The sequence below is a fragment of the Ursus americanus genome, chromosome 11 (assembly GCF_024610735.1).
Source record: "Ursus americanus isolate L20-20 chromosome 11, mUrsAme1.1.p, whole genome shotgun sequence".
Classification (NCBI taxonomy): domain Eukaryota; kingdom Metazoa; phylum Chordata; class Mammalia; order Carnivora; family Ursidae; genus Ursus; species Ursus americanus.
This window is the reverse complement of record NC_142137.1, coordinates 47,897,302-48,041,480: the sequence shown is the minus strand read 5'-3', so window position 1 is coordinate 48,041,480 and position 144,179 is coordinate 47,897,302. Positions and strand designations below refer to the sequence as shown.

The following is a 144,179-nucleotide window of genomic DNA, read 5'->3' as shown; positions in this document are numbered from 1 at the left end:
GAATCCCAAGCAGACTCCCCGCTGAGCATGGAGCCGGACTGGGAGCCTGATCCTATGACCCATGAGATCATGACCTGAGCTGAAATCAAGAGTCAGATGCTTAACCAACTGAGCCACCCAGGTGACCCAGAAACATCAGCTTTTGTGTTTGTTATACATATTTATCTTTTAGATGAAAAAATACAAATATTATTTTGATATACCCTCAGAAGAATGTTATATATTAATTTCTGAGTTTGAAATGCATTTACTCTTCAAGTTGTTTCATTATTTTGCAAATAAACATACTCAGAACCTAAATTGTACACAGATGCGCTAGTTCTACTGGTATTTGTGAGTAAATAGAAATATAGATGTATCTACTTAAGGAGCTATTATACAAGGATGCATAAGTTAGATGAATGTGAGCAGGAAGGGAAACACATTGTCAGGGCCAATGCTGCAGTATCTCTTCAATTTTGTAACCTTGGACAGCTGGGACATGTGAGGGGCTGATAGATTGGGTTCGCATAAAGTGATGAAGCTTGGAGCTATCTCTTGGGGAAAAGTCTGTATAGAACCTTAAGAACTAGTGGCCTAAACATTTTTATTGGAGGTATAGGTCCAAGAGCCGGTGTAGAAGGAACACAATTAGAGTTAATAGGTCATCTTTAAAAATCAGAATAAAAAAGAAAAGAGAATGGAGGCTGGTCAGCCAGTTGTGTGTTTATAATGAGGGTGTGGGACCAGTCAACACTGTGCACTCCATGGCCACAAATATTCCCCTAAATCATAACGTCAGAGCTATGCTTCATTAGTCATATGGAGAATCACAGAAGAAAATGTGGGTTAGTTGTGTAAATGAAACACTGCTCCAGGAAGAAACAGCTCAAGGTATGTGCCCTGGAGACCATGGTTCAGAAACATTTTATATAGGGAAGAAACATTTGTGTACAGCAAATGCCATATTTTTGAATTGTGTTACAGCAGAGGTGGCTTTCCACCCTCATTTAATTTCCCTTGTGACCAAGCATCTGGTCCCCAGCTACCTAGAGCAATGACCACAAAGCCTGTATTTAAGAGGTCTATAATTATTTGTTAAGCAGAAATAAATTGCCAATCTAAATTTTTATTTACTATGACCTAGAACCTTGTTTATCTGCCCTACTTTCCCCGAAGTCTGAAAGGGAAAGAATATACTTTTGACACACATATTTATTCATTTTGTGATCCTCTTTCTCTTTTTGTAATTTTCTTTGTGGAAATTACAAGCCTCAAAAAGCAAGTGGTCTGCTTCTGTGGTCTGTTTTCTTGCACTTACCGGGCAGTGTCATTCATTTCTTTACAACCTGACCTAAGTGCCCCTGATAATGGCACAGGCGTAAGTGACAGAGCAAGGGAAATGTCAACCAGATTAATTTGAATCAGTAAGTCCAAGGCTGCCTTTATTTCTGATTTTCATTAATATGTTTTTGTAAATTTTAGAAAGTGGCCCAAACTGAGCAAATACATTTGTAGTATTATCATAAAAATAGTTTGATCTTACGGAGTTCTGAAAGGATCTTGAGGTCCCCAGACCATACTTTGAGAACCATTACTGTGACAGTGATTACCTCCATAGCTGATTAATAGCATTGTAGATAGCAGACCATACACTTCATCTTCGCCTTGTTTGTTTTTCACTTAGCAATATATCCTAAAGATCTTTCCACGTCAATACAAACAAATCTTCTTCCCTTGCTTTTATAATAGCCTAGTATTCCATTGTCTGGGTTTACCACAATTTGTTTTAGCAGTTTTTTTTCTGAGAGATACTTGGGTTGCCCCATTTTAAAATTTTTAAAGTTTTTGGCCATTAATATTATTTTCTAAAATAAATGACAACAATGTAAATACAGCATTTTATATAAAGCAGGTATATCTGTAGGAAAACTTGCAGAAGTGGAATGCAAATTGCAATTTTGCCTGGTTTGGCCCGGACTTTGCTCTGTTTTGCCTACTCAAATTACATGAACAGGTTTTCTTCCCCCACTTGCTCTTGTGAGCTTTGATAATGTGGTAGGTGAACAATATTATTTTAGAGTAGTTTTAAGGTACATTGCTCTTGTTATGAGTAAGGCTGAACATCTCTTCATACGTTAGGACTCTTTGTATTTCCTTTTCTGTGAATAGGTTTTCTTTCAGATTGCTGATCTTTTTCTCCTCCATTTCTAAAGGCTTTTAAATGAAGGATTAGAGAAAGTATCTAGGAACTTTTAAAGTATTGCTTCTGCTATGAATTTCAAATGCTTTGTCTCAATGTGTCATTTTACTTTAGATTTGCTTGTGGTGTCTTTTGCTATATAGAACTTTTCTCATTTTCATGTAGTCTGTTTTATCAACCTTTCTCTTATTCTTGGCTTCTGCATTTGGGGACTTGGTTTAGAAAGACTTTTTCTGGGGCGCCTGGAGGCTGGCTCAGTCAGTGGAGCATGCGACTCTTGATCTTGGGGTTGTGAGTTTGAGCCCCACATTGGGTGGAGAGATTACTAAAAAATAAAATCTTTTCAAAAAAAGACTTTTTTCTACTCCAGAGTTATAAAGAAATGCACAGATCTTTTTTATACATGTTGAAAAATTCCATCTTTTCAATGGAAAAGTAACCTTTATCGTGTAATAAATTCTTGAGTATATTTGGCTTAATAGTATATGAAAAAATTAAAATCTCATGAATTAATAGGACTTATTCCAGCAATGCCAAAATTGCTTAATATTAGAAAGTATAGTTAATAAGTACCTTATTAGATTAAAAGATCTCACACCCACCTTGTTGATAAATGTGAATGGTAAGATCGAATTGACTGAGAGACCAGAGACACCTCTTGATAAATCAAGAAAAATTACTTATCTAGAAGCTACAGCAGGAAGTCATTGCAATCAGGATACCCAGCAAAGAGGCCAGCAGCATTCTCCAATAACAGACAGAGGACACTGGCAGATGTGCAATTGCAGATAGTAAGTCCAATAGTGTGAGAGACACATGAGAACTGCTAGGAGTTCAACTGACACCCTCCAAGCCCAGCTTTGTATTCCTAAGGCTGTGGCAATTCTCCTAAGGCTAGAGTTCGATATTTATGAGAAACCATGTCATCAGGGTCAAGTGTATCATCAGTTTCAGTGGAACCTGATGCACCCTAGACGACCCGTCACAGTACAGGACAGTGTGGCTTATTCGGTATATTTATTTCCCTCAGCCTCTTCAAGATACACATCCTGTTCCAATTATTTTCCTGAACTTAGAGTTGTGGAGAAAAGAAAATGGTCAGTTTTAAACTTCTTTGGGAGTAATGTTAACAACCTTTAAGGAGAAAACACATATAACTATCTCAACAGATGTAAAAAAAAATTACTAGCAAAGAAAAACTCATAAATACAGACATTTTAATAAAATAGGTCTTTACCAAGAACCTATAGCCAACATTCTTATGGTGAAATATTAGAATTCCTACAAAGACAAGAATTTCTGCTTAAGTACTATCATTTAATATGTATTAAAGGCCCTAAAATACACTAAGAAAAAGAAATTGAAAATATAAATATTAAAAGGGAAGAGGTAAAATTGCAACTTATGGAGATGCGATTACCTATACAGGAAGTTGAAAAAGAATCAACTGATGAACTATAATATCTGATATAAGAGTCTATTAAGGTGGCCAGATACAAGATTAACATGCAAAAATAAATAATATGCTACATATCACAATAACTGATAAGAAAATGGAATAGGAAAAAAATCCCACTCACATAGCAATAACAAGGAAAAATTTTAAGGTAATAATAACGATAATCGTGGGACCCATATGAAGCATACAGTCAAACTTAAGGTTGTCAAAGAATTGAAAACGTAGAGAGATAAGCCATGTTCTTAGATAGGAAGATTTAATGTTGTAAAAAAAAATTAATTCTACCTAAATTCATATATAAGTTTAATGCAACCCCTACTAAAATATTATCAGAATTTTTAATGATGTTTAATTCTAAATTTTTTTTCTGAAAAATAATTCTACAATTCAAAGAGAAAAATATGCAAAAATATTTAATAAAAGATTTGGGGAAATCATAATCACTGGAATTTGCATCACTATATATGAAAGCATAAAGCTTTACTAATGAACATAGTATGATATTGATGTTAAAGTGGACAAAAAGATCAGTAGAACAGAATAGGTAGTTCAGAATTCAATCCTGTTTATGCACATATATGATTAATACAATAACTTAAATCTATGGGCAAAGGTTAATAAACATTGGGAAATTTAATAAATTATTTGGAAAAAGTAAGGCTGGGCACAGAGACATACCCAAATTTCAGATGGAATAGGGGCTATATATAAACAAAAACAAACTAGAAAGTAGAAGATAATTTGACTTGTCTAGTTAATTAATTGAAATGGGATATGTTAAGAACTCGAGGGTACATAAAAGGCCCTCAGTAAATAGGGACTCTACCTCCTTGCGATGCCCAGTGCAGGTTTGTACTGTCTATAGAAACGTGTTCAGAAAAGGTGATTCCCTTTGCTCATGATTTCAGTCATCTTTTATGCTGCTCTATCCTTGGGTCTAGCCAGGAGCACCTCCTATGGCAGGTTCTCTGTTATATTGTTTATCTTGCAAAGAAGAGCCATCATTTAGAGTCACTGCACATCCTGGATCAAGGATGCTCCTTTAGGATTGGATTTCCAAGATCTAATTTGATGTTCCGTGCATGCCTAGAGCGCCTGTGGCTAGCACATAAATGGTTTGATCCATTTCTGAACAGCCTGAGTGCTTTCCGAGAAACGGAGAGGAGTGAATATTTGTTGTAGTTAAAACAGCAGGCAGTCCCAGACTGCTCTCCTACTGGGAGGCTAAAATATTCAAAACGATCCTAAAGAGTCTGTCTTCTTCAGGATAAAGAAAAATGGACTAATCATAGGGTGAAAATAGCCATAATAAAAGTAAAGCATTCATTTGACGAAACTGCTACTGGTTCTAAAAGATACAATCTATAGGACTCCAGTAAAATGGCTCTTTCTCTGTAGGCCCACATAATTTCAGCAGGTTTTTTGGTCATATTTCATGAGTACATTGTTGATGATGAAATTTCAATGTAAAAGAGCGTTCAACAGCTAAGTCTTGAAATTTTTCGCAACCTAGCCCGTATACGCCGACTTCTACAAACTACGTAGTACTTGTTCTGTATCAGTGTGTGCTTGAGTATTTCGTCTATATTTGCTTATTGTTGTGTGTTAATTTAACAGGCACAGGCTTGCTTTTTTTTTTTTTTTTTTTTTTGCTTTTGGTACCTGACCCTCCAAAACGTTGCATAGGGATACTAAAGTTATCGATATAGTCTCTTTGGATGTTCTAAACATCTAATATTATAAATCAAATACAGTATATATTGATTATGAAGTGAAATTGGAAGTCTTACAATAAAGTCAATAAAATCAATGAAAGCAGTGATGGAAAAAGATTCCAATTTATAGATGAAGCTATTGACAAATGAGGACCTGGTGGAATTAGATCAATTAATAACCAAAGAAGAAATAATTGACAGGACTAGTAACATAATAGGCATTTCAGAGACTTATTTGTGTATCAGTGTATTAAGAGGGTATCTTGGAAAATTAGAGCACTTGAGTAATTTTTAATGACTTGCTATGATCATTTTGCAAAAATGAAACAGGTAGGAAATGGCATATTCTGCTAGCCTATATCTTTGTCAGAAAAGTTACCTTAAAAAGAACCAATGCTTGGGGCACCTGGGTGGGTAAGTGGGTTAAGTGGCCTACTCTTGATTTTGGCTTAGGTCATGATCTCAGGGTTGTGGGATCCAGCCCCCACCTCAGGCTCCAGCTCCCTCATCAGGCTCCATGCTTAGTGGGGAGTCTGCTTGAGATTCTCTCCCTCTGCTCCTTCCCCTGCTTGTGTCCTCTCTTTCTCTAAAAATAAATAAATCTTAAAAAAAAAAAGAAGAACCAACACTTGATTCATTCTTTGTTCTAATAATTACTGCATAACTACAATTTCAACTTCTTTCTGTAAAATACAAGATGAAATACTGAGTCTTATTAAGTTTTGTTTACATTTTTTTTAAATAAGGGAATCAACCCTTTTGTTTACTCTGTACATGACATTTGTTTTCTGTTTTAAGTCTATTCACTGTAAGTGAGCTTTTTCCAGGACAATGTATTCTCCAATAATGAAAACCTACTGTCCTGTAAACCATTAGGTCAACACTGTGGAAGAAACTATAAGGAACAAATTGAATAAGACATGGTCCCTACGCTAAAGAAGCATACAATTCAGCTGATGTATATCACAGTGCCTCGTTTTCTTGTATCTTTCATGACATACACACTATGTTTGAGAAGGAAATCAAGGATTTTTTTCCTTACTGTTTTCCTTATTCCCTACATAGCTAGTAGTTCCAAGACTGTGGAGATAGTGAGTTTAATGATTGCAAATTTGAGGTGGAATTTATTAGACAAAGGCTGCTTATGTTTTCTTATTTGCATTAGATAAGGATTCTTGTCTATTATTACTGCTATTTGATGGAAGTGGGAAAGAAAAAGAGACTTGTTGTAGCATTAAAATAATTTAGCTTTTGATCTGTAAGAATGAAGAAAAAAGGGGGCGCCTAAGTGGCTCAGTTGGTTGAGTGACCAACTCTTGATTTGGGCTCAAATCATGATCTGGGGTCGTGAGATCAAGCCCTGCATCAGGCTCCACGCTCAGTGGGGAGTCTGCTTAAGATTCTCTCTGTCCCTCCCCTCTGCCCCTGCCCCCACTCCTTGCATGCTCTCTCTGTCTCTCAAAATAAATAAAAATCTTTAAAAAAAAAGGAAAAATTCTGAATGTCTATGACACAGATGAGTTTTTACTTATATATATGAGTATGTATATATGTATATAAACAGCAAGGCAGTTTCAGAAATGATCTTCCTACATTACATGATTATCAGTGCCTTTTAAAAATACATTACTAGCCAGGATTTTATTGTTACTAGTAGCAATCCTACTCTGTACAAAAGCTGTCAAGACGTATTTATTTTATTTATTGTCATCATTTCTCTCTCCCCTTCTACCTCCATCTTGATACCTGTGAGAACAGAGGTAGGCAGTTATGCAGGTGAAGAGTAGTCACAATCTATGTATTATAACTGCAATTTCTAAATAAGAAATTATGCTTGCAGTCTTGCTTAAAGAATGATCTTTAGGATGTCAGTTAGGACTTACGATCTCAATCTGAGGACTAGACATGCTGGTCTGCTTTCATTTTAAAACAGTTTGCTAAAGTTAGCAAAACCAGAAAGATTGTGATTCAGGAAAAATACACCTAGTTTGCAGTTTCTTTTTTTTTTCTTTTAAATATTTATTTGTTTATTTTAGAGAGCACGCATGCACGCACAGGTGGGGGAGAGGGAGAGTAAGAGAGTCTCAAGCAGACTCTGTGCTGAGCATGGTGCCCAGGGCGAGGCTCCATCTCACCACCCTGAGATCACAGCCCTGAGATCAGGATCTGAGCCGAAACCAAGAGTCAGAGGCTTAACCCAGTGCCTTCCTCGGGCGCTCCACCAAGTTCGCAGTTTCTGAAGGAGATTGAGAAAAATACATGTAAAAAGCAGACACTATATTAAGTATCTTTTTCATGATGAGACTGTGTGTATACACCTTTTAGTGGTAAAAGAAGACTCTAAGGAGGATCAAAGAAAGCTTCATTGCTCCTTCTGCTAACTTGGTGACCATTTTGGGTCCTGACCTCAGAGGGATTATTCTCTTTCCTAGTCTTCAAGACTTGATATTCAATCCAAATGTGACTTCAAGACTTGATATTCAATCCAAATATGACTCCTTAGTCATTCTGAGCAGAGTGTAATTCTTTATCCCACATTTTGCAAACTATCTGGGAGAGTGCTGTCCCCCAAATATCTTCCTCTACAAATCCTAAATGATAGACAGACAAGACCTTCTTCTCTCTCACTCCTGCTGTCCTGGCTGTTCAACTGCCCATGTGGCTCCCTTCAATCTAAGTTTTGGAAGGGCCACATGAGGTCCTCCAGGCTTCTTCCCAGATTCTGGCCGTGGGAGCGGCCCAGCGTCACAGATTTTGCATTATCTCGAGACTCTCTGGAGCTTCTTCTTCATCCTTCCCCAGAACCGCTGCCCCCAATGCCTATCTTAGCTATGAACAAAACTGTCCCTGGCCACAGCATAGGCTCCCTTCCAGTGATAGAGAGATGCCTTCTCTGCATTTCTGCCTTTAGTAGAATGCTAAAAAACGGGAAAAAAATCTATGTCAAGCGTATACACTCTAAACATATCTGTTGTCTTCTAGCAGATGGAACAGACGACTGACGTCAATGTTTCCATTTCTCCCATTTTGCCCCATGGAAATCTGAGCAGCCAGGATGCACATCGCCCCGCAGCCGTGCTTCTTGTCTTCCTGATCCATCGCTTGCCCCCGGGAGGGAGCAACATTTTACAGACTCCTTTCAGTTCAACAGGAGGAGCCCCGATTCCCTATCCTGATTCTCCACCCCCTTTTTCAACAATCACAACAGTTTAATTTTCTCGTAAAAGGGAATGTAATTTCCTCACCATGATGATCCCTGGCCTCTAGCCTTAGTCTCCTGAGGCACAAGCAAACCTCTTGTGTGATTTTTGGGGTGAATCTGTGCGTATTCTGCTGCTTGTGCTCACGTGCCTTTTATACTTACTTTTTAACAATTCTAATTTTTAAAATAAAAATTTATAATGACTTTTAAAAAATACAGATTTTTATAAATTACCAATATTTGTTAAGTATTTTCCAGTGTCAAGAACTGGGATGTATGTTTGGTTGGAACTCTTTTTGGTAGGTATTCGAAGAAAAGAAAAGGGGAAAAAAAGAAAGGAAAAATGAGAAGCAGCAATAATTAGGTCTTTGTCTTTGTTCTTCATTCTGCTTTATGTTCCTTAATAGGTCATGTCTCCCACTTGCCACACCCCACAGCAGCTTGTCCCAGATGGCAGTGGGGGCCGGGGAGTAGGAATTACTCAACTTTGAAAGGTTTTCTCAACATACGGATGAATGGATGAGTGAGCATGTGTTTACTTTACTATTTTTAGTGTTTTGTTTCTGAAGTTAGATTACAGGGAGCAAAAAAAAAGCTAGGCAGCCTTTGGCCTACAGATGTCTGTTACTAACTATTATTGTATATAGGGTGAAAAACAGAAACAATATGGCAACTATGAATTCTCATTGGTGACACCACAGATCAAATCACTTCTCTACTCTGAAGCCTCCACTGTTTTCCATTTCAGAACAGAACACAACAAAACAAAATGAAATACCAAGTCCTTCGTGTGGTCTACAGAGCCCTGCATGATTTCACTTCTACCCACTCTTCTGACTGTACCACTCTTTTCCTTTCTTCCTGCAGTCTAGCCAGCAACGTTAGCCTTCTTGCTCCTTCTTGAACATGCTGGTATACTCTTATCTCAGGGCCTTTGTACTTAACTCTTCCTTCAGCTTGGATCTCCCAACCCCCAAAACCCACGAGGCTTTTTCCCTCGCTTGCTCAGATCACTGCTCAAACATGACCTTACAGAGAGACTTTCCCCAAACCCCCTTTCTAAACCAGTTCCCCTTTCCTATTCCCATAATAAGTTTTATTTTTTTTATAGCACTTACCATCTTTTGTTATATGTTTGTGTGTTTCTATCTCCTCAGTCAGAATATAAACTTGATGAATTTGGATTTTGTTGATGGCCTATATTCGCAGCACTAGATCAGTACCTGGGAAAAAGCAGGCACTCAAACAAAGCAGATGTTGTCAGGGCCCTGCCCTTGTATCATTGAGGCCAAATTCCAGCTGCCAGTATCTGCATCTTCAGGTTAGAGGATGCTTCCCAGAAACTGTAGAAGGTCATTTTGCCCACGTAGGCATTAGGCTTGAGGATTTACAACCCCAACCTCTGCCAAAGCGAAGCCCTCAATTGATCATTCTCAGCATTTGCTGTACAAATACTACAGTTTCCTTTTCCTTCAGTCGAGGGGGTTCAGAGTAAGGAGATGAGGGGAGGACTTCTGGGACCGAGGTAGCTTTCTTACCAACACATTATTGGCTCCCTTCCCTTCCCAGTATCGTTTCTCCACTCCCCAACCTTCTGGCACCTCTCAAGTAAATATTTACCCTCAAATTCTTGTCTCAGGATCTGTTTGGAGCAACCTGAACCAAGATGATAAATATTCGTTCTTGTTGAATGAATTATTCACAGTGGATTCTGGATATACATTTAAAAACAAGACTGGCGAGGGACAGTTGCAGCATAGTTTCACAGAGGGTGGAAAGTTAGCTCAGCAAACAAGAGACGGGCTACCACATCCTAGGGAGGAGACGAGGTGATTATAATATGGAAAAAAAAAAAAAAAGAAAAGTAAAGAAAATGAATTCTTGCCAGCACCTGAGAATCAGTGTCTGCAACTTGGGGCCTCAGAATCTGCAAGGCTGAACACGGAAACAGACACACGTGATGCTGACTTCACGGGTGTGAGGCCTATAAGGTTGCAGAGGGCTCCATGTTCAGAATGACCTTGTACTTGGTTTGAAGCTCTGCTATTGCCATCTTCAGATTCTTAGTAGTGTTTTTTAATTTTCTTTAACAGGGAGCCCTGCACTTTGATTTTGCATGGGGCCTCACAAATCATGTAGCCAACCTAAGGTATACACCATAGTTTCTCATGATAGTTGAGGAAGAGGAATAGAAAATCAAGGGCTTGGCATAAGAAAAGTAGATTTTATAGGGCTAGGTGGTAGAATTTCCGTCTGGTAGAAATTCTAAGGATCTTCCCATAGTCTGCTTTAATTAAGAGTGCTCATTTCTTATATCAGATAATTATAGCAGCCTTGAAAGCGGAAATAAATGGTCTAGCAATATTTCATGATACTATTGCTTGGTATAAATCATTAAAACATTATTGGATAGATGTAATATATATTACTACTTATAGGTTGCTTTATACGGAGAAAAAATACAATTGATACTAGTTAGAAAAACCACTATGGAGGGGCGCCTGGGTGGCTCAGTCGTTAAGCGTCTGCCTTCCGCTCAGGGCGTGATCCCAGAGTCCTGGGATCGAGCCCCGTATCGGGCTCCCTGGTGGGAGCCTGCTTCTTCCTCTCCCACTCCCCCTGCTTGTGTTCCCTCTCTCACTGGCTGTCTCTCTCTGTCAAATAAATACATAAAATCTTAAAAAAAAAAAAAAAGAAAGAAAAAAGGAAAGAAAAACCACTATGGAATACTTACAAAAAGGTCATATTTGTCGTCTTAATTGACCTGTAGTATTTTTTGTGATGTGTGTCGTATTTGCTGCTGGTGACTTTTTAATTGATCATTTGTCTGCCTTTTCAGTTGGAAAGCTGCCAAGAATTTTTGATATTTCCAATCTGACAACTGGCCTATAAGGTACTATTTTTAAAATATGCCATTTTGTTTATTTCCATTTTAAATGGTACATATAAATACTAAAAAAAAGTCTTTTGATATAAAAAAAAAAAGTTACTTGAGAAAAAAATAATTATCCCTTGTGAGAAATTTTAGTTTGTGGATTTTCAAGCAGGGTGGCAAGTAAGTAAAGTATTGCAGCATTTTCCACTAACTAAAAACAGCTGTCATGTGATGATGGGTGTTACATCTGCAGCTGACACCCACTTCAAAGAACAGGTGCTTGTAGATGTCTAAAAAAGAAAAAGCAGCTCTTGTACCAGTCTACAGCAGCCTTCAGGAAGTGATGAGTGGGAGCAATGGGAAGACTGGCTCAGCGGCAGCTTTGGGTCACTGTGTCACAGAGGTGTATCAGGACGCTTAGGTGCTCACCGAACTTTCTCCTGGATGAGTCTTCAATGTCAGAAGCTAAATTGCTGGATAATAACGTTTATTAAAAAGTAATGACTTCACATGTAAAAGAATGAAGTTGGACCCTTACCTTGCATCATATACAAAAGTTAACTCAAAATGGATGAAAGACTTAAACATGAGAGATAAAAACTATAAAATTTCTAGAAGAAACCAGGAAAAAGCTTCATGACATTGGACTTGGCAGTGATTTCTTCTATAAGACACCAAAAGGATAGGCCATAAAAGACAAAATAGATAAGCTAGACTTCATCAACAGTGAAAAGTTTTATGCATCAAAGAACACAACAGAGTGAAAGGGCAACCCACAGAGTACAGAAAACATTTGCAAATCATATATCTGATAAGGAATTAGTATCCAGAATATATAAAGAACTCCTCCAACTTAACAACAGCAAAAACCTAAACCATTCAAAACTGGGCAAAGGACTTGAATAGATATTTCTCCAAAGAATATATACAAATGTCCAATTAACACATAAAATGATAATCAGCAAAACTAATCATGGGGAAATGCAAATTAGAACCACAATGAGATATCACTTCTTATCCATTAATGTGGCTTTTATTAAAAATAAAAAGCCAAGAACAAAACGTGTTGTCAAAGAAGTGGACAGATTGGAATCATACATTGCTGGTGGGAATGTAAAATGGTATAGCCACTGTGGAAAATACTATAGCAAAAATGTGAAGTAGAAAAATTAAGTAAAATTATTATATGATCCAGCAATTCCACTTTTAGGTATATACTCAAAAGAATTGAAAGCAAGAACTCTAACAGATACTTGTACACCGATGCTCAAAATCGCATTATTCCTTATCGCCAAAAGGTGGAAACAACCCAAATGCCCATAAACAGACAAATGGGTAAATGAAATGTAGTGTATACATGCAATGGAATGTTTTCCAGCCTTAAAAAAGAATGAAGTTGATACACGCTACAATATAGGTGAACCTTGAAAATAGTACGCTAGGTGAGATAAGCCAGACGCAAAAGAACCAATATTGTATGATTGATTTCACTTAAAAAAAGGACCTAGAATAGGCAAATTCATAGAGACAGCAGTAGAATAGTGGTTACTAGAAGCTGGAGAAATGGAGATTGGGGAGTTATTATTTAATGGGTACAGACTTTCTGTTTGGGATGATGAAAAAGTTCTGGAGATGGGTAACATTGATGGTTGTATAACCTTGCAGACGTACTAAATGCCACGGAGATGTACACTTAAGCATGGTTAAAATGGCAAGTTTTATATTACGTACATTTTATCACAATTTTAAAAAGGAAATCTTTTCATCAGTCAGAAAAATGTAATGATTTTTTCAAATTTTGTTAAAAATTTAAAAGAATAGCTTTTAGGGGCACCTGGGTGGCTAAGTCCATTAAGTGTCTGACTCTTGGCTTCAGCTCAGGTCATGATCTCAGGGTTCTGAAATGGAGCCCTGCTTTGGGCTCCACGCTCAGCAGGGAGTCTGCCTGGGGTTCTCTCTGCCCCTTCCTCTGCCCCTCCCCCACCTCCCTCTCTCTAAAAAAAAAGGAATAGTTTTTATTTTATTTATTTATTTTGAAGTAGAGTTGACACACAACATTACATTAGTTTCCGGTGTTACTGTTTTTTTTTTTTTAAGTGCCAATATGCATATGAATTTTAGGCAATGGAGAACATTACCAAGTAGAAAACAGCAAGTTTTCTGATTGCCTTGCATTGTGGTGAGTATGATTTTAGACATCTCTGTGCGTTTCTTTAAGATGGTTGAATGAATGAATACATGGACTGACAGTTGCATGGACTGAGATACAGAACATAAACAATTCAGTAAGAATGAGATCATACTATACATACTATTTTAGAAATAGAGATGTTATATTTATTTGACCTAAATATAACCCAGGGAAAAAAACTAAAATGAAACTGAATTATTGAAATTCAGAATCTTTTTTTTCTTTTCTTTTTTTTTTTTTTAAAGATTTTATTTATTTATTTGACAGAGATAGAGACAGCCAGCGAAGAAGGGAACACAAGCAGGGAGATTGGGAGAGGAAGAAGCAGGCTCATAGCGGAAGAGCCTGATGTGGGGCTCGATCCCATAACGCTGGGATCACGCCCTGAGCCGAAGGCAGACACTTAACCGCTGTGCCACCCAGGCACCCCTCTTTTTTTTTTTTTTTTTTATACCATAAGAAGGCAGTTAAGACTGGTTCCAATTTAGGTTCATACATTTTTTTAAAGCTACATGCCTCAATTTCGGACAATATGTGAACTGACTCCATGCAATGAAAGAAAGGTGATTAACACTCTTACACTCCCATCTCCTCTACACCAGTCTCCCAAGTTCTGTTACTTCTATTATTTTTATTTTATTGGAGTTTACAGCATTTACACCCTATTCTGAAAAAGACAGTCCCCCAAATTGTTAGCTTTAAATTTGTATATCTAAATGGGCTTTGCACCTGGGTAGCTCAGCCTATTAAGCATCTGCCTGTGGCTCGGGTCATGATCTCAGGGCCCCGGGATCGAGCCCCACGTCGGGCTCTCTGCTCGTCAGGAGCCTGCTTCTCCCTCTGCCTCTGCCTGCCATTCTGCCTGCTTGTGTTCTCTCTCTCTGTGTGTCAAATCAATCAATCAATCAGTCTTTGAAAAAATAAATGGGTTTAGTGATCATCATCAGTCTTTTCCCTCCTATTTCTGTTGGGGAGACTTTGGTTTTGATTCACCGTGAAGTTGGTTAGCTTTCATTGTTAAAGTGGTTTTCAGGATGAGCTGTAGTCCTTGAATGCTTTCTCACTGAGGAATGCCTGTATCTCTATATTCGAACATCAGACTGACAGGGTACAATATTCTTGAGTCACATTCTTCCTCCCGCAGAGCACTGTAAGCACTGCTCTAAGGTCTTGTGGTGTCGAATATTGCTGAGAAGATACCAGAGGCCTGAGTGATACACCCCCACCCCTCCCGTGTAGATGACTTCTTTCTTCTGCTTGGATTCCAGAAGTCTTCTTTGGCTTTGTAGCCCAATAACTTACCCTGTATATGTTCCATCGCGGGCAATCTGTGTCGATCTCTTCTAGTGTATGGTGTATCCACTTGACCTGCAGATTAGCTGTTCCTTCGTTTCAGAAAAATATTACTGAATTATGTTTTAAAATAACTTTTTCATTAGGTTTGTCAAGGTGGTATTTCAAGGACCAAATTATCTGTATGTTGGATAAATTATTCCTGTCTTCAATTTACCTTATTATCTTTGTCCTCCATTTCCCTATTACTTTAATTTCTTTCTTTGTATTTTGGATTCACAAGGAATAGTTCAAGCTTTTTTCATTCAAATAGCAGGTAACCAGATATTCACGTGTATATATGTGTATATCCATGCATGCATAATTAAATATATCCCGTTTGTTGTGGCCTATAGATTTTTAAGTCTTTAACAGTATAATTTTTATTCTTAATGTATTTCATTGCTCGAGAGCAGGAGTCCACTTGCTTTTTCTGTAAAGCATCAGAGAGTAAATATTTTAGGTTTTGTGAGCCACATATTATTTCTGTCCTATATTCTTCATTTTTTTTTTTTGTTTTTATAATCCTTTACGAATGTGAAAACCAGTCTTAAATTGCAGGTGCAGGGTATACAAAATAGTTGTAGTTTGTGGACTCCTGTTCTTAGAATCACTCTATCATCTCATTGTATTTTTTATCAGCTTGACCTGTTCTTTTTATTAAATCTGTACATGTATTACATTATTTTATTAATAAAGTGCTTGAGAAATCTGCTTCTGTTTCTTTGTTATATTTTTTCAAAAAAGGTTCTTCACCTAATTTTGCTGCTAAAATATTTTCTTCCCTCCCAGTACCCCTCTTTGTTCTCCCTTTTCCTCTTTCTTTTCCTTCCTTCCTCCCTCCCTCCTTCCCTCCCTCCTTCCCTTCCTCCCTTCTTTCATGTATTTGTCTAGTTGCCATGACATTTTCTCCTTCTTGTTCTTGTTTTACTTAGATGGCTTAGTTCAAACACTCTGCCTTTTATGATATAGTGTGGGTGTGTTCTTCCTAATTCTCTTCCCATTTACCTCTGGGACCTATTTATTATTTCCCCCTCTGAACTAATATTTGAGGTATTTTTATTCTTTCAAACCACTTTTTAAAGAGGTAAGGGAAAAGAAAGAGAGTGAACTTCATCTGGGCTCATGCAGCCCTTCTGGGAAACCTTGTTCTGCAGCCTTTTTAGGGTGTGAAATGTCTTGTCCTATAACTCAGTCCAGTTAGCCAGAGGCATAGCCCATGTCTGGGTTTTGGCTTCCCACCCTAAGACAGCACAGCGCCCTATAGGGTGACAGGTACTGATAGCCTTCTGCCTCAGTTGAACTTCCAAGTTAATTTTAGGGGCTTCCACTTTTGAGGAATTTCTCTAGACTTTTCCCACAGCGACCAGTAGGTACCCTAACCCTACTCTGCAAGATTTTTAGCTTATTTTTTTTTACTCCTTGCTGATTATGTCTCGGGAAGATTTTGGAGCTATACAGTGTCATGTTGGGCCCCATCTAAAACTTTTGTCCTCCTACTCAACCCTTTTCTAACTTTATAGTTCAGTTTTACTCACTTTTCCTAGTATGTTTGGAAGAGGGAGTCTACAATCCTGCTTTATTCCATAATTTTCTCTCAGAAGTCCTTTAAAAAAAAGTCTTCACAGTAAAAATTCATATATGATCTCCACACCAACATAATGCTAACCAGTGTAGGTTAATTATAAAAGCTATGATATCTTAAATCAAATAAGTAGTATAATACTCAAATGCCAGTGCCAGACTATAAAGCACTGAAGAAATGAAAACACAAACATGGATTGGAAATAACCCCTCAAAGGTCACGTATCAGTTCTGGGACACTGGACTAATGGTGTTTGCAGTCTGCCGTAGAGAGTGGATACATCCAGCACCAGTCACACACACACACACACACACACACACACACACACACACACACACACACACACGCATCCTCCTCAACAGTAAAAGGCAGTATATATCAAGAGGCAGTCTGTTAGTAGTTCTCAGTAAAGAGAGGACTCCAGTGTCTGGAGAGAATGGTGAAGGCTTCCTGTAAGAAAGTGAATGTGATCTGAATCTTAAAGGAAGCGTAGAACTCATATATCCCTTTCATAATTTTTAAGTAAGAAAAAATTATTCTTAGCTTCAAATTGCACTGTTTGTTTTTTTTTCAAATTGCACTATTTTAAACATGATTCTGGGCCTAAATCACATAGGTCCTGCTTTCAGAAATATTGTGGGGGGAAATCAGCAGCTTTATGATGAAGTAGAAGTGAGTCCAACACCTTGTTTTCATGAATATCTTCATCTGAAGGGCTACCTTAAAATTAAAGACATGGGAAAAATAATTCACAGCTTTCTCTAGTTTCGTGTTCTGTAATCTACAACCTTGTTTTCTTCTACTAGTCAAAAGTATTGCAATTTTAAGAACAATGTCTTACTAGCTCACTAATAGACAAATTGTGGATCCTTAGCCATAAAAGTGTGTCGAAAAAAATTTTAATTTATTTGGAAGAAAATCTGAGTTGGACTTGCGAAGAAATTTTAGGAAATGAAAAGTAATGGGAGAGATTTGTCCTATGAGTTTTTAAGAAGCGATATTAAGTCACTATAATTAAAATAATGTGGACTTGGTATAAGAATGGTCAGACAGAGCAACAGTTTGAAAAGTTCATAAACACTCCTGGAAACAAGGATGTGGGTGTGCCTGGGTGGCTCAGTCGGTTAAGGATCTGCCTTCAGCTCAGGTCATGATCCCAGGGTCCTGGGATCGAGGCCTGCATTGGGCTTCCTGGTCAGTGGAGGGTCTGCTTCTCCCTCTGCACCCCACCCCCCCGCACATGCTCTCTCTCCCTCTCTCTCTCACATAATCTCTCAAATAAATAAATAAATAAAAAGAGTGTAGTATGTGAGCAAAGTGGCATTTCAAATCACTGGGGGAAAGGTTAGTAATTCAATAAATGATGTTATAGCAAATGGCTAATTATTTGAGGGAGAAAATATAAAATGTATATTATATATATCCTTTTATATGGGAATCTCTATGTATGTGTATATTCCTACCTCTAGGAAATCCAAAAGCAGATCTCAGAGATAATATGTTCTTAAATGTTAAAACTAAAACCTATAAGTGCCAGAGAATAACTGTTAATATCTTTACGATCTCTGGGTAGAATAAGCATTTCTAAGCTTGGTGCCAAAGGTAACAGATTAAATTACATATGAAAACATGAGGGGTTTTTTGGTAAAAACATTAAAAACTAAACATCAAAAGAAAAGAGACTAATGAAAATACTGCTCTTTTTGTAGCAAAGGACTATTACGTAAAGAGTACACAGAAATAAATAATAAAAGTGTCCCATATAAAAGTGATTAAATATGTGAATAGGCATTTCACAAGAGAAGAATATGAAATGAAAGACAAATACATTTTTAAATTTGGGTATCATTCGTAGGCAAAGAAATTTTAGGTTTTAAAGGGCTAGTAAGATGTCATTTAACGAAAAGTAGCAACAAGTGGACAAATATGGTTTTTATTTGCTGGCAAGGTTCATTCATTGCCAGAAGCAAGCATTAAAAATGCTTAAAACCTTGACCAAGTGATTCTACTTCCAGAATTTTATCTTAACTATATTTGTGCACAGGAATCTTCATAGCAATACTGCTCATAATAGTAAAAAAAAAAATGTAAGCAATCATATGTTTGGTTAACTAAGTTATTGTGTATCCATATAATAGAATTCCACATAGCCTTTTAGGGTGATGTGATACAAGAATATTTAATGACATGAAACAATGTCTTATTAGAGAAGTAAAGTGCAAATTACAAATATTGCATATACTCAGGAACAGGTCCATTTTCCCCCCCACAGGCCTGTGCTTTTCCCAGTGATGGCATTTCTGGAGATATTTTTTTTTTTTTTTTTACTGTTTTCCTTTGTACTTCCTAAAATTTTCTACCATAAACTCTTATAAAGAGAAAAATGTTGAATTTTTTGATAGTGTCAGAAGTTTTTGCCAGTAAAGTGTCTCCTGAGGGAACCGCCCTGATAACGTTTTGTGGTTTTGATATAATAACATCTGCTTTCCAGAGTGAATTTACTCCTGATGTAGTGTCAGTAGAGTTCCTTAATCAGAAAGACCAAATTGCTTTGTTCTCCTGCAACACTGCAAAATTATTTTCACAATCGGGCTGAAAAACAGCATTTAAAATGTTGTGCATTGAAAATATGATGATGGTATTCAGTGAGTGTTCGTTATTTAATTTACCCCTAATAGCCGTAAAGGAGAAGAAGAACAGTGAGCATTTGGACAGGCTGGATTAGAAATCTGAAGACCCAGGTTCTAGTTCCATTTGTTCCACCAGCTTGAGGTGTGCTTTAGAGCTAATGAGATAATAATAATAATTGCTTGCATTATTTTTATTAAGCTCTTGATTACTACAGATTACTTTCTGCATCACTTTACTGTATTATCTCTAATTCTCGTAGCTTCTTTCTCAGGGTATTAAGTCTCTCTGTTTTCCTGATGAAGGGAGAAACGGGTTCTGAGAGCTTGCTGACTGGTATCTAACTTCTAAGCTGCAGAGCAAGCTGCAGTGATGCTTCCAGTTTGTTTCATTCCCTAAAGTCCTTTTCCCCAGGAAACATCAATTAAGGGTAGTATCTTTGGTTTACTTTGGAGGCAGTGGCTTGCAAAGAAAAGCTCAGTATCTTATATTGACCAAAACCTTTCATTGCTGTCATAATTCTCTTCAGCAAATACTGAATAATTGCTTCTATGTACCACGTACCCTGCTAATTATGGTGGGAAATGCTCCTTGCTTTGTAGAAGCTTAAAATCCAGAGTGCTGTGTTTGGATCCCAGGCTCTTCACTTACTAGCTGTGTGGACCTTGGGCTCTGACTTCTGCGTATCCCAGCTTCTTCATCTATAAAATGGGAACAATAACAATACCTGCCTCAAAACGCCTTAGGAGAACTAAAAGAGTTACAAGTGATGGGCTTGGAACAGGGTTTGGTACTTATGAAAGTACTAATACGTATTTGTTGAAGAATTAAACAAGCAGTCTGGTGCCTAATTTTGTAATGGTGATCGTGTTCACTGCTAGAACTACTAGCCTACTTCGAATTTCGTGCATGTGTCATTCCTTCTAGTTACATCTATTTCTCTTGAACAATGTCCCTGTGTATACTTTGAACTGATTGATGCCTTTTTTACTACCTCGTCCTCTGCTTGATTACAGAATCTGAAAAATAGATCAGTAATATTACCAAACTCATCAGTTCATTGGCTAGGTTGAAGGTACTTGAAAAGATTTTGTATTAAAAATGTGTATTTATTACTAGTATGGATCAGTTGTCTTCTCAGTAGATTTCTTTAAATATAGAGGTTTAAGAGAAAATAAAAGGACTAAAAATCATGGTAAGGGTCAAATATAGAATTAACTCTCATAGCATGATAGTTCCTAAGTGTCTGAGACACCCATTCTTGTAAATGAGTTTCAGACACACAAGACAATATGAATATAGGTCTTTCTAAAATTTTACAGGATTCTGGAGTAGGTCTTGGCTTAAGTCTTGTCTTAGTATTTTAATATGCTTGGACACTAGCCTTTTAGTGGGTTTGGGACAGCACACCAAGTTCTGATTATGTATCCCTGTCTAGGTCGGCAGGTACAAAGAATATATTCATATATTTGTAAAGTCAGAAAAGACAGTCCTATTTCACAAATAATAAAAGAATTATTAAACAAACAAACATGAGGAAACAGAAGAGTAAATGATTTGGTTAAGCACATGGTGTAAATTAGTAGCAGTGCTAGTTATCTAAATAATGAAATTCTTAGCAAAGTAGTTTTCTGCCCACTAAGCCAGATTCAGTTGTTAAAATACATATGTAGAAATGCATACTTCCTCTGTCAATGTGGTTTATTTTTTAATGCATTCACTGCAATGTAAAAAAAAAAAAAAGCAAATCAACCAACCAACCACTATGGTGTGCCAAGTACCGTGGAAGATGAGAGAAGTACAAGAGAACAAGGGCCAAGCTCGGGAGGTAAGCTGGTCTTTGGAGGATATGATTTCGCTGTTCTTTAGATCATTTCAGGTTATTTCCTTGTTCACAAATGACCAGGCATTAAAAATATATATAAGTTCAGTTACTTAATGGAGAGCTCGGTTGCATCTAATCTACCCATCACACACATTCACTCATTAATGAACAAATGTAGTAAGAATACCTGAAGTGGTTAGTATTTCAGAAGATTTTCAGCCTCAGGCCAGGCTATTTGCACTTAAAATGTAACCATAATCATGCACGCGTCAAAACTCATTTACTATGAAACTAATATTGGTTTTGAAGTAGGTTAATACTTGTTTAAGTATAGGCAGTGAAAATATCTCATAGATTTCCCCCTCCCTCCTGCACTCTCTTCCTTTGCTTATCTTTAAGTGCTCAGTGTTTGAATATATTGAATAGCATTTTTATAATATATATTTTTAAAATTGTATTTCATAGCTAATGTACAATTAAAAAAAAATCTTTTTTATTCTTTCAAAAAACGATCTAGAATGGAAACTCCAAATACATCCTGTATTACAAAAGTGTAACCAAGTCTCATGTTAGACTTGAAAGACCCAGGGTATTTAATCTTATTTACATTAAACAATGGAATAAAAATCCAACAAAGCCTCAAAGGTTTTAAAAAATTGTTTTTGGAAATAAGAAAACTTAATTTAAGCAGTAAAGATAATTATCATGCTTAAAAAAAATGTAACAGTGAATCACCAAGGACCATTTTACTATGAGTCATAATGATATGTGGTCAGAGTCTTCAGTAGGTTTGCTTTTTTTTTTTAAAGAATACCCTTTGGTGGTTTTCTTCTGCCTCCGGATTTTTCATAACCTGGCATTGCTTTCTGGGGCTGGGACTTTTCATCTCTAGAAGATTCACTACACTATAAATACAGTTCTTGTGGTTCACATGGTACAACAGAGTTGTTCATACAGTCCCGTTCAGTGTCACCTACTCAGCTCCTTTCTCCGCCCCATCCTGTCGCCTGTGCAGACACATAAGATGTTCAGTTGATAAACAGGATGGCTTAAGGTGAAAGGTGAGAAGGAAAAAAGGATAAGAAGTCTTTCAAGGGTAGACATATTACGTTTTCATATCCCCCCTTTGTGACTAACATACTCTGCCCGTAATAGAACATTAATAAATATTTGTTGACAGAGAGAATGAAGGGATAAAAGCATAATCTTTGAGTATAGTTTGTAGCCTCTTTCATTGTATTTGGGAAAGTGATTTAATTGAAACAACATTGTAAATAAGGACACTGGAATAATAACCTATGTTAATGGTACTTTATAAAACATATAAAACACTTTCACATAATTTATCTCATTTGAACTTCACAAAACTCTTGTTAAGGAGGCAGATGTTATTATAGTTGGAAAATATAAGGTACAGGATCAAAGATGACAGTGTTTTCCTTCAATATCTCACTAACAAAGCACCGACCTCCGGGCGTGTCTGTCCTCTGGATAGCATATCATTAGTTGTGGTCATTGTGGTGAGCAGCAAACCATTCCAAAGATTAGAATTACACCAGTTTAGGGATGAAATAATTAGTCTAACCAGTAGCCTTTATGTAAACATGGACACAGTGGCGGGGACTGAGATGGGATAGAAGCTTATAAACTAATATTAGGCAAACAATAAATATTTAATGAGGACTTACTACATGCACTTTGATAGACTCCTTCTCATACATTTTCTCCATTTTGCAAATGAAGAAATTGAGGCTCTTAGAGATTGAGCGACTTTTCAAAGTCCACACAGCAAGTCTGTGCCAGGGATGGATTTCTAATATCTAAAAAGTATGCTAAAGGTTCTTGTCTTTAATAGTTTAAAATTTTGTTGGAGGAAAAACTATGAGTTACGTGCACCAACTAGATAGAGCTGGCGCACAGAATAGACTCAGTTGTCCTAACCAGTAATTCAAATGGTGCAGACGGCATGAGCTAGGGTGGTTCGGTTCTTAGGCAAAGTAGGAGACTTGAGCTGACCCTTGAAGAGTGAGTAAGATTTGGACAGGTTACATGTAAGGAAAAGGTGTTTCAGGCAAAGTAAAGTGCATCAGTAAATTGCCAATAGAGAGGTGAGCAAAGCAGATTCAAGGGACAGTAGAAAGTCTGGTAACATTTTCACAGTCATTAATAACTGCCATCTTGTATGATTTAGGGCACGGTGCTAGCAATGTCAGCAAACTTGGAGGCCTTAGACACTTGATACAAGGAGTCAGAGGGGGCGATCACGGACTGCGGTGGCTGATAAAGGTTTCATGGTTTCATGGAGGAGCTGACACTTCAGCTCAATTCTTTTTCTTTTTTTAAGATTTTATTTATTTATTTGACAGAGAGAGTGAGAGACCACAAGTAGGGGGAGCAGCAGAGGGAGAGGGAGAAGCAGGCCCCATGCGGGGCTGGATTCCAAGACCATCGGATCATGGCCCAAGCCGAAAGCAGACACCCAACAGACTGAGCCACCCAGGCGCCCCTCTTCTGCCCAGTTCTAACAAAATCTTAGCACTTAGATATACATAGAGGGGGAGAGTAGAACCAGGAGAATGCTCTTGGGAAAACATGCTGGGTTTAGGGGGGTTTTAGTCGAGCAACATTGTGATGGGCCTCGGATGCCAGGGTAAAGGGTTTATGCTTTTTCAGTCAAAATTTAGAACCATTAAAAGTTTGGAGTTTCCAGTCAGGAAAGACAGACATAGATAAGACTTTTTTTCTTTGCTTCGTTTTGTTTTGTTTTTGTTTTTTTGTTTTGTTTTGAAAAATTAACCACGTGGTTGTTTATAGAACTGACCGAAGAAGAGAAATAGCAGTTAGGCTTAGAACTGCTTTTCCTGTCCATAAAAGAAGACACTGAAAGGTTACAGCAGGGCCCGCAGAGGCCACGCAAGTAATGCCAGTGGGCGTGAGGAGCTGGCGGTGAGGAATGGTGCGGACTGGGAAGAACGGAAGAGCACAGTCCCTGTCTTCCACATTGCATAGCTTCTATTTGTTCACATTCTAACATTTCTGAAACGGGGGTGCATCTTAACAGTTCTGTATTACCGTCGGTGAGAGGGGGTTGTAATGTAGTTGTCGTTACCTGTGCGTGCGTGGACTTGGTCACAGCTGTTTGTATCGTAGCCGATTCAATTTAATTACATGCGTTATTGATACTCCATGTATTGATTTTTATTGTCACATGCCTTTTAAAAGGGTATGCTATTATTCGGCATTGAAGGTCAAGGTAAGTAGGTACCCCAAAAAAGGGCATGAAAACAGAGCAGAGGGGCATATGTTTGATATTAGCTGTATCCACTTTTTATTGCTTCCATAACAAGTTCACACAAACTTAGTGGTTTAAAACCGCACAAATTTACTATCTTATATCTCTGTAGATCAGAAGTCTGACACAGGTTTTATCAGCCTAAATTAAGGTGTTTGTAGGGCTGTGCTCCTTTCTGGAGACTCTAGGGACGAATCAGTTGCCAGATTCCAAAGGCTGCTCATTCCTTAGCTCATGGCCCTCTCCCTTCATCTTCAACACCAGCGGCAGGGGGTTGACTCCTCAAATCACAGTTCTCTAACTATCCTGTATATCCATACATCTCCCTCTGATGCTGACCTTAACCTGGGAAAGGTTCCTGCTTTTAAAGACTCATGTGATTAGGTTGGGTCTACCTAGATAATCTTCTGATTTCAAGGTCCTTAACATTAATATTGACATCTTTACCTCTGTGAAGTCTCCCTTTTCCATGTAAACTAACATACTCACAGCGTCCAGGGATTAGGATTTGGACAACAGTCGAGGCCATTATTCCACTTACCACATTGGTAAAGCAAAAATTCATCTTTTGAGAAATGCCCATAGCTCCATATTTTCTTGCAGAATAACAACCAATACTTTATGAGACCCTGAAAAGAAGTTATCATAAAGTAGATGCAGCTGTTATATTTTGTTACTGAGAAAGATACCGAAGATTTTATTATAAGCCAACCAGTGTAACTAAATAAAGGAAAAGTTGCCCAGTCCCTCAGAATGAATATAAAATATTTCAAAGCCAAGCAGCTTTCCTGATGGAGGTTTGGAATATCAGAGGGATAGCAGACCGTTTAAAATCTAAACCACATAACTTCTCACTGTTTTAGTTTGGCATTTTTTGCCCGATTAAGTTCTAATATATTTCAACCTGGATTTGTTAGAACTATGTTGTCCTCTCTTCGCTCCTTGACCTCTTTCTAGTATAAAAGAACAAGACAAGCTTCACAGGTCAGGGTATGTGTTATTCCTGGGCGGGAGTACGTTAGTGACAATTTCCAGTGTGGGTGGATTTGAGCTTCTGAAGGGTGAATATTTTCCAGTTTGCCTTTCTATCAACATCAAAGACTCTATTGTCATATCTGCCCCCATTTACTGCTTCTATCTTGTGCCTATTGTAAATGCTTTCGATCTTAAGATCTTTTACAAAGGTCTTGTTTCATATATTTAAGTTACAGTTGATTAAGTGGAAGCTTTTTGAGTACCTACCTGTGCCAAAAACTGTGCTAGTCATTCATGCATTCATTCATTCATTTTTGACTGATGTTCATCAAAGAAGAACATAAATGAATGTAAAATTCAGCTGTTGTAAGAGCTGTGAAGGAGAGATACATAGTATTACCAGCCTTTCTAAAAGGATTTGACCTAGTCCAGGAAGGAAGTGATGATTCACAGAGATGTAAAGGAACAGCAGGATTTAAACAGACGAAACTAGGGAGGTGCATAGTACTTGGCACACAGTAGGTACTTGATGAAGAGAAGTGGTGAGTAAATTGTGTCCTGCTCATGTACTGGAATCTCTGTTCAACTTTGATGCCAACTCCCTGGGAAACCTGGGTTTCTTTCGATTTCAAAGCATATCACCCTGGGATGACAGCTGACGGTGTCTTTTTGACCCCTCTCTAGTCTCTTTTAAAAACTGGTTTCCAGGGACCGTTAGCACCTGCTCACTGGAAGAACGCCAGCTCTGTTTGAGATCATGTGATAGGAGAGCCACGGCCTTTAGCTACACAGCAACCACACAAGTAGCTGTGGTTTGCCTAGCACACACACAAAAAAAAAAGAAAGAAAGAAAAAGAAATTATTCTACTTTAGAAACTGCCAGCCTCTGGAGTTGTTGTGACGCTGTCTGTCTTCATGTCTGGCTGTTTGGCTGTTTGTTCCCATGTGTACTGTGACTCACGTTCTGTCTTGTTCCCTTGCCATATGGTTTACAAAGGTATAACTCCCTCAAGGAAAAAAAACACAATCACATGACCATTTTTAAAGTAGTGGAACTTAGGTTTTGAGTCCGCTTGTAAGTGAAATGTCTTGTGGAATGTCTTTGGCTTAAAGAAATAAAACATAATCATAATAGATATTAAAGGTGTTTCCTTGGTGGTGGTGAAAGGGCAGGAAGGCATCAAAAGGAGGCAGGACTCAGGTGGTAGTTCGTGAAAGTCATTGGTAATATACTAGCTGGGACCTGTCTGGGGAGATCCTTGCTTGTTCGTACATGAAGGTACGAAGCTCACACAAAAAGACATGGGGTTCTAGGATTTCTGTGTTGGGAAGGGGAAGGAGATGGTTGTCCTCAACCAGCTGGTGGTTCTAATCAGCCACCTGGTCCAGCTGTGTTAATTCAACCATGGCTCTCCTGAGGTTTAGCCCTCAGCACCCCCAGCTTTTTCTTTTTCATTGAGTCTCAAAAGGATACGTAAGTTTTTGTCTTAATTCCTACGGCTATGACATCACCATAGAAGCCAAAGTCTTTCTACACAGTTATAAATACCCTGGTCCAGTGTTTAACCTCTGTCTATATCATGAGCAGAAAGAGGCTTTCCTAATACTAACAGTATCAACATATCGAGTGTATCCTCTGTGTCAAGTACGAGAGTTCCCCATCACGCTGTAGTCCTCACAGCAATGCCATGGAGTTATCATTTCCATTTTATAGAAGAAACTGAAGTGTAGTGGTATCACAGCTTAACACAGTGCACTTACCAAGGGATGTATGTCTATGTGTGGCTCTAAAGCCTGCACTCTGTGCTATGCCAAAACAGTATTTCTGTTACTCTGGTTTTTGTCCTTTTGTTGTTGTTGTTGCCATAATCTTGTCATCATAGATAAGAATCTGGAATAAATCATTTCGCTGTTCTTTCCAGATCTCAGACTAATTTTCTCTAGTTTCAACAATGAAGTAACCATAATAATATTCAAGTGATGGAGTTCAGAATAAATTTTCTTCTCTTCTTCCAGATGATGCTGAAGTTAAATAAAAATAGGCGCCGTTGTTTTTTTAACGCATCATTTGAATATAAAGATGTTGAAGGGTCACTGAGAGCTGTTTGAGTGAAAGTTATCTGTGCTGACTTCCTGTGAATGGAATATTCTAAACAGAGCCACTGATGTTGACACGGTGATTATCTTTGAGACTTGAAAATCCAGAGTGTAGAACCACAGCAGTAGTAACAGACCCAAGGTGGGGAATATCGAAACACAAAGTTCAGAGTTTTTACCAAATCCATGGTTAATTTAGAACCCAGTCAATCTGGAGGAAATTATTATATAAACAAAAAGACAAAATGCATTAGGAGAACTAGCTTGTGTGAAAGCAGTTGAATTTGTCTTTCTGTGGTATGATTGCATACACAGAAACACATTACACTATTGCCTGAATTAGGTGAACTTGCTCAGGGCATCCCTAGAATCAGTCCATGCAGCACATCCCTCTGTCTGTCTGCAGCCCTGGGTAACTCCTGCAAGAAGTGGGCTGGGGTAGGTGGGGGGAAATGATAAATCATCATGTGCCATCCCAACTCCCCCTGCTGAGGGGCTCCCCTGCGGCCCCAAGGAAGGGTAAAGTAGATCTTCTGAAGTTGGCTAGGGACACTCAGGCCTAAGCCAAGAGGTTAATTTGTATGATACCCAAGGCATTTATTAAATGTTTTTTGAACACAAACCTGTAATTTTTTACTTTTTCCCAACATTTGACTGTAGAAAGGTGCATTTCCTTTTGTATAGATCATCTACCAAAAAAAAAAAAAAATGCCTCTGGAGCTTACATTCAAAGGCACTTTGGTTCAATTCTTATATTAATTGGAAGTAATTTTAAAGCCTGACTTGTCTATTTGTAGAGGAGGGAGACTTCCAAATTTGACTCAAAATCATATACCAGTGTGGCCATTTTAAAACTGGGTTGTAATCATCAGCCGCCAGCTCTTATTTATCCTGGATAATCTGCTATGACAACCTAGGGTCAATCACATAGATTCTTTTTCTTTTTAAGGGTTTGTTTGGTTGGTTGGTTTTTGGTGAAATTTCTTATGTGTTATTTTTAGTAAAAGGTACCTCTGAGGTTATAGTGATTTTACTCCCGATTATTTTGGTGATTACAGCATCTCCACCTTGTTTATAAGATTTTTCATTAATTTTGATCTTTTCTTGGAGACCATGCTTTAAATTTGCAGCATATATTTCATTCGCAACAGATTATGCAGAGTCAAAGTTGCATTTCAGAAACTGCTGTTTCTTCCTTCCTTCCCTCATTTTTGGCATTCTTCACCAACTTATGGTTTCCTATATTTGACTAACACTATAAACATGAACTTTAAGGTTGTTTTCATGGCTATACCATCATAGATGAAAAGTACTGATAGTCAGTAAATATTTATTTGGCTCTTTTCTTCTGAAGAGATGAAGGGTTGAGCAGCTATAAATAAAACCTTCGAAATATTGCAGGAAATTGTTTTTTTTTTAAATCTATTTCTTAGAAGTTTCTTTGGTCATTGATTTTTGAGAACCACCTTGCTTTATTATTTTTTTAAGATTTTATTTATTATTTGAGAGAGAGAGAGCGCACGCACAGAGGGAGAGTGAAAGGAGAAGCAGACTCCCCACTGAGCAGAGAGCCTGATAACTCTCCTAGGGATCATGGCTTGAGCTGAAGGCCGACGCTTAACCAACTGAGCCACCCAGGCGCCCCAGGAAATGGGATTTTTTTTTTTAAGATTTATTTGTTTTATTTTTAGAGAGAGAGAGAGCAGGGTTGGGGAAGGGCAGAGAGAGAAAGCGAGAGAATCTCCAGCAGAGCCTGATGCAGAGCTCTATCTCATGACCCTGAGATCATTACCCTGAGATCATGACCTGAGCCAAAACCAAAAGCCTGATGATTAACTGACTGAGCCACCCAGGTACTCCAGAAATGTTCATTTTAAGCCATCATACTTACTGAAATTAGCTGGCTGTATATATCAAATGTATGAAAATACTCAATAAGATTACTATTGTATATTTCCTTCACAGCAGGAAACAAGCTAACATCTTTGGTAATTAGACTCAAGGGTCACCTTGAGTATTAGTCCAGTAGATAGTTCTAAGAATTTTGAGCACTTAAAAGTCTAGGATTGCTGAAGGAGAGTTATTCATCTCTGAAGAATGTACTTACCATCCATTTTCAGTTTATTATTATATGAAATCTTTGGTTCATGGCAAAGGATGAGAAATTGAATAGAATATTCTGAGAGCTGAGTTCAGTTGTAGTAGTTCTGGACACAAGAGCAGAATAAGGACATTTCAGGCAAGAGGGTATTAGATAAAGAAAAAGTAAAAAGGGGTTTCATTATAATTATAATTATAGATTTTCAAGAAATTGAAAAGGAAATAATCAGCATGTTTCCCCCAGTCCACGCTGTGTGTCCCTCTCAATGCCTGACCAGGCCAGCTTGCAGGCCCCATTTGAAGCATCTGTCACTGTTTCTGACTTCCCCTTTGCATCTGGTATTTCGAATAATTTCTTTATAAGAGCATAAACCATATTCTGTGCAGTTAGTGACTATGCAAAAGTGGCTTTTTTTTAAGTTTCTTTATGTCTTTGCACTTTTTTCTCTCTCCTAGGTCCTCCAGATAGTAGTTGTTCCAAGAATCTGCTATAAATCAGTCCTCTCATATGTCAGGCCTTAAAAAGAAAACCATCCATACTCTGGATGGCCTTGCAGAAGAAGATCTGATTATAAAATCTCTTTACTACTTTACTTTTACTTTTATTAGGAAAGTATTTGTGTATTTCTTCAAAGGGCAAAAAAGTCTATATAGCAATAAAAATAGACATTTAATATGACACAGTGATATAATGAATAATTTCGGGTAGCATCCAACTCTAAAAGTGTGCACGAAAGAATGTATTACAAGGAAACATGTGGAAATCATGGTAATCTCATCACCACTCAGAATAAAGTTTTCTTTGTTTCTGTTTGTTTGCTTTTTTGTTTTTTTTCTTTAAGGAAGTGATAATGGAGGAGAGATAGAAACCAGAGTTTAAAAAAGAGTTAGTAGTAGGTTAAGTATATATATTGCTGTATTTGATTAAGTTTTTTTGAATAAACTATGAAAAATCTCTGGCAATTAAGTAAAAAATTGTGTAGCTGCATGGCCATTATGCAAATTCAAAAGGAACAAATACTTGTTTTACAGACTATGGGTACCTATCCTCAAAGCAAGACAAAGCTTTAGAAAGAATAAGAATAAACACTGTTTTGCAATAATTTTCCAAAGAGTTTTCAGCAAATATATAATAAGATCTGGAAATGAAATATTATTGATGTACTATACAGTCCTTTCCTGAAATAGGTTTTTCCTGTTAGTCAGAGAAACCCATTCAAGCTAGCTTAAGCCAAGGATGGATGTACTACTTAGCCACTCACCTATTGGTTACATCCACTTCATTTCCTGCCATTACAAATGAGAACTGTAATCAACATCTTTGTACATGTATCCTTATACTGGCTATGAAATAGATTCCCAGCAGTAAGATTGCTGAGCTAAAAATATATGTGTATTTTAATGTAAATTTTAATAGATTCAATCAAATGCTTTCCAAAAAGGTGTTAAGAATTTACATTTCCAAATACAATTTCCCTGCATCCTCCCCAGTAAGTAAGCATTGATATTTTAAAATATTAGTCTTGTATAACAGAATAAAATGAATCTACAAAAAACTGCCAGAACTAATAAGTGAATTTATCAAGGTTGTAGGATGCAAGGTCAATATACAAAAATCAGTTCTGTCTTTACATTAGCAATAAACAAATTGAAAATATATAGATTAAATACTATAAAAAGCATGAAATACTTAGGGATACATTTAACAATATATATTAAAAATTTTGTATAATGAGAACCATAAGACATTCTCCTCAAATTGGTCTATACAGCCAATACAATCCCAAACAAAATATTTACTTGATGGTAGTGGCCATGTTTCAGTCATTAAAAGTAATTTCTCAGTCAGTCAAGTGTCTGCCTTCAGCTCAGATCATGATCCCAGGGTCCTGGGATGGAGTCCTGCATCAGGTTCCTTGCTCAGCAGGAAGCCTGTTTCTCCCTCTCTCTCTGCCCCTCCCCCTGTTCGTGCTCTCTCTCTTTCCCTCTCCCTAGCTCAAATAAATAAATAAAATCTTTTAAAAAAGTAATTTCTCATAATCAGATTGTATCAAAGTGTTAAAACATAGTGCTTAATTTGCCCTAGGAGATAATAGCCAAATATGTAATACGAACTAAATTTTTCAAAATACCTAAACAGGGTGATTGTATACCCTTTAACAAGAGACAGTTCTGCCTTATGCCTTATGTCTTGACATAATTATTAATAATGTCCTCTATCACTCTCAAAATTACTTTGATTTTGATAATAAATTATGTGGTCATCTTACCTAATAAGAACTCAGCAGTTTATGGGGCACCTGGGTGGCACAGCGGTTAAGCGTCTGCCTTCGGCTTAGGGCGTGATCCCGGCGTTATGGGATCGAGCCCCGCATCAGGCTCCTCCGCTAGGAGCCTGCTTCTTCCTCTCCCACTCCCCCTGCTTCTTCCTCTCCCACTCCCCCTGCTTGTGTTCCCTCTCTCGCTGGCTGTCTCTATCTCTGTCAAATAAATAAATAAAATCTTTAAAAAAAAAAAAAAGAACTCAGCAGTTTAATCTCACCACATTAAGCCAAAGAGTTGAATAAAATTTAATACTAATTACCTGCTTTTATGTTAAATTGTCGCATTCTTGTGTAACATTTGAATTCTCTTGTTTCTTTTATTATTTTCTTAGAAGTTTTTTGTTATTTTCTTAGAAGTTTCTCTGGAGACTGTCACTAGCATGTAAATTTAAAACCACCGGATTAAGAGTGAGCTAATTTCAATATTATACAAAAATTTAGCTCAAATATAGCTCCATGCCCCCTTCCTTTGTGCTGTTAGAAGCCTAACAACACAGTTACGCGACTGTTATTTATACAATTGTCTTTTAAATCAAGTAGGAGAAGAAAAGAGTTACCCAAAAAATGCATGTATGCTGTCCTTTATATTCACTTATATATTTTTTTCCACTGGTGCTTTCATTGTTTCATGTGGATTCGAATTACTGTCTGGTGTTCTTTCATTTCAATGTAAAGGCCTGCCTTTAGTGTTTTTAGTATTTTGTTTATTTTGTAGTGCCTCAGTTTCTTCATTTTTGAAGGATAGTTTTTCTGTATATAGAATTCTTGGTGGACAGTCTTTCTCTTTCAGCACTTTGAATGTGTTAACACACTGCCTCCTGGACTTCATGGGTTTGTTGTTGTTTTTTTAAAGAGTTATTTATTTATTTATTTACTTACTTACTTACTTACTTACTTACTTATTTGACAGAGAGAGAGAGAGAGACAGCCAGCAAGAGAGGGAACATAAGCAGGAGGAGTGGGAGAGGAAGAAGCAGGCTCCCAGCAGAGCAGGGAGCCCGATGCGGGGCTTGATCCCAGAACTCTGGGATCACATCCTGAGCCGAAGGCAGACGCTTAATGACTGAGCCACCCAGGCGCCCCATGGACTTCATGGGTTCTGATTAGAAGTCAGGATGTTACTGTTACTGAGGATCCCTTATACATGTTGAATCACTTTTCTCTTGTGCCTGCAAGATTCTCTCTTTATTTTTATCTTCTAATAGTTTGACAATGGTTTACTTAGCTCTTAATTTCTTTTTTATCCCACTTAGTGTTTATCGAACTTCTTGAATGTGCAGATTAATGATTTTCATTAAATTAGGAAAGTTTTAAACAGTTATTTCTTCAAATATTCCTTCTGCTCCTTCTCTGTCTCCTTTCCTTCTGGAACGTCCATTGTATTTATCTTGGTACAATTGATGTTGTCCCACAGGTCTCTGATGCTCTGTTTATTTCTCTTCATTCTTTTTTCCTCCATGTTCCTTAGACTGGATAATCTCCATTGATTGATCTTCAAGGGCACTGATTCTTGCTTCTGTCAGTTGAAATTTGATATCAAACCCTGCTAGTGATATTTTCATTTCAGTCATTGTACTTTTCAACGCCAGAATTTCTATTTGGTTCATTTCTTATGATTTCTACTAATTTATTGATATTCTCTATTTGATGAGGCACCATTCGTATACTTGTCCTAATTCTTGAGCAGGGTTTCCTTTAGTTCCTTAAATTGATTTAAAGTCTCTGTCTAAGCCATCCAGTGTCTGTGTTTCTTCAGAGACAGTTTTTGTTGACTACTGTTTTCCTGTGTATGAACCATGCTTTCCTATTTCTGTGTGTGTCTTTTAATTTTTTTATATTAGGAATTGGACATTTAAAATAATATAACGTGGCAAACTGGAAATCTGGAAGCCCAAGGGTTTGTTGTTGCCAATGCTGTTTGTTTATTTGGTGACATTCCAAACTAATTATATTAAGTCTGTATATTTTGTTGTGTTTGGCCACTAAAGTCTCTGCTTTGTTAGCTCAGTGCTCGGCTAGTGAATGGCCAGAGGTTTCTTAAAATGCCGTCAACTAGTAAATATTCTACCCTTTGCTGAGGGACTCTGTGTGTGTGTGTGTGTGTGTGTGTGTGTGTGTGTGTGTGTGTGTGTGTGTGTGTTTATTAAGGGATACTTTCAGCTCTTAGGGAGAGAGATTTTATTATGTAAAAAGGAAATTACTTTTTATACCATATACCTTCTATGTCTTAAGTTATAAGCAATGTAAAAACCCATGAAACATTTTAAATGAACAAAACTCATCACTGCTTCTCTCTAGTCTGTGGATTTCCTTTGTTTTCTAATTTAAAAAGAAATGATTGTGTTACTGTGCTCAAATATCCCAAGGACCATGTGGCAATGCTTACAAACACCTCCTTTCTACATCAAAATACTTGCTGTTCACAGAAATAAATGTGTCAGGCATACATTAAGCTTAGACTGTAAATAATTGAGCAGGCAGAAATCTTGAGCAGATTGTCAGAAACCATGCTTCCAACAATTCATTGCAATACTGCAGTATGCCCTCCAGCATATGGAATGGAAATGTTTCAGAATGTTTTTAAATGTTCCGTTGCATTTGACGTCTTTTTATGTATACCCCAAAGCATGATTAGACATTTAATGTTCTTTAAATTAATAAAAATTCTGAATCCATAAAGGCTTACTTCCTCTAATTTAAGATGAAAAGATTTTAAGGGGAACTCATGGTTAGAATTTGGTGGCACGACTTCCATGTTTCTTTTTGGACATGTTAGCACACCACTTTTTATGGTAAAACAAAGGCTTTAATGCATGGAAGCGGCTGACTTTTGTGGTTCCCTATGTGAGAGACTATGTGGGGAATGACCTCCTGAAAAAATAAGACATATTGTAAATACAGGCATGATATTAAATTACCCTCAGTATTTGTGACATGTGTTTCCCATATTTCACATAATTAGTAATACCTAATTCAATTGGCACACATTTTAACTGAATCAAAATTTCATGGCAAGGATGTGTATTATCAACGGAACCTACAAGTGTTTCTGAATTCCACACAAGACTTTGTGCCTTGGGCGGAAAATATCAATAGCAATTGAATGAACACCTCACCAAGAAATCAAAAGGTTACTTAGAAATCCATTTGTACAGTAGAGAACAATGAGGGAGGGACCTAGCATCTGCAGAAGAACTTCCCTTCCGAGTTACACCTTTAACTGTTCCCTATTGAACCCTTGCCTTCTCTGATTCTCAGCTTTGTGGTAGCAGCACTGTGCTGAGCGGCACCATATGTAACTCAGCTTTTATCGTGCTGTTGGGACACTGAGTTCTTCTCAGAATTGGGAGACAGAGCACTCACTCCCTACAGTTCATGACATACTTAGTCGTGTGGAAGTCTGAGGTAGTCCTTGTGCATCGTGCTTTACAAAGACCCTCATGGAAAGGATCTCTTCAGCCTGTTTACAGTCTCTCCCTCTCTGAATTTGGCAGAGACCTAGCTAGGAATTAAATGCCATGCTGTGCTCTTCATTCACCAATCTTTCCCCTTAGCTTTTGGTTACTAAACCCTATTTCCTCCTCCTTGTACCAAAACAAACAAACAAATACGCTTAGCTGTTCCTGAATTACAGTAGTGGACAAAGCCTAGCCTCAAACTGAAGATTCCTTCCCTCCATGCTGTCCCAGCCGGGCAGCACCCCGCTTTAAGGTCTGAATCCCAGCTCTAGGAACTTCTTCCTCTGAGCTCCTGCGGCATCAGCACCAGCCAGGCACAGCCCCCCCCAGAGGCTCTGCTGAGTCCTTACTGTGGGTCTCTAGGTTCTGATAACTCCCACTTCTTCCTTTTTGCCTTTGAGTGGGAGCCGCTTCCTGGGGTTGCTTATCTCTGTTTTCCCTCAGTGGCCCCTTTTTGCTTTTCAGTTCTTTAACACTCATTCAGTCTTTCGTTATATTAACCTGGCATAGTTTCTGTTTTTCTGACTAGATGCTGGTGGTTAAAAGTGCAGGGTGGGGGTGGAGGGCAGCACAGTGAGGCTGACAGGACACAGGAACCTTTGCCTCCACCAGGGTGAGAGACGTTTGCTGAGACAACACCAACAAACGGGAAGCAAACGGGAAGGAGCAAGTCCTTTCTTCAGCTCCAGCCTCCCTGCCTCCCTGCCTCCCTGCCTCCCTCTAGTATCTTCTATTGGCTGAGGCTAGCCCGGAGCCAGATGCGAAGGACAAATGTGCTTTGCAGAGACTCAGCCCAGCATCACAAAACAGGTTTTAGAGCTGAGATAATCATGTAATAATCAGTACACGTAGTTTTGACCATTGCTTTTAAATATGAGTGATCCCAACTGGACTTCTGACAAGTGTTAGGGAGTCAAAGTACTGGTAGGCATTAGGAAGACAGCATTCCACAGTGTGCACAGGACTAATTTTTTTTTTTTGTCTTAAGTCAGTATACAGAGCTATACATTGTTGTTTCATTACTAACAACTTTCATTTAGTTAAAAAGAAAAGGTGAATGTATGCCCATACTTTCTAAGATAATTTGATGGTAATATAATCTAAAACTAGGACTCAGAAAGTAGTAAAGATGGAGTTGTAAAACTTAGTTGTAATAACAGGATGTAGAAAGATTTGAGAGGGCACGTGGACTCCAGGCAGCAGGGAGAAAGGTATAATACTGGAGTCACGACCCGATCGTGTTTTTATCTTTGCTTTAAAAAATAAAATCTTTGCTTTCTATTTTACTCACCCTATTTATTAAATAAATATACCTTTTTATTTACAAATGTTTTTTTTTTTTTTAAGATTTTATTTATTTATTTGACAGAGACAGAGATAGCCAGCGAGAGAGGGAACACAAGCAGGGGGAGTGGGAGAGGAAGAAGCAGGCTCATAGCAGAGGAGCCTGATGTGGGGCTCGATCCCATAACGCCGGGGTCACACCCTGAGCCGAAGGCAGACGCTTAACCGCTGTGCCACCCAGGCGCCCCTATTTACAAATGTTGAACTGCATCTGTTCATTCATTTACTTTAGAAAGTATTTATTGAGCACTTACTATAAGCCCGGAAATGTGCAAGGTATTGGGAATATGATAGCAAACAACAACAACAAACATGTTTCTGTGTTAGATTTCCACAGACGGACATTAAGCGAGTAAGATAATAAAATGGCTGGAATTAATTATAAGGAAGAATTGCAACTTCATAGCTGCTATACCTCACTGAGTCTGTGGAGTTGGAGAAGGTCTTCCTGAAGGAGTGACGTTTAGGTTGAAATTAAAAGAAGGAATAGAAGTATATGCAACTAATGAATCATCGAACTTTGTATTGGAAACCGGGGATGTACTGTATGGTGACTAACATAATATAATAAAAAAAACATTAAAATAAAAAAAAAAGTTGAATAGGTGATGGGGAGTGGGGAAGTGAAGGAGGAATGCAGGACAGCGAGTGTGAAGTCACACTGGGAAGGAGTCAAGAGCCAGGGGAATGGGGAAGAGTATTCCAGGTAGAGAACAGTTGGTATTCAGTGACAGTGTTGTTTTCTTTAGACCGTATCCTCCTTACAGTTTTCTGTTACTTTTCTTTTTCCAGTGTGTATCTCCAGTTTCTAATAAAAGCCTTTTCATATATAGTAAGTGTTCAATAAATCCTTGAAAAATGTATGCAAGAATGTGTTTTCCCTTTTCTCAAAGTATAGAACCTCACTGATTTTCCTGTGACCAAAATGCCAACTACTAGGCATGCCTACCTTTAGGTTTAGGCATTTTGGTTTTAGGAAGCCCAATTTAAAGTCCAGAGATCCCACCCCCTAAGAAGAAATGATGCATTGAGTTATATTCAGTCAATAAGAGAAAATTTTGAAATGATGCTAGCATTTGAAAGTGCACAGAGACACTAGAGGTTCGGGACCTCAAAGAGGAAATCAGATGTTGTCATATTTTAGCTTTGCCTAAAACACTCATGTATAAAATATCAATATTATTTGCTCAGTTCTTTAAAATGGAATTAGAAAACATTGCATATATTCATTTAATATTTTTATATTCACATTTTAAATGGACATAGGAATGGAAAGTTATTATTTATTCTGTATGTGAATTTTTCTAATAAAATTCTTAAAGATGTGAGAAATGAAATGTTATTCTATGAATATAATAATAAAAACATAACATGCGTTCTTTCACAAATCTGTATAATTAAATTTCTAACTAAACAAATATGCAATAACCAACCAAACAAAAAAAATATTAAAAAGCAAACTTAAACAGTTGCTTTAGTTAAATTCCTAACCTCTTAACTAGAATAAGTAACAAGAAGAAAGGGAGAAAGGAAGAGAGGAAGGGAGGGAGGGTGGGAGAGAGGAAGGAAGGAAGGAAGGAAGAAAGAAAGAATAACTTCTACTCCTGCCACCTAGAGTCATAATAAAATAGTAAAGTCAAGTCAAGATCAAGTAGAAGTGAGAAAGGTCAGGTAAAGAGCAATTAATTATCCATCTACAAGGGAAGGATAGAGATCCTAATTTGCTAGAACTTAAAAAAAATTAAGTCATGGGAAATACTAGGGTATCCTGATCAATATATCAAATAATATTCTTATGTGACTATATACATAAGGATCTGGTTTCTGTGGTAGGGAGGGGCTGGTTGAAATAATTAGGAAAATGTAGCTTTTTAGAGTTGGACTTTGCAAACATTAAAAAATTGTTAGTACCAAAGAATTGTTTAAGTAGTTTTCAGAGGAACAGATTTTCATGTGAAATTGGACATAGTTAAAGTGTGCTCTTAAAGTATTAAAGAATGCACAGAGAACAACCTTCATTTTCACTTATAGACTATTGGACTTGGCCAATATTTCCTACAAGTAAAATCATATTATAATATATTTACAAACAACAACAACAAAAAAGGTCTCTGGGGCAAGAAAATTGGAGAAAATGAGAAATGGTGGGAAGTTAGAACACATTTTCTGCAACTAAATTTAAGAGAAAGCTCTTCCTCCCCCACTAATATACAAAATTAGATACATTGTTTGAAGCATAGAAGAATTATATTCCCAATTTCAAACATACTATCTGAGAATGAATCAGAACAATATGCATAATCTCCATTTAAAAATAATGATAATGGCCAAAGTAAATAAAACCTCTCTTAAGATTTACTAATTTTTCAGGCAAGTTGACATTTCGTCTTCTTATACTCATGTAATAAAGTCTTAAAAAACTTATTAGACAGTATTTTGCCTGGAACTTTAAAAAAAACTTTCTTCTTTTCATCTTGTGGCTAATGTTTTCCTATTATCAAGACTTTGCATGCTTTTAACACCCCCCCAGCCCCATCACATTATTATTTTTTTTTTGGTTGAGGTCTGAGTGACGAGTGCATTGATACAACTGAATCGTCCTTCTGCAGGCATGTCCTTGTTATCAGATTGGTTTTCAAGTAGACTTATACATTTTAAAAGTGCATCCGTTGAACAAGATTAGTCTTTGCAAGATATGACATTTATCCCAGCAATGGGTAATAGAATTTCATACTTCAGACCTGTAAAGCAAACTGGATAGCAAGCTGACATATTGTTAAGTAGTTCCTTTCTTTCTGGTTATCAGATTAAACCACCAAAATGAAGCTGAAAGAGTGTTATCATGAAAGTTTATTGGATTAGGGCCAAGTTTCCACCCTCCTATGATGCCAGGATTTTCCAACAACCAAGCCAAGTTACGTCTTGCCTTAATATAAAAGAGAATTCAGAAAAACCCGACAGCAAGCAGAAGTTGATGTTTTCTTGGATTTCTATGGCAAGTCCAAAAAGCATTCCAAAGAGAATTGTGTAAAATACAAGAAAAGTTAGAAGTTGCTTTCTATCATGTAATTTTGGGAAAGATGCCACATTGCTCTATAAATGTAATCATATTAAATTTTATTCCCTAGTCATGATGCTCTATAAACATCTATTAATAACATAATAAAGATCCAAAATGTTAGTGTTTGGCAAAATGCTAGCAACTTCAATTTAAAGTCTTTTTTGAAGGATGTAAAGAGTTTGTGGACTTTAAAAAATCTAAAAATCCCATTACACCACATAATATAATTGTGTGAACAACTCCAGACATGTTTTATTAGCCTTTAAGGAAGTAAAATGAAGTATGACTTCCCTCAAACAGCAGAAGATTTAGGTAGGGAGAATGAAATTATTTGACTTGGAATTTGACCAGGATGTGGGGATATTAGCATACTTTTTTCTTGGAGTAGTGTGTAATCTTTAATAAATACAAATGTACAGAGGGCTCAGACTTTACTTTCCAGAAAAGAATTCCCTTTTGCTGGATGGAGAAATAATATTAAAGAATAACCAAACCAAACCAAACCAAAGTGTAAATTCTGCAGGTCTTTTGCAAAGTTTTCTCTCTAACCTTCATGTAAACTAACCTCACACCTTCCTTTCCATCTGTTTTTCCCAGCTTCTCATCTTCCTGTTCCTCCCCCACCATATCTCATTCATTGGCATGAATTATGCAAAAATATATGGTCAAAGATTTAGCCCATCTCCTGGTCTTTTCCTACTTAAATTGCTACAATCTCAAAGTCATTGGATGCCTGACCTACATTTAGCACTGGGCATGTCTTAACAGTTATTATCTACACTCTTCTGTGGTATCACATCGACTTTCTGATTTGTTTCCTTTCTCTTCTTGTTAATCAACTTCTGATTTGTTTCCTTTTTCTTCTTGTTAATCAACTTCTGATTTGTTTCCTTTTTCTTCTTGTTAATCAACTTCTGGCTTTTTTTTGGTCTCTATTTTTTTGCTGAAAATATTTTCTTGCCTTTGCTTATTATATAATTTTATTTTTTTATATTTTATACTTATATAATTATTATATAATTAAAAATAGAATCACAGACTAGAGATGCATGAGCTCATAAAAGGACTTGTAGGACAGTCTCTTCCCAAATGAAGAAATATTCTTAACATTTTCTCAACAAGATATTTTCCATAATGGGAAATTCACTGTCTCTGAAGACATGCCAATAAGTTGTCCTTATATACTCAACCGAAACTTCACTCTTTATAAATCTCTCTTCTGGGGCAACACAAAATAAATTGATCTGTAACCTATAGGCAGTTCTCAACATATTTGATAATAGCAGTCTTATTTTCTTTTGTCTCCTTTCTCCAGACTAAATAGCTCCAAGCCATTCAAAAATTTTTTCTGAAGCACAGTGTGAAGCCTCTTACATTTAGTATCTGAATCACTCTCAGTCTTTGACCTCTGTCTATAATCATCTGATGCTTATATTTCCCTTCCATCAACTTCCCAGGAAGTGCTTATTTCAATATTAATATTTATTTGGTTATTTAACATATTTTTTTGTATTTGACTCATGTTCAAATTTGTGCATATTGCTTATAAACAATTTTAGAATAGGGTCTATGTTGTTTTTTACATTTCATTTGTAGAGCGTATCTTAAAAGGAAGAGAGAAATGGGTAGATTTTTCAATTCTAAAATTATTATCCAGATAGATAATCAAGATGAGACATTTCAAACAACTTTTTATATGTGGAAATGAGCATATTATTTATTTGCCGTAATCTATAAGGATTTCCTTATAGAATGATCAGGTCATACCAACATTAAGTGTTAAAGCTAGAAACGTGCTCTTGTTTTCAGGTCTAGTGAAGAACACTATATAGTATTTATGTGTATATGTATTTCTTTCACATTCAAAGATGACAGGTGCTGGTATTGCTGTTACTCAATAATTATAGAAATGTTAAACTGGGAAGAAACTTAGAGGTCATGTAGCAAAACCTACTTAAAAACAAGCAAACGGGCAAGTGAGGGTGAAGTGAGTTCTATCTCAGGTTGCACCAGGACTGGTGAATAGTAACCGGGACAAAAGCTCCTAAATGATGCTCAGTTTTTCTTTTTTTGCACCAAGTTGCTCCTTAGAAGGAAGCAAAACAAAGGACTCTTCCTATGTATTTCTTCTTGACAAAGTTTTCTCTGGCCACTGCTTATATTGATAAATGAAGTAGTGAACTTAGGTCCCCTGAGACCCATGCTAAACACTGAAAATCTGCTATGACACGAAGGACTCCAGGATTCCCTCCTACCACAGCTCAGAATGATCTAGATTCTTTCTCAATCCCCCATTTACCACCTACTCTAGAGTGCCTATACTAAGGCACATAAACTACTTCTAAATATTTCTCCTTCTTAAACATCAGTACCTGCCCCAAAGGCTTTTTTCCTGAAGTAGAAGCAGCCAGCCAAAGGCAAAATGTCTATACCAGTTCAGAATTCATCAAGCCAATACCCCTGGGTCCAAGGCTGAGAAGAAGCAGGGGAGGCCAATGTAAAGACTAGGCTGTAAATGGCTGTGTTAGCCTTGTTGGCCAGACTGTGATTTTTAAAAAGATTTTATTTATTTATTTGTCAGAGAGAGAGAGCAAAGCAGGGGGGCAGCAGGCAGAGCCGGCAGAGGGAGAAGCTGGCTCCCTGCTGATCAAGGAGCCTGATGTGGGACTCAATCCCGAGACCCTGGGATCATGACCTGAGCCGAAGGGAGATGCTTAACCAACTGAGCCACCCAGCCGTCCCTGTGATTTTTTTTTTTAAATCATAATTTCACCACCATTTTCCTCTCAAACATTTTATTGCTTTTTCTTCTTTTTCTTTGACTGTCGACGGGCTATGACTTAGCTATACCTACCTAGACATTAAAACAGGTGTACATACACTGATATGTTCTGAGTGTGGGAACAACATTGTCTCCCTTTCTGCTTAGTCTAAAACACCTGGAAGGGGACAAGTAATTCTTAAGCATCTTACTGAAGGTTTAAAAATATTCTTATAGAGAATGTTGTGTTGACTGAATTTTATGAAGACTATTTTGGTGACGTGGTTGGTTGCAGGCTGTTGAATTTCTTGCCCTTTCTCATTCATTCATCAAAAAATGACTTAAGGAACAAACAGTCCTTGTGATGAGTCTGAATCATTTATTAGCACAATCAACATGTAATAACACTATAGTAGTATTTTTTTAAAAAACCATGAATGACCCACATTAACATTACTGGGAAGAAGACATTTTGTCAAAAGTTTCTTTGTTGAGCTGTGGTTTTTTAAAAAAGCATAAACCTTTGAATAAAATATTTGTTCCTTAAAACTTTTCAGGCAATTACTGTGTTGGGTAACATGTGAAAGAGTGGAAATGACACAATTTCATAACATACATTTTCCAGTTAGAAAATCAAGGCCTTGTTACACCAGTCTTCCTGAGTAATTTTAGTGTAAATTATCAACAGAATGGAATAAAAAGATCTTTTGTGATTATTCATGGTATACCTGGGAGGCAGTTTTCAGAATTGTGGCTAATGACAAAAGAAAGAAAAAAGAAAAAAGAAATCTCACTTAAAGCAGACTTTCTAAACTTTTATTCTTTGTCATAGAAATGATCATAATCAATAGTGTTTATCATTAATTTTATTTAACTACCATTAGCATTTTTTAAAGATTTATTTATTTATTTTGAGAGAAAGAGAGAGGAGAGGGGCAGAGGGAGAAGGAAAAAGCGTCTTAAGCAAACTCCACACTGAGTGCGGAGCCCTACACCGGTCTCCATCCCACAACTCTGAGATCACTACCTGAGCGGAAATCAACAGTCAGATGCTTAACTGACTGAGCCACCCAGGCGCCCCACTACCATTAGCATTTTTATAAATTATGAGAGCCCACAGGCATGGAGGGTTTTTTTTTTTTTTTCTTTTTTAAACTTGGAGATATTTATTGCTCTCTCTGCCTGAAATATTTTTGGGTTGGCAATTATTCTAGCTATTTATTGCTATATAACGAGTCACTCCAAAACTCACTGGCTATCTGGAAAGCCAGGAATTGGGATCATCTGAAGCCTCATGGTTGTGGATGCTGGCTGCCATCTAGAACCTCAGCTAAGGCAGGAAGACCTACGCTTGGTTTTTCCATGTGGCTGTTGGTGGTGGTTCCCAGGGTGAGCACCTCAAGTGGATCAGGTGCAAGATATATCACCTTTTATGGCTTAGCGTTTGGTGTATGGTGACTGGTTCCCAGGGTGAGCACCTCAAGAGGATCAGGTGCAAGATATATCACCTTTTATGGCTTAGCGTTGGAAGACACATGGTGTATGGTGACTGGTTCCCAGGGTGAGCACCTCAAGAGGATCAGGTGCAAGATATATCACCTTTTATGGCTTAGCGTTGGAAGACACATAATGTTGCTTCCACTGAAGTCACAGATCCATCCAGTTTTAAACAAGGAACTATTGACCCTCATCTTTCAATGGAGGAGTGCCAGCATCACATGGTAAGTAAAGCAGATTAGATGAGGAATACTGATGTGGACATCTTAGGAAAATATAATCTACCAAAGTGGTGATGGGAAATCATTAGGACTAATTGTTACCCAGTGTTCTACTTGAAAAGAACTAATGCTTTTTCTATTTATCTAAATGTAACATGGCTATAAGCCTTCTAGCCATATTGATGTGGTTATGTATATCTCAACCAAAGTCAAGAGTAACTCTTGCTTATTTAAATCATATCTGAAAATCACAAGTCAGTATATAAGAAAAATTTGAAAACATGACCGATCACATTGAATGTTTTCCGTAGGAGCCAAAAGTCTTTTAAACGACCTTTGGTCAAGTTACACAAAATTAATCAGTATCAAGGGGCCTCTCTCAGTGTGATTTTTTTCAGAACTGTTAGCAGATTTTATGGGCTAGTCTACACAATTTGTGGTCCCGTATACAGGCAACACTGTGCTGTGACTGCTCCATATCCATGTTCTAAGATGACCAACGCCTCCAGCCCTATACAAATACTGAGATGAGGAAGAAAGAAAAGCTTCTCTTCTGTTTTCCTCACTTTCCAACTTTCCCCTCTGAAGGAATTCTAAGAACTATCTTAAGTAGCATAAATGGTTTTGATTTATATTATTTTACTCTTGTCTTCTCAGAGTTTTTCCAGATTTAGGTTCCTAAACAATACATTAACGCTATACCCCATCTTTTGCCTTTTCAAAGAAAACATAGCATGACAAGGCAAGGAAGGGAAATTCCTCAAACAGGTCACTGTTCTAAATGACTTCTAATGAGAGCCTATTTTACCTTTTCAAACCCTACCTTTTATGTTTATGCTTTTTTCTCCTTTAAATTTGATTTGCAAATTTTCTTTGCTTTGAATTTTCCCTTGGCATTTAAAAATGCTTTGCCCTTTGATTTGTTATTAATATTCCGTTGGTGCCTTGGAGCATTTTGTATGGTGGATATATCTCTTTCCCATGGTGAAGGAGCTGTGTGTATCCCTAAGTTAAACAAACACAGGCAACATTCAAGATGATATGCAGAAATGAACGGTGTATAGATCCGAAAGGAAGTTGTGTGTACGCTAACAATGTATGTCCAGCAAGCTTGGATTTAAACCAGGGTGGACAAATCCACATTTCATCTTTTCACTGAACTATTCCCACCCAACTTTTTTTTCTTTTTCTTTTTTTTAAAGATTTTATTTATTTATTTGACAGAGCGCACAAGTAGGCAGAGTGGCAGACAGAGGGACAGGGAGAAGCAGGCTCCCAGCCAAGCAGAGAGCCCGATGCGGGGCTCGATCCCAGGGTGCCGGGATCATGACCTCAGCCAAAGGCAGATGCTCAACCGACTGAACCACCCAGGTGCCCCACCACCCAACTTTTTTTCTTACCCAATTTTCTTCAACCCTTCAATACAAACAAATACATTTTCCTTGGTCTTGCTTTTTCTGACAACACAACATTCAAACACCACCTCCTTTTTTTTTTTTTTTTTGTAGCTTCCCCACTACTTCTGCATTATTCCTTGTGTAAGAAACTATATGCCTCTTTTTTTTTTTAAGATTTTATTTATTTATTTGACAGAGAGAGAGACAGCCAGCAAGAGAGGTAACACAAGCAAGGGGAGTGGGAGAGGAAGAAGCAGGCTCCAGCAGAGCAGGGAGCCAAATGCAGGGCTTAATCCCAGGACCCTGGGATCACTCACGCCCTGAGCTGAAGAGAGATGCTTAATGACTGAGCCACCGAGGCGCCCCAAAACTATACACTTTTAAACTGCAGCTGCTGACTAATGCTTGAAGGAGAGGAGTAAAATGGAGGAAGCTGCTATGTTATTTCAGATTATTTATCTGTGACTTTTTTTTTTTAAAGATTTTATTTATTTATTTATTTGAGAGAGAGAAAGAATAAGTAAGGGGAGGACCGGATGGGGAGGGAGAGGGATAAGTAGACTCCGTGCAGCGCACAGAGTCCAAACTGGGGCTGGCTCTCATGACCTGAGACCGTGACCTGAGCTGAAACCAAGAATCAAAGGCACTTAACTGACTGAGCCACCCGGTGCCCCTCTGTGGTTTTTCTTATCAAAGTAGATTCAGCTTTGGTGGAGTCTGTACTTTATTTAAACTTGGGGTCCTTCTTTAATAAAAGAAATATGAAATTATTACAAAATTATTTCAAAAAGTATGTATTTAGATAGAAAAAGAGAACCTCAAAAATTATCAATTTATTTTAAAAGATGATGAATATCACGAATATAATAAAATCCATAAAAATAAAATATTTAGGAATTAATTGTCACACTTCTGTGATACTTTTTCATACAGTTTTGCTTGACTGTAATGGGATCTCTTCTTTCCATGACAATGATTTTGTAATATTTTCTGTAGAAGGAATAGAAAGGTGATTCAATCAGCATAAGCTGACTGAAATTTCTTTTTTTAGTTTTTTCATTGTTGAAGATCTAGAAAAGTTTCTTTCAGTTTCACAATGCATAGTAGGTAGTGTCATATAATGTTATGTGACACTGGTAATGTCACGTAACGTTTAGGACTGACTAAAATGCACTGAAATGCATTTTGTGACTTCTTGACTAATCTTCAATATCCTTTGAAGTGATGATATAATTAATTACCTTGTCGTTGATGTCCTCCTCATAAAGTAGAGGTGAGTGTGAACAAAAGAAATATATTTCACTAAACTCAAGTAAAGCTATCCCCATCTCAGCTTTCTCTTAGCCAGAACCTAAAAATGTGTGTAGCCACATCGCTGACATCCAACAGGAGAGGAATTATGTTGGAAGGAAAGTTGAAGTGCAGAGACACCGAGGTCTTAACCAGGCATGGGTTTTGAAATTTCGCAGAACCCCATGACTGTGTGAACAAGCTCACAGGGCGCCTCCCAAGGTCTCTAGTGGGGAGTTCATGAAAGTTAGGGCTTCTGAAGCTTCATCTTCTTAGTTTCATGGTACAACCCACCTCTGTTTCTCTTCCGATATTTGTAGAATTTTTTCAGTAAATATTTTTAAAAGTCAAATATGAATTTATAGTTTGGGTGAGTTCAGATTTCTTAAAAACCTACTTTAAATTTTGATTTGTTGGCATTTTCAACATGCTTTCAACATGTGTCTTTCAAATGCATTTATGCTTCATGGTGGAATTCCACAGGTCTAATGAAAAGCATCACCCCTGTCATAGGCAGTGAAATACATGTATTAACTATTGATTACAAGTACAAAATAATTTTGTATAAAATGTGCTTAAATACTAAGTGAATGATCATTGTGGAATGAATTTATATAGGAAAAGAGTCTTGGAGTTGTCCTAAAGGAAGTGACAGGCATGGAATGAAGAAAAGGTGAGAATGATGGGAAATAAAGAAACAAAGAAAATACTACAGAGGTAAGTTTCTCAAGGCCCTTTATTATGCATTTAGGAAATTGGGGTCCTCAGAAATCAAGTTACTTGCTCAGGAGTCTACCACTGCTAGAGAATGAACAACTTACAGCAGCAGTGTGTTACCATGTGTTTTTAAGCATCTCCAATGTGGTTTACTAAATCTGAACACTAGCTAAACCAATGACGTTGATTATATAGAAAACCAGTGGATGGAAGGCAGGTAAAGGAACTATTTTTTTGAGGTATAATTGACATAAAGCATCACACTGGACCCTTGAACAATGTGGAGGTTAGGGGTGCTGACACCCCACGCAGCTGAAAATCCGTGTATAATTTTTGACTCCCCCAAAACTTAACTATTAATAGCCTATTGTTGACTGGAAGCCTTGCCAATAACATAAACAGTTGGTTAACACATTTGTATTTATATGTATTATATACTGTATCCTTACCATAAAGTAAGCTAAAGAAAAGAAAATGTTATTAAAAAATCATAAGAAAAATACATTTACAGTGCTGTACTGTATTTATTGAAAAAAATCCACATTTAAGTGGACCTGTGCAGTTCAAACTTGTGTTGTTCAAGGGTCAATTGTATATTAGTTTCAGATGAACAATATAATTATTCAGTATCTGTGTATATTGTGAAATGATCACAATAAGTCTAGTTAATATCTGTCACCATACATAGTTACATTTTTTTTCTTGTGATGGGAACTTTTAATATCTATTCTCTTAGCAACTTTCAAATATGTAATATCGTGTTATTAACTATCACCGTGCTGGACATTACATCCCCAGGACTTATTTATTTTATAACTGGAAGTTTGTACATTTTGACCACCTTCACTCATTCTACCCTCCCATCACTCTGCAACCCCCAGTCTGTTCTCTGTGTCCTTGAGCTTGGTTTTTTTTTTTTTAAAGATTTTTATTTATTCATGTGACAGAGAGACAGCCAGCGAGAGAGGGAACACAAGCAGGGGGAGTGGGAGAGGAAGAAGCAGGCTCATAGCGTAGGAGCCCGATGTGGGGCTCGATCCCAGAACGCCGGGATCACGCCCTGAGCCGAAGGCAGACACCTAACGACTGCGCTACCCAGGCGCCCCGAGCTTGGTTGTTTTTTATTTTTGTTTTTATTTTAATGATTCTACATGTAAGTGAGATCATACAGTGTTTGTCTTTCTCTGACTTATTTCACTTAGCATAGTGCCCTCAAGATCCATCCATGTTGTCACAAATGGCAAGATTTCATTCTTTTTTGTGGCTGAATAATATTCCATTGTATAGATGTACCACATTTTTTAAACCATTCATCCATTGATGCACACTTAGTTTGCGTCCATGTCTTGGCTATTGTAAATAAAGCTGCAATGAACATGGATTGCATGCATACTATTTGAGTTCGTATTTTCATTTCTTTGGGTAAATACCCAGAAGAATTGGAATTGCTGGATCATATAATAGTTCCATATTAAATTTTTTGAGGAACTTCCATGCCGTTTTCCAATTTACCTTCCTGCCAACAGTGCAATATTCTCAACATTCTCAACAACGCTCGTTATGTCTTGCCTTTTTGATAATAGCCATTCTGTCAGATGTGAGGTGATACCTCATTGTGCTGTTGATTTGCATTTCCCTGATGATTAGTGATGTTGAGTGGGTTTTCATGTACCACCTATAGGGCTTGTTTGGGAAAATGTCTATGCCAATCCTCTGCCCATTTTTAATCTTTTTTTGTTTTCTTTTTATCTATTGAGTTATATGAGCTTTTTATATATTTTAGATATTAACCCACCATTAGATACAGGTATCCCCACTTTTTGAAATCTCTCATTATGGCACTTTATGCCACCTTTCTTATGAAAGACCTGCATTAATACTTGTTTCGTTAACTGAAAGAAATCAGGAGAATTTTCGTTTTCATGAAAAAAAGGTGAAAAGCGAAAATGGTGTTCAGCATTTGTTTTACAGCAAAGCCGCTGGAGAGGCAGAGCCCACCCCCAGCAGCGAGAGCGGCACCACCAGGCTGCTTCCCCAGGAACTACACTCAGCATCTTCGCACCAAGCCGCCATTGCTTGGAACTATGTGAACGTCTGTGCTTTATCTTAATTTATTTTGTGCATCCATTAGCAAGATGTGTCCTAAGGTATCTGAAAAGCCTAAGAGAGGTTTATTGGGTCTGAAAAATTTCAAAAGTTTTTCTGTATAAATTAGTGCCATTTTGGCTTATGAAAGCTTTCATAGGAACACTTTCAACTTTTGGATAATGGAGGAAAGCAGTATATAATTTGCAAATATTTTCTCCCATTTGGTAGGTTGCCTTTTCATTTTGTTGATGGTTTCCTTTGTTGTGCAGAAGCTTTTCAGTTTGACGTAGTCCCACTTTTAAATTTTTTGCTTATGCCGCCTTTCCTTTTGTTATCAAATCCAAAATCATCACCAAAGCTGATGTCAAGGAGCTTAATGACTATGTTTTCTTTTAGGTAAACAGTGCTTTTAAAGCACATATTGCAATGCCTAAAATATAGCATGTGCTAAATAAATGTTAGCTATCTTTATTTCACTGATGATTAAAACAATAATTCTATCACATGACAAAAACACATTTAATTGGGAATATCCTCTAGAATGCCTCCAACTTTCTACCTTTATGTTCTCATGTGTCCTTTCAAGCTCTGCCCATACACATAAGTAATCTAAACATTATCATACTAATCGTCACTAAATTTTTTGACAAGTTTGGGAGAACAATAAACATTTAAAACCAGAAATCTATGTTCAAACAGGATTGTACTCTTCAACCTGTGTGGGAACCGTTATATTAGAGATTTCCAGATGCATCGGATAAATTCAGGAATATTGAGAGCTGTGCTTTGATTTTTAAAAGATAATTGGGAGAGGCTGAAAGTCCCTCAAGAAAGCGTCCTAGACATGGTGCGGAATCCACTGGTGAAGGTTGAGTAGGGGATGGTGCAGTGTTACCTTGACAGGGGCTGAGAGCTATGACTGAGCACAGACTTACTGAGTCTTGCCGCAGCACAGACCTGAGAAAACATGTGAAAATCATTAGCCCTGCCAAGGAACTGGAAAGTGCTAAAAGTTCTGATGAACTGAGACACCCGAAGTAAAGATGGGAAGGCCTCACTGGGGCCTTACCATTGAAGGCAGTGGTAAAGTTCAAGAGCATCAGTGGTGGATGTCAGCACCAAGGCACAAAACCAGACTGCCCCCAGCTCCCCTCTCGGTGGGGACCAACATAGCATTCAAGGGCCAGATGGGCTCTGTCCCACTTCAGGGTTAGTTAGTGGGGCCCAAGGAGAATTGCTGGAGTGCTTTCTATGTGCCAGGAGCTGTTTTAAGTACTTCGTGAATCGAGACATTCAAATCCTCACTACTATTTAAGGCGGTTCGGTTTTTATTCACCGTCTTGCTGCATGGTAACTAAGGCATCAGAAAATGAGCAAGTGGCCCATGATTACAGAGCCGGTAAATGGTAGAACAAGACTTTTTGCCCAGGTGGCTTATAATCACTATAGTAAGCTGCGATAGATAGTTCTCCTCCTCTGCTGCGAAGGTACAGAAACTTCTCATTGCCCCCTGTTTCACAGGAGGATGGTTGAATATTTATCTAAAATAGAATTTCACTAAAAGAGACTCTTGTTTTTTTTTAATAACAGCTTTATTGATATGTAATTAACATATACAATTCACACATTAAAAGTATATAATTTAAAAAGTGGTTTTCATATATTTTCAGAGTTTTGTAACTGTTACTACATAAGTTTAGAACATTTCTGTCACCCCCAAAGGAGTCCCCCCTGCCCATTAGCAATCGCTCCTCATCTGTCCCTGCTTCCTTAGCCCTAGGCAACCACTAATCTCCTTTCTGTCTTTATAGATTTGCCAAGATAGCATTTCATGTAATTGGAATCATGCAATATATGGGTTTGTTTGTTTGTTTGTTTGTTTGTTTGTTTTGTGACTGGCTTGTTTTAGTTAATGTAATGTTGTCAAGATTCATCCATGCCATAGCATATTATCAGTACTCATTCCTTTTTATTGTCAAATCATGTTCCACTTTATGGATATAGCACGTTTTATATATCCATTTACCAGGCAATGGACATTTCAGTTGGTCCTACCTTTTGACTGTCATGGATAATGCTACTATGAACATTTGTATACAAATGTTTGTGTGAACATGTTTCATTTCTTTGGGGTTATATAAGAGAGACTCTTATATAAATTTGTACTCACAGCCTTTTTCCCCGTATTACCCACTCTCTCTCATTCTTTGCAAACAGTTTCTTCAGAATCCTGTTGATATTGAGGTCTACAAAGTCATGAAATTTTTCTACCTGACAAATATGTTTTACATGTTATAGATTTACTCAACAATCACTCAACAAAATATATTTTATTTATTCCAGCTTTGTACTAGCCACTATTTTGCATGCTGAAGGTACAAAATAAACTGAAGAGTGTCCTGCTTTAAGGAATTTATATCTGGTTAGGGAGGTGGAGAAGGTTAGAAGCAAACAGAGACAATTAGAATAGTATTAATGTTTTATAGCTGAGACGAACAAAGGGCACAGAGTAGGGGTGCTTATTCTGTTAGAGCCAAGGAATGTGTCACAGAATATGTGATGCTATTAAGGATCCCCTGAACAAGGGCGTGAAAACAGAAGGGCATCCTAGGCAGAAGGAATAGAAAGTACAAATGTCCTAGAGCCGGAAGAGCATGGCTGGACTCGAAGCCCTAACAGTAGGTGCTGTGGCCTAGAGTACCTCAGGTCAGGGGATGGAGTGGTGGCAGATGAGAAAGGTAACCAGGCAGTAGTGAAATCACAGTGGGCTCCTACATGTTTCTAAGAATCTGGACCTGTTTTGTAAGTAATGTGGCTCCATTGATTTTCAAGTCCAAGATTTTTAAACTGGTGAATCATTTATTACTAGAACATTTAAAACAACATGAACTTTTGAAAAAGTGACTCTTATAAGGAATGCATTTATTATTATATTTCATGATAAAATGCTTGACAGCCAGACAGCCCAGGATTGCTGGTTGAAAGAACCTACCTCTGGAAGAAGGAGGTTTTTCCCAGGCATTATTGTTTTGCTGGTATTCCCCGTTTAGTAGTTCATATCTAAATGTAGAATTCTTTGACTTCTATTTTGTTCTTGTAGGGAATTATTCTGCTTTATGAAGTTCATGACCCCACCTTTCCAAGGTTTTATATGGTCTACACTAAGCTCTATAATACCACACAGAAATTAAAAATCAACCACTGACTCTTCTTTGAAGATCTGTTTCAGCTTCTCTGAATACCTTCTTGTTTGTTTAGTTATGCTGTGAATGCTTCTGTCAAACATGGAATCCCTGGATGGCCTCAAGCCCTTTGGGGGCAAAACTTTGTCCTGATGAAGTACTTATTCACTGGATCTTGCCAATTTTCACTCAACTAAATTTATGCCTTAAAAATAAAAGAAGAAAAAATGAAAAAAGAAAAAATAATATATGAGAGAAGTCAGGGGAAACTCCATAAAAGTGGGTAAGAATATCATTAGGTCAGACAGAAGGTTCTAGAACTAATTTAGAAGGTCAGGAGGAAAATCAAATAATCTCTTTATAGATATTACAGATATTTGGTAAGAATAACCAAGATGAATAGATTTATGTTATTCATGTATAATCACAATCACAGAACTGCAACAGACCCCAAAGGGATCCTTCTAGATATCAATGTCACTTTATAGTTTGTAGTATAGGCCACATTTTCCTAGGCATTTAATTAGAAAATTCCAGAACTTTTCTTATATGCTGTGTCTAATGTCACAGTACAACTATATCCCCTCCCCCTTTCTTTTCTTAATGATTGTGATCAATTTCTTCATTTCTTTTTAAGAATTATGGACTACAGGGGCACCGGGGTGGCTCAGTTGGGTAAGCGTTCCATTCTTGATTTCAGCTCAGGTCATGATCTCAGGGTCCTGAGACTGAGACTTGAGTTGGGCTCTGTGCTCAGCTGGGAGTCTGTTTGAGACTCTTTCTCAAAGAATGCCCTCTGCCCCTCCCCTCTCTCTTTCTCTGGGGAGTGTGCTTCTCCCTCTCAGTCTCCCTCTGTGCTTTCCCTCTTTCTCTCTCTCAGATAAATAAATAAATAAATAAAATCTTTAAAAAAATAAAAATTCATATAAAAATGCCAAGGACCTAGACTAGCTAAGAAAACTCTGAAAAAGAAGAAATGTGGCGGATTAACATAACCTAATTTTAAGAATTTTGAAGATACAATAATCATGACAGCATGGTATTGGTATCAAGACAGATCAATAGAATGTAGAACCTAGAAATAGATCACACGTGTATGGACAACTGATGTTTGATAAAGATGCAGATGAAATGGTGGGAAAATGACCTTCTTTTCAACAATTGTGCTGGAACAATTGCACATATATATATATACACACACATATATATGTATATGTATATATATATATATAAACTTTGATGCAAACTCTATACATATACAAAAATCAACTGAAAATGGATAAAAAAATCTAAATGTAGACCATTAACTTTTTAAAAATTAAGAGAAAATTTTTGTGACTTTGGGCTTGGCAAAGATCTTAGATACAGTATCCATATTTTAAAATAATCTATTATTTTAAAAAAATTGATGACTTGAACTTCATCAAACCTAAAAACTTATGCTATTCAAAAGACACCGTTAAAAGAATGAAAAGACCAGTTACACACTGGGAGAAATATTTACAAATTGTATCAGATAAAGTAGTTGTATCCAGAATATAAAAACAACTTTCTAAAGTAAAAAATAAGAAAACAAACACTTCATTAAAAATACACAAAAACATTCAAACAGACACTTCACCAAAGAGGATATAGAAATGTCAAATAAACACATCTTTAGACCATAACCAGTGATGGTTAGGATGTAGAGGAAATGGAACTGCACAGAGGGCGGGAGCATTAAACGTTACAACCACTTGGGAAAACAGTTTGGCAGTTTCTTAAAAAGCTAGAGATAACCTGTCATACCATCCAGCCACTCCACTCCTTGGTATTTATCTAGGAGAAATAGTTTATGTCCATACAAAGAATTGTACATGGATGATCATAGTAGCCCTATTTGTAGTAACCAAAATTGAAAATGACCCAAATAGCTATCAATAGGCGAATGGAAAAACAAATTGTCATATATCCATACAATGGAATTCCCCTCTGCAATAAAAAGGAATGAACTATTGATTAAAGCACCTATACTGATGAGTCTCGAAATTATTATGCTGAGTGAATGAAGACCTATAAAAAAGAATACATATTATATGATTTCCTCTATGTAAAATTTTAGAAAATACAAACTAATCTATAGTGACAGATGAGTTGCTGCATGGGACCAGGGTGAGGAGGGCATGTAGGGGGGGGGGTGCGGAAGGAGACAGATTATAAAGATACTTGAGGAAACTTTTGGGTATCTGGAATGTTCATTATCTTGTTTGGGTTAATGGGTTCACTGGTAAATACATATGTCAAAATGTATCAAATTGTATACTTAAATATGTGTAGGTTTCTTGTCAAGGATTCCTCAATAAAGGTGTTAAAAACTTTTCAGTAATGTATTTATGCTATTTGCATTTCTAACTTTTTTTACAAGTTGATATAAAAATGAATTATTTGTATAGTTGTTTATGACATTTGTTAAATATACCGAGAGACTGTATCATATTTTAAAAATGATTTTATTTGAGTATAATTGACACACGATGTTACATCAGTCTCAGGTGTACATCATAGTGATTCAACTTCTCTATACAGTATGCTGTGCTCCCAGCAAGTGTAGCTCCCATACGTCACCATACAATGCTAGTACAATATCACTGACCATATTCCCTATGCTGTGCCATTTATTCTTGTGACCTTTTTCTTCCACTCCCCTTCACCCATGTGCCCATCCCCCTTCCCTTCTTGCAACTATCAGTTTGTTCTTCCTATTTACAGGTCTGATTCTGCTTTGAGTTTGTTTATTCATTTGTTTTGTTTCTTAGATTCTACATATGAATGAAATCATGTGGTATTTGTCTTTCTCAGAGGCTCTATTTTTTTTTTTTCATTCCGTAGTTCATTCGGTAAACATTCAAAGTGCTGGAGGAACAAAGATAAAGCTTTCCAATTAGTTGGGTAGAGAAATAGCATTTATTGAGTATTGAAGGACTCCAGAGCCTTTCACCCCAAAATATGCCACTTTGGCATACTGATTGTTTTGAGCTGAAGGAACCTCAGAAATTGCAAACCTAACCTTTTCTTTATAAAACAGGCCATCACATTTCCCATGAGAAAGATACCTTTCCTATACCAGGACAAGAAAGCATCCTTATTGTCAGAGGGAACTGATGCTGAAATTGATCTGTACAAATTTACTGAACTAACCCTTATCTTCCACTTGTTTTGCACCCCCCTTACCACTACCATACATTTCCTAGTTACTTCCCCACAATTAACTACCCATAGCCCATAACTCTTTGTCTTATCAATTCTTGACAAGTTGATTGTTTCTTTGTTTAAAAGTTACAAAAGCTTCCTGCTGTGGTCACTTCTTTGGATCTTCACTCTCTTGTGAAGGCTTTCATGTATGTGTAAAAATTTAAACTTGTGTGCTTTTCTCCTATTAATCTCTCTTATGGCAGCTTAACTCTTATAGTCAGAGACCCAAAGAAGAGATTTTTTCCTCTCTTACAGAACTTATTAGGTAACAGCTGTTTTTATATCCATTCCTTCATTTACTTTTCACAAAACAGAAGACATAACTTTTTGTACCCATTTTACAGATGAATACATTGAGCCCAAAGAAGTTAACAGAAAGTGGCAGAACTGGCACTGAAATCCAGGTTTGTCTGACTCCAAAATTACAGTACTTTCCATCAAACCACAATACAAAAATCACAACTGAAGAATTCTGGGGGCAGAGAATAAAATTCCTAACACTTTCTGAGGAAGTCAGTGAAGGGTTTTTTTCTGAAGACGCTATTGCTTGAGATGAAGTCAAGGTTCTAAAAAGTATTTAGAATGTGAAAAGAGTGCATTATTGATGAACCAGAAGCAAATTATATACTATTCCTCAGGAAGAAGTAATATTTTCTTCTTCATTGCTTTGTAGTACTGTTTATGTGGTCAATTTATAACTCATCCGCTTCCTACCTCAGTTGAGTTATATACTGAAGCTCGTAATTGACAATTACACCCGGCTAGAAGCTGCCATTTGTATTTTAACGCCTAACATTTTAAAGCATCTGAGATCTGTGTGAAATCATCTTAAAAGGATAATTTATTATTCACCACTGTGTGAGTTAGATACTATTACTATCTCCATTTTACAAAGAAACAGGCTGCAACATAAAAATTATCTAAAAGTGTAAAAACCCTTAGGCCATATAAAATTAGCAACTATTTTTGTGTATAATTTTGTCTTGGAGCTACATTAAACATCAATGATAATTAAGAACAAACACTTGGCAATCAGACACGATCAAATGCACGTATAAATTATATTTCAAGCCACTTACAAATATGAACTGCATTTGCATCATTATCTTTTTATTACGTATAATAAAGTTGAGTAAGTTTTTAATTCAGTTCTAGAATTTGATGTATCACCATTTTGAAAACAGGCTAGAACCGAAGTGTAATTTGTTCAGTTATGATAATGATGCTGATTTTTTTACATGGCATCATTCACTTTGTGTTTTTGTTTCCACTTTGCGTCCTAAGAAATGAGGATATCTAAGGCCAGTGCTATGTCTAATAAGCTATATTTAATACCCTTCGCATGTTACACATGATTATGTGTTCAATGAATGCTCAAAGAATTCCTTACGATGCTGATAATTGTGTGCACAGCTAAAGGGCAGACATCTGTTTACTAAAGGTGTTAACGCAGGATGGAGCATACACGTGAAACCATAACTTACATACACGAAGGCATGGTGACCTATTGTAGCAAGGTTCTCAGTTAAACCATATATACCCATTTAAACAGAGTCATTTTTACGCCCCTCTAAATCTTGGACCGATTCTTAAACCAAACGTGTACAAGTTTGTGAGTGCCTATTACGTGCCTAACTAGGCCTCAAAGATGAAAGTTACATAAGTTTCCTGCTTCTATCAAGCACACAGTCAGCTTCATTATCAGAAACCAGATTTGGGAAATAACCTGGAACGCTGACGTAGGTCCAGGACTCAGGCTCCAAAGCTTTGGTACAAACCGGCAAATACTAGACACTGGGATCCCGCCCCTTCGAGCCCTCTGTCAGTCAACCCGTCTGTGGGCGGGACCATGCTAAAAGGACGCTTCCGTGCGCGTCTCTGCGCATGGCCCCAGGGTGGCGGGTGACCCTGAGAGGTTGCCGTCCTGCAGTGCGCAGAAAAGACGTCGCGCGTGCGCAGGCGCTCGGCACAGAGGCTTGCCGGAAGTTAAGATGGCGCGTATGTGTCGGTCAGGCCGCAGTTGGCGCTTTATCAGTATCTAAACCGTGTGTTTTGTAAGGGGCTGTGGCGAACGCCCTCTCCAACGCCATGGCCCGGCATCGGAATGTCCGAGGCTATAACTACGATGAAGGTAGGTGGCAGGGTCATGCCGGGACGTCATTTTCGCGGTTCCAGCTGGGATCGCAGCCCGTTGGCTTTCACTTCGATGTGTGAATTTCTCGTTTGTGGTGCAAGGCTGGAATTCAGACTAGGCTCAGTTGGAGAAAATAACAGTACATCTGAGTGCTGGCGAATGGCATTGTTTTAAGTCGTGGCTTCTCTCTGGGATTGATTTTATTTACGGAGGGGGAGGTTGCTGCACGGAGTCGTATGGGAAGGACATTTGGGAAGGTTGGGATCTGGTGATATTTGTGCACGTAAGCATTATCATCTCTCCCTCCTATTGTCTCCCCTCAGGTCGGGTAGATAATTGTCTACTCCTGGGTAGTGTTTTGCGACCCCCTTTTCAAAAATGCCCATGAAACTGCTTATTTGTAAAAGACGGATTGAGTTCATGCCTACATTCAACTGTTTTGCCGTAACTTAGGTATACATGGTAAATCGTTTGTGTTTGTTCATATATACTGAGTACAGAACTTGGCTTGAGCAGATAACTTATTTTCTATGAGTTTAAAGTTAATAATTAGGAGACGATAAAAAAATATATCAAAAAGGCCCAGTGAATAACTGGATCAGTTGACCTTGACGTGTATACCCAGTTCTTGGTCGATAATGTTGAATTTAAATGTATTTTGGAATGGGAGGGAAAAAAAATACTAGAAGCAAGGCGGCTCCGGAACATACTTCTTGATTTTAAAAAATGAAATAAAAAATGTGCATATGAATGTTCTTTAGGAGTTTAAAAAGAGAATTAGTTTAGGGTAAGCACATCATCTCTATGCAGTGGATAATTATAGGCATCACCAAGCATTATGCAAACTAAAATTATAAATAAATATGAAAGAGTGCAAAAAAGGAGTAAAGACCTATTGTCTTTTTAAAGTGCAGATCGTGTAAGTGTGCTTAATATGTTGGTTATATGTTATAACATATTATATGTTATATATAATATGTGTGGTTAATATGTTATTGGCATTGCCAGACGATTATCCTAGAACATTAGTATTGCCCTAACCACAGCGGAGGATAACTAAGCCTGTGTGCTACATTTGGAGACTGTCACCTAGTCAGCCAGGCTCATGTTAGGTTCCTGGTGTTCACTTCAGATTGGAGGCCGTTTTAAGTGTTGCAGTGGGTAAGCATTGCATGTGGATCACTGCTACTTGAGGGATGACTTTAGCCTCAGAGATATTTTTGAGGTTATGATATAAAAAATACGAATAGGCCTAATTGCAACTTATTCATTTCTTAAGTAAGTATAATTTCCTCAACCAACATTAATTGAGTGTTTATTCTTCATTAATTGAGTGCTCGGAGTACTGCTCAAAGCTTTGGGGACTTATAGTAAGATGCTTGAGGGAATCTAAAGGGAATCTACACAAGTAACAGATGATTGGAGTATGACAGGCTACAAAAAGTACTCCCAAGATGCTGTGAGAGCTATGTAAGTGAGGACCCCTTATTCAGGGTGGGTTGGAGGAGTTTAAGCAGGATTTCTAATGTGAAGGAAAGTTTTACTGGAGGAGAGGTGCTTGGCCTGTGGGAGTGAGTGCTAAGTGTCTTCTCACCTGGGCAACCCCAGTTCAGGTTGTTCTTTTTCATATTTCTTTGGAACAATTGATGACATCATAAACAAGCTGTTCCTATAGCATAGGAGGTTCATCCCCATCTCCTGCTTATAAAATTGTACTCATTTTAAAGATTCAGCTTATTTCTCTTTTTTCTCAGTTTAAGTTTCCCCTTCGTATTATTTTAAAATAATTGAAAATTCTTAAAAGTAATATGACGTTATTAGAGAGAGTATGTGCTTTAAACCTATTGGTTCCTCTATTTAACTTTCACTTTGTTCTTCTCTTTAATTTGGGTAGTACTTTACATGACTGCCTTTAGCTAATGCTGAGTTAGCTACTAATTTAAAAGTGCCAGGAGGGCATAGTCCTTACCTTATTGTTATATTTACTCTATTGTTACATTTACTCCAACAATACTTTATGTGCGGTGAATACTACAGAATTTTGTTGAGGAAAAGAATCACTTTACAAAAATACTAGGAAAGAATTCTCTTCATCTTTTTATATTGTGGCATAGTTAGGGTCAATTTGAGTTGAAAAACTGACATGGTAAAAAAGTTTCTTGGCTTTCATATCTAAAAATAATATTTTGTAAATGGCTCCTCATTTATTTGCTAATAAATCATTTACTGGGATTGTGATCTAATAATTTATTGACTTACATATTTTTTAAAAAATTTTATTTATTTATTTGACAGAGAGCGTGCACAAGCGGGGGGAGCAGCAGAGAGAAAGGGAGAAGCAGGCTTTCTGCTGAGCAGGGAGCCCAGTGTGGGGCTCACCCACCGGACCCTGGGATCATGACCTGAGCCGAAAGCAGACACTTAACCAACTGAGCCATCCAGGCACCCCAGACTGTTACATATTTTTATCCAAAAGCAGCATTTATCTAATTTTTCTTTGCTGTAAATATTTGGTCTCAACCCTTGAACATGCTGTTCCTCAGAAACTAGCTTACTGTCCTTTGGGATTTGTCTAAATATTATATTCTGGGGATCTTTCCCCAGCCACCCCATTCCCAGTTCTGTTTTTGTTGTTCATATGTGTGATCCCAAATCACTGTATATTTCTCATGTCTCAAACATTTGTCATATAATTTTGTAATTGCCTGCTTTTGTGTCTATGTTTCCTGTTAGATTTTAGGTTCATAGAGATCTGGGAATGTACCTGTCACTCACTGTTGTCCCTCAGATATGTCTAATAGTCCTTGGCATAATCTATTTATCAAATGAATAAATGCATTTATGTAAACATAATAACCTTTTTTGTGGGTTTTAGTTTTAAATTGTTCGGTTCATTAATTTATAATAAAAGGAACACTAATTTAGTTCCAATCATGTGCCAGGTAGTTGGCTAAGACAAAGCCTTTCCCTCAAGGAGCTTATAGTCTCATGGAATGAGACAGATAGTGCATTGAAGACACAACTGGAGGAGTGTGCTAGAGAGTGAACGTGTTGGGTTGAGACTTGCCGCTTTACCAGAGTGGTCAGGGAAGACGTATGCAAGTAGGTGACATTTGAGCTGGAACCTTAACAAGGAAAAAGAAACAGCCTTAGGAAAATCTGGGCAAAGTACATATTCTAGTCAGTAGGAAAAAAGTCTAATTAGCATGAACAGAGAGCATAAGGGAATTTAGGATAAGATGGTTTTTACAGAAATTAACCAGCTTGACATGAAGAAAAACTGTTTTCATGGTCTGATTGTATACCCCGTGCTAGTCAGTTGTATGGGAAATAAATGCTTTGGTCACAGAATGGCGCTTGGTGAAAAAAAATGAATGGATGACTTATTTCAGATTTAACACTGGAGACGATTCAGGCGTGTGGTCTCTGGTAGTATCATTTTTTGATCACATGCAGTGAAAACTTGGAAAAATTAAAAAAAACCAATTAGCTTAAAAACTGAAGAACTATATATGTCTTTATGAATACAGAAAGTAAGTACCTACTTTGTGGGTAAAATTTTTAGAATTTTTTGGAAATGTAGACATTCCAAGCTCCTTTAATTTTGAGGAACAATTTAGTTTGGAGAGAATTCAGATGCTTCCTTGTTAATAACTAAGAATATAAAAAGAACTTGTGAAGACTTTATCTCTTGTGTTTTTATTTTAGATTTTGAAGATGATGATCTCTATGGCCAGTCTGTGGAGGATGATTACTGTATTTCGCCATCAACAGGTGACTTTTAAAAAATAATTTAATTTCCATTATTTGGGTGTTAAAAAATGTTAACTAAGTATTATTGTCATTCTAGGATTAGGGTGTTCCTGAAGACTATTATATTATGTAACATTTAAAAAGATAATGTCTTTAACTTTTTAAAGGTGTATAGAATCATTTCTTTATCCATGAATAGAATCTAAAGTTTTGATTTCATCATTTAGCTTTAAACATTTGAAGAAATGTTGAAAACTATGTTTTTTACAATGTTCTTTGTACCTTGCAATTAATCTGAATTGTACCAAAATGGTAATTTAGTCAGTAACGAAAATTTAGAACTTCTGAAGGCCGGTAGCAATTACTTTTATATACTCAGGAATCTCTTGAGTTTTAGAAACATTGAGGTGTTATGCATAGACTTCCCTTCATACTTCAGTACTTCAGTTTATCTGCTATTAAACAGTTTGTTAAATAAACCAAATATATGTAGGTCAGTCCTCCTGGAGCCAGAGTGATTTAGAGTTCACATTCCTGTAGGACTCCACATCAGAGCTGCATCTCCTGTCTTACCCTCTGAAAGAGTTCTTCTTTGCCACCATATAAAGAAAACATGAAGCATTCATATGTTCTTTTCAGCAAAGATGTGCTCTTTGACCGGACCTTTTCTCCTAATTTCCCTAGCAATATATTTGTCTTCAAATTTCAGCCTACTCTATAAACAGTTGGTTAAAATGCCCTGCAATTTTACTATGCCACGGAAGGGTGAAATTAAATACAGTTAGGTACAACATAAATATAATTCACAAAACTCATTTTCTGTAAGTTTAAAGACTTAATACAATTAACATTTGTATCAAAATCCACTTTGTCTTTAATACCATATAGTCTACGGGGCTGTCCTGTACACCTGTGCCTGCTTTAATCTCACTTTCAGTCTCTGAAGACCAAATATGTGCCTTCTGACTTTTTAGAATTCCTTTTTCTTTATGAAGCATAGGTGTTCCACAAGTTGTCTTAGCACCTCTCCTCTTCCTGCCATCTCTTATCCTGTTACTTGTTCCTCTGAAGTGCATCTAACTCTTTATTTGTACTTGCCTCATTTAGCCTTCCTAATCAAGGCCTTTCCTCTCTTGCACCAGTGTTAACACCGTTACCAGTCAGGATCCTGTTAGGAGATAGAAATTGCACCAATTATTTTGTCAGAGAGAATTTAATACAAGAAGTTGTTCACCAGATTTTAAAGAACAAAAAAATGCAAGAAAGGCAAGCAAAATATCAAGGAGGTGGTAACTTCAGGAAGCATTTACCTAGTTCTGGAGGAACAAATGGGTGAGGTCAGACCCAACCTTTAAGGAGCTTGTAGAGGGCCTACTTGGAGCTCGGGCTTAGACCTATGATAAGGGGGTTCTGCTTCGCCTTTGAAATTCAGAGGAGGGACTGTGGAATGGGGACTCAGCCCTCCAAGGAGGGGGATACTGCATGGCTGGTACTGGTGTCAGCAAAAGGACTCCGTGAAGCTGGAATTCAGTCTTTTGAAGAAGGAATTCTAGCTGGCTGGCTGGTCGGTCATGGTTTCTGGGGGATGTGGGTGGGGACACATGGAAGCTAGTTCTGGGAGTTATGGGTGAACTGTTCACTGGTACTAATTGCTCTTATGCAAAGTGCAGCGTTGCTGGGGCAAGGGGGCTGCACAAGAAGCAAAGGACAGGAGCACATGTCTTCCTCCTCTGGCCTTCCAGTCTCCCTTTAGCATCTCCCCTATTGGCTGATTCTAAAAGGAAGCCAGCTGTCGAAGAAATGAACTACCTAGAGACTGCAACCCCAGCATCACAAAGCAGAATAAAGAAGGCTGGGTTTGAAGCTGAGAGATGGCTTCATCAGCATTCCTTTAGAGCTCCTTATGCAGGGGTTCAAGGCCACTTTTGTAGGGATGAGGAATAAAAGAAATTTCATTTTGTCCAAGGAACCTCCCAAACACTTGCTATTTGCAGTGTTAAAAAAAAAACTTCGTGGGTTAACCCTGTGGGCTCCTGTAATAATACTGACACAGTTGACTAGGTGATAAAGTGATAGCTGGTAGCATTAACTTCCTCATTCATATTGTAAGCGCAGTAGAGAGCAGGACATGTTCATGAAATGAGAAGATGATGTGGATGTGATAATTAGATTGGAGTTTTTAAAAAATCCCTTCTACCTGGTAGTGACTGGATTGAAGGCAGTACATGAGTGGATATATGTAGATTAGTTTGGAGATTATTGTACTAATCTAGAGATGGGGATATTTGAAGACCGTGTTCTCAAAATGTGGTCCATGTGTCATAACATCACTTGAGAATTTATTAGAAAAGTAATTCTTGGCCCCGTTCCAGTCAGAAACTCAGAGTGGGGCACAGCTACTGTTTTAACAAGCCCTCCATGGTATGTTGATGCTTGCTTTGAGAATCATTCGTTTGGGACAAGGGTGGTAGCATTCGATTTGGAGATAGATTCAAGAGATAATTACAGGAGTTAAGGTCTGCAGGATTTAGAAGTTGGTTGAATCTGGCTTGCATGAGGGTAGAAACCTTTACAGAGGGAGGAACTACTGAAAGACATCTTAATCTTGCAGGTTAACACATTGATTTATCTAGGCTTATCTGGATAAATCATCCTTAATCTTATGTGAGGAACTGATAGTACACCAGGTCAGACATTCTGAGGATGCTTTTCTGATATTTGCACTCATGGTCTAGCTTTCTTGAGGTCAGAGTTTATCCTTGTGTCTCTCATAGCTCTTCATGTGTGTCTTGTGTGTGGTTCATATTCAGGACAGTTTTACTCCTTTAGTTACTTTTGTACTCTCCAAGAAGTCAATGTCATTATCAAAGCAGGAGATACAGGTAAATGGTTTGAGTTTTTTCTGTGACAAACTTTATTTTTAACAAAAAACATGTGGTTTTGGATTTTTTAATTTTTCAAAACATAGTGATATTAGATCAGAAACTTTTCCTCTTTAGTGGTATATTTTCCGAGTGATTTTCTGAAAAAAAAAAAAAAAAAGAATAGTTTTAGAAGGATCCTCTTTGTTCTTAGCCACTGTCATTGAAGAGATGATCATATTCATGGTCTTAATGAATTCTCATAATTGAGTGATTTTATCAATTAATAGGAATATGTCTAAAATTCATCAGCACTTGTATTTTTTTGAACTCTACTAAGCACAGTTTTCATGATGAAACGGTGATTTCTAAATGTTACGGTTTTTTTTCCTTTGGAAAGATTGACTCTGATACTGAATATTGAACATATGTCAAGGAATTGGGGATGGCAAAAATAACCTATATATTTAACTTTATTTGAACAGTTGTGGGTTTTGTTTTGCCTACTGAAATTAGAAGTGTTAAAAGATAAACTGAAGCATATTGAAATTTTTAAGAATCTATTTGAGCAAACAACAGTTGAATCAGGCAACTGCAAATGAAGGGGTTAGGAGTGCTCCACTGGAACAGAGCTAGGAGCAAGGTTTTTATAGAGAATACAGGAAACAAAGCAAAGAAATTATTTGATTGGCTGTAGCTTAAGGGTTGCATTATTTGGGAAAGTCTAGTTGGCTGTAGCTTAAGGGTTGCATTATTTGGGAAAGTCTAGTTGGCCTTTTGTGATTGGTTGTTCCTGAGGCATTTACAGTAATTGACTCTGGCTTGGTTTTCCATTTGTTGTCAAGGCATTGAAGCCACCTCAGTCGAAAGGCCTCCAGTGATTACTCAAACAGTAGTGATCCTTATTCAGTCCATTCCAACTCAGAATCTTTACTGAGCATCATCGTGTAAGAAAAGCCCTATTCTAATAAGTTTATAAATTAGTTTAATATAAGCTAGCATGTTTTTTTTTTTTTTTTTTTTTAAAGATTTTATTTATTTATGTGACAGAGAGACAGCCAGTGAGAGAGGGAACACAGCAGGGGAGTGGGAGAGGAAGAAGCAGGCTCCTAGTGGAGGAGCCTGATGTGGGACTCGATCCCGGTCCGCCAGGATCACGCCCTGAGCCGAAGGCAGACGAATATAAGCTAGCATGTTAAAAGTCCTCTTCAAACATGCCACAGCGGTATGGTGGGTGAAGCCATAGCCCCGCATGAAGGAGTCTGGGAAGGCTTCTGGAGGGAGGGGAGGTTGGACTGGTAAATTAGGGAGGAAGAATGGCTTCCTTGGCAGAAGAAGACAATAGCGTGCTTGAGCTGTGGCCTGTGTGAGGCTTATTTGAGAACACTCATACGATTAATGCAGTTGCAGCAGGAAAGAGGACTAGGAAAGGAAGTAGGAGGCAAGCTGTGAGAGCCAGTTTTTAACTGTAGGTGTGTCATGTCAGCTTGTTGAAGGGTTTTGAGTGAGGGGACAGTATTTTCAGAAGGAATTGATGACTGTACAGAGTGGACTACAGGGGGGATTTGTAGGCCAGTGTTTCCTAATGTTCGCTGATGATCAATTGCTCAGCTGGGAGACATTTTAAAAATGCAGATTCCCTGCCCCGTTTCCAGCATCACTGAATCAGAACCTCCAGAGCAGGAAGCCCAGACAGCTGTGTCATTAACGAGTGCCTCTTACATGATTTTTATTTTTAAGGTGTTAAGGAAACAATTTGGGGCAGTTGTAGGAGTCAGATTTTGAATTCTGTAAACTTTTATGTTTGTTAAACTGCCTGAAGTTTTAAAAGTCACCACGGGTGTCCCAGTTTTTCAAAAAGCATTTCCATCAAAGTTTGTGATTAAAATTTAAAAACGAATAGCATTTTAGATTTATCCTTTCCTCTCCATTGCTCTTTTTCTTATTCTTTTATTGTATTTGTTGCTTTTTGGGCTCTCATTTCAACTTCAAAGATTTGGACTGTTTTTCCCCACTAGTAGTTATTTTCCCTGGGGAATTTGTCTACCCTCCTTCCCTCCCCACTTCACAGCAAATCTAGCCAACCCTGCTTCCAAAACAGTGGCCATAGTAGAGGTTTCTGAGTTGGATTTGTGTGTGGATCGGGGGTAAGGAACCCTCACGCTTCCCTGAGGTTGGGTAGCAGTCTGGATATTGACAACTTCCTTTTCCCGTCACTATTTCCTAAGTGAAGATTGTTGAGGGAAATGATCTGATTTTTTCCTCACTTAATTTTTTATTTTTCTTGGGATTTTCTTTGCAGGTGAAAGCTATGAGAGGAAATTGGAGAAAGTGTATTTGTTACTTTTAAGCTAAACTGAGTAGTTTATTATAGCTAGGAAAATAATTCCTAAATTACCAGGCACCGAGTGGCCCTGTTCACATTTTTTTTAGTACTACCACATTTTATTAAATCTAAGATGACACAGAATGTAAATACTGTAATTTTATGTACCACTTGAAGTAAATAATGTTGAGATGCCATTTGATTGTAAGACACGTCCTCATTCTGAGATTTTAACATGAAAATAGTGATCCTCTTAAAGAGTCTGTAAATAGGATGTCTCTTCTGTTTAGCCATGCTGACTTTGTAATAGTGTTCTATTCTCCTCGTACTAGAAGGGGATAAATAGGGAGATATATATACAGCATCATATGTGTATTCTGGAAAAACCTTATGGTCTTCAAAACTGTATACTGAAAATAACAGAACATCTGGGAAAAAATAGGATCATGACAGATCAGACTCAATCTGTGAAGTACTAGCTAAGGCAGTAATCATGTTAATAAAAATGTTCGCACATTTGAAAAGATATGTTAACTTCCTAATAAAGAAATATTCTAGTAAATATAGGAGTTTACATTTAAAAAAAGGTAGGAAGCTTAATAGAAACGTGAAGAGTTGAACTAACGAGTAATGTTGCAAAGGCAAATGCTCACAGATCCTGGAGAGCCAAGCAGTAAGCATGCACAAAGCAAGCCGCACGTCCTCCAGACTGAGCCAGGAGGAAGTGTGTGGGTCTCTCTGGCATTGCACTCCATTACAGTTACGGTGTCATATTCTGTGGTGCGTGTTACTTTGTACCTGCTGCTATTAGGTGATGATGCCAAACATTGAAGTGTTGGGGAAAAAATCTCATAGACCAAAGCACTTGAAAGTTACACCCTCATCATTCTCCTCTTTACCATTTGGTCAGAATAGGTTTTGTTGGGGTAACATGCCTTATACCGGAATAGATTGAATTCTCTTCAGCTGTTCTCTCTATTTGCTCTCCTTCTCCAAGATGTCTTCCACCTCTTCCTCAGTTTTTCTGATGCTCTCACCTCATTTTTTAGAACTGTGCCAATCTTCTGTGCTTCTGTGGCACTTGTTATCTATACTACTATTTTGGCTTTTAAAATACATCGCTCCATTTTTCTTCTTTGCCTTTCCTACTCATCCGTAAGGCCACGGTTGATTTATTCTATGCGTACATAGCCCTTATGCTACAGCGTTCTGCGTATGGGTGTTACACATAAGCCATAGTATTATCTAATGTCTGTATGTGCATTATTTATAAGCAGTAGCCATAAATTTTGAATGTAGTTAGTTTCCCTTTCTTTCATTGATAGTGCCTTCTTGAACACATGAACAAAAGCTAAATGTAGGAACACTAAGCAGTAGACTTAAGTGTTACGTGCTCTTGCAGAAAGCTAAATAATATCACATCCCTAGTAACACCTTGCCTGTAGAATACTGTATTAAAATTTCTGTCTTTCTTATTCTTTAATTTTATTTCTTCATAATTGAGCAGAGTCTCCAGGAATTGAGTTCAGTGGGCATCCAGCTGAGGTGGAAGAGTCAGCACTTTGGGCGTGTGTGATTCTCCTTTGCTCACTTGTATTTTGTTTATGATACTCGGTGTATCGTGTCTTTCCTTCTTTTAATGAAATCTACAATACCAGCTATACATTGAGTGATGACACTGAGTGCTGTAGTATGGCGTAGACTGATCGCTGAAAGTCAAAGTTAGGTATGTGACACTAGCATGCAGCGTAGCTAGTGTTTGACTGAAAGTAGGACTTGTTCAGAAGTTAAGGCCTATGATTTTGGTCAACTGTTGGGTTCAGGCAAAATTAGCAGTTCTTGGAAAGTGAAAATTAACTCGTTTTTAGTATTTTCTTAATTATACAAATAAGCAAGTTTGGTATGTGGTTTGAAATATTTGTTCCAAAGAAGAGAACATTTTGCATGGAAGATGGAGTAGTAGGCAGGGAAGAGGTATTAGGAAAGGTAGCGTTTGAAAACTGTAGTGAAAATCAGCTTGGTTGAGGTGTTGGAGATAGGAAGAAAGGAAGAGGATGATTGCATGAGGCCAGTGAGCAGTTACTGAGGACGTCTGAGAGGGATTTAGGGTATGGTATGCTTTGTCTTCGTTTGTTTTTATCCATTATTATAGAATGTGGGTAAATGCCCATAGCTGGTAGGTCAGAATCTTTAATTTCTATTTTAACTTTTGTGGGGAAAAAAAAGATTTACTGGGAAGTGGCTGTGCTTCAGCGTTCTTCCGTCATTTTCTCTTCTAGCTGCTCAGTTTATTTACTCGCGGCGCGACAAGCCTTCACTTGTTGAGCCTGTAGAAGAGTACGATTATGAAGATCTGAAAGAGTCCTCCAGTTCTCTTCTGAACCATCAGCTGAGTGGAATTGATCAAGGTATAGTAAAAAGTGGTTAATCTGTGCTTCATGTGTGAAAATGATTGATAATCAGTATACCAGAAGTTATTAGGTTTATTGTGATTGTTCATAATAGTGATTGTAGGTAAGAATGCTATAAATGTCTCTTGTATCTTCAAGGAAAATTTACATTTTAGTAAGTATATTTTGTGAGGAGTTTCAACTCTATGGTTGAAAAATTGGTTGTGTGGCTGTTATTTAGTAACTGGAATTTTCGACTGAGATCTTCATTTCCTTAGAAGAGAAACTTCAGTGATTTGTTTTCTTCTAGCAATGTTTATTGTTTATTGTTTCATGAGCTCTAATAGGGAAACATAGGTATATTGTGGATAGAAATATAATCATTATAAGTAATATTTGCCAAGGAAAGAGGAGAGTTGGACATCCTAATGTAGTTTCAAATCCTTGTTTTGTTTTGAAGATTGAGGGTTCTTTCATGGCATCGTTTATGGCTTTTAATTATTTTCTGTTCTAGCTCGTCTTTATTCATGCCTTGATCACATGAGAGAGGTACTTGGAGATGCTGTGCCAGATGACACTTTGATTGAAGCAGTTCTGAAGAACAAGTTTGATGTGCAGAAGGCTTTGGCAGTGGTTCTGGAACAAGATAAGATGCAGAATTGGAAGGTCAAGAGTGAGGGAGCAATATCTACAGGGAAGATAGCAAAAGGTATGCTTTTACTTGTTCTTTTTTATTTGTTTTACAGCTAATGGTTTAAAAGAGGCTTTGATTTGCTTTAGCTGTTTAGAAAAGTAGGCAGAAAATTGTGCGTGTTACAGTAATCCTGATGATCATCGGTTGATTTTCCCATTTGTGAATTTTTAAGCTGAGTGCTATGTTTTCTTCCCTCTGTTAAAGCTTGTTTTTTGATTATTTCCCTGCCTTTATTTTTAACTAGCAGAATATAGGGGAAATAAAATCAGATAAAAACAAGATAAGACACTTGTTGCTTCTTGTCAGTAGCTTAGAGAGCTTTTTAATAATTATTGTTTTTTTTTTAACTCTGATGGCTCAGAAGGTGGAAATTAATAGCCAGATAATTAATTACAAAAATGCCTTTATGTTTATAGCATTTGTAAATGTATTAGTTTTATTTAAATATCATAAGTATCATAATTACACTGTTCTTGCATTTCAAAGCCAGATCTTTAATTTTAAATTTACAGAATTTGGAGTTATTTCTTGAATTTAATTGGCATAAGAAGGGAACTAGAGATCTTTATAATAATTGGTTTGGTATCTGTCAGTGGGAGCATGGTGATTTCTTAACTGGGTTAATATTTCCTGTATCCTGAAGACTAGATTTTTACCATGCGAAGTTGTATGCAGTCTGTTACCATGAAATAAGGGTGGTTTTTTATTTTCTATTTAAATTTTAAAAGAATTTTGATGGGGAGGCACTTGTAACTGACCTTATGAAAATGAGTCTGTAATATTTTATCTTTATTAATAGTTTATTTCAGAAATTACAGAATGTTATTTGTTTGCTTGTTTTTAATACATTAAAAAATACAGGAGAAGATGAACCTAGTTCCTTACATTGGTCTTTTAGATGTTTTGAATTTGACAATTCTGATGATAATTTAAATATGTTAAAACCTCACATTATAAAATTTGTGAAAATTAGAATATTGACTAACTTGGTACTTATATTTGTACGTATCAGTGAGCAAAGTATGAAGGTCACTTTAGATGGTTAAAGGAAGGTAAAATTCCTTTATTACTGTTTTTTTCAGAGTGTTCACTTTTTATTAAATAATGATCAAATATTTGATCACTTTATTCATGTTATAATCAAAACATTTAGTAATTAAATGCCTCATTTCATGTTTCCTTTTGGTTGCTGTGACTGTCTTCTGCATATGTCAACCTATTCATCTGAAAATTAATGGCTTTTGTAAGGTAAGGAGTCTTATTATCTTCCTCTGAAGTTTCAGCTGATAATGTTCAAAGCTCTGGTCCTCAATCCGCACACCACTTGGATCATAGTAGCAAACCCTTTGATTTTTCTGGCCCAGTAGCAAAATCTGGATTATATCCTAATTCCTCAGTTGTACCAAGTCACTATTTACTCCATAAAAAAAAGAAACTTGACAGACCTAAAAGTGAAAAGAAACTAGAATCATGTAAGTTAACAAAAGAGCTGTCACTAGTTGACCTAATTGATGATATGCCAAGAGATTCTTGTAAAAGTCAGCCATCAGTCAGATTATCAACCACAGATAGTCTGGCAAGTCTATTTTCAAAGAATCTAGGTGCTGATGTGTTAAGACCTCATGAATCTGAATGTGTTTCCAAAGATGATTCTTCATTCAAAGAAATACCAGATTTAAAATCCTTAATGATAAAGAACATAACACCTAATAACTCTTTATGTACTCAAAATAATTTACTGCCTGATTTACAAAACATTCCAGTACAAAACAGCATAGGAAATTTAAATAATCCTTCGGTCTTAACTAGCTCATTGGAAAATAGAGCTCATGATAATTTAAATGCTAGTAAAATGACTGAAGTTGGAAATGTTTCTTCAGTTGAACAAAGTGCCAAGAATTACACTTTAAAAAACGACAATTTGCAGTTTTCCCAGTGTGAAAGTCCATCCCTAGCTGAGCAGTTTCAGGAACACAAAGAAAACAACCCGAGCCAGTGCTTTACTTTATCTGATCTTTGTAACCAGTCATCTGCCAGTTTCACAGATCTAAGTTTGGGATCCTTTCCCCTGTCACAGCTAGCAAATCGGTGTCCGTCTTCTACTGGAGTGTCAGAATTAACAGGATCTCTGTCATCTTTGGCATTTTGTAAAGCCTCTCCTACAAGAGACCTTGAGAATTTGTCACTTTCTGATTTGATTGCAGAAACAATTGATATAGACAACTCTCAGATTAAGAAGGATTCTTTTAAGCTCAGTTTATCTGAAATGAAGTCACCTGGAATAGATTCAAATATTGATCTTAGTGTCCTTATAAAACCCCCTGATTTTGTTCCAAAACACACGGTAGACCAATCAGTTGCTCCAACATCAGGAACAAAAGTTTTAAGTTCAAAGTTAGGGAAAAGTTTCAATTCTGCTAAGGATAATAAGAAAACCAATAAAGGCTCTTTGACTAGGAAACCACCTTTTTCTCTCTCTTGGACCAAAGCCCTTGCTGCTAGACCTTCAGCTTTTGCGTCAACACTGTGTCTTCGTTACCCACTGAAAAGCTGCAAGCGACGCACCCTTGACCTGTATAAGACTTTTCTTTATAGTAGACAAGTTCAAGACATAAAGGACAAAGAAATAAGTCCTCTTATAGCAATAACACCATTTGACTTCAAATCAGCATCTCCTGATGACATTGTAAAAGCTAATCAAAAGAAAGCTTTCACTAGAGAATAGTAACAAAAGGAAAACTTGATAATTGTTGTAGAGCTTTTGTTTTCAATTAATTTAAAGTCTGTAGAATTATATAATGGGATTCAAGTTGTGAGTTTTATATTAAAATTGTCTTAAGTCAGTTGATAGCTTTAGTTGATATGTATTTTTGCACTGAAAAAAAAATTTTTTTTTTACTATATCTTCTTTTAGTGATAACTGGCTTTATTTAAGTTGATAGCCTAAAAATGGGTGTATGTTTACAAAGTGCATATGGAAACTTGATATTGTGAAATCAAACCTCTCAGATATTTTTGTTCAAAGTATTCAACTTTATAAGTTTTTACAGTGAGATGTTTTCTTTTATAAAGTATTTTTGTGCTTCGTTCTTAAGCAAAAATGCCACTTGGAATTATAGTTTAGTGATAAAGATTTTTCTTATGATACGTGGCATAGCATAGGTGAGACGTAATTATATTTTAAAATATTAGTAATATCATTCCCATTCATTATTTTTCTGTAGGTGAATACTTAAAATTTTTCTATTAGAAAATTTTAAAATTCCTGACTTTTAAGAATACTGTGGAGGTTGTTGAAATACATTTTTGATGATAATAAAATGAAAATCCTTTAAGGGACCATGTATATATTAAAGTTGGATTAATACATAAATTATTTTTATACATTTTCAAAACCATTTGTCCTAAATGCACACTTTAAAATAAATATATAGAAAGTGTTTTCAAGTATGGTTGCATGTTGTTTGGATAGATAGTTTTATCAGATCTCTTACCTTTTTTTTTTTTTATACTGTAAGTAAAGAAATGTGGAGTTTTCCTCTTTGATACTGACAGCTGTGTGTACTACAGTGACAAAGTTTCAGCGATGGTAGACGAAATAAGAGCTCTTCTAGTTGCTAGAACAAGTATGTAATTCATCCCTTAAAGCAGTAGTCCTCAGCTAACAATCAGAATTGCTGGGGAAATTTTTTCAAAACACAGGAACTGTGGCTTCACTCTAGACGTGGTGAATCAGCCTCTGAGGGATGGCATTTGGGAGTGAGTGTGTTTTTTCAAAATAGTCCCTAGGTGATTGTGATGTGTTACTTTTTCTTGAGAACTACTGCCTTAGGGGAAGAAATCAGTAGTATGAGAGGAATTAATGATGCTGAGAATAACATCTGACTAATGTGAATTTGTACTTCATAGTTTCTAGTAATCAGGAATACCAAGGAAAATTGCGAATTAGGAATTATAGTCTTTTACATGAGCATGCTGATATTGTATTATTAATATTTCTTGCAGGAAATAGTATCTAAAATGTTATTTCTTAGTGAAAATGAAATGGCTGGCCTTTTCCCAGTAAAGAAATATTTTTCTCTGGCAGCTACTTCACTGTGCTTTTGATAATTTTTTTTTGTATTTCTCGTTTGTTTGTTTTCAGAATGACATTCCAATATTTTTAGCTGTGTATGATGTCTTATATCCAGTGTTTTGGTGGGAAAAGCAAGAATTATGTCTTCATTGTTCTTGACCACTTTTTTCATGATGTCTTCAGGTTTTGTTTTTAATTGCATATTTCAGTGCATATCATACTGGTGCTTAGGAGAGCATATAAATCACGTTATGTTTTATGGTCAATTTTAAAGTTTGAATTATCCCAACTGCTGATTTTGTTTTCCTAGTTTTAAACCTCGATGACACATTTTTAGTAATTTTGCAAAATTAGAATACAGCTCATCAGCTAGATTTATGTATGGGCAGTCTCCCACTTAGAATTGAATTGTATTCTATGAGTCTGTTTGGAACTGACAATAATTCCAGATAGATTAAGTGTTATGCAAGTGGTCCACTTCACACATGAACCCACGAATACTTATTTAACCCATATTGAAATTGAACAGTGGTACTATTATTTTACCTTCTTTTATAACAGATTTTCAAGTGGAAATACAATACTTCTAAGCCATGTAGTAGATCTTATAGAGTGAACTAGGTCTCTTTTTGTTGACTGATTAGGATTGTAAATACCATTTATAAGATTATTTAGGGGGAAAACTATGTTGCAGAATGATAGGGAAGGCAACAATTTTTAAATAGGTCTCTCCCTCTTTCCCTTGTCACGGCTACTGGTCCGTCAGGCACATGCATGATATGGCCTTGTTGACTAAGGAAGTGTCACAGTCTCTGAGATTCAGAGGGTGGAACCAAGAAGGCCCCTTGCCCTTTCCACCCTTGGCCTTTGGCCGTTGATACAGAGACCAGTGCCTGTTCCGGCTACATTCCCAGTGACGATGATTGCTTGCACTATGTGCATATTCTGCACCAGCTGCTGGTTTTTGACTGACTGCTGTCTTGGTAGCTCAGGTATGCTAAGAGTTTTGGTTAATTTTCTAATTCCAATATCAGTTTTGTGATGCAAAAGCCATTTTTATTTGCATTATGATCAAGCACATTAATATTTTTCTTTAGGAATGTAAGCGGTACTGTAATTATATTCTAAGTGATATAAAATACAAAAGACATTGAAAATTACTATTTTTGCTCACCTTTTTTTGTCTTTAAATGATCTACATGATTTAAATGGTTCTTGGATGCTTTGTCCTTTTGCATTCTAGTCTTTGGTTGGCTCTTTTGGTTATGGTTCTTCTTTCCATTAATTTCCAAAAACTAGGGTTTCACTTATGTACATGATACTTTGCTTAACTTTTCTTTCTTTTTTGTTTTACTCTTTCCTATTTGGAGTTTAATAACTGGCATTCTAACTTCTTTTTGACTTTGAATCCTTCTTTCTTGAACTTCTCTTTTACTCTTTTATCTTCTCATGTAAGTAATAATAAATATTCCCAGTGTGTTATATTTCATGTTTAGTGTCCAAGTGGCAGGTCATGCAACTGATTGTCACACCAGAGATCAAACTAGTACAGTGCTTTTCTTTGTGTATGAAAGGAAGCGCTGTTAAACACATTTAAGAGAAAAGTAATGAGTTCGTATGTGATTATTTCCTTTTAAATTGACCCTGAATTTTTATGTGGACCATTACAAATAAACCAACTACACAGTTACACCTTGAAGACTGTGTATCAACAAGTTTTTTGTTTTGTGTTCCTATAAGTATGTATTTGGTTTTAGAGTCATTTTAGTAGTAGCCTAAAAATTGTTTTTTGTTACTTATATAAACAAAGAGAATGTTGACCAGACAGGGAAGGGTTGATAGAAATTTCTTTACTAGTTTTCTGTTAAAATTACATAGGCGCAGTGTTCACAGTTGTACATTGTATTTTTAATTTTTAGGGTGTAAAAGACTTGTCATTTTGAGTGTATATATACATTTTTGTAAAAGCTACATTAAAATAAATTATAATTGTGAGATTCTTTTAAATAAGAAAACATCACAGTTTATCCATAGGGATTTTTTAGATAAGCTTGATCCTTCAGAACAGAATTTTAATAATTTATGCTAAAGATACCTGCTTTTATGTTCCTGTAAACAAATTAAAAAAAAAAAAAAAAAGAAACTACCTGGTTGTAAAGAATTTCTTCTAAGATATTTGTCACTTAGAATTCTTGCTTTCCAAAAAGTAGAATTTTATATATGTTTACCTTGGAGGGCTTAACATACGATGCTCATGGGGACCATTTTAAACAGCAAAATTGCTAACTAAAATCATAATGTGAAAAATGTGACACTAAATAGATCATGAAAAGGGTACTTGTTTAGGGTGTGAGAGCTAGAACAAGAAGGCAGAGTATCTCACCTTTTTGACCTCAGCTGGGACTGTGCATGTGGGGGTTCAAATTTTTTGCTTCTCTGCACTTGTCTGGGCGTGATTGCAAAAGTGCCACACGTAGTGATTTTGGGGTTACTAATAAATTTTAGTGAACAAGTGAATTTGCAAATATGGAAACTGTGAGTAATAAGGATAGATTGTACATTTTTTGACCCACTATTCTCCATCCTTGTTGCTACTTTTCCTTTTAAAGACTATTAGTTTGGGGCAGAATTATGGAAACATTTGTTTTCTTTACTTCTTGGTTTATTTTGCCCAAAACACTTTACGCATTACAGCCAGAGTAACTTTTCCAAATTTAGCTCTAATTTTCTGTCCTCTGTATAAACGTTTTAAATTATTTTATAAGACCTTTTAGGAACTGGGTTCTGTTCATGTGTGCCCCTCCCCCCAACCCGCCTAAGAACAAACCCACCTGAATTTTTTCTGCTTCTATATAGTGCTTTGCCCCTGCCACCATCACCACTTCCCCCCTGGCTGATCATCCTTCAGGTTGTAGTTTATATATCACTTTACTCCTAATCCTGGGGTAGGGGAACCTTCATACACATTCTAGTTCACTGTATTCCTTTTACTAGCATTCCATGTAAAATATAATCTCTTTCTCCAATACATATAGTCCTTTCCCCTTGTAACCCTGCTTTATTGTTCCTCACAGCACTTACGTCATCTGACATTGTGTGTGTGTACACAGTTATTGTTTTATTACCTGTCTCCTTACTGATCCCCATGCCCCCCATGCAATTGCTATGGGTGCAGGGATTTTATGTGTTCACTGCTGTTTCCTCAGCTTAGAATATGTCTGGCTCATAAGTGTAGGAAAGGGTTTAAAGTAGAAAGCAAGTGTCACTCTTAATACCGTCCCACATTCTTGTTCCCTACAGGAAGCTGTAAATAAATCTGTAAACAAATCGCTTCTTTTGTATTATTCTTCTAGAAACTTTACTTGTATACCACATATGTGAACCTACATATATATCTTTAGACAAATGGGAAGATACATAACACTTCTCTGTCTGTGTCATTTACCAAAGCATTTTGCAGATTTTTCCTTACAATTTATGTAGAGATCAATCTCATTCTCTTTGAAAGCTGTATAGAATTCCATTATAGGGTTGTACATTAAACAGCCCTTGTCGATACTCATTTTTAAGTGTTTTCAGTTGCTATTGCTAATGACTCCGAAATGAACATCATATATTTTTAGAAAGTGGATTTCTAAGCCAAAAAATATGTACTTCAAATTTTTGATAGATACTACCTAATTATCTTTAGCAGAGGTTGTACTGATTTCCTTCTCACAAGTTTGTCAGTGTTTCTCTTCAGCTTCTCACAGATATGGTTATTACTCTTTTTGGTATTACACCAACCTGATAATTAGAAAATATTTTTCCATTTATTATTTGTCTTCATTAGAGTGAAGGTAACTGCTTTATTGTATATTTAAGTCTATTTGTATTTCTTCTTCTTGGAACTGTCTTTTCTTAATTTGTCCATTTTTCTGCTTGTTATCTTTCATAATGACTTTTTGTGTGTGTGTGTGTATTCATGCAATGGATGTATGTATTGTATACACACATGCATACATACACATGTATTTAAATGGTAAAGAAATCAGTCCTTTGTTATATGCATGGAAAATACTTTTTCTGATTCCCAGCTTGTTCTTGTGAGACAGAATTTTAATTTTAATACATTCAAATGCATTGATCTTTCTCTTAAAGGTTTTTGTTTGAAAGTTCTGTTCCACTACAGGATAATTTTTTAAAACATTATTCATTTTTTCTAATATATTTGACATTTGACAGATTCTTCTTCTTCTTCTTCTTCTTCTTCTTTTTTTTTTCAACACCTTTGAATCTTTGATCCAGCTGCCATTAGGGAGTAACAAGGAATCCAGTTTCTTCATCAGCATCCTTTGTCTTTTCAACAGCTGGTTTTGTAACGGTACCTTTTGTTGAATTACATATCCCTTTTCTGTCTTAACCTTATTTGAACTGTCACCTTTGACATGCACTAAGTTTGTCTCTGTTTTGGGACTCTACTGTTCCACTTCTTTGTCTTGTTTTGTGCCAGTAGCAGATTTTTCATTACTGTAGCAATTACACAATTTCGATTATGTTTTGTAGGCTATCTTGTTTCTTCTTTCCTTTTTCATAGTTCCCGTGAGTTATCTCATTTGGAAACAGCTTGTCCAATTTTCTGAAAAAAATCCAGTTGTAATTGTTATTAAGATATTAAATGTCATCAGAAGCTTTGTGGAGAAAATATACTGTCTTTATAGGTGGCAAAAGGCTTTTGACATTACATTATTAAAAGTTAAACTTTATTTAATAGATTTTCTAGTAGACTTGTAATATTGGTACAATCCTAGTTGGTCATGGTAGGTTGTACTTTTAGTGTGGTGGATTTTATTTGCTAATATTTTATTCAGAATTATTCCATCTATTCATAAATTTAATTTGCAGTTGTATGTATGTGTTTGGGTTTTGGTTTCTCTTTGTGATGGTTTTATAGAGAACTTAGAGTTTTTCTTTATCCTTAACTAATTTAAAGAGCATTGAAATTATTCCTTTCATCAAAGGATTTGTCTTTCTCAATGTTCTAGGGTCAGTTTGAATGTTTTGTTTTCTTAGAAAATCGTCTTCATCCAGGTTGACAGATGTATTTGTTTAGCATTATAGCAAACATTGTCTTATTTTTTTAGATTCTTATATGCAGTTACATCTCTATTCTTATTTTAATTGTTTTTGGTAGTTTAATAAAACTACTATTTAAGTAATCTCCACACCCCACATGGGGCTCAAACTTAGGTCCCCGAGATCAAGAGTTGCAGGCTCATCAGACTGAGCCACCAGGCACCCCAATCTCTGTTCTTATTTTAAATACTGTTTTCTTCCCTCTACTTTACTCCTCCCCTCTGCCTTTTTTTTTTTCCTATTGATTTTTTTTTTTAATTATCTTTGTTTTATTTCCCAAAGATTGGTTCCTGGGTTAATAATTAGCTCTACTGGTATTTTTTCATTAGTTTGTGAGCTTATCTGTTTATTACCAAATCTGTTTTCCATTTTTTTCTACCTTTGTGAGTGGAACATTTAACTTAAATGCATTTTTAATTCTTTATCTTAGAAGTTACTTTTAATTTATGAGATTGCAAACACAGAAGAATTCAGAAAGTAATGTGACAATCACTCGTGGACCCATCATTTAGTTTCAGATCTCTCTCTGTTATAAGAAATAAATTGTTAGATCGGAGTCCTAGCTCTACCCTTTCCTTATTCTTCCCCACTGCCTTGTAGTACGTGTGCATTGTTCACATTCTGTCTCATTTACTTAGGTCTCTGAAGTTACAGTTTTCCTATGGATACTGCATTTGCTGTGGCTCATGGGTTCTCTTAGAATCGTTATTTTCTGGGTTCTTTTAGTTACTGTTATTTTCTGGATAATTTGCAGTTTTGATTCTGATTTCCTCTTTAAGCCAAGAATCTGAAAGAATTTTAAAATTTCCAGGTTGTTATGGGAGTTTTTTTGTTTTTTGTTTTTTGTTATGATTACTGGTTTCATTGTACTGTTACCAGAGAATGTGGTCTATGCCCTTTACATTGAAGTATATTGAGGTTTTTCTTTGAGGCCCGATGTAGTTTTAGAATGGTTTCATGGGCACTTGTCAAAAGAGTATGCATTCTGTCTGAAGAATACAAAATATGATACATTTCTGTTATTTTTTGGTTTTTATTTTTTTAAAGATTTTATTTATTTGAGAAAGAGGGAGAAGCAGGAGTGGCACTGAGGGGCAGGTGGAGAGAAAAAGGAAGAAGCAGACTCCCCACTGAGCAGGGAGCCTACACAGGGCTCCATCCCTTGACCCTGGAATCATGAAAAGGCAGATGCTTCACTGTCTGAGCTACCCAGGCACTCCTTGTTAGTTACTTTTTAAATTGTTACAGGGTTCAGTATTCTTACTGAAATTGTTTCCTTAATTGGTAGTTATAAGCTGAGAGAGGTAAGTTAAAATGTAATAAGATCCTTGCATTTTATTTCATCTTACTACTTACAGGTTTTACCCTATGCCTTTTGATAGATGGAGACACATGATCTTTCTGTGGATTTGAAGTTTAGTTTTCATTAATGAAAAGTTCCTCTATGATTTGTTTTATGCTTTTTGACTTAAATTCAATTTGCTTAATGTCATGATTGCTGCTTTCTCTAAGTTGTATTTGTTCATCCTTTTGCTTTCAGTGTTTTGAATCACTTTGGTTTAGTTGTGCCTCCTGTAGATGTGTGTAATTGCGTTTGTCAGAGACTGTTTAATAGGTGAGTTTTTCTCGTTTATGGGAATGATAGGGTGGATAGAACGCTTTCTGTGATATGTGGTCTGTATTTTGACTTGGTATGTACTCTGATAACTTGGAGATTTGTACTGTCTTTGTAACATAATAACATACTTAAACTTTTAAAATTTGCCAACCCTTAAAGGTATGTGTTGATGTCATTATGAAGGATGAAGAAATTAATTTACACTTCACCTCCACTCTGTTTCTCATAATTTTGTTGATATTTTAAGTTCTTATTTATACCTTTTATAATATGTTTAAACTTCTACTAATTGAATTATTAAGTTTAAACAGTTAATTTAATGAGTCCTGGATTTAAAAGTTGAGCTCAGCAAAGTTACACTTTCTCATATTTGCCCCCCTCTCTCTTTTTGTTCTATATTTTTAGTCATATTTTTTATTGCCAAGATTTATAGCATTTTTATTTTATTCTGTCTTGAAAGCTTCCATAGTTTCAAACCAACCGTAGTTATTTTAAAACAGATTTCTCATGATTAGGCTTCTGTTTGTATCATTTGACTTTGACATTTGGTTTGACAGATCACTTTCCCCTCCTTGCAAAATATACGTGTGAAATATTTTGCAAATTTTTGAATATTTGAAAGTGATTCTATGGCCTATATTTTAGTGACAAATTGACAAATAGTGGTTTTGTGTCCTTCTTTCTTTTGTGGAGGGCTTTGCAGACACTGCTGTACCGTTTTCTAATGTTGTATGTTGCTGGCTAGTCTAATTCTGCTGCTTTTAGTGCGGCTTTTATTTCTCCAGTATTTTTCCCTTCCTCTGTATTTCTGAGTTCTGCAGACTTGCTTTCCAACTTTTTCTCCTGGTGTTTTTATCATCTTCTCTTTTATCCTTAGTGTTCTCTTTCTCTCTCTTACTGCTCTCCCCCGCCGTGTGTGTGTGTGTGTGTGTGTGTGTGTGTGTGTGTGTGTTTTGGGAGAAAAATGGAATAGAAACTAGAAATTTTTTCCTTAAAGCACGGGATCAGATTAAACACCTCCCTTCCAACTGTAAAGCTAGACTGAGTTGAGAGACTCATGAATAAGGCAGACCTTGTACCAAAGATTTAAATGCTTAGATATAATGATTCCACTTGTCCATATCACCCCGACCTGATCATGACATACTGCTGAACAATATAGAAGGAAACCTATTCGTCATTTAGAGAATTTTTCAATGTTTTTGTACTTTTAGAATTTTGGAACGGGAACTTAATACTTGTGTGAAAATTAGCCTTTTATTATGGTTTAATGAAATCAGAACTCTGATGTCTAAAATAATGCATTAAATGTCAGTGTGTCTCCTTAATTCAGATAACATTTTAGTTCATTTTGTTGACATACGTAATACGGAAAATCACTAATAGCAAATTTAAATGACCTTCAAATGGGTTATTTGTCTAATTTTGTTATACATTAATATGAGTGGACTGCTAAAAGAGCATATATTTAGGGAGTAAAATCCTGGGACAATCTTTTAGTTTTCTGATGGTGTTTTCCTTGTTACCTTAAATCTACCAAGGGAGAAAACACTCTCCAAAACTGAGTAACACAGACTCTTTTTGTTGTTGTTACAAAAACATCCAAGTTGAGATACATATAGTATTGTTTGAAAGGAGACTTCTTGGCAGAAAAATCTTAATATTTATCTTTACAATTGTATGATTAGTCAACCTAACGTGGAAGAAAAATAGCTTTTTACACGGATATTGTGTGATTGAGGTTTAACTCTTTGATGGCTGTTGAGGCTTTTTCTAACATTGGGTTTATTTCTCTCTTTTTTTTTTTTTTAAGAAAAATAGTTGGCCTAAAAAACAGTAAGCATTAAGAAAAATGGTTGGTCTGCAAGTCTGGTAAAGGAATCATATGTAATTTAATGGTTTTTACAGTTCTTAAAATTGATATTTCCATTGCCTTACAAATAAAGTAGGCAGTAATTATTTAAATTAATTAGATCATTCAAAGAACTGATTGTTTAAAAGTGTTGGAGGCTTTGGAGAAATGTATTTCAATAGCGTACTTTATAGTAGAGCTACTATTTTTGGTAAGGTTTGTCTTAAGTAATACTGGGTTGCCCATACTGTTTAGAAATCTATTCATTTTCCTTTGAATTTCATCTTGTTTTCCCTTCATTTGGAAAATAAACTCTAATTTTACATAGTGAGGTGGTATTTTCTAGCATCACTTTCTAGTTTTGTAATGTTAATACTCTATTAACAGTCTTCGTATAGTATGTCTGTATTCTATTTGAATATCTGTAAATATAATTCATAACTATACTCAATATTTTCATATTCTTGAGTCTTAATGGTAGGTTGTTCACTTAGAAAAGGTACAAGGAATTAAAGATAAAAGCAGAGTTGTAAATGCGCCTGCAACAGAATCATTTTTTCCCTACGTCTTTATTGTGCTGTATTTGTCTTTTCGACATTACCCAGCTATAAATGGAAGAGAAAGTGACATTAGATTTTTAGGAGTAGATGCAGCCTCCTCTTTCTTCTCAGAGCGTATTGCAAAATTTTTATCCTTGTCCTGAGAACAACTCCCAGTTTTAATTTGAAAAGTCTGTATTACAAAGAAAACTTACTAATATGAGATGTTATGAACACTTTTATGTGAACTTTTAGTAATGTGCTTAAAATACATATTTCATTTTACTTTAATCCTTTGTTGTAAGGAGTTTAAAATAGGCATATTTAATTTAAACTACAGCATTTTTGATGTCCCTTTAAAATATCTTTTTCTTTGAAAATTTTTTTTCACTAGTTTATCACTAAGTAATTTTATTCAAGCAGTTAGAAGAATTTTATACTTGTACAGAAAACTTCAGAATTAATTGACTTTCTGCTTTAAAATTATGTGGGCTTTTGAAAGGAAGTGGTTTATTTCGCTGAAGAAACTCATCTGGTTCAGAATGTTTTCAGATAGGTCTTAAGATTCTCTTTGTATGTACACCTACACTGGAAAAACTTAAACACTAATTGCTTAATTTAAAAATAATTTGCTTGAGACTTTCAAAACAGCTTACCTTCTTGATAGAGCCAGTACCATACAAGAAATGCATGAATGCTAAATACAGAGTTTTCTCTTAGGCCTAATTACATTTTTTTTAAACCATAGAAATTATAATCTGATTACAGGTGTATACTTCCATGTTTCATTCTCAGACAATTCTTTTGGTTTTTGAGTCCTTAATGTGTGTACATACTAAGCATTGCTGAGTACTTCAGCAAGGAGTAGAATGGAAGCGAATGACAAAATTCATTTTAGCCAGTATTTAATTTTCATGTTCACTTTTCATCAGAAAAGCATGTGGTAGCCATTGGAGACATAGATCTAGGTCACCGACTTTCCCGTGGAGCTCTGTAGTAGCTCCGGTATTCTCCTGGTCAGCAGGAGAATCTGTGAGTTAGGTGGAAGAAACTGAGGCCCAAATAAAATAAATAATTTGACTTAATTTCACATGAGTATTGAGAGGCAAATTGTAACTCAAACTGAGTTCTTTTGAACTCCAGTGCTTTTTTCATGGTTACATTGTACTTGTAACAAAGTTTTATATTGTAATAATTTAACCTTGTTTGGTGTTTGTTGATAAGTATCTTAAGGATAAAATTAAATCCCTTGTTAGGGAAATCAGCTTCATCATCAGTGAGGTATTCAAAAATTACTTCCAAGTATTTTTTGCCGGTATGACTTAACTAAGAGACATGGCATTCATGTATAGAGAATTGGTATCAATTTCCAGATCCTTGCCAATGAGCAGTCCTAAGAAGTGAAGGCCTTTTCTCATTTACTTAATTTTTAATCGCTTTGTGGTCTTCCATTTCTTGAGCAACAATTCTGTTTGATTTAAAATCTTGAAAAATTAAATTTTTTATAGTTGCCAGTGTCGTGCCATTTTAAGGCAAAAGCTTAAATAAATAATAGTGTTTATTGAGTAAAACTAAAAAATTCAAATGAGGTAATGAAAGAAAAAACATGTACCTAATCCCATTATCCAGAATTCAGAGTTATTAGCATTTTGATGCATTTAAGCAATAACAGTAGACAATGAACACTTACATGCTGAATATTGTACTAACTTTTTATCTCATCTCCTTTAATATTCACAATAATCATGTAGAGTAGGGATTTTTTTAAAATAGATTTTATTTATTTGGGGGGAGGCACATGGATGGGAGGAGGGAGGGAGCTGCAAAAGGAGAGGGAAAAGCAGGCTCCCTGCTGAGCAGGGCATGATCCCTGAGCCTAAGGCAGACGCTTAACTGAATGAGCCACCCAGGCACCCCATGTAAGGATTACTTTTATCCTAGCTTTACACCTGGAGGATGTGAAGCTCAAAAATGACGAGACATCTTGCTCTAGGCCACAAAACTAGTACATGGTGAAACCAGCATTCCAAGTAAGATGCTTCTAATACCAATGTCCTTCTCTCTGTTATGTATTGATTGTGTATCTGTTTCTGTATAGAGAGAATTTTAGTCTTTTTTTTTTTTTAAATGGGACCACACATCACTTTTTAAACACATTTTAACTTAGTCATATATACTTAAAATTTTTAAAAAAATTTGTTCAATTTTATTTTTAATTGGGGTAAAATAACACATAAAGTTTACCATAGTAACCATTTTTTAATATGCCCTCTCATGCTTATTGCAGCATTATCCATAATAGTCAAGGAGACAACCACGTTAACCATTTTTAAGTGTACAGTTCAGTAATGTTAAGTAAATTCATGGTATTTTGCAGCCAATCTCCAGAACTTTTCATCTTGCAAAACTGAAACTCGATACTCAAAACAGCTCTTCATTTTCCCCGCCCCCCGCCCCTAGCAACGATCCATAGACTTTTTTTTTTGTATGCCAGCAAATTTAGGTTTTCATAGTATTCTGTTATTTAAATCACTTACTCTAGGAACTTAAGGTTTTCAACGTATTACAAAAAATGCTTTGGCAAACATTTTGTACATTTGTGTGTTTTTTCAATTCTGTTATAAAAGGTATTTATAGAGTAGTATTGGATAGAGTAGCTGGCTAAAAAGTTATGGACATTTTTAATGCTTTTTGCTACATATTATGAAGTTACCCTTTAGAAAGATTGTACTAATTTACTTCTTACATTTAATTTTTAATCATAGTAACATTTCTAACGTTATTTTGTAAAGGATAATTATATTTCACTGGTGGATTATATATTTGTATTAACGTTTTGTTTCATTAATAGACTGGATAAGAGTCAGAGATGGTGACTTATTTTATGCCATTTTTGGGAGGCTTGCTGTGATGACAGTCACCTGTGTGTTCCTGAAAATTTTATCTGTGCTGCATTGTGCATGCTGTTGGCATTTTATAAAATACCACTTATTCTTGAGAAAACAGTACCTAACTTGGAAGTTTCTATGAGAAGGAAAATGATGTGCTGTTGGCTCAGTGTATGGCACATAGAAAATGCTCAACAAGTGCTGAGTGATTTAGTTCAGAGAAATGAAGTGCTCTTTCACTACCAACTAAGAAGCAAGTGCAGTTAAAAGGTGATTATATTAGGGACGCCTGTGTGGCTCAGTCACCCAAGTGTCTCCCTTCGGCTCAGGTCATGATCCTAGGGTCCTGGGATTGAGCCCCACATCGGGCTCCCAGCTCAGCGAGGAGCCTGCTTCTCCCTCTCCCTCTGCCTGCCGCTCCCCTCAGCTTGTGCTCTCTCTCTCTCTGACAAATAAATAAATATATATTTTTAAAGGTGATTATATTGAAGTCTAATGTATTGGGGTGCTTAAATGACTTCTTTTTTTTTTTTAAAACCAGTTAACATAGCATATCATTAGTTTTAGTGGTAGAGTTCAGTGATTCATCAGTTGCATACAACACCCTGTGCTCATTGCATCAAGTGCCCTCCAGCCCTTGACTTTTTTAGGCTTTTTTTCCCCCATCATTCATGATGTTTTCATTTAAGCCCCTTTTTCTCTTCTCTCTACTTAGCCATTTTTAATAGCCTGATAGAGATTCTTCTATATATTTCTTTATTTTCACGTAATATGTAAAAATAGACACACATATAGGGATTTTTCATTAATGTTTTATCAAAATACTATCATTTTCCTTATAATACATTGTCAACTAGGATATTTCCAGCTTATTTTTTTGGTGATTTTATAATATTCCATGATGTGGCTATGCTACAATTTATTAAAAATTTACCGTATTGAAGGGCATTCATTTTATTTCTGATTTTTGTTTCTATGAAGAGCGCTGTTTGTAGAACATCTACAAACATATCTTTATGAGCCAAGGCTTTTGATGTTATGAGATAGATATCCTATAGCGGGATTGCTATGTTGAAAAGTGTATCGTTTGCTTTAAATAGGTATTGACCATTCTTTATGAAAGTTATTGCATGTCATCCCTTTTCCAGCAGTAGGTAATTAGTACTTTTCTTGATTTGGGCAGTCTGACAAGTGAGAAGTTAATGTATTATTGCTACTTTAATTTGCATGTCTGTGATCATTACTGAAGTCAAGTATGTTCATATATTCATTTGCCATTTGGACTTGTTCTGTGGACTGCTAATCGTATCCTTTGTCCATTTTAATTAGGTTGTCTTTTCCTTATTAATTTGAATTACAGACACTAATGTAAAAAATTATTGTTGAAATTTAGTTGACATACAATGTTGTATTACTTTCAAGTGTACAGCATAATGATTGAACAATTCTATACATTACTCAGTGCTCACCCCAGTAAGTGTAATCAACATCTGTCACCATGTGACATTATTATTGACTTTATTGCCTGTGCTCTACTTTTCATCTCCATTACTATTTATTTTATAACTGGAAGTTTGTACCTCTTAATCTCCTTCCTTACCTATCTCCCCACCCACCTCTCCTCTGGCAACCATGTATCTGAGAGGTGTTTTTTGTTCATTTGTGTTTTAGATTCCACATATAAGTGAAATCATGTGGTGTTTGTCTTTTCTCTGACTTAGTTCACTTAGCATAACATTCTCTAGGTCTATCCGTGTTGTTGCAAATAGCAAGATTTCATTCATTTATTATGGTTGAATAATATTCCTGTGTGTGTGTGTGTGTGTGTGTGTGTGTATATGTATGTGTATTACATCTTTATCCATTCATCGATTGACGGACACTTGGGTTGTTTCCATGTCTGGGCTATTGTAAATAATGCTGCAATAAACATCACAATGCGTAAATCTTTTCAAATTAATGTGTTTGTTTTCTTTGAGTAAATACCCAGTAGTGGAATTACTGTATCATATGGTATTTCTATTTTTAATTTTTTGAGGAGCCTCCATACTGTTTTCCACAGTGGTTGCACCAGTTTGCATTCCCAACAACTGTGCACAGGGTTCCCTTTTCTCCACATCCTTGTCAGCACTTGTTATGTCTTGTCTTTTGGATACTAGCCATTCTGACAGGTGTGAAGTGATGCTTCATTGTGGGTTTGATTTGCATTTCCCTGATCATGAGTGATGTTGAGCATCTTTTCATGTGTCTGTTGGCCATTTGTATGTCTTTGGAAAAATGTTCAGGTCTTCTGCCTGTTTTTTAATCAGATTGTTTTTTGGTGTTATGTGAGTTCTTTATATATTTTGGATATTAACCCCTTATCGGATATTATCGCTTTCAAATATCTTCTCCCTGAGGTTTCTTTTTCATTTTGTTGGTGGTTTCCTTCACTGTTACTTTGGTGTAGTCCCAGTAGTTTATTTTTGTTTTTGCTTCCCTTGCCTAAAGAGGCATATCCATAAATATGTGGCTAAGGACAGTGTCTAAGAGATAAGTTTTTTTAGTCCAATGCATTGTAAGTAATTTTCCCAGTCTTTATTTTTTTTAATCATCTCTCTTTCTACAGAAAAATTTAAAAACTTTATGTCACTATATCTGTCTTTTTAACTTACTAAGTTCCAGTCTGGGATTTAAAAAAAACTCCAAAAACTCAGTCTCTAGGTTATAAACATACTAAAATTTCTTTTGAGAGAATTATGTGAATTTTTTTATGTTTGACTTCTAATTCTTCTAAAATTTATTTTTGTGTGGTATGTAAAGAAGGGTCAGACTTCATTTTCTTCCAGATTTTCAATGCGTCAGCTTTATGCCGTGATCAGTAGTGTGTGGTACAGTAGTAGGGGATAGTAGCTCTCAAATTAGGTCAGTATTGTTTTGCAAACTCGCTCTTTCATTTGTTATCTGCAGGACTTGGTAAAGTGACTGGATTTTTCTGGGACTGTCTTTGAAATAGCAATAATGTTATCTACTTCAAATGTATTATGATTTATTGAACCCAGCTTCTACCATAGAGTAGTCTCTTAAAACAGTGCTGGTTTCCCTTACCTTCTTCCTTTTACTAATTACTCTAAAATTCATTACATTTATTATAAGGGAATTATTTCTGTATATGGGTAAAGTTCGATATTACTAGGTCTTCTTAAATCATTTGGGAATGACTCTTGGTCCCACATATGAATTCACGATGATGTCTGCAGTTAGTATATGACCTTTTGTATATCCTTTTAAAACTTCAGTTTTTTTAGAATTATTCAGTGCAGTAGCCTCTTCCTGTCTTTAAGGTCATTTTCTTGGAAGATCCCAAAGGTAGAATTTAGGAAAGAAATTGAAGATTAGGTGGGAATAAGGATTAGGTTGAACCTGTGTAGGCCGGGATATGTGTACATATGTGTGTATGTTATAGTCATTAAAATAAAACAGTGTGAACACCATCTAGGTAATGGGAATATTAATGAAATTTTATGCCTTTTATGTTTGATTAATACAGTTTAATATTTACTTATCATCTCTTTTTAAGTTGGACCTCTTTCTTGATGTTTTTAACAAGGTTCTTGTAAACTTTTTTCCATTATTTCAGCTCATATCTGTACTATGAGACTTTTCCTCGTACCTTTTCCTCTGTCCAAATGCTTAGTGTTTTTCTGATTTTATGACTGAAAGTTGATTCTCACTCCTAGTTTCCACAGTAATTTGGAGAAGAGCACTGTTAACTTGTGTAGATTTCTTGGATTTATATTTCATTTGAACCACTTATTAGCTTTGTGCCTTTAGCAAATTACTTATCCTTGTGTGTCACAAGTTCCTCATTTGCAAAATTAGGATAATTTATTTTTTAGGGTAGTTACGATGTTAAATGAAATGCTGTAGTAAGCCATTATAGCATGTCTTGGCTCATAGTAGGAACTCATTAAATTTAGTTATTCTGCATTGTTGAAGAGGTGTTTCTCAAATATACATTCATGCCTAAATTGAAGATGTGAAGTATTAAGAAGATTTGTTAGGAAGAGTCTCAAGGGTAGATAATCCCAGGGATAGGAATACAGATGAGGTTTCTCAGGGAGAGTTTAGAATAAGTGAGAGGAGGTCTAGGAAAGAATGGTTAGGGACACTTGATTTATTTTTTGAAATATACAATTTTATTCTATAAAATAAAAAGGCTTTGTTCCTAATTCTGGTCTAACAAAATTTTTATCACAGCAATATTAACAAAATGTAAATGGCTTGTTTAAAAGGAAAATTATTAGTAATGTAGTATTGTCTTTATTCTTTAACTCTTGAAGTAGCAAGAATTTTATTGCTATGGAATGGTTAAAGTACCATATTTTAAATTTGTTACATATATTAGATTTTAAATTTTGTGGATGCTACTTGAAGATATATAATCTAAAGTAATATACAGGTTGAAATCTGTTCATCTAAAGTTTTTTAATTTTTAAAGATTGCTGGCTCAGCAATATTTAAATTGAAATCTGATCCCAATGGATATTTTGGGGTAAAACTTTTTCTTCTGTGTGATAGCAGGTGATGGTACATGGGGGATTTGATGAGGCAAATTTTGCTGTGTAAAAGATGTTTTAAAGTGAAAAAATAATTCATACTGAATAAATCACAGTCTGTGCAGCTGTAATATTGGAGGAAGTGGTTTATTCTCTGTAACCTAGTTGATCTACTTTTTGAATGTACATCTGGTAACTAGAATTTAAATATGTAGTCAGATTCACTGAAACGATTTCATATCTGAAGTAGTTGAAATAGTTGTTTTTCATTGAAAATTTAACACTGGTTTCTTTGAAATTTTGAAAATCTTATTTTTGTATGTGAGTGTACCTGTATGTACTGGTGTATTTCAAACATTTTTAAGAACAATAATGATTGATGGCAAAAAGTATACTTACCTGGAACTCCCCCCCTCCACTCTTTTTTCTTTCTAAGTAATCTTAAATGTTTTTTAAACTCAAGGTGTTTTGATTCGAATGACTTTAAATTGTAAATTTGTCTTACATTCAGAATCTGTTGTAGATTTATTTTGAATGTTCCTATCTTAATCTTATAAATACAAAGAATTATTTTCTCCTTTTGAAATCTTTCAAATCACCTATTCACCTATTTTTCTCAGTATCAAAGTAATGTATCTTTAATGTAGTAAAAGGGAAGAAGTCACTCATGATTTTCTTATCTAAGATAATAGTTTTGTGTTTTGCCATATTTTTTTCATTTTTTTCTATGCATATTCTTTATCTTATTAAGGTTTTTATATACAATTATTATACATAAAATTTTGTATCCTGTATTTTCCTTCTTTACATTTTATATCTCTGTGCACACATTTTTAAATGTAGAATCAATTTACATATCCCAGTTTGATTCAGTGAATACTTGAAAAACATTGATTAAAAAATTGTGAAAAGCATTTTTAATTTAAAACAAAAACTAGTGTTTTATATTAGTGTTTTTACATCTTTGTAGGTACTGTTCAAGTTTGAAATTACTTAATGCCATCAGATAAACAAGCCTATAGTTTAAACACGTCCCCTGTAATATTTCTCATGTTTAGTTACGGATTTTACGTGGGGAAAAAAAAAACCAAACACACCTTGGTTATTTTTAATTGGGTTTAAAAGTATTATTTCCTAGATAAGTTTTCATTAACTAGTACCCTGTTTGATGTGCCTGATAGTATTAAAAGTGTTAAAAACTTTAACAGTTGGTGTTATTTAGAGATTAATTATATATATATATATATATATATATATATATATATATAATTATGAGAGAGTCTCACTGAATAGGCTAACTAGTTATTTTTAAGAATAGGATTATGAGGGCAGGAACCTTAAAAGGTCATCTGAACTAATTTCCTGACTTGAGGCAGATCTTCAAACATCTTTTTAGTTATGAACCTGAAACCAGTCAAAAGAGGTAGGTGGTTATAATTTGCAAAGAATGTTAATCTGGGTTGGTCAAATTGTTTAACTTACATGAACCTCACTTCTTCATTTATAAAATTATTTTTACACCAGATAAATTATTCTCAGTTATTTTTCTGTCTCAGGACATCTGAGAGATACAGCACTTTGTCAGCATCAGTATCTTACAGTGACAAGGGTTTTCGAAGGAAGAGGAGCAAGGATGGTCTTGTTCTTTCCATCCACGTCCTCCTCCCAAGCTGAGAATCACTGGCTTAGAGAATATATTTTTCCATCTATAAAATTATGTAATCTTACTAAATATTTGCATGCCTAGTATGTATGTGCTAGGTACTGGACTGGATGTTGTGGAAAACATCAAAAACTACCCTTTTGGAGCTCATAGGTTAGTTGGAGAGGTAAGGCATATACTTTGTATTGATATTTTACAGTATAGTCAGAAAACAACATATGCAATATGGAATATACAGTAAAGGTTTTTGACTTCAAGTCATATCATTTTGGTCTGGAGTTATCATTGGTAAGAATTGGGGAGTATCATGTATGACCTAAAATTGATAGCCTTATGCTGTGATGTATGCTTTAGAGCCTAAGTGTCACTTTGCCTTCCTAAAATCAGCATCAGCAAAAGGTTGAGGAGGTAGTATGCATGTGTTATTAGGGGAAGACTAGCCTACCCTTCCAGTTTCCCATTGGAATTTAAAATTGTATCAAACAAACTTCTTTGGTAAGCAGAGAAAGATTTAACTACTAGGCTCTAACCAAATAGATTCTTTGGAGATTTTGAAACGCAAACATGAAATCAGAATTACTGATTCTAACAACTTATCTGAAGCATGTGAGTAGATCTGAATGATTAACCTCACTTAAAATCACAAAATCATGATCTTGACAAAGCATTAACAGTTTATAGAGACACTTGATTGAGCAGTTTTTGTATACATTTAACTTCAAAATAAACCTGGTTCAATAATCTTGGGAAAATCAAGCCCATGAAGTCTGGAGGAGGTGTAACCAGAAACGGGAAAGGGGAACATGTCTTGGAAGCAGCCGGGAGAAAAGAAGCAAAATTTCCATTAATTAGGCATGTGATCTTTAGAAATCTACTTAAAATTTTCATCTGTAAAATGAGGGACTGGGCCACGTGACTTCTAAAAATACAGCCACAACATTGCCTGGTTCCATGAATCTAGATTCCATGTCAGGATTCTACAAGGAATGCGAATACTTATTTTCCGCCTGCCCTTTATTAGTCTGAGTTCCACCATTGCCTGCCTGCTCAGCCTTCCCTTTCTGTAAGCTGCCTCATCCGTTCCCAGGTCATACGTTGCTTCCCGTGTTTTAATTGGGGCTCTCCTTTCTTCTGCTCTGCAAACGTGATTATCCAGGTTTCTATCCAATTTCTCTTCACCTTGAAAGACTCTCAGACCCAGTGTGTTCTATATTCATATTTAATTTAGAGTCCTAGGGATTAAGAGCTCGATTTTTTGCCTCCCTGACATTTAGTTCATCATCATGATGTACGGATGTATTTTTCTCTCCTGCCTCTTTCTTCTTACACACTCTGTGTGCTGTGGTACTTGCTCAGCTGTAGTCATAGCACTTCTCTCCTGCAAAATTCTCTTTAATTTCATTGTCTGTATTTTCTTTCAGTCTTGTCTGTCTACATGTCCGTCACATTTAGAATGAAAGTTACCTGAAAACAGAGACTATTACTCATCTTTGTGTCCCCAGTGCCAAGAACATGTTATAATTTAACTTGCAAAACTCTATAAAGAGCTGAGATAGTATCTAAGCAGTGTTTAAAAAAATAATTTGGTGGCAATCCCCGTCTATTTAGGAGGAAGCAGTTTCTCTATGGACTGTTGTAATTTTGCACTTGATGAAAGGACCAATCAAGACAATTAGGCACTGATAGCAGATTTCTCTTAGGTCTCGGGAATGTATTTTCTGTTTGGTAATGACATAACCATCTGCTCTTTCTTCCTTGCTAGAAAACTTGGGAACTATTACTTGTCTGACCTGCCTGCATACATCCAGGCATCAAGCAGTTCTAATTTTACCCTGTAATAGCTTGGATTTCATTGTCTCCGTTGTCTGATCTTGGGTCAGTGCATAGAATTTCTTACATGTGTTGAGACAACAGTCTTCTAACTGTTCTCTCTCCAGTCTTGCCTTCACAATCCATTTTCCATGCTGTGGTCCGAATAAGTTTTAAAAGCTTGGATATTTTATTCCAATACTTTAATTCTGTTAGTGGGTCTTCTTGTATTTCAAAATCAAGTTAAATTCCTAAATGTTATACATGACCCTAAATATGTTGCCTGCTTTTTTATTCTTATATCTTACCCACTTAACCTCTTTCCTGTGCCCCAGCCATGCTGATCTACCAGCGGTCATACTGTTTCAGGCATTGTGTCTTATTTTCCCAATCCCTTTTTCCTTATTTTGTCCTCCAAGATTCTTTAGAAATATTTTAAAGGAAACCTTGCCTAATTCTTTCACTGTGGATGGGTCGGCACCTTTCCTGTACACTCATTGTGCCTGCATTGTCACAGTTCACATGGTAGTATGTGTGTTACCTCTAGTAGACTTCTGTTTCTTGAGCATGGGAATGATGTCATACTGCTTCATCTGTTTATCCTAGTACTTAGCACAGTGTCACACAGTTGGCATATTTTTTCTCCCCATCATTAATTAATATGTGACTGCCAGAGAGTACTATGTATCTGTGGATTCCCTGGTATCAAATGAGGAAAAGGAAGTTGGTATTTTGGTGATATCAGAGACTCACAGACGGCTGCTTTCTGTCGTTACTATGAAGCACTGAATACCTAATATGTATCAGGCGTTGCTCTAAGCACTTTGACTTATTTACATCTCGTAACGTCCCTACCAGGTAGATTCTATAATTGCTATTTTGTAGATGAGGAACCTAAGCACAGAGAGAAGTTAAATAACTCACTTGAAGTCACATAGCAGAGCCTGGATTCCACCTAGGCTGTTTTGCAGCAGAGTCCATGTCTTACCTACTTCACCAAACTCTGAGTGGTAAATTGGAGGATTTTGACACGGAGTAGTTATGGGGGTTCTCCTGTGGGAACATGAAAGTGTGCAAATGTATCTACAGGTACTTTTTCTGTTGCCAGTTACGTGGAGGAGACGTGTGTCTACCTCATAGGCTCTCAGTAAATCTTTGTAGGATGATTCTGAGAGTGTTTGATCGTACAGTCCTAAAGCTGGCCTCTGTGATTCCCGTATTATTAAGAAGCCTTGGCTTCCTTGTATTAATAATTTTCATGAAAATAATGGTATTCGCATGAACATGGAAATAGCATGGGCCATGGCCGTGGTTTTGAGAAAATAAGAGTGTGTGTGGGGGCCAGAAAATTCCAGTCCGCTTATGGGAGTAGTAGGGAAGAGATGAGTCTTGAAAGGTAAATCAGCCATGAGATCCTAAGGGCTTGACCTACAGGTGGGAAAGGAAAGAAAAGGACAAATTTGAGAAATGTTTATGAGGAAAAAGTAAATAGAGTTAGTATTAATTGTATATAGAGATTTCGAGAAAAGGAAGAAGCAGATAACAACTGTGGACAGGAAAAGGCAGTTGATCATTTCGTGGGCAAGAGGATGAGTTGGGAGATGGTCTGTGCATTTGAGATGGTGATTGTAGGGTATAGAATATGTATTTAATTCTTTTCTAATAACCATTGAGCAGTACTTAGCTGGAGGTGATTTTGGACCACAGGGGACACTTGGCTGTGTCTGTAGACACTCTGGGGGTGCTGCTAAACATCTTGTGGTGGGGATGCCAGCTCCCCCCAGCAGAGAAATTTCCTGCCCCGAAATATCAGTAGTACCAACGCTGGGAAACCCTGCTGTAGAGCACACGAGGAGTGCAGGATAGATTTTATCATGACATTGCTCAAAGAAGTCACATCGATGATGCCCTTTTAGTTGTCACCCGTATTCCTTTAGAAATTTGAAAGAACTACCAGGAAATGATTGTGTTTGCTCAGTTCAATCAGCGAACATGTGTAAGTGACATACAAAGTATCAAATATTTAGGTTGCAGAAAGAGAGAAATACAAAATGTGCAGCCCTTACTGTCAAGGAGCTTCGGAGTCTAGACAAGGGGATGGCTTGACACAAAAGGCAAAACTGTTCATAGTGTTTCTTTCAGCTTAGTAGAGCATTCTGAATATACAGTTGTCATTGAATGGCGGACTGGATGAACTTTGCACTTTTGTTTCCAAACACGACCTTTTCAGTAGTGTGTGGCATTCAGGATCATTGATGGAGATTGGGTTGTGGTGTGCTGATTCTAAGTGTTACTGTCACGTAGGATTTTACTTTATTAAATTCTAAGAAAAATCAAGAGCGTCTCTGAAGAATAGTGTAGAAAGAAATTTTTAGTGTTTTGAAGTATTTAATTTGAATGCTTTTCACTTAAACATTTTTTTAAAAATTTTATTTGAGAGAGAGCACAAACTGGGGGTGAGGCAGCAGACTCCCTGCTGAGCCCGGAGCCCTACACAGGCTGGAACCCAGGACTCTGAGATCGTGACCCGAGCTGAAATCAGATGCTTAACCGACTGAGACACCCAGGCGCCCCTTCACTTAAACATTTTTAATTATAAAGATAATATAGTTGTATCATAGAAGTATATAAATTTGGAAAGAAAGTTATTTCCTTTTCAATGTCACTCTCTAGACATAATCGCTTTTAAAAGTTCACTTCCGTTCTTGCAGACTTTTTAATACCAAAAATATAATGATATAGCATCTTTGCTATATAATATTGCAGTTGCTTTTTCCACTTAATGTGTTATGTTTCCTTTTCATGAGTATAGGTTTACTACTTTTATATCTGAAGCCAACTATTCCATTATTTACATGCATCGTAATTTGTTTAACCATTCCCTTCCTGATGTACACCCACCTTTTTTCCCCATTACAGACAGCACCACAGTAAACAGTCTTGTTCATATATCGTTGCACAGTCCTGTCAATATTTCTGTAGAACACATTGCCAGGAGTATAATGTACACAGTAAAATTTTTTATTTTATCACATTTTTCCTTGCTAAAAGTACACCAGGCTGTGCTTTTGCCGACAGTGTCAGATAGCACTCTTCTTCCTCTTTCCCTTGGCAACTCTAGATGCTAGGAGAAAAGTAGAATATTTCTACTTATTCCTCTGCCCTCTCTCCCCCTCTGTCCTCCCTCTTCCACCACCTCCTCTTTTTAGTCCTCTCCTTAGTCCCCCTCCCATCCGTGTCTCACCTTTCCTCTGCTACACCTTTCTTTGACATGTGTATCTTGACCCGGTTCTTTTATTGTTCATTTTTTTTCTGAGTTGCTTTCTCTTGTTGGTTTGTAGGAGCTCTTTTATTATATATATTAACCCCTTGTATATATTTCCCTACATACTTTATGTTCCCTTGTGGTGTCTTTAATCAGGGAGAAATTTTTAAATTTTTATATAAAACTTGTTAGTCTTATTGAAAGATTATAAATATATTTTTTAAAGGAAATATTTTTTTAAGTTTTATTTATTTATTTGAGAGAGAGAGAGCACAAGCAGGGGAGAGGGGCAGAGGGAAGGGGAGAAACAGGCTCTCTGATGAGCAGGGAGCCTGTTGTGGGGCTCTATCCCAGGACCCTGGGATCATGACCTGAGCCGAAGATAGACGCTTAACTGACTGAGCCACCTAGGTGCCCCAGAAATACATTTTTATATTTTTCTTTTTTATATTCATATCTTTGATCAATAAGGAATTTATATATGATATATCATAGACAAATGATAGAACATTTCTTTAAATGAATGGCCAGTATTCCCAATACAACATGGAATAACCCATCCTTTTCCCACTGATTTGAAATATCACTTTGCATATACTGAATTTCTACTTGTAACTATATGTATATTCTTATATATTTTTCTATATACTCAAATGCTATTCTTATGTATTCCAAATATAAATACATTCCTATTGGTCCATTTGCAGATGCTCTATTCTCTTTCATCAAGCTATTCTTATACCCCATTTTAATTTACTCCAGCTTTATAGGAGTTCTTGATATCTGGTAGTTCAAGTCCCCTATTATTATTCTTAATTTAAAATTGTATTGGTCATTCTCTCACATTTACTCTTCCAGATGAACTTCAGCATCAACTTGGCTTGTTTCTCCCCAAAATACTCCCTTTGGATTTTGTACTACTGGATCATTCTTTTTGTTATTGTTGTTATGTACTCTTGAAATTTACTTGCGTGACACTTATGCAAATAAAAACAAACAAAAAAACTTGGGCTGGGGCGCCTGGGTGGCTCAGTTATTAAGCATTGGCCTTCGGCTCTGGGCATGATCCCAGGGTCCTGGGATCGAGCCCCTCATCGGGTTCCCAGCTCTGCCGGGAGCCTGCTTCTTCCTCTCCCACTCCCCCTGCTTGTGTTCCCCTCTCTCGCTGGCTGTCTCTCTCTGTCAAAAAAAAAAAAAAAAAAATCTGGGCTCGATCTAAAGGTAAGGTACACTTTTGTGTTACTGTCTGTCTGTGACAAAGCCCAGTCTTTTTCAGATTTTTTTTTGCCTGGTTGACCCTTAAATATGCTTTGTCTCAAATTATTTTTGCCTCCTCTTTCTTTTTCAGGGTCATGTCAAATTTCATTTTGTTGAGACTTTCCTAATTAGGTGCATACTTTGAATTCTCTTGCTTAGTGTGTCTATAACTCATCTCTACTATAATTACCTCTCAGGGTAGTGTATAAGCCATTTGAGAATAGCCACCATGCAATTCATATCTTTTTTAAAACTCAGTTATGTCACAGGCCAGGGTCGTATAGCCTTTGTCAAATCAACCGATGTGACCTCAGTTTTCCTAAAGTAAAGTAGGTATAATTATACCTACTCCGCATGGTTGCTATGAAGGTAAAAGAGCATGTAAGCACCTAACAGGAGAGCATGCGAGAGTGCCCATAGTAGGGCCAGTTTGGCTTTCTAGAATGCAGATCTCTAAACATTAGGGGGTGGCTGCTATTAAGTGCAAGTAATAGAGAGTAAATTGAGGTTATTGTCCAAAGAAGAGATCAAAGATAACTTGCAAAAGCAATAGAGACCATCTGATGTCTTCAAAGTGTAAACTCTTAGGGGTTAATTATTAAACTCTATTGAATGTTTGTTGTGGGTAGAACACTGTTGTCATGTGCTGTGGACTATGTGAATATATGTATAGGACAGTTACTACCCTCCCAAGAGCTGGTAGTCTAATATTGAGTGTGCTTTAAGACCAATGAAATAAATTAGAGGCAGGTAAATCATGTGGATATGCAAGCTTATGTTTTCAGTAAATTCAGCAAGAGTATGACAGTTGTGTAGTGCTGGGCAGATTGAGCTTTGTATCCTTTAAAAGGCATATACATTGAAAAAGATCTTCAGAACAAGAAACCTTGATAATTTTGTATTCAAGAGAAAACTGTGACACTGCAATTTAGATCTCAGTCGAGAAAGGAAGCGGTGGAGCCCCGGAGGAAGCAGCCCATCAAGGAGTAACTACAGGGACAAAAGAAGGCTTTGATTTAGAGACAACTGGAGTATGAGAAAGGTGAATTGGACAGGTAGGGTGAGATGATTAAGTGCGGGTCCTGCCACTTACTATGAAGTCACTTAATTTCCTTGTGTCATTTTTTTGGTCTATAAAATAAGCAGGTTAGGCTTGCTCAACTGGGGAGGCTGTTTTTTTCATCCAAATGAAAAATCAAAATGATGATTGATTCTCGTCCATCTCCTAGAGCCTGAACACTAGTCACTAATATGTAAATCTTCAAAATGCGTATCTTTTTGTGACTGGGTTTTACATGACTTGAGGGAGGATGTTGATTATTTTCCTTTGGAATGGCACCTTTTACTTTTACCTCCTAATGGGCTATTTGATTTAAAAATAATTTTAGTGGTTTGGGAGTCATAGACATATATTGGACTAGAAATCACTTATTTCATTGTAACAGACGGTCCCCCACTTACAGTGGTTCTACTTAGATGTTTTGACTTTACGGTGGTGTCGAAGTGATATGCATTCAGTACAAACCGTACCTTGAATTTGAATGTGGTGCGATCTTCCCTTGTGATGCTGGGCAGTGGCCGCGAGCTGCAGCTTCCAGTCCGTCGCCTGATCACGGGGGTCGACAGCCAATATGCTTAGAGCCATTCTGTACCCACACAGCCATTCTGTTTTTCACTTTCAGTACAGTAGTCAGTAAATTACATGGGATCCTCAGCACTTTACTAAAAAGTAGGCTTTGCATTAGATGAGTTTTCCCAGCCATAGGCCAATGTAAGCGTTCCGAGCATATTTAAAGGAGGCTGGCTAAGCTGTGAGGTTCTGTAGGGTAGGTGTGTTAAATGCATTTTCAGCCTACGGTATTTTCAGCTTATGATGGGTTTATTGGCATGTGACCCCACTGTAAGTTGAGGAAGATTTGTAGATGAGAAAACTGAAAGTAGCGAAATTAAGGGAACCGCTCAAGCTGTAAGGTAGGTGGTAGCTAAGTAGTGGCAGAGCAGGACCCAGAATCCACGCTTCTTTTTTCTGTGCAAGTATTCATTCCATACTGACATTTTTTTGGACTTTCTGAAAATTTAATGCTCAGTTTTTTGAGGTGGTTATGCAGTGAATGAATTTCTAGCTGGTTGGGGAAAATGGCAGAACACAGTAAATATTTCATACTTTTATGTGATGGATTCAAATTCTCATATGTATCTCTTGGTGATCCGTGACTGGTTATTTTAGTTATTAGTTCACTTCTGACCTATTTGTAGATTTTGCCTGGCATTGGCGTGATGGTAATTATGAGAGGAACTTTGTAATGTGGTTGGAGAAGTGCAAGTGTATCACATTGCTGTTGACAAGAGCTCAGTGGAAAATTTATGGAATGTATCTTTTATCTTTGTGGATAACACCAAATTGAAATTAACATATTTCCAAAATAGCCCAAGTCAAGTTTCTCTCTCAAGGGGAGGGTTCTAGAGTTGGAATTACTGAACCCCTTGAAATAGCGTGCAAAATTTTGTGTGTATGGTGCATTTTTCTGGCAAGCGTGTCCCATTGTTTTTGTGAGCTTTTTCAAAGGGGTGTGTGACCTAAATAAAAAGATTTCAGAACCACTGGTTTAATGGGTGAAATTCAGATCTATAATACTAGACTTATTTTACTCTGAGAAAAAAAAGACTTTCACTTAACCAAATTTTTGAATTACTACATCTTGTGTTTGATGTCTTATATATAAGAATCGCTAGAAATGAAAAGAATATATATTTATTGCATCCCCAGAAATACTATGGGGTCATATTCTGATTTTTGTGCTTAAGACCTTCTATGTCATTTTAGTTTTTGTTTTTGTTTTTTTTTTTAAGTCAGAAGTACAGTTTTTCAGTGTACTAAATGTGTACGAAATGGAATTAGTCCTGGATAGCCTGGATTGAGACATTTTTGTGCTTTTTGGGTCTTTCCCCTATTCTTTTGACAGAGGCCAAAATCTACCATGCCTCTTCTCCTTGCCTTAGGATGTCCTCCCTTTCTACACACACCACCACCACCATCAATGCAGTGTATCCTCCTTTTTCATCCCTGTCTCATCTCTCACTCCTTTCTACTTTTGCTATAACTTTGAAACTGCTTTTTCCATAAAAAAACCCTCTGTAATTCTCCATCTGTTTTCCAAGTGGTTTTTCCACTTCTTGCCTTACTTCACTTGTATTCTCTCAAACCTCAGGGTCTGGAATGTCAACTTTGTTCTCTTTGCTGCCTTTTCCAATCCATTATTCCATCATTCTTTTTGTTTGTTTCCCTGAAATTCCTGCTCCTTTGAGATTCCCATCTTTTGCCTAAATCCTCACTGCTATCATTTATTGAACAACCTCATGCCCACTCTTCCTTGTTCATTGAATACTGGCAGTTGGCTTACAGTTTTCTTCTTCACCTTCAGCTCTTGATGATGATAGCTTACTTGTCCATCAGTGTGGAAAAACACCAACAAATGCCACATGTGGACTTTGAGTTCCTTGACCACTTGATTTCCACTGACCTTCACTTCCTCAGCAATTCACTCCAATTCCCCTCCATCAGAATCATGAATTCACAGTCCTGTTCTGACCACGACCACCTCATTGTGCTTCTCAGATCATGACCTTTTCTTGACCTGTGGACCTCTCTTCTCTATCCCCGTGCATCAGTACTCTGCCTTTGTCATTTTATTTGTTTAATCCCACTTAGGATTCATGATTGATAATTTCAATAACTTTTCCTCCCATTTTGCCAATACCTTTACCTGCCTTATTTCTCTGCTTTCTCCTTGCACCTATTGGGTAGAAACATAACCCTGAATGAAGCAGTTAGTCTTCGTTGTGCCTGTTCCTAAATGGCTGAGCATTGGTAGAAAAAATCACAAAGGAAGATTGATTCCCTTATAAATACATTATCACAGATCTTTTTAAAAGATGTTTTTATTTGAGTGTAGTTGACCCACAATGTTACATTACCTTCAGGTGTTATCACAGATCTTAAGTGGGCCTTCAGTACTGTTCAACAATTCTTTGTGCAAAGATTATTGGAAACGATTTGCTTCACCAGTCCTTTTACTTTCTTGTTCACCCTCAGTCTCACCAGGTAACTAACTGGTGACAGAGAAAACGTTTGCTATTTGCAGAGAAAATAGAAGCTAACCATTATGAATTGTCATCTTCTGGCTCCTCAGTACACAAACCTACCTCCTATTACAGTAAAAAGAGCCCTTCGCCTGTCAACGTTTAGATTTGGCCTGTGCTTCATATCACATCCCTTTCTGCCTTCTCAGGAATTCTAAAATATCTAATGTGATCTTTTCTCTTCCTAATATTTTCAACCAGTCCCTCTCAGTTCTATCCTTTCTATCAGCTGACCCTTTTGCTATCATTCTACCATAGCCCTCCCTTTCCAGCCAAACTTTTTAAGTGAGTCATTTGCCCATATCTGTAATCGCTCATCTAAAGCCCTTGGGACCAGCGTTGACTGAGAGATCAGAAGTTTTGGGATTTAGAAAAGCATCACCATGCTTGTACTACCTATGGTGTGATAACCTCAGTGGGATGGGGAGTAGCACCCTATAATTATCACATTGTGATTTCTGACCTTGAAATGTATGGCTTTTCACTTTAAGTGGGATAAATAACGGCTACAAATAGCTTTCATGTCAGTCCAGGTCAGGTTTTGCTTCCAAATTAAAACGAAAACCTTAATTTTCCAGAGCTTTCAGGTTTTGGAATTTCGAATAAGAGATTGTGGCCAGGTACTGCCTCTGTTTTCTCATCTTCACTTTTTTTTTTTTTTTAAACCCACTGTGGCTTTTCCTTCTCTCACTTCTCTCAGATGGCTCTTACTGACTCTACCGATGACCTTCATTTGAAGCGATCATGTCACTAGTGAATGTTTCTCCAGGCTCAGGTGGTGCCACCTCCATCAAACACTCTTCTCCCAGCTTCCTTGGCACCTCCGACCCCGGCCTTCCTCAGTCACCCTTTTGCAGGCTCATTGTCCTCTATCTTGTGATTAAAGGCTGGATTTCTTTCAAGGCCCTGTCCTAGGACCACTTCTGTTCTTACTCTCTATTCACTCGCTTTGTGATCTCACTTAGGTCTGTGCCTTCGACTACTAATTATGTGCTGATGAATCACAGATAGACGCTCCAGCCCACACCTCTCCTTGAGCTTGACTCTGTCTTTTCCTCTCTTCTTCCCGTCACTTGCTTACATCGTTTTGGTGGCTTCCGGTTTTGTTAGAACAAGTGTTAGGCTCTGTGGCATGGCCTGAGGGCCCCAGCACGGCCTGGCCACTGCCCCCGCTTCAGCTTCAGTTAGTGGGCTGTGTTCCCTTTTCCTCTGCGTTTACTTCCTCTGAGGTCCCACGCCAAGTCCCACAGCACAGTCACTGTACCAGCTACTCTCTCTGGTCACAGTGCTCTTCCTTTCTGTGTAGGTCATTCCCACTCATTTTTGCATCATTCCTCAACTCTTAACTTTCCTGTGGAAGCTCTCTAATTTGTGTCCCCTATCACCAAACCTATGACACCATGTACCCATTCTAACACTAATAACAGTTTTATTTTTGGTCAGTTAGTACACTTTCTCCACTAGATGTAAACTCTCTCAGCACAAGGATTACATCTGCTTTTGTTCACCATTTTATTTCTAGCATAGTGCTTGGCATATAGTAGGCAAATAGCAAACGTTCTGTATGCGTTATATACATTAATTTATCTTTTCTAACTTAAAAAGTAATTTATGTATATATATTTACTAGTGTAGCATATGCAGTTTCCAGTTTTAAGGGGACTCAGTCCTGATGGTAATGTTACTGAAAATTATAAAGATATGTTCTAAAGAATTCCATGAATCACAGGTATATATTTTTAAAATATCAAATGCATGAAAGGCTTTGATCTAGCTCATAATTGATCTTGTTCTTAGTTCACTTTTTCTATATTGACCTCTTCCCCCATATTCTTGTTAGATATCAAATATCTTACTAAGCCTAGTATTGTGCACAAGTAGAATATATACAGTGTCCAGCACAATTCAGCAGCCTCTTAACTTGCTCATCAGTTTATAGGTATCATGGGATTAAAAATAGCTTAGCCATCTGCTAACTGACCAAACAATTTTAGTAGTGTGAAAGGGCGTGGTAGGAGAGAGGGATCTAAGGTCTAGGTATTCTGTCAGAGCAAGGCTTAGTGCAGAAACCACCTTGTGACCTCTTAATACTGAAACTTAAGAGTCAGTTCAAAATTAGGAAGAGATTTGGTGGAGGTTAAGCATAGCAGAGTCCCAATAGTAGGGGATTTCCCAGAATATAAGGTGACAAAAGAATTTCAGCATTTTAATGTTCATTAAATTTTTTTTAGAGAAAAGAATATGTATAAAGATATATATTCTATAAAACTTAATTATCATGCTATATATTTATATAATATATAATGTGTACCAAATCTTCTAGAAATCAGCTTTAATTAATTAGCCTTTTACATTTTACTCTCTAATTAGGAAAATCAGTAGACTCCCAGTCGTCTCGAAGTGAATCTGAAATTGTGCCAAAAGTTGCTAAAATGACTGTGTCTGGAAAGAAGCAAACTATGGGATTCGAAGTGCCTGGGTAAGTTCTTAAGCCCTTCCCCATCTTTTTTTGGAAATCGGTATTGTCTTCCTCTAGACTCTAAGAAAGAGAACCTACTTTAATAAATTTTGTATGTTGTGTCAGTAAGGTTGAAGTATCATGGGTCCTCAGTGTGACATGGTACAAAGAAAAGGGAATGAGAAATTAGGCTTGCATATGTAGTAATACGCGTGTTACTTCATCTCTCACTGTCAGTTTCCTCATAATAAATAATTTTGAGCAAATTATCTGTTTTGTGAAGTCTAGCACTCCTTCTACCACTAGATGGTGTAGGTAAGCAGTGTTTGGGAATTAAATGGGTTGGTGAATCATGTAATCATTAATGAAAAATTTTTTTCTAACTGTAATCTTTAAACTCTTAGATTTTCAGGTTGAATGAAATGGATCACTAGAACAAAGGCACAAAATATGAAACATACCTAGAATTTCAAATCTGGTGAGAAATTATAGATCCTACATTAGTAGCACTCATTTGTTCTTATCACAATCTCGAGGATTCTCTCAAGATTTTTTTTTTTTTAAGATTATATTTATTCATTTGAGTTAGAAACAGAGCGCAAGCAGGGGGAGAGGCAGAGGGAGAGGGAGAAGCAGACTCCCTGCTGAGCGGGGAGCCCGAAGTGGGGCTTGATGCCAGGACCTGAAGGTCATGACCTGAGCTGAAGACAGAGGCTTAACCATCTGAGCCACCCAGGAGGCCCTCCCAAGAGTTTTTGTAGGTAAGGGAAGTTGGTTGCTTGAGGCTTAACAGAACAGTTAACTTTAAACCTCTTTAAAACATTAACTTTAAACATTAACTTTAAACCTCTTTAAAAACTTTCAGATTGTTTAATCATTTCTTAAACCCATTACTTATAAATCGTACATATATTTTGTCTGTCATTTAGATAGATAAGAATCACTATTGTCAAATATAAACAAAAAAATAGAGTAGCCTTATTTTTTCTCCCTTACAACATTGTTCTGTCTAAATTAATGGAAGTTTCATGATTCTTGGTTGTGAAGAATCTTCATGATCACTTAGTTCAATTTTTTTGATTTTATAAAAACAATACTTGATTTAGATTCCAATTCAGTGAAGGAAAGAACTCCATAACCAGGACAGAGTAAGTGTTCAGTGTATGTTGAATGATTGGATGAATGAATTAAAATGAATGACATATTAATTTGGGTAACTGTAGCCCATTACAAAAATTTTGAGTCCTCATTTAGTTACCAAAAGTTTAATATATATGTCTTTTCTCTTTGAATTGGGGTTGGGTTGTCAGAATCACAAATTTCTTTTTTATTCTTGTGTCTTGGGAACCATTTAATCCTATAGTGGGATTATTTCCATTGAGAGGAAAAAAAAAATAGAATATTCAGTCCTTATTCTAAGGATTTTATAATCTTTTTGCAAAAGTTTTGGAAGTCTTTGAAAGCAACATGCAAATAAGCCCAAATTAATGTATCATATTAGAAGTAAGTGCATAGTTATCTATGGGAATAATTATAAAAAATAATGGATAATAGATGATCAAGAAAAACATAGTAAATACAAGTAAATAATTCTTGACAACCTAACTCTGTACTTCACAAGTGTAATGCAAGCCTTTTACAACCTTACAAGACTACATGCTTCATGAGGACAGGGACCACTAATGTTTATCATATTTCTTTCATAGAATAATTTATTTATTGATCAGAATCCTTGGGGAAATACATTTTATTTTAAAAATAAATGCCTGGGTCGCTCAGTCGGTTCATCATCTGCCTTTGGCTCAAGTCATGGTCCCAGGGTTCTGGGATCGAGCCCCATATGGGGCTCCCTGCTCAGTGGGGAGCCTGCTTCTCCCACTCCCTCTGTTGTTTCCTCTGCTTGTGCTCTCTGGCCGTCTCTCTCTCTGTCAAATAAATAAATAAAATCTAAATAAATAAATAAATAAATAAATAAATAAATAAACAAACAAACTTGGAAAAATGTAAAGGTGAAAAAACAGCTTGTGAGTCAATATTTTGTTATAGCTCTAGGAGAGAAGTCTTCAGAACATGAGAAGTCTGTAGGTCCAGATCAGGATACCCAGAAATGCATAATATTGCTTAAGGACCAAGCTGTATTTGGATTAAATACATACATAGGATTTTTTAGGAAGTTTATACTAAGGATAATACTTAGGCTGTTTTTCTGATTTGATCTTGAGGAAGCACAGAGAAACATAATGAAACACTTCTGAGTCAAGATTTCAGCATCATAAATATCTACATAGTGTGATTCCCAATGGCAGCTCATAAAAAAGGGGTAGTGCGTTGCTTAGAAGAAACTAAAACAGCAAACTTTTCCTTTACTAATATTAAAGATGGTAAATGCCTCTCTAGAAAAAAAGCTTATTTAAGTATAAATGGTTAGAACCTTGCATAGAGAACAAATACTCTTAAATTTAAATTAGCTTCCCAGTCTCATTTAAATAAATGAAGAAGAAAGGTTAAGCCTCTAGATTCATATAGAAGTATTCCTAATTTTGGAAGATGGTTTAGGAAGGACACCAGAGTAGTCATTTTATAATAATAGATAAGTTTACAAAATTGTATCAGAAAGCACCTGAAAAACATTCAACCAACTTACTCCTTTTTTCATATCAGTCAGTAGTTACAGCCTTTTTAGGCCTCATCTTAGAAATTTTTCAAAACCTTTAAATACTGAATTTTACTTTGTAATATGTAGAAGTTTTTATGAAGCGCAGACTTACCTAGGATGCTTTTTATTTTTTATTTTTTATTTTTTTTTAAAGATTTTATTTATTTATTAGACAGAGATAGAGAGCCAGTGAGAGAGGGAACACAAGCAGGGGAAGTGGGAGAGGAAGAAGCAGGCTCATAGTGGAGGAGCCTGACGTGGGGCTCAATCCCATAACGCCGGGATCACGCCCTGAGCCGAAGGCAGACGCTTAACTGCTGTGCCACCCAGGCGCCCCCCTAGGATGCTTTTTAATTACTTTGGTCACTTCCTTCTAACAGTATACAATTTAGTGAACTAATTCATATTTTACCCAGAATTTATTTGGTTTCCATGAAACCAAAAGAAGAGCAAATCTTTCACGTTACTGAGTTGTAAATGAAACGATCAAGTCAGACCCATGGTTTGTGAAGCCCTTCCCTATGCTGGGCCAGCTGGGCCTCTACCCACTGTCAGCCATAGCCATTCCGTTTGGATCTCTTCTCCACACTGGTGTTAATGTAAACTTTCCTTTGAAGAAAAGCTTCTAAAACTAAAAACAGATTTGAAACCAGAAATTGGGATTTCTCCCAGATCTGATCAGAACCAGAACCCATGTCTAGTTATTTTGGTTAAACACTTTATTATAATTTGTAGGGTTTTTTCAACTTGTCTAAATGCAGAGTTGTCATGTTTTAGTTTTAGAACTAGCTGTGGTCATTCAAATGTTTGCAAATTATAGTCTAAGATTTCATTTAATTTAGCCTGTTGGAATCCTTTAAAAGAACTGGAATCTTTTCCACATACTTACATTTTTTCCCCTGTGGATCTAGATGAAGCTACTCTGTCTACTCCGTGTTAACAAGTGAACACCAAAATTCTTAGTAGAGATTTACAAAAGCAAGAGAAAAGGGGAGTGGATAGAAGGTTTTTAGTGAAGTTGCAAATATAACTAATGTGACTCTTTCCTGAGGACTAGGATGAAGGGTCAGTGTTCAGCCCATAAAAATGCCCTGAGAGGGACAAATAAGTCTGTTTTTTGTTACAGTGGACAAGAAGAAAATAATGTACTATTCTCACATAAACTGCTTTTTGTATGTAATTCTTTGCCAGTTCCAAGTTGAATTGGGTAGAATTGGTTTCATTCTTAATAACTTGCTATTTAACCTGTTCTTTGTCCTATTTCTATTTATCTGTGCCACAGAAAGGAATGTAAAGTATATCGTAGTCTGGTTGACGAGATCACATCGCTGCTAGCTGTCCACGGGATAGATAGCACTGATACAGTTTCTGTAGATAAGACTGTCAAAGAGCTAATGAACTAAGGCCAGTGTTTACTTTTGGGGGCACCATCATTATCAGAGAGTGAATAAGTCATGTTAGATGGCCTGGTTTCTACTTTATGTATTTGAGTCCCTGACTAGATTGTAAGCTTTTGGGATTAGTAGATAAATTTCTCATCTGCATCTTCTTTTCTTCTCAACTCAATGCCTAGTAGAAGTTGTAGTTTTTAGAAAATCAAGTATTAGTTGAATTAATGAATTAAAAACTTATTGCTGAAGGTATTAAGAAAATGTAGACAGAGCTATCTCCCTTAAGGATAGTGTTTGAGCAAAAAAGATTGTTAAGTCTCTGTCCTGTTGGAAGAGTGAGTTAGGGATAAAACTAATTTTTTTAAATACTACTTTATCTCTAGGAACACATTTAGCGCCAGGTTTTACAAAATATCTCCATTATGCCATCTGTTTTGATACGATTATATGACTAAGGCTATGGCCTTGAATTCAGTTATTTTACAGGATATTTTCTTCTTATCTTAATGTTTGCTGGACTGTTTTTCTCTTGGGATCCTCCAAGGCTGTATTTGTGGGTTTGGGTCAAGCTACTTATCATTTCCACCTTGACAGACTAACCACTTAGCAGAGATCATTTTTGGTCTGCAAGTGTAAGAAATAGGAAGAGACAACTTCTCTGCCCTTCTGACCTTAGAGGATGTCAGTTGAGTTGGTTTAAACACTTTTTTTCCTATCTCTGCTTTCTGTAGAGTAACCGAAGAAAATGGTCATAGTTTCCACACACCTCAAAAAGGACATCTTAGTGAAGGAACCAGCATTGCTGCTTCTGATGTTCCTGACACTGTTTCTAAATCACTTCTTCCATCCCACACCATTCAAACATCAGAAGAGCAGAGTTCAACACCAACGCCGGTGAAAAAGTCTGGCAAGCTGAGGCAGCAAATAGATGTCAAAGCGGAACTGGAGAAGCGGCAAGGAGGGAAGCAGCTCCTCAACTTGGTGGTCATCGGTAATGTCCTTTGTTCCTCTGGGTGGCCAGTCACCTCTGCCTTAGCCTGGCCACTTCCTAGTGGCAGCATGGACACTCGTTCCCACTCTGAGTTTCTGTATGGGTGTAAATGGACACAAGGAGGCGTCGCATCATAATGCTTTCTAGTCACCCCGGGGAAATGATGCCAAGTTGCCAAGGAGGTCATTAGACTTGCTTGTGGCATTTTCATTTTGCGAACGTTTAGAAAATGCAATGTCTTATTGACATTTTGAATTTCCAAAAGTCAAGGACATTTCCCCCCTCTCTAAAGAGATACTCTTTTTTTCTCCGTTTACTTTAACTATCATTTGATAAAAATTGGTATTTATCACTCTAAACACTGACATGAACTATTGGATTACATATTCATGCAATGCCTCAATGTGAACAGCGTCTGGAAAATGTACCTAGTATTAATCCTGAATCAATTTTCCTTAGGTCATGTTGATGCTGGGAAAAGTACTCTGATGGGCCATATGCTTTATCTTCTGGGTAATGTAAACAAAAGAACTATGCATAAGTATGAACAAGAGTCTAAAAAGGCTGGCAAAGCTTCGTTTGCATATGCATGGGTCTTGGATGAGACTGGCGAAGAAAGGGAAAGGTAGTCACTATATTTCAAAATTTTCAGTTTGAAATGATATATAGTCTTTTAAATAAGTATGTAGTATGTGTTGAATATGTATGAAACATGCCATGAAATATTTTAGAAACTTCGTTTAGAGAAAAGCTTTTAATTACCAGGGAAATATTTTTATTGTAGTTTCCATTTTATCTATATGCATTTTCTACTCTTCCAAATTCTATGAGAATAGTTGAAAAGAATTTTTATCAAAAAAAAAAAAAAACCAACAAAAAAACCACACACAGAAAAAGACATTAAAAATCCTTAGTTAGTTATTCTGTGGGAGAAGGTTCAGTTGTTCCTTCCCTAAGTATATGTCACAAATTGACTTGATTTTGAATTAAAATTATGAATAGGACTAAATTTTATATGTAAGGTAACTTTAAGGAGAGGGAGCTACTGTCTTCTGTCTGGAATTAAGATGACCAGTAAATTTAAATTAGCAAACTTTATTCATCTTTATACTTTCTGTTGTATGTTTTTATGAGATAGAGTCAACAAACTAGTAACTAAACCTACTTCCTACCATAGAGATTTAATCCAGTCCATTACTGTGCCCAGTGCTCACTCTGTAGGAGAGAACAGCTACTCATATGCCTCTGGCCAAAGTATTTCTTTTGAAGTCATTTTAGAGTGGTGGTCTGCATCATGTTGGAACTGTCAGGGATGGGGGAGCCAATGGCACCTTTGTCAGGAAAGAAAGAGGACACCTAGTAAGTGAAATGGCAGGTATATCAACTGTGTCAGAATAATGACTGAAGACTCTGAAGTCCTCTGAAAGTCCTAAATCAACAAAGAAATTATTCCATGTTCCATATCTTCCTTATGAGTACAATTAGAGAATATATTTGGATTTTCATACTTTAAAAAAAGTGTGTATTTATTTTCTTGGGGAGTCTTGAATAGTCTACATTATAATATATAAGGTAATTCTCAATAAAGGGAGGCACAATATTCCTTAGCTCTTCTGATAAACAGAATTTTATATCATGGTGGGTTTTTTTTTTTCCTGGAGATGGTCTTTTTTATTCTATATCACATTATAAACTTGTTTTCCAATCTAGTAAGGAAAATTAGTTGGCTGCAAATTTTGGGAAAATGAATATTGGAAAATAGTGGAATTTTTGTATGATGTCAATGTTAGAAGACTAAATAATTTCCACCTATCAGCTTACCAAATAGATTATTAAAATATATGGCTCTTTAGTTGTATTTGTGTTGTCTGTTAAGTAGGTAAAGAGATTGAGAGCAGTAAAATTTAAGTTAGAATAACTTGTTTGAATTTACTTAATATGTGAGTTGAGCTGGCAAGTGAGCTAATTATCTAATTCCTAGAATAGCCAATAATTTTAGTGGGGTTTTTATTTTTATTTTTAATTTTTGATAATACATCTACTCGTTGGCTGTTTTGCTGCTGGTAGTTTTCTGTTGCTCGACATGATGCAATTTTAGAATATTCTTTGGTTCTGTAGATGGCAGATGCTTCTAGATACATAATGAGAGTTTTAACTCACCACTGTATATTCCTTAATAGCATTTCAAAAATACAATGCGTTACTTATCCCACCATGTTAAATATTTATAAATTGTTCTCATATGTTGAACAGAAATTAGTAAAATGAGTGACATTTTTACATCCTTAGGGTTACAAATGCAGACCAGAGCTGGCTCAAGAGTGTATTCTGGTCAAAGCAGTCTAGGGAGGAGCTCAGAATAAGTCTTGGTTCATCAGTATTCTAGGCAATTATTTGAGGATTATTAGAAAGAATTAAGCATCATTTTCACCAAGTCAAATGGCTCATTGTTATAGATTAAGCTAGAATGACTTGATCAAGGAGACCCACAGTTACGTTACCACCCCGCTAGGGGAGACACATAAATTATTATAATTGTCAGAACCCTTGTAAAAGGGAGTGCTCATTCATTATTCTGGACTGTTTGGCGCAAACCAGGATGAATGATTACCCAGTTTATTGCCCACCCTATTTCCCTTTCCTGTTGTCTGGAAAGGCTCAGTACCTTTGTAGACCCTCCCTGGGCTTTCTTATAAACCGAACCTGTATTTTTGTGGCTAGAAAGAGGCACTGTGTTGGTCTCCAAGAAGGACGAAGTGGGATGTGAAACAAACTACTGTTTATCTCTCTCATTTTTTAAAAATTTGTTATCTCCTTTGATATTTCCTTTTTTCTAAATGTGTGACATACTGACCTACCTTGCAAATGAAAATTTTATAAGTTTATTTTTATAATTAGTGAAGCATCTACATATGAAGATGAGGAAAACTGCCTGCTCATGCTCCACTTTACCCTCTCTTGTGTGCAGTGTTTACTGTTTCCTCCTCCAGAGGTGTCCCCATATAGCTTTCCTTGTTCACAGTCTACCTAGCCTTTTAGCAAAAGAAAAAAAAAAAGAAAAGAAATGGGAAATATCCAGCATTTTGATTAAGCTCTTGCTGTGTCCACAACCATATATTAAAGCCATACACGTGTAATTCTGTTACAGCAGAAATTCTAGCCCCAATTGAATGGCTTAATTTGTCAAAATAGTAGACTGTGTGATAAAATTCCCATTATTTCTTAAGAATTTAGACTGTTATTTAGCCTATATTATTAAATAATTTAGCCCATAGCACCGATTATTTCTATAGTGTGTTCTAACCATTTTATGTTTTCTTTAAGGGGAGTAACAATGGATGTTGGTATGACAAAGTTTGAGACCACAACCAAAGTTATTACATTAATGGATGCTCCAGGCCATAAGGATTTCATTCCAAATATGATTACAGGAGCAGCCCAGGTACCAGATAGTTCCTAAATTATACTACACTGATTGTACATACAATTTTCTGATGCCGAGCTTATAGTTCTAGGATTATAACTTTTAAAATATTTTGAAATTAAAAATTTTAACTTTTGAAAAAATTTGAAAAAATAAAGATTGTTTTTTTATGATCTTATTGGTACTATATAAAACTTTTCTAATATTATATAGAAATAAATCTATAAAAGCTTTTCTAATATTATATAGAAATAAATGTATAAAAGCTATGAATTTCTTATAGTAAAAATAAAGGTAAAATAGTTGATGAGATATAGTTTTTATATTGTATTTGATAAGTTGGAGTGAATATTTCAATATCTGAATTTTTACTGTATTTATATTTAAGGCCTGTATCTTAAAAGTGCTGATTTATGCAGAGATAATGAAGCTTGGGACTTTTGCCCCTGTGGTTTAATTGCTTTCTTTGTAGGATTAAAAAACAGTTGCAATTTGTAGAATTACATGATTCTTAAGAATACTGAAAAAAATCAAAGATAATAACTTCAAATAATTAAAATAATGAAAATAGCATTGCACCCAGAGGACATGGATTTTTTTTTTTTAATAAAATATGATTATTGGAAGAGTTCAAAAGTTTGCTTGTGTCACTTGGCAAAAAGTATGACTTAAGCAATTGGCCATTTTCTGAGTTCTTAACATCTATTTAAAGGGAATGTTCATATGACCATTCGTCAACCTAGAGAGGATGTTACATAAATAAATTAGAATATATTTGAAGATAAATGAGAGAATATTCTATTTTAGGAAGTTGATACATAATTTCAGAATATTAATTTTAGGCCCATGGACTGAAGAAGATATTGAAGATTGAAAATTAATTATCACTCTTGACTGAGTACCAAATAGGGGCTAGACACTCTGTGAAGTGTTTCATATATATTTAGTTTAATCCTTATAAGGAAGGTGCATATTAGCCCTATTTTATTTTACCTTTTTTTTTTTAAGATTTTATTTTTAAGTAATCTCTCCCCCACAGTGGGGCTCAAACCCACAACCTCGAGACCAAGAGTTGCATGTTCTACCAGCTGAGCCGTCCACGTGCTGCCCCATCCCTATTTTAAATTAGTGTACTTCTCATTTCATTTACCAAAGGACACAATATATTTTCCCTTTGTTTCATTGTGTGTGTGTGTGTGTGTACTGTACGTATGTTTGTTTTTATTCGATGAATACTTGCTGAGTGCCTGCTGTGTGCCAAGCACTGTGGTAGGCAGTATAGGGATATGAACTAAGAAGCACATTTTGATAGTTTAATGGTGGGGGGGGCAAACATCAAAACAAGGAGTACAGTAAAATGTCTTTGAGTCCTAGAATCTTAGAATCCAGAATAATCATAAAGATCATTTATTCCAAACTCCTGATGGAACTAGGATAGGAAAGGATTTCAGAAATTATCTAATTGAATTCTATTATATGACAAATGAAGAAATGGGCTCAACATATTAGGGAACTTAGTGTGGAAAATACTGGGGTAGGCTTTTAGGGATACAAAGAAAGATGCGGGTATGCAGCTTCTCCTCGGAAATCACGTAGGAAGGTAAAACATATAAAGATGAAAGGCTAACACAAATGTACTATAAGAATATACACAGTATACGTGATAAGGAAAGATCTCTGTAGTGCTGAAAAGGCTTCCTTGAAAATGTGTAGGCATTTGAGCTCCCAGAGACAAGCTGCTGCATGAAAAAATAGAGAAATTGCCCCGAAATTTTTTAGAGATAGTAATAGGAGAGAGAATTAGGAAGAATACTTATTGCCTTAGATATCTTAATGTCAATTCAATAAATTTCAAATTTTTTTTTTTTTTTTAGATTTTATTTATTTGCCAGAGACCGAGAGAGAAAGAGAGGGAGAGAGAGCGCACAAGCAGGGGGACCAACAGGCAGAGGGAGAAGCAAAGCAGGCTTCCCACTGAGCAAGGAGCCCCACGCAGAACTCACTGGATTCCAGGATCCTGGGGTCTGACCTGAACCAGAGGCAGATGCTTAACGACTGAGCGACTAGGGCATCCCAATGAATTTCAGATTTTAACCTAAGAAAATAAATACAATTTGGCAGTTATTAGCGAAACCTGATTAGAAGGAGATTTACAGTTATTGAGCCTAGGATTTGGAAGGTCAGGGCTGGATGCTTTATATAAACTACACGTACTCTTCGGTGTTTCTGTGAAGTGAGCAAATCTTTACCTTTTTTTAAGTTTCCATTTAAATTCCAGTTAAGATATAGTGCAATATTATTTTCGGGTGTACAGTATTTTCATTCCACACTCCATAAAACACCCAGAGCTCCTCACTACCGAGTGCACTCTTTTTCTTTTTCAAGTTTTTATTTAGTTCTAGTTAGTTACCATACAGTGTAATATTAGTTTCAGGTGGACAGTATAGGGATTCAACACTTCCATACAAGTAGAATGAGACCGGGCAAGATGACACAATGTGCCCGAGGTGTGGGCCCTGTTGGTGAGTACACATGAGTGAAACAGTTTTCAAATGGATTGCTCCAATTTGTGCTCTTAACCAAGAATTCTTGTTCAAAGAACTGGATCTCATTGAAGAAACTAGGGTTCGACATTTCAAGTCATGAAGGATTGGAAATGAATTCTGAGCTTAAGACGAGAAAAAAGGCAGGCATATGTGGGTAAGAATAAAAGGAAAAAGACTGGAAATCATGGTGTAAATTGCCCCACCACAGTATGTGGGTGATACGTCTAATATAAAGTTCTGTTCAGAGCAAAGTATCTGATAAATTCTTTACTTACTTCATGACCATTTTATTTCTCATTATGGTGAAGATTATATGGCAATGTATGTGACATTCTTTAAAAACTGGATAGTGTAAACATAAAATGTTGAGGAAACAATGATGAGGAAAGCTCTTATGGACTCTGTTCAGACTAAAAGGCCAGAGCGCTTCCTGTGGGTGGAAGACCCTTGAGAGAGCGATTATCCAGGTCCATTCTGAGCTAGCCAGGAGGGGACTGCTGGAGTTCGTCATTACACCCTGGATTAGAGAAAAACAGATTTCTGTGAGAACAGGTAGGCCTGCAAGACAAAAACCGCAAAGGGGGAAAATGCAAGAGTGCTCCTCTCAAGAACGTCCTGACATTGCATCGACAGAAATACTTGACGAGGACGAAAGTGGAGGGACACCTAGGATTGCACAAACCATTCTCTGCAAATTCCCAAAGACTGCATCCACATGATGCAGGTGGAGTCACATAAAGAAGTATCAACCTGGGCACCTGGGTGGCTCAGTAGGTTAAGCGTCTGCCTTCGGCTCAGGTCATGATCTTGGGGTCCTGGAAGCCCTCCATTGGGCTCCCTGCTCAGCGGGCTCCCTGAGCGCCTCCTTGCTCAGAGGGGAGTCTGGTTCTCCCTCTGCCTGCTGCTCCCCCTGCTTGTGCTCGCTCTCTGTCTCTCTCAAATAAATAAATAAATAAATAAATAAATAAATAAATAAAATCTTTTTAAAAAAAAGCATCAACACAAAAGAATAATGGGAACCCATAAAACTAGTGTCAATAAGGCTAAAGAGGAAATGGAACTAAAGCTAATGTCAGCTTTTTTCCTTCTTTTTTTGTATGTAAATGGAGTGTGAGAGGAAAAATCTCTTTCACCTGATTCTCAAAATGCTCCAGAAAGGTTAGAAAACTTTGTTAAGTCCAGGTTCTTTTTCTCTGCCGTTAAGGGTGAATGTGCTATTTCTGGGTAACTCATTTATTCAGTTTTTCATCATTATAAATAGTACTCTGGTAAACATCTTTGTCGATTTATAATTCTCGAGGATAAAGGCCAGGAAGTGGAAGTGATGGGAAGCAAAATATGTATAATTTTAAGGCTCTTGATACTTACTGTGAAAATGCCCTCCAGAAAGCTTCCTTCCTTAAACAGGAGGTATGGAAGAATGCCCATCTCACCGCGCCCTCGCCTGTAGTAAATCATTCTGTCTTTTAAGTCTTGCTTATGTGATTTCTAAAAGTGGGAGAAGGAAAGAATATGTTCATGTATTTTTAATGTCTTTTTTTTTTTTTTTGGTTTCTAGTGAATTTGAATTTTTTCATGTTTCTCGGCCATTTGTATTTCTTTAGCAAATTGTTTACTTGTACCCTTTAACTATTTTTCTACAGAGATGTGTCTTTTTTCCCTGGTTTAGTAAAGTTCATATTAAGATTATAACTTTTACAAATATCTGTCCCTGTTTACTTATGTTTTAACTGTGTTTCTGTATTTTCTCCTTTGCCTAGATATTTTAATTGTTATGTAATCAAATATGGGAATTTTTTTATTCTTTATGCCATTATTTTTAGCCACATGCTAGTATTTTTTTATATTTAAATTTTAATCCATCTGTGTAAGTCTTTTGTTTGATTTGCTTTGGGGTTTGGAGTCAGGTTAGGGTCTGCCTTTAAAATCTAACCACAATTAATCGACTAATCTGTCCTTTGAATTAAAGTGCTGTGATGTTATTCCTAGTTTTGATTATTTCTTCTTTCTTAGGCAGATGTAGCCGTTTTAGTTGTAGACGCCAGCAGGGGAGAGTTTGAAGCTGGATTTGAGACTGGGGGACAGACACGAGAACATGGCCTCTTGGTTCGTTCTCTTGGAGTCACACAGCTTGCTGTTGCGGTCAATAAGATGGATCAGGTATTTGAAGATGAATGAGCATTCGTTTCATTTCAGATGTTAGTTAAGATGTTATCCTGCCATGTCGATGACCTCAGATGACATCTTATTCGTCTGGTGGTCATATTTAAAAGAATTAATTCATGGTCCTCATATTAAATAAATGAGATACAAATAGTTTTTAAGCAAAAAGATGTCTTCTCTCACTTTCAACATTAATTTTAAAATCTTACCCAAAAACCTAATGATGTACTATATGTTGGCTAATTGAATTTAAATAAAAAAAAGAAAAAAAATCTTAAAATTGTTTTTAGGTATAAAATAATACATAATTTAATTTAGTATAAAGAAACCTGAAATAAACTATATTTCCAACTCCCCTTTTCCCCCCAAAATCTTTTAACATTTTGTTTTGTGCATCCATCCTGTTTATTTTTATAGGTGAAAATATCTTTCTTCATAACGTTGTGTTATAGTCTGTTTTGTTATCTCCTTTTTAAAAAAATGATAATGTTCTTGTGCATGTTTCCTAGTAATTAACTTTTGTATGAACAGGTTGTTTTGATAGCTCTTTTCTAGTCTGTTTTAAAGATATATGTAACTTATTCAGATAATCCCCTATTTGTGAATATTTCCAGGTGTGTGTGTGTGTGTGTGTGTGTGTGTGTGTCTGTATGTGTATGTATTTAGAAATAGCTTATTCTTTGGAAATTTCTGGGCCTAAGGGCATATGCATTTTTAAGACTTGCTATATATATGACCAAAATGCCTTCAAGAAAAGTTCTAGTTATTTATTCTCAGCATATATAGTATATGCACTTCTTCAAACACTTATCAACACTGCTGTTATTAAGTGATTATTTTCCAATTTGATATGCAAAACATGTCTTTTTTTGTTAACTTAATATACTTTGTATATTTATTAACCATTTATGTTTTTAATTTTGGAATTATTTATATAATTTGCTCATTTTTAAAACTTTTCTTACCAATTTTTAAGTATAATTTACTTATTAAAGATATTAAGCCTTTATCTTGTCTTAGATATTTTTCCCAATGTGTTATTTTACTTTTCATTTTGTTTACTTTTCATTTTGTGTGTTTTTGATATATACTCAACTTTATAAATATTTCTTTTTTATTCTTTTTTTTTTAATGCTTAAGTATATTCTTACCCTGGGATCAAGTACTTATTCACCTACATTTTTCTGTATAGTTCTTTTACAGTATCATTATTACACATACCTTTTATTTTTCCCTAGTATTTTAGTATGAAAAATTTCAAATACAGAGAATATAAAAAAGAAAAGAATAGTAGAAAGAATTTTACAGTAAATACCGTATAATACCCACTGCTTAAGATTCTTCTACGTACTTGATCACAGCTTTGTCTGTCTACCCTGTGTCCATCCATTAATTCATCTTATTTTGACAAGAATTTCCAAGTAAGTTACACATTGTTACACTTACCCCTAAATACTACAGCATGCAGAGTTCATATCACATATACATTTTTAGTCTATTTGGCTTGGGGAGGTGTATCAGTAATTTTACTTTACTTCAGTAGTTGGTCCGAGCACAGTTTAAGAAATTACTCACTCTGTCTCCTTAAATTTGAAATCACTTACAGCATATATAAAAAGTTCTGTATGTATTGGAGTTTGTTTCTAGGTTTTCTGTTGTAGGAAAAGTTATTTTTAGATCATATCAATAGTAAGATCTCATATTCTGAGTTCAAATTTTAATAGATCTCATATTTAATAGGTTTTATATTTATATTTTATAGTCTTGATTTTTTTATATTTTATTGCAGAAATTTAAATTTTATATATAGCATGGTCTGAAGCATAGTTTTAAAAATTGAATCTTTATCAGGTTAATTGGCAACAAGAAAGGTTTCAAGAGATTACCGGAAAGCTTGGGCACTTTCTTAAGCAAGCAGGTTTTAAGGTAAGATAATTTTAAATTCATTTAGTTACCTTTAGTCTTGTCTTACTGATATGGGAGAAGAACCTAATGCTTTGGTGTTCTTGTTAAGTATGTTTAATTTTGTTTATTTTTATTTCTGCCTGGTATCATGTATATCTTATGTTCTTTGGGTTACTTCACCATAGAAAATTGCACATTTTATAAATTGGCTTGGATTTAAAATAAATAAAAGACTTTTCTGCAGCTATTAATTAGGTGGATAGCTTTAGGGAGGTCACAGAGGAATGAAAACTACATTTCCACCACAGTGGAAACTAGTGAAGAGGAATTTCTGTAGCAAAATGTGAATAAAATATCCCTGTGTTACCAGGTAAAAATGCCTGAGTGTTTTGGAACAAATTTGCAAGTTTCCCACAAACTCAAAATAGTTGAAAACTGTTGGTTCAATGATTTCTACTACTTTTTAAAAAGTACATTGTCGAATTTGCAAACTTGGTGCAGCATGGTAATAGTGAGCCTTTTAACTTTTTGAAAGCAGTGTTGTATTAAGTTTCATATATTCAATCCTTTTTAATAGGAAAGTGATGTAGCTTTTATCCCTACAAGTGGTCTCAGCGGTGAAAATCTAATCACAAGATCTCAATCAAGTGAACTCACAAAATGGTATAAAGGACTGTGTTTATTAGAACAAATTGGTAAGTATACTGCCATACGAATTTTTTTTTTTTAAGATTTTATTTATTTGACAGAGAGAGAGACAGCCAGCGAGAGAGGGAACACAAGCAGGGGGAGTGGGAGAGGAAGAAGCAGGCTCCTAATGGATCAGGGAGCCCGATGTGGGGCTCGATCCCAGGACCCTGGGATCACGTCCCGAGCCGAAGGCAGACGCTTAACGACTGAGCCACCCAGGCGCCCCTGCCATACTAATTTTGATGCACTAAAAGCTTGATGTTGTTATTTAGAGTTCTTGATGGGAGACAGTGACGTATGTGAAAAAGCATAGGATTTGTAGTCAGAAGAGCTAGTGTAGTAGTTTTGAAATCACCTGCAGTATTTAACTAATACTCAGTTTTCTTTACTTAGTTAATGAGGCTCGTGCCTATCCTACCTAACCCACAAACTATTGTTGACCTTAAATGAGATAACGTGTATGGAAACATTTTACCAAGTGTTATAAGAATGAGAGTCAATTTGCAATTAGTAATTATAAGAGAAAATTATTTTCTAGGAGAGTTGGGACTATAATGGGCCAATTGGACCTGAGTCAAAAATTATTTTTAAATTAAACCTTGTTTTGTTTTGCGATTTTTTTTTCCAGACTCCTTCAAGCCTCCTCAGAGATCTATTGATAAGCCTTTTAGATTATGTGTGTCTGATGTTTTCAAAGGTAAGTACTCCCTCTACAGTGCTGCTTCAGTCTGGCCCCTGCTTTTCATTTTCTCCTGACCTCTTTTCTTAGACAAAATTATTATACTGTCTTGGTATTCTCCCTTCTCTGTGCCAGTGTAAGGATCGTTGCCAAATTAATCTCCAAGTGCATAGTTCTAGTTCTTTAGTTCCCCTGCCCAGAAAACTCTTCAGTTTGCTTCAGTTTACGTCATTTCCCCAGCTCATCCTCATCCTCCAGGTGTGGCACACCTTATCCTTTCCTTCCTAGCCTCCTGTGTTTTTTCCTCTCTTTGGATCTCTTTCGTTTCTGTATCCTTCAGCCAAACTGGATTGTTAGCCATTTCTTAAGCACATGGAGTCTTGTTGCCACTCTGGCTACCCGATGTTCTGCTCTTCTTTTTCTTCACTTGTCCATCGCCTACCCATCTGTAGCAGTCTGGGTCCAAACAGGAGATGGATACCATACCTTGCTAAAAAGCTAAGTTTAATATAAAAAAATATTAATATGATAAAAAGAGTGACTATAAGAGGAAAGGAGACTCTATCTGGTACTGGAGGGCTGAGGAAGAGACACAAAGAAAGAGAAACTTAGAAGGCCGTGCTGAAGAAGGTGTTGTATTAAGTCCCTAAGAGTATATCCAATTTAATGTGTACTAGACCCTATTTAGAAAACTATAAAATGGAAGTGGAATAGAGATCTTAATAAATAAAAGGGTATAACATATATGTTGGAATAGTCAGTACAGTGTAGGTGGCAGTGGTCTCCCAAATTTCCATTATCACCAAGCAGGCAGTGCAGAGTGGATTCAGGACTGAGCAGCAATAAATTGGTAACAGATGGGCTCACCCATGCACGGACCCTACGGTACCCTCTGTGTTCTGTGTATCCTCTGTCATCGCATTGTTTGTGAGGTATCATAATTGTTTCTGTGCCCTTTGTTTAACTTAGACTGTGAAGTCCTTAAGGGTGAGTACTGTCTTTTCTGTGTCTTAATCTGCAAGACCTAGCTCAGTGCCTGGCACATAGTACATGCTTAATAAATGTTTAATAAATGGATGAATGAAGGTGCTTCTTAAAAAATCATTCAATGAACTTGAAATGAATCATTATTATTAGCTTCCCAATTCTAGTAGTAGAAGAAATATGGTAATGCTTTTTAAAATGCCTGTTATCTACTTAAAATACAAAATATAAAAATATTTTGATTAACAGTATTTGCTGAGTCTGCTTTTTCGCCTTCTGTTCTCTCTCTCCTTGGGCTGCTCCCTGGCTTCTGCTTACACTCCTCCCCGTCAGCAGTTCCCACTGAGGTTACCAAATGAGCCTTTGGTTGCCGAAGTCAGTACACATTTCCAGCTCTTGCCTCTACCTTACCAGAATTTGGCATCACTTCTGAGACTGGTAGCCATATCCGTTTTGAAACTTTTCTCCCTTGGTTTCTGTGACCCACTTTCTCCTGCTCTCCTATTTCTCTGACTTCTCTGTATCTTCTTTGCGGGCTCCTCTTTTTCTGACTCCTCGCTGGTGTTCTGTTGCTTCGGTCTTTTGCTCAGTCTACATGCTATTTTCAGACAGACATCCGTGGCTCATCCACCTCCTGGGTCTCGATGCTCCCAAATCCCTATCTCCAGCTCAGGCCTGTTCTCGCTCTCCAGATACATGTGCTAACTGCTGCTGGGTGTCTCCACAGCGAGTGTGCTCCCGGGGTCCCATTCTCATGGGATCTGGTGTGATTGGTGCCCCCTGGAATACATCTTCTCCCACCTGCATGTCTTGTAGACACTTCACATTCGCCAAGCTAAAACAGATCTTCCTTAATTTCCTGTCTCACATTTAATGCACCATCATCTTAGACTTCTCCCTTTTTGCCATTGTCCGCCATCTACCTTGTCACCCAAATATCTACTTTATTCCCAAATTCTTGAGTTTACTTCCTGTCTGCAGTGTGTGCATTTCAGTCAACCTCCCCTCCTCTCTGACACAGAAATACCATGTCACTTCTCTGTTCACTATTTACTGGCTTTCTAGTCTTTAACTGAAGATGAAATTCAAGCCCTGAGCATGATTTATGAGGCCCCTCTATCATTTGTCCCTTGCCTATCCCTGTTGCTTCATGTCTTGGCTTTTTCCTCCTTACTCCGTGTGGTCCCATAAACATGTCATATAAATGACACGTGGGACTTAGCACATCCCACATGCAGTTATGACTCTGTGCCTTTGCACAAACACTATCCTGGTCAGCAGTGTTTTTCTTCTCCCCCTACCCATATACACAAGTACCTGGGAAACTCCTGTTCATTCTCCTTCCGAGTGTCCAGCTACAGTGCAGTCATTCCCCCTCATCATGGATTCTTTGGTGTACCTTTTTCTATTTTCACTGTACATTCTAAATAATATTTGTCTCTGGATAGTGTCATTGTTTCTGTCATTCTCTTCACTGGAGTAAACCCCTTTATGGGTAGGGGCTTATATTTTCATCTTTTTATCCTTAGAGGTTAGCACATGACTTGGTACTTAGTAAGCACTCAGTAAATATTTGAAAAAGGAATGAATCTCACTTTTTATAACATGAATATTTTTATTTTTAGGAAGGTCTAGAGTAGAATGTGGTATGCTATATTTAGTAGATATGTTAAAAATTCTGAAATGATCACTGCTTAATGTGCATTGCATTACTAGTTGTGTGTAACTCCTAGGGAGCCAGCTGTAGCTGATGGCAGCAGTCATCAGGTAACAGTGCTGTATGAATTGTAAGACTTGGGCATGTTTTGCAGATCAAGGATCTGGATTTTGTGTAACTGGTAAAATTGAAGCTGGTTATATCCAGACTGGTGACCGACTACTAGCAATGCCTCCTAATGAAACTTGTACTGCAAAAGGTATTCCTCTGCAAGATTCTTTTGCTAAAAATCTTTAAGTTGAGACAGCAAATTTTTAAAAGTAGTTTAGTTATTAACTCCTGAGTAAATAACCTCTTAGTGAAATTGTAACTGACTGTCAAAGTGATACTAACTGTTGAAGATAAAAATGTGAAAACATTAAACGATTTTTTCTGTTGTGACTATGTGTATATAAATGTACATAGAACATTCTAACTGTGGTAGCATTTCTTCTTTTTTTTTTTTCTGACACTGATTCTAAAAGCCTGGTTAGGATTTAACCAGATGTATAGACACCTGACAGATACATTTAAAATAGTATTCAGTAGCAGAAATTAAATCTAACCCCATCCTGGCACTAAACAGTCAATAACAAAGCAGACTGCTTGCTGTACTGCCTTGTTTTGAAATGTGTATTTCAGAATTACTATAAGTTAACAGCTTTGATCATGTTTCTACCAAAAAAGTTTTTTTGCACAAAGAGCTAAGAAAATAAGATGCAAATGCAGAGAATCCAAATGTTGAAAAGAGAAATTGAGCTAACGTGCTGCAATAACTGCTTTCCCACCTGTAATATATGGCCTTTCATAATGACCGATAACTATTTCTATCTTCGAATCCTTTGTCCTTAACTAGTGTATGTGTTATTCTTTCCGAATTCTGCTTAAAAGTATCTTAGTCTAGCTTCCAGGTAAGCCTCCAACTTCAAAATAAAACTGATGATCTGTTTTATACTACAGAGTAAATAATTTGTAACAATTTAAGCTAAAGTATACTGAAAATGTTAAAAATTTTTAGATTTCAATACTTTTCCTCTGTAACTCTTTTTTTAAAGATTTATTTATTTATTTTGAGAGAGAGAGAGAGAGAATGAGTGAGGGGGCAGAGGGAGAGGGAAAGAGAATTCCAAGCTGACTCCCACTGAGCATGGAGCCCAGTGCAGGTCTCGATCTCACGACCTTGAGATCATGACCTGAGCTGAAACCAAGAGTCGGGTGCTTAACCGACTGAGCCACCGAGGTGCCCCTTCTCTGTTACTCTTATTTATAGTTTATATCCAGAGTTGCACCTGACTGGTTTATAAATTTGGATGTACATTTTGTTTGAATTAATTTGCTTACTTTAAAAGCTGATTTCTTAAAGATTATAAGAAATTAACGAATATCTGTTTAGGTAACAAGAGTTTAAACTTAATGATGAATAAGGGAATGAAAGCCAAAGTTACTTCCATTTTACTTTTTTATTTCTGCCAGCCTAGTGGTCATGGAAATTCTGTTTCTGTTTCCATAAAAAGTAATGCATACTTTTTTTTTTATTAAAGATTTATTTATTTTAGAGAGAGAGGGAGAGAGTGCAAGAGCATGAGCAGAGGGAGGGGCAGAGGGAGAGAGAATCTCAAGCAGACTCCTCACTGAGTGTGGAGCCCCACGCAAGGCTTGATCTCACAACCGTGAGATGATGACCTGAGCCGAAACCAAGAGTCGGGTGCTCAGCTGACTGAGGCACCCAGGCGCCCCAGTAATGCATGCTTTTTATAAAAGAATCATTTTCCATTGACCTATCCTTTGCAAGTTCAGATCTCTGCTTTTGTTTTTTATTTTTTTATTTTTTTATTTTTTATTTTTTTTTATTTTTTATTTTTTTTTAAAGATTTTATTTATTTATTAGAGAGAGAGAGACAGCCAGCGAGAGAGGGAACACAAGCAGGGGGAGCGGGAGAGGAAGAAGCAGGCTCATAGCAGAGGAGCCTGATGTGGGGCTCGATCCCATAATGCCGGGATCACGCCCTGAGCCGAAGGCAGACGCTTAACTGCTGTGCCACCCAGGCGCCCCTCTGCTTTTGTTTTTTAAAGTGATCAAGAGCTCCAGCGCTTTTGAAATACTAATTTATTTGTATGTTAACGAGCTTTTTTGAGAATAGGAATTTTTAAAATAATCAGTAGACCTGAATTAAAACCATGATCCTAAAATTATCATGGACCTTACAGATTGGCTCTTTTGTGACCTTCAGAATCATAATTTACCTGTGGAAGTACCACATTCTTTTCCTCTGTCCTTCCTGTCCCTTCCCCACCAGAAAAACTCTAACCATTTATCTTTAATCGTAAGGGGAAGCTGTATGAGAAGCACCTGAAGATCATACCCCACTCCTTAAGGGCCACTCTTGTAACCCGCCTGGGAGGTTCTTAGTCCTCAATGTCTAACTCTTGCTTTTGCTTGATTTCTTCATTATTCAGTGTACCCTTCTATCTCAACAATTCGGTCGCTAACCAGTAGTATCCTAAAAGAGAGAAGTGACTAAATCTGCTACCAACAAATGGAAATTCTGAATTGAGTTTTCATTTTGTTAACATATCAGGTTCATGGATTGTTACAAAAGAACTTCTTCATGTGATGTCTGTCCAATGAAGAAGGTCCTTAAGAAGACCAATATCATACATAGGACAGTGTAACATGTTTGGAGGGAAAAAAATCAGATGATAGATTGCCTCTAAAAAATTTTCTGTTGTTAATTGAACTTCTAGTATGAAAGCTCTTCAGAATCTTAAGCTAAAAGCAATCTCTGTTGTATGTAAGTAGCTAGCCCTGTCTTCAGTTCCACATTTCAGAACAAAAATGAGATATGGTCACTTTAAGTTTACATTTTAAAACTAAATTTAATTAGTTGAAAATTTAACAAACATTTCTTAATACCGTAATTGTTAACATTTTTTGGAGTCAAGAGCCTCTCTGGTGCCTTGGTGACAGTTATAGCCCCTCTCGGTTTAATGCGGTTGTGTACATACATAAAATTGTAAATAAAACCATAGGTTGTCTCAGAGTTCTTAAAGTTCTCCTTGAACTCGTAAAAAGTCTAAAAGAAACTTGCTTAAGAGTTCTTAAGAGTATGCTGCATAGGAAATTAGAGTATTTTGAGAAACATATGAATGAGTTATAATTTACTAAAAACATGTCAATCCAGAACTCTTTCACAGGGGTTGGCCTGTATACTGTCTTCATCAAAAGGTTCAAATTCTAGTGGAAAGGAACTTACCCCATTCATTGCCCCTTCGAATCAGAAAATATGAGATACCTTTGAAAAGCTTTTGAATAAGGTAGCTGAGTAATGCCCTTTGCAATTGTTCTCCAGGATTCTCCCTAGGTAATGAAGGTATATAGCAACATCTGGGACCGTTTTTAAATTAAATTTCCTACACTCTTCATGTAATCAGTTATCACTGTTCATCTCTCTCTCTCTGGGAAGCATTTCTTTTGAGCCAGGGGTAGTGAAGGAGCATGTGAAGAGCACCATCTGACTGAGCACTGATGCTGTAAGCGTTACTCAGAGAGTTAAGGTGACTGTTTAGGTAGTTGTCTAATTAAAGGCAAAGTTCAAGAGAATAAAATACTAGTGGACACCTTCCTTAGTTCCATACTTTATGTTATCAAGTATTTGAACTGCATTATTCTGCATGCAGCTGTTAATGTAAGTGAACTATTTGAATGGGGTGTGTTTAATGAATATACCGGTTGTAATAAGTGAGTTTTAAAGTTTTGATTAATTAAGTCAAAATCGGCCTTTTTTTGGACAAATAGGAGTCACTTTATGTTTAGGGTGGTGTTCTAGAAGAGTCAAGTCTAGAGGAAGTGTGTTTTCCTCAACGCTCACAGTTACACTTCTCATTCTCAATCCATTCATATTGAAAATGATGAGTAGTGACTGAGGAGGCATAAGTCAGCCAAGCTGTCTTGGTTGTTATGGTTTGATATTGAGGTGTTTCACTGTATGCTTTGGTTCTTACTCATTTCCAGGAATCACTCTGCACGATGAACCCGTCGACTGGGCTGCAGCAGGTGATCATGTTAGTCTTACGTTGGTGGGGATGGATATCATCAAGATCAAGTGAGTGAGAAAATCAGTTTAAGCGACCATTGTTTTGGATATAGGACCTCAAAACATAGATTTTGCTATTCGCTCACGAAACTGAAAGAATGAGTATTAATTTTGAATTTTATTTGGCCAAAAGTAGTCACTTGTAGAAGCATAAGAATGATGAGCACAACATACTTAAAACTGAAATTAATATATGTCAGCACATGTACTTGACATGTCCTTTGAATGAAAGCTATAATGTGTAAAAATGGTGTAAGGTTAATAATGGTATAAAGCTATGCTTTAACCCAAAAGGGAGTATTTAGGAAAAGTCCCCAATTTACTTGATTGTTTTACTTTGTAAATGGTTTTAGAGGTATTGCTATTGGATGTATATTTATCTTTCCTCCAGTTACAGTCTCTCTCTCGCTCTTGTTTTGTTTTATTACAGTGTTGGCTGCGTATTTTGTGGCCCCAAAGAACCCATTAAAGCTTGCACTCGTTTCAGAGCTCGAATCCTCATCTTTAATATTGAAATTCCAATCACTAAAGGATTTCCTGTAAGTTTCGAAATGTTTGTTATTGTCACTTCAAAGTAAACCTCAAAGTAACTGCATCCTAAAAAGTAGTAACTTAGTTTACAAGTGAGAATGCTATAATTATTTTCAACTAACATCTTAATACTCTAATCCAGAAAAACATGACATTAGACTTTGAAAGTCATTTTTTATTTTTTTATTTTGGTTCTTGAGCCTGGGGATTTTTTCAAAGAGGTATTACGAAGAAATAATCAGTAGGATACAAACTGATAATAGTCAAATTCATCTAGGGAAAATGGTATATATTTTTTACTGTGTTCTAGAGGTTATCTGACTAATCTCAGATTGTGTCTTTCTGTTCTTGCTTTGATATGCTTATTTATAGTGTTTTCCTATCATAAAAATAATACATTATTATATAAAACTTGGGAAAACACACAAATAAAAGATAAGAATATTCTGTAATTACATAACACATAACTATCTCTACACTTTACATTTTAGTGATTTTTTTTTTTATGTGTTCATGTTCAGTATTTATGAGTATATTCTAGGGATGCTTGTCATAGAATTAACTTTAATTGGGCTGAAGCAACATGTTCAGACCCTGCAAACTGTGAGGTTAGTTTGGTAGGTTATCATTTCCCAGCATCATCTGAACATACACATTATGGGAAGGAGGGGGATTTTATACTATAATGTTACTTAGCCAGAAGACCTACTACTTGTGAATTGCATGAGTTCCTTCTCTTATGTGTAATTTTTTTTTCAGATGTTTGGGAGCCATACTCTGTTTATAGTTTGATACTTTGTTTTTGCCACTTGACAGATGATGTTTTTCACATTAGGCTTTTCTTTTCTTCATCAGCCTATATAGTACAGATTTACATGACAAAATAAATGATTCTCTGTGGAATTAAATGACTTCCTTTGAAAATCCAAACAGATCGATTTTTACCATTTGATGCATTACTGCAGTAAAAATAAGACAATAATAGTAATTGACCTTTAAACTTAATTTAGTAATAATGTCTAGAGGTTGGGAATAAATTTACTTAACGTATTTAAATTCATGTTATACTTATACATCTTTATTTGAGATAACCATGTGCTTTGATTATAATCCTTTGTAATTATTTCTGTGTAAATTTGATCAGATAAAAATTGTAAGATACTGTTGAAATATTTTAGTTTTTATAATCCATATTCCTTTTCTCCCATATCCTAAAAAAGGAGTAAAAGTTTCTCTCCCCAACAAATGGTTATAGTTGAAAATATTTAATTTTTAAATATTTAGAATGCATGTTTGATAGGCAAGAAACTACAGCTAATTTGCTATGAGTGACTGGCCCTCGTTCTTAGAAAGCAGTATGTCCAATGGGGAGAAGCTGGAGAGGTTGGTTACTGTGTGTTTTTACTCATGCAGCAATAATCTTTTGCCATTGGAGAGGCAGAGAGGTCAAGAGGTCAGCAGTTAGTTTCAATAGTAATACTGTCTTCCTGTCTACTGTAGTTTCTTAAAAATACGGATGAATTGAAAGTTTGTCAGTGCTGCTTTATGGGATTCCACCCGCGTACGTTAATTCACGAGTACCCGGATGAAATTTGTTTCAGAAAGAAACAGTTGTGTTTTGTCATTTAATCTACTTCTTGTGGGAAGAAACCAGTTTTTGTTTGTTTGTTTTGTCTTTAAACCAAGAAAAGGCTTCCCAAGCAAGTAAAATTTACTATTTAGGGACTAGTTTCTTAACACTCAGAAGTATATTTGTTTCTCTTGGTTTATATGGTAAACTCGATTTAAGAAGAAAAAATAGAAGAATGGGTTAGACTTTAACTAAATTCACACTTTTTTATTGTGGCAAAATATTTCGTAACATAAAATTTTCTAGTTTCATGATTTTTAAGTGTCCAGTTCAGTGGCATTGAGTGCAGCCATCAACACCACCCGTCTCCAGAACTTTTATCCTCATCCCCTACTGAGGCTCTGTACCCATTAAATAATAACTCCCTATTATCCCTTCCCCTTTTCCCCATAACAGCTATTCTGTTTTCTCTATGAGTTTGCGTATTCCAGGTGCCTCCTGTAAGTGGAATCACACAATTTTGTCCTTTTGTGTCTGACTTACTTCACTCAGCATAGCGTGATGTTGTCAGAGTTCATCAGTGTTGTAGCCGGTGTCAGAATTTCATTTCTCTTTAAGGTTGGATGCTATTCCTTTGTGTGTATACACCACCTGTGGTGTATCCGTTCATCTGTGGATGGACATTGGATTGTTTCCGTCTTTGGCCAGTCGAACATTGTCATACAAGTATCTGCTTGAGCCCCTGCTTTCAATTCTTTTGGGTGTATACCTACAAGTGGAATTGTTGGATCACGCGGTCATTCTGTGTTTAACTTTTTGTGGCAACACTAAACTGTTTCGCACAGTAGCTGTACCAGTTTATGTTCCTGCCAGCAGTGCACAGCGTTCTCATTTCTCCACTTCCTCATCGACACTTGTTACTGTGTGTGTGTGTTGGGGGGGGTGATTTTTGTTGTTTGTTGGTTTATAAGAGGCAAACTCTGATGGGTGTGAAGTGGTATCTCATTGTGCTTTTGATTTGCACTTCCCCTAATGTCTAGTGCTGGGGAGCATCTTTTCACTTCTTTATGTATTTCGGGTATTAATCCCTTGTCGGATACGTGATTTGCAGATATTTTCTTCATTCTTCATTGGTTGTCTTCTTGATCTTTTAATAGTGCTGTTTGATGTACAAAAGTTTTTAATTTTGCTGAGGTCCCCTTTATCTTTTTCTTTCATTGCCTTTACTTTTGGTGTCACATATAAGAAATCGTTGCCAGATTCAACATCAAGGAAACTTCCCCCTCTGTTTTCTTCTATGAGTTTCATAGTTTTAGTTCTTTTGTTCGGGTCTTTGATCCATTTTGAATTAATTTTTTGTATGTGGGTAAAGCAAGGCTTCATCTTCATTCTTTTGCATGTGGATATCCAGTTTTCTCCGCACCATTTGTTATAAAGACTGTCCTTTCTCTATTGAGTGGGCTTGGCATCCTTGTTGCAAACTAATTGACCATATATGCATTGATAATTTTATAATATAGGTTACCTGGAGGTGTAAGGAAAATAAGAATTTGGCTTATTTTGCCACCTAACAGATTATATAGCTCATTATAGTTTATAATTTTATTTTCACAGCTGCACATGAAGTAGAGTCCCAACCCTTATATGAAACTCTTCAAGCTAGTGTGTTTCAGAATACAGAAATATTCAGATAATAGAAAGGTGATGTGATGCATGTAGGTTATGTAAAACCCCTAAGAGAGAATGGGGCAACACCCTGTAATCAAGCATAGTAATCATTCTGTACCACAGCTAATTAATATTAATGCTAAGTGAAAAAAATAAGAACCATAAATTGCCTTACTTCAGGTGCTGTTTTACTACTTAAATGGTTTATAGCAGAATTAGGAAAAACTTAGGTTTTCAATCTTTTGGATTTTGCAGTTGCAGATAAGATTATGCACTTGTGTTAGTGTTGTCTGCACTTAAGGAGAAGGAATCTGAGACTCAGGGGGTGGTGACTATCTGGATAAGAAGTGATTAAGGCAGGACTCAGACTCAGTACTTTCTACTTTGACACCCAGTCCTTTCTTTTCCTTTTACATTAGGCTGCAGACTGCTTTGAATTCTAGATGACTTTGTTTATATAATGTTAAGATAATATATAATTACTTTCCATCCACTTACTTGTATGTAGTTTTTTTTCACTTGTGTTCCACAAGGGTTTTTGTTTTTGTTTTGTTTTTTGTTTTTGAGCTACTACTTGTGAGATGGTGTGGTGATAAAAAACAAATAAAACTTACACTGTACCGCCACAACCCATTCTTCATCCGCTTCATTGCATGGAACCCACACATAGCTCACAAATAGGTTAGAAGAAGCTTAACTAGGTTCATGTGCCTCCATTCTTTCAAATTTGGCAAGCCATGGATGGAGACCAGTACCAATGTCATAGTCACACCCAAGCCAGGTAAGGGGCTTCTGCTTGTTTACCTGTTTGTTGCAAAAGGACTATTTATTAGATATGTAGACCTACACTGATGTTATACATTGGTGCTATTTGACCCCTGAATCCATTGGGCACAAATATGACTTTATCATGCATTATGGAAGGTTTTTTCCCCTAAGAGTTGGTTGTTAAATTTTTCTGGAATGTTTCCAGTTTATAATGGTCAAATGCCATTTATAAAAACAACACAAAAACAACACAAAACAAAAACACCCCAAAACTCATTTGCCTTTGCAGAGTAATGGAGGTTCAGTTGTGCCTTAAAAAAAACAAAGGGACACCACATGACTGATTTCCTCCATGTGTTTTAGGTGTTCTTATTCCTTCATTCTTTTATTTATTTCACAAATGTTTACGGAGTAGTGATTAAATATCTGGCACTGGTGTACATAGTTCTTAGTCTCACAGAGTTTATATTTACCTGAGATGACAGACACTTAAGACAGCAGTTACAATACAGGTGAGATGTTATGTCATGGGATTATGGAACAGAGAGGAAGGATCTAGCTCGGACTAGGGGTTCAGGCTCCTTGCAAGAAGTGATGCTTTACTCTAAGAGAGGTAGAGTAGGATGAGTAAATTTAGCCAGATGAAGCTGATGTGTTCTGGCCAGAAGCATGATAATATGTAACAACCTAAAGATTGGAAAGGACTTGGTTCATGTAGGGAGTGGAAGCTCTATGTGTCTGGAGCAGAGAACGCGAGAGAAGGTGGAGAGAGATGAGGCTGGAGAAGTAAGTGACGGTCAGGTTGACCAAGAGCCTTGGTGCCTTGTTGTGGAATTAAAGTTTCTGTGGTTTTAAAAAGCAAGGATGTGCCATTAAATTTGTCTTTTGGAAAATCAGTCTACTAGACATATGAAGAATGGGTGACAGGGGGCAAGAGTGGTGGCAGAGAGACCAGGAAGAAGCCTGCATTTTAACTTGGGTGACAGAGGATGGTCCTGGACTGAGGACAGCATTGTTCTGGAGAGAGAAGTCGACAGAATTAACCAAGTGCTGATTGAAAGACTCAGGTTTTAGAAAGTTACAGAGTTCAGGATTATGCGTTCACAAGTCCCCCTTGTATTTCTATTTTCTGAATGTGCAAGTTGTTTCATCCAGGAAGTTTCATAGTAGAAGTGTCAGTGCTTCTTCAAGCAAACAGCATAAAATGGTATTTCAAACCAGTTAAACTTTGGTTTTGCCACTTCCTTAGTATTTGGTCTTCCCACTATCCCCTAACATAGACATGTGGCACACTAAGCATTTATTATTTGAATGAGGATAGCCAGTCTGACTCTGACTCCAGTTGACCTCAGCATCAAATTCACCTCTGAAACATATCACCATGGCCACATAAAGTTACTTAGCCTTTTTTGATTTTAAACTTCCTTACATATAAAGCATGAACAGTAATAGCAAATATCCAAGGTCATCAGTTAACCGAATATTTACCATGTGCTAGGCACCACTTCAAAATAACTTCATCTGAATTTCCTCAGTGGTAACGAACCTGAGGCTGGAGGTGTTGGGGGTAAAGGGCTTTTAAAGGACTTGCCCCAAATCATACACCTAGAAAGTATCGAGTCAGGCCTGACTTCAAAGCCTGTCTACACTCCCACATAATCTTTTATTCTCATTATCCAACAATGAATACAGTAAGGACTGCTGACTAGGACAGGATCCCCCTTCCCTCATCGGTATGACGGAGCAGTTCGCCTCTGTTGAACATCTCTTCTCCCGGACACTGTCTCTGGTCCTGTTCAGTTCTCTTCACAGTCCTGTAGGTTCACACAGTAAGGTGGTAAAGAGAAACTTGAACTGGCTCCTGTGACCTTTTTGCCTTAGTAAGTTAGGGAACACCCTGATCAGAGTGGTGGGACTTAGAGGAAGCCGCTGGAGACGCTGGAAGGTCCAGGCAGAAGTGCTGGCCATAATAATATGATGAGATGTGACCGTCAGAGTAAAAGGCCACAGATGTACAGTAAAGCGTTGTTTGATGTGACAGTTTTTTGTTTTAGGTGCTGTTACACTACCAGACTGTCAGTGAACCTGCCGTTATTAAACGACTGATTAGCGTCTTAAACAAGAGCACCGGTGAAGTCACAAAGAAGAAGCCAAAGTGAGTGTTTTAATGCACAAATAGTGAACACAAACAATTCAGCAAATTTTTGACTGATTAATTCATTTTTGTAGTATTTCTCTTTGTGATAAGTAAAGTCTATTTTTACTTGCTCCAGAAATCTTTTTTTTTTTTTCAAAGACTAGATTAAAAGAAACACAAAACACATATTTAAGCTCCTGTCTAGGTATGAATGCTAGGTATAAGTTCTGTTGTGGATGATGGCAGTGGGGTGTGAATTGTATATAAAAAATATAAGTATAAATTTATATGTATATGTCAAGCCCTAGATACTGATGATGTAAAAATAAAGGGGCACTTAAAAAATCAGTTCTACATTTTAAAGAATGAATTTGAATTATGTCTAGCCACTAGTTCCAAATTCCAGCTGAGTGTTCCTCTTAACTCTCTTGTCACCCCCTCAATGAGAATCATTCTCTATGCTAAGAACACTCCAAGAAGAAAATGAATACATACTGTGTAGCTTCTAGAAATTGTTCCCTTTCTGCTCAGAATCCACTTGGAGCTTTAAGCGGAGGGGATCACTCACCATGTTGTTTCCCTCTGATTACCATTAACATCCAGGCCTACATCTGGACAGTTCCCTTTGGGACAAGATTGGGATTTTTCAAAGGAAGTGCTTCCTGAGAAACTTAATAAGTTTCTTAACCCTAATTCAATAAAGGCTAACCACAGTTTGGCTTGGCTGCTTCAGCTTTGGGGTTTTCCTCACTGCAACCCTATGGGGAATCCCACCCAAAATCCCCCTTTTTTAGTCTTTGGGTATTCCTCCTCATTTGCACCTGTAAAGAGGACAGAGGTGGTTAATGGGTTAATAGTTTGGCTGCAAGTAGAAGAGAGAGTCTTCATAGGGCTCTGAACCCATGCCTGTTTCTCCATTAGTTAGAAAGAAAGGGCTACTTAATCTCTCTCTGAAAAATAGTTCTTTAATAGTTCTTTTTATTTTATTTTTAAAGATAAGTTTTAAGAACTTACTGAACTATGGTTGACATACAATGTTCTATTTGTTTCAGGTGTGCAGCATAGTGACCCAACGGTTCTGTGCATTTTTCAGTGTAGTAACTGATAGTTCTTCATTTTTAACTTGAGTCTTTAGCTTCTGGCATGAGTGTCTGCCATCATGTTCTGAGAACTATAACTAATGGCCAGCATTTCTTGAGGACCACAATTTCCTAGGCTCTATCATGACTGCTTTCACATGGTTTATGTTCTCAGCAACCCTATGAAGCATGTACTGTTTCCCCCATTTTTCAGATAAGGAAACTGAGGTGTTAGAGAGGTTACATAACATGTTCAAGTTCACAGAGCTAGCAAGGGGCAGAGTCAGGATTTTAACCTCGGCTGTTGGTTCACATACAGGATATTATTTTTGGCAGGAGCCAAGTTGACCCACACAAGTGATTTGGAGAATTCTCAATCTAGAATTGACTCATCATACCTAATCCTGAATTTTCCCCTCCCTGCTTCTGCTACAAAGTCCTTACTCAATGATGCTGGGTTTTAATATATTCTCATATTAATGTTCCCTGGCACCTTATTTGCAGCTTTTCTCTTACTTTGCACCAACACCTTTTGGTCTTTCTCCTTCATTTCCACTTCAGGTATATTATAGACTCAGTTGCTTTATGTGGAATGGATTGAGCTTTCTAGAAACAAAATTAAGTGCAGATAATGAATATATTAGATGCTCTCCTTTCTTAGGAATGGGACTTTGGACTGAAATTGTCCAAAACCAGTATTTGGAAATTTTGGAATACTTTTTTAAAAACTTGTTTGGCTTATTCTAATCTGCCTGTCACCGAACTAATCTTTCAGAAGGAGAGTCTATAATTGCTATTTTCTATCCTTCTAGAGCACATCAAAATTAAATTAGAGAACCTTTTCAAAGTGCCCCCTTTTGGGTTTTACTCTTTCTGTAAGTTTAGATGAGCTCATGCACAAGGATTTTTGTTTAGGTATTTGTATGAAACCGCTTACAGTCAGGCTCATGTCCCCTGTCTCCCCCCCCCACCCCACCTTCATTTCCTACAAACATTGTGGGAAAAAAATCTTACATGATTTTATTCGAACCCCTGTTAAAGAATCACTATTCCTGTGTGAGAGAGAGAGGAGGGAGGGAAGGAGAGAAATTTAAAGTAGTCTGTTGGCTCTAGGAGATTGTCCTCTTCATAGGTAACTTCCTAACTTATAAACCACCAGTTAGAATTTTACATTGCATCCCTCTTTTTAAAATGAAAATTCTTTAGTTTTCTTTATTAATTGAACCTGTCAATTGCATGAGGAATGAATGAAAGGGAAGGCTTTGGTGGAGGGTCTTTGAGCATTTTAGGTCATAAGGTCCTTCAAGAGTTGTATTTGGAAGAGTGGTTTAAAAAAAAAAAAAAATATATATATATATATATATATATATATATATATATATATATATATATATATATATATAAAATGAACCACCTAATATTTCTTCTATCTAGAATCATTCCTATCATTTCTTTCAACGAACCCAGAAAAATACAAAGGCATATATTTTCATTTTAGGAAACTTTTTTTTTTTTAAAGATTTTATTTATTTGACAGAGATAGAGACAGCCAGCGAGAGAGGGAACACAAGCAGGGGGAGTGGGAGAGGAAGAAGCAGGCTCATAGCAGAAGAGCCTGATGTGGGGCTCGATCCCAGATCGCCGGGATCACGCCCTGAGCTGAAGGCAGACGCTTAACCGCTGTGCCACCCAGGCGCCCCTTTTTTTCTTTTTAAGTTCTTGCAAGTTGATTTGATCGAACGTGAAATACTTGCTTTTCAGTTTGTTACCATGTTCACTCACCTGTATGGGCTGTCCCTGTCCCCCCCCCCCACCTCTTAACCGCTAGACTGCTGACTAGAGGCCAGAACGCCCTGGTGGAGCTGCAGACTCAACGGCCGGTCGCCCTGGAGCTGTACAAAGACTTCAAAGAGCTGGGCCGGTTCATGCTGCGCTATGGCGGTGCCACGATCGCCGCGGGCGTGGTCACCGAGGTATCGGGAAGGGAGTGGTTGCTCACGGGTCCAGGTGTCTGTGCGTGACCTGCTTTGTAAGAATAATTCCTGAGAGTTCTTGGCTTAAGGGGAGCACAGTTATGGTATTAGAACAAGATTTTAAAATTCATGTTTAAAATTTTTTTAAATGATGTCAAGAAAATGTTTGGTTTTAGAACTTTTCATAGTGAGACTTCCGAACTGTCCTCTCCACGAAAAATGTTTCTCAAAATTCAAGTAAGTTTGTTGACAAATAGATCTGTAAGTAAGCAATGCAGATTATGAGAACACAGACTTTAAGAGTCAAACGAATTGGGGGAGGTGATTTCGTTGAATAGCAGAGCCCTCATTACTTTTTTTTCTTGAAATAACTGGTTCTCCGTGCGTTTGAAATGATCCATTCAGAAAGTTCAATTAATGTTTCCGAAAGGGACCTGTTGTATAATGTAAGGTGCAGTTGAGTTTTGGAGAAAATAGCCAGAGGTGAACCAACAAGCTTCAGTAATTTAAATGTTCTTCCACGCAATCATCATAAATATAAATCTTAAAATACTTAGAATACTTAGAATACTATATTTTTAATGAATACTTCATTTGATTGTTTTCTGCATGAAAATGGGATGTCTGCCTTGAACATAGGGCTTTATGTTGCATCAAAATTCAGTTATACCTGCATCCTGCAAAAGGCTTTGGCGTTCAGCTGCCCACGTTTGTTACCCACTGCTTCCTAGCAGCGCAAGCACATTTCTCCCTCAGTTCACTCACCTGTAAAAACAGGCTGGCAGAAGCCACCTCCCACAGTTGTGAAGTGAAAGGCGCTCACAAAGCATTTGGCACAGTAATTGGCATTCAGTAAATGTTACCTAATGCATTGTCATCAATATCACAGTCTGCCAAAGCATTCTTTCTAAAAGAGCATTCTAGAAATAAGATACGGTTTCTTGTGGAAAATAATGGAGAGATTGTAGTAAATCTCAGAAATAGCATGACTGAGGAAGGGGAAGAGTTACAGGAAAAAAGAATAGTTTCGTCTTGACCTAATGATTATATCGCTGCCATTTTCCGTTTGTTGTTTTTAAAATGTGATTGATTAAATTATAGCACCTTTCTTTTTTCTTTTACAGATAAAGGAATGATGGGTCAGAATTTCTACCGTGTTTCCAAATGCAATGAAATAGCTAACCTGTTTTTAAAGAATCCAGTTGTTCAGTTAAAGGAGCAATGTGCAATTGGTTATTTTTTTAAATGAGAAACTTAAAATGATATAATCATCTGCAAAGAAGTATTAATCATCACTCCTCCTAAAGTTTCAAGTTGCCAAATGGCAAAGAAAGGCTAATACTACACTTTCCTTTAAAAAAATGCTTTCCCTTTGAAATGTTAGTGAATGGATTTACTTCGCTGAGGTTTATGGAAACCATCAGAAATATGTATTAGACGACATTCAGTCATCATGAAATGACCTCTGCTTCCAGCCAAACCACAGAACGTTTACAGTGTTCAACTCTACTGCACACATTTTAAGGGAAAGTGACTAAATTGGGTTGTTCAGGCAGTTAATATTCAACCTGAGCAATTTTTTTTTCTTTTTTTTTTTTTAGTTAGCTAACAAAAGACTATAGGAAAGGTGTTTTGTGTTGAGCATAAGAATATTCTCCCTCCAACAAATGAACTTTTGAAAGCTTAGTTTGGAATTGGTGGAATCTGTCCCTTTGGTAACCAATATATTATTTAAGGTGTAAAGCCAACTAATAAAATGCCTTAGTTTGAGCATAACAGCAGACTGTGTTTTATTTCTTAGATTCTGTTTATGAGCTTCTCTACCACCATTGCTAAGAATGACTTGGGGATTTTATGGGATCAGTTTCACCTAAGTTTCTTGGCTCCTTCACATGAATTCTCGTTTTTTTTCCCCCTAATAGTATTTCTATTTCTAACCATAATTTTATTTCTCCTATTCTCTCTTTTACTCATTTATTTATTTAGAGGAGGGGAGGGGCAGAAGGAGAGAGAATCTTAAGCAGATTCTGTGCCCAGCGTGGAGCCTGGCACAGAGCTTGGTCCATGACCCTGAGATGATGACCTGAGCTGAAATCAAGAATCAGACGCTTAAACGACTGAGCACCCAGGCGCCCCTCCTATTTTCTCTTTTAGAATTACATGTATGATGACTTTATCTTTATCTTGCATACCTTATAGACTGTAAGTCCCCTGTGAGTAAAAGTCATGTATCTTTGAAGTTTCAGTCTCAAGCTCCAAGTTGTATTTAGGTAACGGGTATTTGCTGAGCGGCCTCCTGAGTGCTCGTGGCTTTAGAGTAGAATCTGTGCTCAGCTGAGCCTGGCACTCTGATCTGATAGACTGTATGATACGCTTTTTTATTGGGAAGTGGTGTGATTTGTATGTTGATGACTTACCATATACAACAGCATTGCTTTTATTCTGTGGGAGAATATACATCCATATGCTGAAATGCGCAGAGCGTAAATGTGCTGCTTGGTGAATGGGCACAAAGTGAGCACCTGTATAATCTATTTCTTTACTGAGAAGTATTTGAGTAGTTGTTACTTCAGATAAACTTGCTAAGGTAAGAAAGTGTTTTATTTATATTATGTTAATCAGGAATTTAACTGGTAGATCTGACAAAACCTAACTTAAAGTGACTTAAGCACGAAAGACTAGCGGTAGACTTGCTTTGACTCCGCCTAGATCGAGCAGCTCGCAATGTGAGCAAAGGCTCATCTGTGCTCTGCCTTCCCCAGTGTTGGTTTTGCCCCCAGACTCCATACAGAACCCCCTGCAGTTCCACACGTAGATCTTCAGAGCCTTCATCAAGGGTCAAGGGCAGGTTTAAAGAGCATGTGTTTTCCAGAAGTTCTAGAAACATCTTATCATTGACTATAGTTGAGTTTAATTTCTTTGCTTGGGGCATCCTTGTAGTTGAGTGTGAAGTGAATCACCCGCAGCACATAGCTGAGATTCATGGGAAGGAAATTCAGGGTGCTTCTAGGAAGGGGAAATGGATTGAGACCTGGTGGGGCTGGAGGCAAGAACAAGGAACATCCACCATGTTATATAAGGTCATGATAGAATTAACTTTAAATAAGAATACAGCATAAAACGAATGGTAGTAGCAGTAGTAGAAATGAGTTTATTTATTCCTTCTTAAGTTGTGATAAAGTATGGCCTTTTTATTTACATTATATTTACAATTGGTTGTTGCTGAAGGGGGTGGTGACATTAAGGGGACCACCTGTGGGACAGGGGTGCCGACAGTGGGAGATTGGGGTTAAGGGACAAGACATACAGCAAGCGTGCCCAAGGTTGGCTTTGGTGGAAATCCTCCCCCTGAAACTTCCACCCATACTAACAATAGTACATCCATTTGGGATTACTTTACTTAACATACTGTGTTTCTTCTTCCTGTGTGTAGTTTTACTGTTTGTTCTCTGATCTCAACTCTTTGTGTCTCTACTACTCAATTGCCTCTAGAATAACTGGACTTAAAAACATAAATGCATGTGTAGACTTGTTAGTGTTTTTTCACATGTTCATTATTTATCACAGTATTTGAGCCCCTCTGTGATCTTTTTATTTTATAATGTAACAAGATTTTTCAAAAAAAATATTAGTAGCTTTTAAAAAATGATGTAAAAATATGAAATTATTTGAATGTCCCTAGCACATTTCTGATCTATAGGAGTTCGTCAGGATTATACAGCTGAAACACACACACACACACACACACATTCCAGAAGACCCAATAAAAATTACTGGGTCATTACTTACCAGTTTTTCTCTAAAATATCCAGAGATTAATATTAATGTAAAAACACGTCTTCCTTCCTCAACATGAGGTCGCCATGTTCTAGGCACAGGAGAGAGCTCTGGAGTGCAGGTCTTCATTGGGCTGACAGCCCAACCCGAGGGCTGGCAGGGAGAGTCTCAATACCATAGACTACAAGGGAGAATTAACAATATGAAAGCATCCAGCAAGAATGTACCCTAAGGACAGTGCAGAACGGTCTAGGTGAGGAGGGAGAGCCATTAATGCTGAAGTAAAATTTTACTTCTATAAAAGATTCTTGAGTCAAAGTAAATCAGCCCGTAAGTCACAGTCTCCCTCCTGCCAATTTAGAAATCAGTGGGGGAAGACAGGAGGCAGGTTTTGCTTTGGCAAAATCATCCAAGAGGGCAGCTTTTGGCCTCCAAACTAGCAACATTTAAAATCCCACCAACAGTGAAAGCCATTCTTTATTTTTTTTTAAATTTTTTATTATATTATGTTAGTCACCATACAGTACATCCCCGGTTTCCGATGTAAACCTCGATGATTCATTAGTTGCGTATAACACCCAGTGCACCATGCAATACATGCCCTCCTTACTACCCAACACCGGTCTATCCCATCCCCCCCCCCCCCGCCCGAGGCCCTCAGTTTGTTTCTCATAGTCCATAGTCTCTCATGTTTCATTCCCCCTTCTGATTACCCCCCCTTTCTTTATCCCTTTCTTCTCCTACCGATCTTCCTAGTTCTTATGTTCCATAGATGAGAGAAATCATATGATAATTGTCTTTCTCTGCTTGACTTATTTCGCTTAGCATTATCTCCTCCAGTGCCGTCCATGTTGCAGCAAATGTTGAGAACTCGTTCTTTCTGATAGCTGAGTAATATTCCATTGTATATATGGACCACAACTTCTTAATCCAGTCATCTGTTGAAGGGCATCTCGGCTCCTTCCACGATTTAGCTATTGTGGACATTGCTGCTATGAACATTGAGGTGCATATGGCCCTTCTCTTCACTACGTCTGTATCTTTGGGGTAAATACCCAGTAGTGCAATGGCTGGATCATAGGGTAGCTCAATTTTTAACTTTTTTTTTTAAGATTTTTTATTTATTTATTTAACAGAGATAGAGACAGCCAGCGAGAGAGGGAACACAGCAGGGGGAGTGGGAGAGGAAGAAGCAGGCTCATAGTGGAGGAGCCTGATGTGGGGCTCGATCCTGTAACGCCGGGATCACGCCCTGAGCCGAAGGCAGACGCCCAACCGCTGTGCCACCCAGGCGCCCCTCAATTTTTAACTTTTTAAGGGACCTCCACACTGTTTTCCAGAGTGAAAGCCATTCTTTAGAACCTACCCACGTCCAGGAAGAAGAGCCAACAAGAATGAGAATCTTCACAAGCCAGCAGAGTCATGCTGACATGAAGAATGGGTCCAAGTGGAAAGATGATCCCAGCGGTAACCCTTGTTTGAGCCGTTGAAAGCCCTTCTATATCAGAGGTCTTAGAAAAAGTAGAATGGCTGAGTAATTTACAGGCTGGTTCTTTGAAAATGCCAAAGCTATTCAAGATTTTAAAAAGCACTAGGGACGAGATGAGGTATAGAATTGTGCATGAGAAGGACTAATTGGAATATGAGGTGAAGCGTGAGGCTCAGCTCTTCGCCACTTCCTCAGGGAGCCCATGGACTCTGCTCACGGTAACAAGATGGGCTACAATGTGCTTTCAGCAGACCTGGTCCCTCTCCTTGGAACACTGTCAGCGCTGCAGTTTCACATTATTTGTATCATTCACTGTTTTCTCCTTCTGAAATGTAAGTCCCAAGAGGAAAGAGCCCTTTCTGTTTATTTCATTATTGGTATTGTCCCTAGCACATACAATTGTTCAATGAGTGAAAGAATTAATGATTTTAATTTCCTTGTGTCTGTGTTGTCCGAAAATTACAAGTTTTTATTTCTATCCTAATGCTGTGTGTGCAGGGGCTATTTTTATAGTGAAGGAAAAAGAAAACTTATAGAACCAAACTTCAGCACTGCTTCTGTCTG

General features: G+C 36.7%; 1 protein-coding gene across 3 annotated transcripts; it reads left to right on the top strand.

Annotated features, from left to right (window-relative positions):
• The first annotated feature begins 57,960 nt into the window (after positions 1–57,960).
• HBS1L (HBS1 like translational GTPase) lies at positions 57,961–140,125 on the top strand. Of its 3 annotated transcripts, XM_045814771.2 has the most exons (18): positions 57,981–58,160; positions 61,872–61,937; positions 69,383–69,511; positions 70,008–70,202; positions 105,317–105,425; positions 110,183–110,442; positions 110,902–111,067; positions 113,767–113,884; positions 118,426–118,572; positions 120,427–120,501; positions 121,058–121,175; positions 121,799–121,867; positions 124,645–124,749; positions 128,542–128,632; positions 129,054–129,162; positions 135,215–135,315; positions 138,205–138,349; positions 139,474–140,125. In XM_045814771.2, the coding sequence occupies exons 1-18, from the start codon at positions 58,118–58,120 to the stop codon at positions 139,483–139,485; spliced, it is 2,058 nt and encodes a 685-aa protein (XP_045670727.1). In that variant the 5' UTR covers positions 57,981–58,117; the 3' UTR covers positions 139,486–140,125. The 3 variants fall into 3 exon arrangements, with proteins under 3 accessions (XP_045670728.2, XP_045670727.1, XP_087721630.1); XM_087865504.1 differs by lacking the exons at positions 57,981–58,160; positions 61,872–61,937; positions 69,383–69,511; positions 70,008–70,202 and adding an exon at positions 71,533–71,659; XM_045814772.2 differs by lacking the exons at positions 105,317–105,425; positions 110,183–110,442; positions 110,902–111,067; ... (9 more) ...; positions 138,205–138,349; positions 139,474–140,125 and adding an exon at positions 71,441–81,901 and having other exon boundaries at positions 57,961–58,160.
• Positions 140,126–144,179: the final 4,054 nt, after the last annotated feature.

Bases quoted from the DNA above. Each gene is read 5' to 3' on its own strand.
- HBS1L (XM_045814771.2), top strand. From the start codon at position 58,118: ATGGCCCGGCATCGGAATGTCCGAGGCTATAACTACGATGAAG. The intron at 70,203-105,316 runs GTATGCTTTTAC...CTCTCTAATTAG, and splicing joins TACAGGGAAGATAGCAAAAG to GAAAATCAGTAGACTCCCAG. The intron at 121,176-121,798 runs GTAAGTATACTG...TTTTTTTTCCAG, and splicing joins GTGTTTATTAGAACAAATTG to ACTCCTTCAAGCCTCCTCAG.